Source organism: Hibiscus syriacus, unplaced genomic scaffold (genome assembly GCF_006381635.1).
Source record: "Hibiscus syriacus cultivar Baekdansim isolate YM2019G1 unplaced genomic scaffold, ASM638163v2 tig00001297_pilon, whole genome shotgun sequence".
Lineage (NCBI taxonomy): Eukaryota > Viridiplantae > Streptophyta > Magnoliopsida > Malvales > Malvaceae > Hibiscus > Hibiscus syriacus.
Genome location: NW_024061862.1, coordinates 73841 through 196013, shown reverse-complemented (window position 1 = coordinate 196013; position 122173 = coordinate 73841). Strand labels below are relative to the sequence as shown.

The following is a 122173-nucleotide window of genomic DNA, read 5'->3' as shown; positions in this document are numbered from 1 at the left end:
AACATTGACTTTAAGCTGATTGATAATCTTCAACCTGAGAGCATCAATGGTTCCATCATTCATCAATGACTCCAACACATCTTCTGGGGTTATTACCGATGATGATCTCATCTTTTAATTCGAACGAAAAGAAACAAATTTAAGAAAATTTAATTCCTTCAACACTATGCCTGAAAAAAAAGGAAGAAATTGAATCTTATAAGCTCTTGAAGCTTCGGCATAGGAAAAAGTTGGGTACTTTGAAAAGAAAGCAAACAAAACATAAAAAAGGAGGAGGAGGAGAAGAACTTTCGAGATGGTTCGGGGAATTAGCGTACCTTTTCGTCTCTGAATCCACAAAATAATAATCAAACGATGATCAAGTAGTTGTTCATCCTAGCATAACACGCGTATATATTGATTTGGCGGAGTCCATCTCTGCCAAACGACGTCGTTTGCAAATGCTTTTCAATCTATTTATTAAACTCCTAGTCGTTGAGTTGGAAAATAATAACCTCATTTAGAATTATAATATTACTTCAAGTATGGTATTGTGTTTTTATACTTAAATAATATTCAAATAAAATTAATCAGATTTACTATTTTAAATTTAAATGAATGATGAAAATCTTTTAAAATAAAAGAGATATACGTAGAGAAAATAGATATATGTGTATCAATATTATTTATTTTGATGAGTACATGAACCCCATATATATATATATATATATATATATATATATAAGAGGTAAGGAATACTCTCTAATAATTATAATATATATAAAGAGTCGAGTCTTTTGACATTTTATCTTCTCAATTCATTGAAGAATACTAAAAGCCACATTAATTAATAGGAGTTATAATGACACTCCCCTTGGATGCTCATTATCTAATTGTGTCTCGTTAAACTTTACTAGGAAAAACCTAGTGAAAGAAAAGAGTCCATAATTATACGCTTGATTTGATGCCTCATTAAAAACTTTACCTGGAAACTCAGGGGGAAAATCAAGGTTAAAGGAAAAAGAGTACAACTCGTATTTACTCCCCTAATGGCTACATCACTTGAAATCTCAAAGGTGACGCATTCCAATGTAGTGTAATAACTTCTGAAACACAGATGTAGGAAGTGTCTTAGTGAATAAATCTGTCAAATTCTCACTTGAACTGATCTGATTAGCTTTGATCTCTTTAAGCTTTTAAGGTCACGAGTGAAGAAGAATTTAGGTACAATATGTTTTCCTCTATCACCTTTGATGTACCCACTCTTGAGTTGTTTAATGCATGTTGTATTATCTTCAAACAAGACAACATCAACTTCTTTTCCAGATGATAAACCACAATTATTCTGTATGTGTTGAATCATAGATCTTAGCCAAACACATTCACGACTAGCTTCATGGATTGCTAAGATTTTTACATGATTAGAAGAAGTTGTTGCAATCGTTTGCTTCATGGAGCGCCAAGAGATTGGTGTTACTACCATATGTAAAAATATATCTAGTATGTGATTTACCATTATGAGGATCTGACATAAATCATGTATATGCAAAATCAATCAACTTTGTTTTGGATTTATTATGAAAAACAAACCTATATCTTTTGTGACTCGGAAATAACGATATACTTGCTTAACTCCAGTCCAACATCTTCGAGTTGGGTATAAGCTAAATCTTGCCAGCAAATTTACAGAAATGATATATCGGGTCAGGTATGACTGGCAAGATACATCAATGCTCCAATTGCACTGAGGTATGATACTTCAGGACCAAGAAAAACTTCATCATCTTTCCGAGGATGGAAAGGATCTTTACTTGGTTCAAATGCTCTTACAACCATTGGGTAGTCACTAGATGTACCTTATTCATATAAAATCGCTTTAGTACTTTTTGTATATATGTTAATTGATGCATAAGGATTTTATGTTTTAGGTGCTCAGTTTATAACCCCAAACTTCTTTATAAAAGGGTTATAAGAGTGCTCTCTTAGCATGTGAGAGATATTGGGATCAATACTCTGCATCTTCGTTTGGTTTTTAACTTTCACTCTATTTCGTGATCAACTCTATGATCATTGACACCACTATAGCCTCTGGGTTTTGATGTTTAGATCTCATAATTGCTGGATCTAGAGCAAAATGAGATGGAAAAATACTATATTTTATTTATTTGAACTTTGGCAAAGACGAATCAAGGTTACAGCCTCGGCTCTTGTCCCCGTCTTATGAATAGCCCTCACATACTTGACTATTTTCACACATTTTACGCCTACCCACCGAAGCCTTTTTTCTGATAATTCTTTCAACTGCTCTTGTTTAGCCAAAATATATATATATATATAGCAAGCATTGATCTTGAGTAAGGATTTCTTGCGCAGCTTTCTCGCAAGCTTTGCAATGTAAATGTGCCTTGAATTCAACCATCTCTGACATCAAGATCACATTTGACAGAAAAAAGAAGAGAAACATGGGAAAGTTTTGGAGAGGAAATGGAAAACCTCCATGCTATTCATGATTCGTCACAGTAGAGACTCAATCGGAATTTGTTTCCTAATTCTTTTGTTTCTTCTAATTTCCCCCCCCCATAATATTCATAATGATTGGACAACAACTCAATGGAATACAGAGTGAAGAAACTAGGTGACAAGTTTTCCCCCTGATTTACGAGACGATTAACAATATATTTAATTGTAATGCAATCAAAATTTGAAGGTGTTTTAAGGTTTTGGTTAAGTCAAAGCCTTCCACGAACAGTTACACGTCAAGACCTTATCCTGGAAATGTTAACGCTATATCAAACCAAACTCTACTTTCCTGTATTAGAGTTCTCGAGAGTTCTTGTGGTTTTTCGATCAAAACCCCAATATTTGAAAATATATTATTTTTTTCAACCTGTTTGTATACCATTTTGGTCCTAGGATCTTCTCTCTCCACCCTTAAGAAGGTCCCAAAAGCACCTAAAAAAAGAGTAGACACGGTCCTTAGATCGTTATACTTACCGTCAACTTATCATAGTGTGATTTATCTCAGTTGGCGTGGGACGTGTACAGTCAAAAAATTAATTGTCGAATTATTGTTGAGATTCTGAACTAATAATCGAGAGATCTTTCAGCAATGGTGAAACACTAACAGAAGATTAGGGCATTGAATTGAAGTAAAACGATCTCATGCTTTGAAGTAGAATTAGAATATCCGACATTCTAGCGTTAAGAACCAAAAGAAACGAATTAAATCCAGGCTGCCCTTAAATACGAATGAAGAACGTCGAGAAATTTTTACTTTTATTTTCCCTCCCAAATATCAACCAATACAGAACATTGGTAAACCTGAGTAATTCCATCTCCAAAAGATGAATATACCTAAGTCATGGATTTTCTCTGATTGTATCAACAATGATCTTACAAGAAGAAATGTTCCTCATTTTTTTGATGAACGGAAACCGCCAAATCCCATCATAGCTGCCACATCGGGATCAATTTCGGGTTCCTCTTCTGCTGCTCTCTCTCTCTGAACTCAGAGAAATCAACGATCAATTATTATTTTTTAAGGGAAGTTAAAATAGGCTCAATACCAGAAAAGCATGCTTACTAATTGACATCTCAATACCAAAAAGATACAACCTGATGGCCAAACAACTGAGTAATTATCAAATTCAAATTCTGACCTTTTTCTCTTTCTTTCTTTCTCGTCGTTGGCGCCTACGCTCTTCCTCTTCTTCCTGCTGTTTCATGATGCGTTCGTCAAGATCTAAAAATACATAAAGAAAAAGATGAGACATCAACCATCTTGAAGTCAGCTAATCAAATTATACCTAGTTGACAGAGACGATAGTTACCTTGCTCTGAGAAGCTGCCAGGTGCTTTTCGCTTTTTTAATTGTTCAAATCGCTCCTGAACCTGCACCCAGATACAATGAAATTAACTGAAAGACTATATGCAAGGTAACAACTCTTGGAGGCCTCTACAATTCATATGTAACAGATTCTAGGTTCGGCTACCTTCAAGTAAACATAACCAGTTTCTTGTGTGGTAAACTCTATGTTGCACGGATACGGGTACGGGGACGGATACGGGGACGGGAAACGGCAATTTTAAAAATTACAGGGTACGGGGATGGCAAGGGTACGGCATATAAAATAATTTTAAAATTATAAATATATAAAAAAGCATAAATAATGTCAAATATCAAGACTCAAACAATAATATTAAGTTTATAACAGTAAAATCCATAAACAAACAACAATATTAAAATGTCAAATTTCAATATTCAAACCATAATATTAATTCTAGAATAATAAAATCCATAATAAAATCATAATATTAAAGTTGGGGTGAACCATAGGCAGCCCGTAAATGACCCAAACCATGCAGTTTATTAAGGTTGCTAGATACGGGGCTGGCGAGAACTGCTCCACTGAATTTTTCTTCCAAATTTGAGCAAAAGTTGGCCTGCAATCAAAAGGAGATTAAAGATAATGTAATCAACTAAACACAGGGAAACAAAAGTCAGGCGAAGCTTACACAGGAGACAAGAAGAGGAAGAGTGATATAACGTTCCCTGTGAAGAAGTAGAACAAAACCCACATTAGTTTACTTTTCAGGCGGGTTTCAAGGAAACATCGTTGTATGGTAAACCAACATACCTGTGACCCCAACTACATTACGGATAGTGTTGAGTAGGTGAGAAACCATGGCTGTAAGCTGTGTAAAGCAATGAATGAAACGAGTAGGGGAAGGGGAAGGAAGAAAATCAGGGTGCAAAAGGGATCGTTTATATGGAGATTTTCAACTTATAGAACTTATATACAAAGGGGGATGAATGAGTTGAGAGGGCCGGTGTTGAATGCGGTGTGGGGCTAACGCATCTGAGCATGGATTTGGCAAGAATCTAAAGACGTAGCCAAGTCAAACAACAGCCTCGACACCACCTCCTCCGACGTCGAAAAAATCGAAAATGCTGTCCTCGAAATGTCCCCAAGACTCGGTGAAACGTCCCCGGCGTCGTTCAGCCGTACCCTGCCACCGTGGCACGTCCCCGGTACGTACCCCAGCCGTCCCTGTGTCGTCCCCGTACCGGGGACGTATCGGGTACGTGAAACGGCACAAGTTTGCCGTCCCCGTGCTTCCTTGGGTAAACTCATTGTTATTTTGTTCCAAAACAAGGCTATAAAGCCTTTTCCTCTATTCATGCATTTAATAGAATCCCCAATCCACCCAACATTTTGCTGCTAATATTCTTAAGCTCTCTCTCTGGTCACTCCACAGGACATGCATATTTATTAGATTGCATTTTATATGCATTACCAAATAACTTCCAAAGATTGAAATATCAAATTAAAGAACACAGCTTTTGTTAGCCAATAAGGTTCTAAACACTTGAACCAGTTAAGAGTTGGAAAAGCACATTAAAAAAAATCCTCCGAGTACCTGTTGAAGAGATGCTCTTTCTACTCGCATGGACATACCTAACGCTCTTTGATCTGAAAAACATAGCATGGGGGAATTAGATTAATGAAAACTAATATGAACACCTATATATGTCAACACAAACCCAAAGAATGATAAACGGTAATCTCTAGAATACCACATACGTTTCTTCCCATTGATGTGATCCAAGTAGTTTGCAGAATCTTTTACTACACACTCACAAACTGAGCAATAGTATCCGGCCTGCAAAGGATCAATTTAATCAAGACCACCAAAATGTTTGTAACAAACAGAGATAAATAAAAATCAGAAATTCTAATTCCTTGGCCACTACTTCACTTCCATTTCATGTCCATTGTTACAAAATAATATATCAAATATTCAGTGGTGGAACTAATACCCTACAAAAAAAACATTCATTCATATAGCAATGCAAATATGCAACTGTTTTGCCAGTACCATCCTAAAGCCTTAAATGTTGGAAAAAGAGTAACACATCTGACAGGTTGAAATCAAGTTAAGTATACTGAAATCGGGTTGACATGAGTTTTCTCTTAAAGTATATGAAGTGTTGACAATCACATAGCCAATAAACATAGACACAAGAAAACAATCAAAAACCGCATATTGGATGTCGAATGAGCTTAAATGAATAAATGAACATCAACCAGTTTAGCAGTTCTTCAAGAAATGCAATTTGAAATATAACTTCCAAAGACATTATGAAAAATACCTGCTGACTTAAAGGTGCCACCGGAGTAACAACCTGCAAAACATATAGATATTAAAACAGGAAAATTTAATATAAACACGAATTACAAGATAACCTTCAATCAAAGCAATGCTAACCTGAGTTTTACCCAAACGAGATTCGAGATCAACTTCATAATCCCTATGCTTAAGGGGTTTCCTTTGCACTGGAGGACCTTTTGCAGTACATAAAATCAACTTTCACTATACAAATTCAGTTTCTTAGATTCAAACAGAATTGCCAACAATAAAGAAGCTAATCAGGTAAAGGAGGGATAGACTCACCTTTCGATTTACCTCTCCCTTCTGCTTCCTGAACCAAAGCATATTTTTTTCAAAGAAAAAATTTAGCAGATATTGATCAAGTATTCAAAAAGTAAAAAGAAAGAGAGATTCAGACGACAGACCTGTTTCTCACGCTCTCGAGCGCGTTCTAAATATTCTTCTCGGTCGAATTTCTTTCTGAAGGTATTGTCAACACCAAGTGTCTGCAACAAAAACATAGTAAAATAAAATTCAAAGCAAAAACTGTGATTATTGAAGTAGAAGGAAAAGAACATTTTTTTCGAGAGAAACTTTGTTCTCACATTATTGCTGGTAGCCATTGTTTTGCGTATAGAGAAAAAGGAGGAAGAATTTGCTCAGATTAATTAGAAATGGATGGGGAAAGAGGGGCTTCTCAGTGATTGAATCAAAAACCCTAAAACGTTACGAGATTTAATTCTAATTTCTAATTCGCCTGCAAAGAGAATTGAAAGGGGACATTAGCTTGATCTTTCTAGATAAAACGGCGATTCATCTGCGTCGTTTTTCATTACAAACAGTTTTTTAATATAAGATAATTAATACAATATCTATTCAAATATAACTTTTAACCTCTTAATATTAAAGGCTCGCACCCTGATATTTATGGTATTCAAACTAGAATTCTTAATAAATAATAATAACTCTTTTACCACATAGAACACTTGATTCGTGCTCATTACAAACATTAATGTAAAAGAAATAACATATATTTATATTTTAAAATACTTCAAAATAATTAGGTTATAAAAACGTTTTTATTAAAATTAATGACTTTTAAAATCTTTTCAAGAAATTATTTTTCTTTTAATTTAGGAACCAAATTGTCTCGTGATTTCAATGATAAATATATTGTTGTTATTTTTGAGGTTTTCGGTTTGAACACCGTCAATTTCAGGAGTATGAGCGATCAATATCAAATGATTAAGAGTTATCTTTGAACATATACTACATTATACTTACATAAGATTAATAAAAAAAATGAATTAAATTTATATTTAATACCACAAGTTTTATAATATATTTATTTTAACAAGAATTGTTCGAAATTAAATTCAAAATTTAATATTAATAAACTAAAATAACATTTTTTATAATGCAATATAAATTTTATTTTCAACTTCACTCTAATTTTATTATCCAAATAAGAGAGATGCATGGTATTGATTTATTTAAAATACAGCTTTCAACATGAAATATATGAGTTCAACTTAGGTTTTAATATTTAAATGTTTTTTAAATAGTATAAGATAATTATAAATATAATATATGTTTATAATTTTTTAATTATTAGTAACATACATGTAAATACAATTGTTTGAACGTGAAATCTCTCGAGGGTTTAACATACACTTTAAACATTGAGGTTACTGTTGATTTTAGGGATGAGCATGGGTCGGATTAGGTCGGATCGGGTTGTTGAGATATATGAGTTCAACTTAGGTTTTAATATTTAAATATTTTTAAATAGTATAAGATATTATAAAAATAATACATGTTTATAATTTTTTCAATTATCAGTAACATACATGTAAATACAGTTGTTTAAACCTGAAATCTTATGAGGAACCAACACACTTTAACCATTGAGGTTACTGTCGATTCTAGGAATGGGGTTTGGGTCGAGTTTCGGCCAACCCGACCCGACTTGAAAATTTTACATCATTCACCCGACTCGATCCGAAAAATATATACCTTTCACTTGATCCGAACCCGACCTGACCCGAAATAATAATAAAAATATTATTTTTATTCAATAAAATAGTAATTTAATTGAAAAATATATATAAAATAGTATTATTGTAATTATTCATAAATATATAAGGTAATTTTTTTCCCAGGTCGGGTCACGTTAGTTATTTTTATCCTAAATACGAATCCAACCAGACCCGAACACTACCTTTAAAAAACCCGACTCGATCCGATCCGAACCTAAAATATTTTTAAAAATATCCGACCATATCAGATTAGAACCCGTCAGATTCGGGTACATTCCCGTCCCTAGTTGATTCCCCTTGATCCTCGATGACTGTTGTCTCTTGTGGGGGAGTTGGAACTGTTGAAGTTTGCTGTTTTTTTCCCCAGCTCTCCAGTGGCGTTTCCCTTCATCGTCTCTCTGTTATCATCGCCGGAAGAGTACCGTTACTGGTTTTCTTTGTTTGCGTTTGAGAGAATATTTCGACTGTTTGCTTTTTAAGTTTTCATTTTTTGGTGATTTTCTCGATAAATCACCCTTTAAATGTTTATTTCTCTGTCAGACACCGTTTAGATTATATTTCCTGATCTAACACCCTTTACAGTAAGGCGCGCCTCCGGAGTCGTGCTACGTGGGGTAAGACGCACCCCCTGAAGCGCGCCTTACATTGACATTAATACACGCTGGCTAAAACGCGGCCCCTGGGGCGCGCCTTACGCCACGTAAGGTAAAGCACGGCTCCCGGGACGCGCCTTTGCTTTTTGCATTTTTAAATCGGTGACTTGTCCATTATTAAAAGAAATTATTTCATCAGCATCATTTAGCCATTATTTACGTATATAATAATATTACTATCTGACATAGTCAACACGGCTATGGAAACATAAAATTAGATTAAAAGTGGCTCCATCAACTCCAACGACGTCAACAAATACAGATTTTAAGGTGCACTGAACTAGCAACCATATGGGGATGCACAAGTCAACCTGAAAAACAAATTAAATAAACTTGTTATTATTTTGATAGATTGAATGAAAATACATAATGATTTCAACCAGCATATGTTTTTTTCAAGGTAAACTACATATTTAATTATTTATCTATTCTTCCAACTTAATTAATCATATATAATGTTATATTTTAATTCAATTCTACATATTTAATTATATTTTTTAAAATTATATTTATTATTATATTTTAATTTAATTTTAATTACTTGCCGTTATAACAATAAATAAAACCATTAAGATGATGATTTTTTTTATTTTTCAATGTCACAATTAATATTTTAACAATATATGATTAAAATGGTACCAAAAATAACATTATATATGATCTAAAAAGAATAATTATGTGACCAAAATAAAACTACAAGAATAGATAAACTACTAAATAAATAATTTATTTTTTAGCCAGATTTCGTAATAAGCTCTACAAGTTATAAAAACTAAGGAACTTTATTTACCTCTCTTTGCGCTTTTCCAAAAATCTCTACAAAGATTTTCTGCGAGCAATTGGAAGATCTGGCGGGTTGAGATGTCTGTCACCATCTGACATAGATGTAACCCATGTTTTGGTATTGAGATTGACGGGTTCATAAATGATACTGATGAAATAATTTTTTTTGATATGGATAAGTTACTGATTTAAAATGAAAAAAGTAAAGGCGCGCCTCGGGGGCCGTGCTTTACCTTACGTGGCGTAAGGCGCGCCCCAGGGGCCGCGCTTTAGCCAGCATGTATTCATGTCAGTGTAAGGTGCGCTTCAGGGGGCGCACCTTACCCCACGTGGCCCCAAATCAGCGTAAAACTCGGTTTTGGGGCGTGCCTTACTGTAAAGGGTGTTAGATCGAAAAATATAATCTGAACGGTGCCTGACAAGTAAATAAACATTTAAAAGGTGATTTATCGGGAAAATCACCTCATTTCTTGAAGTCTATTTTTAAGCTTTTAATTTGTTTTTAAGTTTCATTTGCTTTTGTAATATTCTCTCTCTTTAATAATATACCAGATGGTTTTATGTCAAAAAAAAATTTATAGACTTCATTGGGGTAAATTCACGAGATAATGTTCTCGAATTTTTTTTTCCACGATATGGTGCACATCATAGATTAATTGCTGGAATGGGGTGAATTCAACAGTGATTGCCATAGGACGCCATGCAATCCAGGCGACCTTGTAGGTCGCCATGTAGTCCCGGCGCCATTCCATCATCCATGCACATGCACAGCCACATAGCCACATAGATTCCTTCACGTGCTCCCCGCTGCATTGCCTACACCTCCCAATTCACGTGCTCCCCGCTGCATGCCTACACCTCCCAATGCATGCATGTGAACCATTTGAGGCATGTGAACCATTTGATTATTGGTACAATAATTGAACGCGTGAAATCAGCTGCAATTGTACAATTGGTGAAATAATTGAGGCCTCAGCCGGTTATAAAAGAAAGAAAGAAAGGGAGAAGAGATTGCAGAAGAAAGGGAGAAGAGATTGCAGCCGAGAAAGAAAGAAAGAAAGGGAGAAAGGAAAGGAAGAAAGGGAGAAAGGAAAGTAAGAAGAAGAAAGGGAGATAAGGTAAATTTTTTTATATTTAAATTAGTTTATTATTATAAATGTTTAATTTGTTAGTTTAGGGTTTAGGGTTAAACAAAAAGCAGTTAATTAGTTTGTTAGTTTAGGGTTATATGATTGTTAGTTTAAGTTATAGTATACATAAATTAAAAATTATTTAATTAGTATATGTTTGATAGTTATATAGTTAAAAATAATTAATTAGTTTGTATTGTTAATAGTTAGTTATATAAAAAAAATTATTAATTAGTTGTGTTAGTTAAATAGTTAAGTTATATTGTTGTTGAATTTATATTATATAAAAAATTAGTTAGTAAGTTTATTAATAGTATATTATAATGAAAAAATAGTTTATTAGTTAGTTTTAGTTATATAAAAGAATATTTATTAGTTGTTTAAGGGTTAGCGTTTACGTTTAACTTATATTTTAAAAAGTTTAGTTGTTAGTTTATTAGTTTATTATATTATATGTTATTATATTAAAGTTTAGTGTTGTAAATTAGTTAGTTAGTTTATATTAGATTATATTAAATGATTTTTAAATTGTTGTTTAATTTTTTTACAGATTCATTCTAATGGCTGACCAAATTCCACTGTTGAGGCTTGACAATGAACATATTTCAAGTCATTGGGAATAATGGTGAATAAAATATTTGTTTAATGAATTATAATTAATAAATATTTGAATATTATTTATGATTGTGATAATTTTTTGAAATATTTAATTGTAGGAGGACGAGCAGCGAGTCCTTCGTCTTCGACTACATAAAGTGCCCAAGCCACACCACTAATAGAAGAAAATTTGCAAGAGGCTGGATTTTGGTATATAACATTTGTGCGAGATTACAAGTTGGTCCCAGGTTTGATCAGTGCGTTGATTGAACGTTGGAGACCAGAAACGCACACGTTTCATTTGCCGTGTGGCGAATGCACGATAACTTTGGAGGATGTAGCAATGCAACTCGGGGTCCAAACTAATGGGATGCCGGTGGTAATGTCACATGAGTTTAATAGGTGGAACAACTTTGCAACTTGTTTCTTGGGAAAGCGCCCGTACCACCAGAGTGTAAAGGGTGGCGGGTGAGGTTGTCATGGTTGAAGAATGAATTTCAACTTCAATCAAATAGTACGGAGCACGAAATTATATATGCAACACGAGCATATATATTACAATTGATTGGGGGAATTTTGATGCCTGATAAATCCGGTAGTTATGTTCACACTCAGTATCTTCTTTTTTTAACAAATTTTGAGAATTGTAGGCAATATAGCTGGGGTTCGGCGATATTGGCGTTCTTGTATCGTGAGATGTGCAAGGCGTCATTAGTCGTGAATGATAATAATACAGTAGAAATCGGTGGATGTCTGTTGCTGCTACAATCATGGGCTTGGCATAGACTTCCGTTTTTGACACCGATTAGTCGGACTGCGGTTGACTTTCCACCGATGAGGGGGATGGGTACAATACTCCTGAGCCACAACGGCCACAACGTATCAGACGTCCGCCCCGACATTATCATTCAACAACACCCCGACATCGACAACAATTGTAAACTCGTTTGCTATTTATTACAAATTATTATTGAAATTAGACTACTTTTTTAACCTTAACAAATTATTTATCATTATTATAATGATTATTATCAAATCATTACTAAATCATCAAATCATTAAATATTTAAATCATTATTAAATCATTTTTATAATGATTATTACTAAATCATTACTATAATGATTATTATCAAATCATTACTAAATCATCAAATCATTAAATATTTAAATCATTATTAAATCATTTTTATAATGATTATTACTAAATCATTATTATAATGATTATTATCAAATCATTACTATAATGATTATTATCAAATCATTACTAAATCATCAAATCATTAAATATTTAAATCATTATTAAATCATTTTTATAATGATTAATAAATACATAGAAATACATATGATTACTAATGATGAGGCCTATATCTTGGTAAATTAGGACAATTGTTTTTTGAATGGCCTTCACCTCTACATAATCCGCATCTCTTTGCTTGACCTCTCTCTTTAGCATGAAAATCCATACTGGTATGAATTCGAGTGGACTCAGGTCGACCCTTTGGACTTCTGCGAAGCATTGGATTTGGTAGCCATTCATCATGATCCTTTTTGGGCCAATATGATTCATTCGGGATCTGTCTGAACACATAGCTGTAGACATTTAATATCCTACGTAGGTGGAAGCATTCATCAACATAAGTGTATGCGCTTACACAGCATACATACATGCAGCGACTGCATGAGCACATGGATATTTCCATGCCTGAAAACGACCACAATCACACCATTTGTGTCGTAAATCAACTCTAAATGTTTGGTCTTCTCCTCCGACGTTACGACGTATGCACGACACGACAAAAGTATGACCAACTCGGTCGAAATTATGAACAACCATTGATGTTGCCAATCGCTCATTTGCTTCCATTGATTCCACCACTGTAGGAGCCCAAGTTTTACCTCTATTATGAGACTCTCAATTTCCTTGCCTTTGTCCGACCAAACTTTACCCAGTCTAAAGTACGTCTCTTTCACCACACTCGCTATTGGGAGATGGCGTGTACCTTTTAGTACCGAATTAATGGCCTCAACAAGGTTTGTGGTCATATGTCCGTATCTCCGACCTTCATCGTATGCTTGCGACCATTTTTCCCGCGGTATTTTTGAGCCACTTCCAAACACGCTGATCATCGTAAAATACCTTCAAATTCTCCAATCTCTTGTCAAAATTTGGTCGACGTAGTTCGTATCCTGTTCCATAATATATTGTGTTAAACCGCAATTAAAAAACCACGTAAAAAATACACAAATATTGAAATTAAAACTTACCATGCTGACTATCTCGCTACGAATATGTGCGTTATGAAACTGGTCGATACTATTCTTGCCAATATGACGGATACAAAATGTCGGATATGCATACGGAGGTATCCAACGACTTCCTGGTCGTTCAATTGCTGCCAAAATACCCGTTCCTCTATCGGATATCAAGCAAACTCCATCTTCACGAACGACATATTGACGTAGATTGGTCAGAAAGAAATCCCAAGCCTCTGTTGTCTCTCCCTCAACAATGGCGAATGCAATTGGGAAGATATTTCGCTCACCATCTTGAGCAACTGCCATCAAAAGTACATGCCTATATTGACCATACAACCACGTACCATCTACTTGGATCATACGTTTGCAAAATGGAAATCCTTCAATACATGCCTTGAATGCCCAAAATAGTCTATGAAATATTTTTCTTCCCTGGCAGAAGTGACCTTCTTCGTCATATGCGGGCATGGTTGAGACTTCACTATAGTTCCTGGGATAAATCGCTTCATTGCTTGTAGCAAATGTGGTAGCTCATTGTACGATGTATCCCAATCTCCATACGTCAACTTCATTGCCTTCATTTTCGCATTCCACACCTTGCCATATTTTACTTGATATCCAAATTGGCTTCGAATAGATGCAGCTAACACTGAACAAGATATCCTTGGATCCTTTTCAACCATCGCCTTCACGTATTCACATATTACATCGGAGTCCAATAGTCGGTGGTCTTGTTCGATGGAGTTTCGCAAACATGTGTGCGAACCATTGTACCTCGTGATGACCCAAACATCGTGCCTTTGATTTTCGACACTCTGATCTTCCACTTGCACTCTGGGCCATATTTTACACACTTTGCGTATAGGGTTTTCTGGTTGGACTCTGCAACATGGACATCAACATGGCATTTGATGCAGTACTCTTTAATCGCCAGCGTAGCTTCATTTTTTCCTCTGAATTGCACCCCAACTGAAAATTCACCAGAATTATCGAATGATTCAGTCATTTGGTACGGAGGTAAATGTGGCATGTCTGGGAATTCAGGTGCCCTCATTGCATCATAATCTATCTCGTACATGTGAGGAGTAGCTTCATACGGTGTCGGAACTTCATCAATTGCACCTCCACCAAAAATATTTTCGTCGCCGCCCAAAACGGGTTCTTCAGTTTCTTCATCTTCGCTTGAATCATCATGAATTTCTCCCCATCGATTTTCAGCGTCATTATCAACAACCAATTCGGTATGTTTCTCGTCTCATACTCTGCTGCTGTAGATGTCCCCCCGACTTCATTACACTTTCCAATAGTGCCATAAAACTGTTCGGGAACCTGTATGTCGGCTCCTCAAACTGACTATATAAAGCCATTTCAGATGGATTTTGAGCCACACCTCTTGATGACCCAGGAACATCACATATGTTACGCACATCAACAAATAATTCAATAACTGCTATATTGGTTGACTCATGTAATCCAACCATGGTTCCAATCATCATCTTCTTCAAGTGGAACTGCAGCATATCTGACTGGGTTAGAGCATATCATAAACCTATACCTCAAACCATCAACTGCAGCTCGAATTTTTCTTTCTATCTTATGCTTCATTTCTATAAATGTGATGTCTTTTTGAACATCATATTTATTGGTTTTTCAGACTGAAAAACTACTCCGACCTCATTTTCCATAATCTGTCCATTATAATGGACAATCGTGAAAAAGTTGCTGCTCATTTTCTCTACAAATAAAAAAAAATTAATTTAGATTAAAAAATTAGATAAGATAATTTCATAAATTATTAAATATAATATAATATACTATTATATTAATGATCAAATAAAATTTATTATTTAACTTGATTGATTGCTTACTAATAAACCTAATAATGATTTGATAATTACTATTAATCTAATGATTTGATATTTAATGATTTAATAATAATATGATTAGTCATAATCACTAATAATTATTTATTATAAATATTTAATGATTTTGATTTGATACTAATCATTTAGTAATTATTACTAATAATAATGATTAGTTTGATAATATTTTTATTTTTTAAAAATATCAAACAAATTTGTTAGGCAAAACTGTCGATATACTGTTCTCGAAATAATTATTTCGCGAGATAATGTGTTGTCCGGATTATTTCATTCAATTAATTTTTACTTCTTACTAATATACACATACATTGTAAATTAAACAATTTATTTTTAAAACAACACTAAATATTTTTAAACACAATATTTTTAAAACGAAAATTATCTCGCACAAATTAGTTTATATAATCTAATATAAACTTACTAACTAACTAATTTACACATACACAACAACAAAAAATGGACAACAAAAAATAATAAATTACTCACGTCTTTATGCCTTCTTCCTTTACTTTTTTTCCTGCCTTGTTTCTTTCTTCGAATCAATCTGTACGTGGGCAAATATTGTGAAATAATGTCATGTATGTGTAAACAAAATATTTATTTAAACAACAATAGCTCCCACAAATTAATTTTATATAATCTAATATATTATAATATACCTTAAACTAAAAATATTTCTTTATTATAATATAACTTAGTTAAAATAACAAACTAATTAAGCACTAATAATTTTTTATAATATAACTTCAACTTCAACGAACAACCTAATATACGTTTAAAGACACATACAAATTAATAAATATTTTTATATTAATAACTTAAACTAAGAAACTAATTAACTAATTTTTATATAATATAATATATAACTTAAACTAATAAATAATATAACTTAAACTAACAAACTAATAATTTATACTAACAAACTAATTAACTAGATTTTAATTTTACCCTAAACCCGAAACTAACAAACTAATAATTTCATATATTAAACTAAATTAAACAATAAAAAAATTACCTCACGAACTATGTTTGAGCCTTTATCTTCTTTTCTTCTTCTTCCTTTCTTTCTCTCGGCAAAGTTTATATTTGCCGGTTCTGCTTGTGCTTCTACCCTAAACACCATATCCTTTATATATAAAGCAACTGAGCGTTGGACAGAGTCATTAAATTTGATTGTTGAAGCAAATAATATTAGCATTATCGTCTAACTATTGAGCATTGAAAGGCTGACAGCTAAATTAACGCTGCAATAACGCAACAAACATACAGCTACGGGTGCAGGAATCTCAGCTATGATGCAACGCATGCATGCAGCAGCTACGGACCAGACCTTGGTCGCCGAGACTCCATGGCGACCTACCGACCACGCCGCCGTGACCTACACCGTTCGACGTGCATGGCCATGCACAGTTCCCACGTCCCATGCACAGCATGCATCCCCTCCCCCATGCATTCCCACGGCCCATGATTTCCCATGCACAGCATGCATCTGCATGACCATGCACAGCATGCATCCCCTCCCCCATGCATTCCCACGGCCCATGATTTTTGCAAAATATGCACAGGCGCCATGCAATATACCTTGGAGGTCGCCTGGATTGCATGGCGACCTTGGAGGTCGCCTGGATTGCATGGCGACCTCCAAGGTCGCCTGGATTGCATGGCGTCCTATGGCGATCACTGTAATTCACCCCATTCCAGCAATTAATCTATGATGTGCACCATATCGTGAAAAAAAAAATTCGAGAACATTATCTCGTGAATTTACCCGACTTCATTGTTTCGAAAATCCCTACAACCCAATAATTTCATGCCAAACATATAAACAGCGTACGCATGTGCAACACGGGGAATTCTCTTTTCGATATGGGAATCGGACCCATCCTCCTGTGCTACTGCTAATGTAGGTTAACCAGTGCCGCCAAATTGTGAACAGGGAAGACTTGAGATCCCTGAACTGAATCATGTGCCTCGTATTATTATTGCTTCAATGATCCAACAGCAACAGTTCTTTATAATGATGAAACATGGATCATTTCTAAGGCAATATACATTAGATTCTACTGCGTTTTCACTTCAAAACACAAGGAATGTTGCAGATTGTTGTTACACTTATTACTACCGCTAAATGAAACTATACAATTTCTTTGATACCCCTGCACTTACCTGGAAGGAAGAGGGTTTACAGCTCTAGCTAAGCCGTTCATGGCACCATAGCCTTTTGAGCTAAACCCTAAACACCCAAGCAACCCTTGCCTGTAAGGCAAGAAGGTCTTCCTCCTCATTTCTTCAGCTTGTGCTATATTTGCAGTGTAATGCAACTCATGTGGTGATGGTGGAACCCTCTTTTTCCTTATCCCATTGCTTAGCTTCTCTTGAACCACACCATTGCTTTTGTTCCCAGACTGCTTCTCTTTTGAGACAGTACTTGACCACTTTCTTCCTTCGCTTTTGCTCCTTCTAAATCCTTTAAGGCCAAAACCCCATTTCCTTGAGCTTCTTCCATCTGAAGAACAAGCACCCGACATCGAATCGCCGGTTGTTCCATTGTTCTTTCCGCCAGCTTTTTGGCCTAAATCTTTATTAAGGGCAAAAACTGCATTTCTCAATGGGGACATGGACCTTCTTCTTCTTCTTCTCCTTAAGGGCTTATCCATCAATGGAGCCAAAACCTTAGGCCTTTCCAAATGGGTGGATAGCTTCAATGGTCTGATCTGTCCATTCAAGAAAAGTCCATCAGCTGATGTCATGGATTCACTTTGACCCGACCCTGAAGAACCAAACTCAAACTCATGACCAGGAGGAGAAGGTTGAGTTGTTGATGATACCACTGAAGCCACTGGGGTAGTAGTCATGGTAATGTGCATAGGGCTAGCTGGTGCACTGTAAAAGAACCCACCATTGGTTGATCCTGGTTCGGGTCGAGGGCTTGAAGGAGCACTAACATAGGGTGTGGAGCTGGTGCTGTCATTGTCTACAAGCAACACTTGAGGCTCGTGGAGTTTTTGGAACCCCATTTTTCTTTCTTTTCCTGTGCGGCCAAAGTGTATGTGTTGGATTGGTTAATCACTATGTTGGGGGTGCTTTATAATGGTCGTATTCACACAACTTTCCACTTCCTCATACTAAAAAATGAACCCTTTTTCAATGATTAATCAAATTATAAAGTTTAATGACTTTTAATGAAAGAATACTGTGAATTTGAATTGACTTGCCACTGTCACTCTCTTTACTAGAAAAGATAACATTTTCATTTTCAATGTTCCATTCATGTCCCACAAGAACATAAATCCCCAAAATTCATGCAAATGTCAAATTAATTAATATATATATATATATATATATATATATATATATATATATATATATATATATATATATATATATATATATCACCCTGTTTATAAGGATGAATGGCTGCTGAATGTCTTTAGATTGTAACATAAAAAAAACTTTTTTTTAAAAGAAAAAGCAAGCATTGAGAGGAGTAGGGATGCATCATCCATGTGGGGAAATTGGAAAATGACAGTACTATATTTATTTTTTATATATATTATTTGCCCTTCGGCTTCTGCTACACTCCAAAGTAATTTTAATGGTTAATCAACTTGTATTATTACTGTTCATAACTCATAAAACAAGGATCAGGTTTCATCTATGCACTGCACATTTCATTCGGCGGCCGCCTACTTCGAGAATCGAGATGCCATTGGGTTGATTATTCTATAGTTTGGTATAATGTTAAAATTAATCCCTAATATTTATTAAAATAATTATTTTAATTTCTAATTTGTTTTAGAATATTTTTGATCCCGCACGTTTTATTCTAGAGCAAGAAGTTTATAGAAGAAAATCATTAGTTACAAGTAATTAATGTTCTAAAATGAGGGTCATTTTTACTCTAAAATGAAATATTAAGGATCAAAATACTTCAGAAAAAGGGTCAAAATGACCACATATTAGAAGCCTTTTTTGTCTAAAATAAAACATTGGGATACAAATACTCTAAAAGAAAATTATAGAGGTCAAAATGACTATTTTGATAAAATTAGAGACTAATTTTAATATCATACCATATAACTTTTAGATTCTGGTTTGAAAGGCACAGCAGATCATAGTATTAAGTTTTTTGCTAATCATGGAATAAATTGAGAACACTTTGGACTCAATAACATGTTTTTCTACATTCCACCATCCATTGCCAAATATATACATGTATATGCATATATATATATATATATATATATATATATATATATATGCTTGGCTGGACAGTGAATTACTAGGGAAAATGGTTATAGGAGAGCCTTTAAAGCAATAAATCAAAAACTAATTCATCAACTAGACAAGTTAATATTGTGTTCTCAACCTCTAAACCTTCTTCCAATGCTTCCATGTCGAAATCAAGCCATCTCTCATGCTTTGCGTTCATGTTCTTGCCTACAAGGTCATCCACCACCAATATGTCCGCCATGTTTCTCCAACCCAATATCTCTTTGTACACCTCTTCTGCTAGACATTCTTTATTTTGGATCAATGTTCCCCACTTAGCCAATCCTTTGCAGCTTCCGACAAAAACTTGGTCGTACCTTAGCTCCAGGGATTCGCTCACACAATCGAGTAAAAGCTTTAGTTCGAGCTTGTTGTGGTCTTCTCCGCGTCTTTCTGTTCCGTTCCAATGCTGGAGCTGATCGAAGGCATTCGGGATCATGATATTATTGGTCTGACCCAATGCATATTCTATGAACTTTAGCTCGGAGTCTTTTAGCATCATTTTAACATAATCAAATTCGGAATTGGATGACTCTTTAAAATATGTTGAATCGGATGTCGTAGTTAGAAGCTTTTCATTCGTTTCTCCCACGGTCTGGGAAGACTCGATTCCAGGTGATGAGCTTAATACTTTGTCATCGGGAGCGAAACACGTCGTGCCTGCAAATGGAGATTACATGTAGTCAATGCAACAACTTGATTACTGAGTTTACATATTAATCATCTATGCAAATAATCATTTCTTGCATCTCAGACATAGTTAAGTATACTCTAGACATTGTCCCAAGAAAATAATAAGAGTACAGCTTACCACTGGTACCATCTCTACCATCAGCGAAACACTCACTCGTGACAGCAAGTTCAAGTGTTGAAAGCGGGCTAGGCCATGGAAGATCTAATTCTATGCCAATCTCGCTGCTGGTGCTGCTAGCATTTCGATCTTCGATTTCTTCTGAAGGCTTGTATCATCCGATAAAGTTAAAGTCATTTGTCGAATTGCGAAATGTTAAAGACAATCAAGGAAAATTTTCAATTTAGAGACATCTTATCAACCTTCTATATCACTCTTAGAAAAACTTGTTTGCATATTATGAAGAAATGTTAAGTGTACTAACAGTCTTGAATATCTATTATGCTGAATAAAATCAAAGGGTGCAGGTGTAGGCCATTAGAAAATGGAAAAATGGAAAGTTCTCCATCAGCTATACTTTGGAAAAACCTTTTGCAGTGTGAGACTTCATTATAGACACCAAGAAATAAGCAACAAATGTCATTGTACAAGTAAACCAGACCTGCCACTTCCTACTCCGATCAAGCTCTGGATTGTCGATTGAAGGGCAATTGAAGTCGTCGAAACTTAGTGATATGTCTTTCACTAGATCCACCGGAAACCTTTTGTGATGTCCCATTGATGTAGTGGCCACTGTACTAGACGGGAACACTGAATTTTGCTGACTGGATTTGGGACTGCACGAAGTCTCCTCTAAAATGATATTGCAATTGGATGACTCAACTCTATATGTCAATTCATGAAGCTGATTCGCTAAAAAAACACTCAGAGCATCCCCATCAATTGTGTTAAGTCCAAGAGAAGAAAATCCTGAGCTTTTTGAGAACAGTGCATCATTGTCACCCGAAGGATCATAATCAACGCTACAGCTCGGTTCCACAACTTCACTTGTGGAAGGTACATCGGGCATGCATCTTTTAATGGGGGATGTAAATGTAAACGAAACAACATCCATGCTTGTCTTCATTTTCTCTGCATCCTGATTCGGTTGCCCTTCGGTTGTAACATTACATTTTATAGACCTTTCAACACCATTCATTGACGAATTTTCAGAAACTGTTTTTCCGGACAGAAGATCCTCATTTACATGTTTCTTTCTAGGCAAATTCTTTCTTCTAGACATGGGAAGCTCCTTTGAAGAAACAGTTGCCGAGGAGCCCGTGTTCCTGAACTGACATTCGGAGTTCACAGTCACCTTCTTTATAGTCTTATTCAGCCCCACTGTACCATTTAGGGACCTAACCTTTCTACCTTGCTGGTCCTGGTTTGAAGCATTTGATGTCGAGTAGTCTCTACCAGATATGCAGTTCTGCTTCTGATTATTCTGCCTCAGGACATTGCTAGTCCTATTTGCAGAAGTTCCGTTCTCCACATTTTTTCGCATATCTGCCCGGCTCCTAGAAAAATGTTTTCCTTTAGCATCATTCCATTCCTTCGGATTTGCAGAACTCACATTACCACTTGAAAACGGCCCCTCTTTCCTCCGAACATTAGCCCTTTCTTGTTCTGCATGTGAGACTGATTTCCCCTTATTCCTTGAACTGTTACAACTACCTTTCTCTGGATCCCTAGATGTCCGTAATGGTGGTGCATAATCTGATTTATTTGACTCTTTCCCTTACGCTGCTCTTTCAAAGACTTCGCCGCACTCTGACTAGGCTCGTCAGGTCTATGAGGCCTGGATACCTTATGTGCGGCTTCGATTTTCTCTTTCAAATCCCGGATTTTCAAAGGGACTGAAGAAGAACCAAATGAAGGCACCTTAGTTTTGGAAGTTGGCTGAGGACTAACATCTATAATCTTTGCAGCTGCCTCCATTATATAAGCTGCATTCTTGGTTGGGATGAACCCCGGACTCTTGACAGGAGACAAGAGCTTATGGTGAGTTATTGGAATCGGTTTTGCTGATTTCGGAGGCAATATTTCAGTCTGAAATCTCTCAATCGGTCGGTTCTTCACCATATGAAACCTCGGTTCAATGGGATCGGAAGACAACCTATCAAGCTTGTTAGAGACGGTGTAGTCCATCTGTCCATATTCATTCCACGAATCAGGAATACCTCTTTCATAATGAGACAGTCTAAGAGAGCAAGACCCTGAATATGTAGTAGAAGATAGCTCAGATACGTTCGGTGTCTGCAACGAGTCCAAACCCATAAGCCTAGCAACAGCTCCAGGTGCTCTAGATCCACTTCCTTCATCACTGGTCACCGAGGAAGCGGAACTAAAATCAGCACTGCGTGTATTACTTGAAGCGCCATTGTAGTCATCCCCCACCATAAAAGGCGGTGACTTCAGTAGATTTTCCACAGGTTTTCCTCTCTTTGATTCTCCTACAAGTTGCACATGAATCACGAACTTATTCGAGACGAAAAAAGCGACTTATAACATACAAAAAATAACAAATACCTGAGATTTCAGCATTGTTCAAGAACAATTTCTTTCGAGATTTACCATTCCAATCAAACAAATGAAAAAATCCTCCCTTTGAATGCTTCTTTTCGACCTCCATTATTGCATCCATAAACCAAAAGAACATAATATATATATATATATATAAACAAGAATTATTACAACTTATGTCAACTATAACAAGACATAATCTAATTTTCAAACTCATACCTGATTTTACTTTCATTTGCTCATTCAACTAACAAAGAGAAACAATGCATCAACTCTGAAGCGAGCAATTAAGGGAAGAAGATAGCTTTCTGACATAAAATACATGTACAAGGGAATCAGATCTCCATAAATCCAACATGTAAGAAAAAAAACATCAACTAATGAAGATGCAAAAATCCTCCCAAAGGGAAAACAAAGATGTTAATAAGCAAACCGTGAACTTCATTGCAAGAGGAGAAAAAAATCACCTTGAATTCTTCAAAAGCTGTCAAAATTCATGATCCAAGCACCAAGATCGTTCCTTGACACAATGGGGTTACATAAAACAGGTAAATCAAACAGGGCATTCTTCCATGTATGGTAAGGATTTGTTTTTTCCTTTTATTGCAGCTAGGATAATTGTATTAGAAAAATGGGGTTGGTTTCTAAGTAAGAAAAGGACAGAGAAGAAAGATCCATCTCGGGAGAAAAATATTTTGGTGACAATAGCAGAGATGCTAAGAGACAGATTCAGTTGAAACCATATAAGATACAGAAAACCATATTATAAAAGAAACAGTAAAAAAAAACTTGAAGCTTAGAAGAGTAGGAAAAATGTCTGGTCTGAGTTTGAGCAGTAAATATTGGAGAAGCAGTGACATTACGATACACAAACCTAACTCTGCCATTGGAAATTTAAGAACCCAAGGTCGTATCTTGTGAAACAAATCAATCAAATTAATTTTCTTCTTTAAACTCTTTCACCAATGCCATGCCACACGGAGCAGTTTTACCATGAGCTTCGGATCTTCCTCACTGCTGGGAAGACGTGGCACACGACCAAATATATAAATTACATATAAATAGGTCAAGATTTTATATGATCTATATTTATTTAAACTAATTATTTTATATCAGTTAATCAAATATCAATTCAATTATATATATATATATATATATATATATATATATATATATATATATATATATATATATATATATATATATATCTTTGTACTTATTCCGATTGAATCCCATCATGTGTAATTAGAACATAAAATTATGCTCTGCAGTGATTTATTTTATTTGTAATGACATAGATATGTACTAGTTATATTTACCAATAAACATGGTTGCAATTATGTCTTTAAAAAATAAATAAATATATTCATTTTTTAAAATACATATAATTGAACAAAAATTAAATTTTATACATATAATTATACAAAATTAAAATGTATATACCACCAAACAACAGATTTAACCAAAATTTGTCCAATTTCAAATTTCTACATTTGCAAGTTGTTTGAATGCATTATATTTCTAGAATTTTAAAATTTGAATTTTACAATTCTTTAATATAAGGATATATAGTTTATTTCTGTTCAGCCGTTTTTACGGTAGTCTTAATGGCGGAATATTTCGGTTAATCACCACCAGTGAAAACCAGTCACTCTATTTTCTTGAAAACTACGGTAGTTTTAGTTTTAGTTCATCTCATTTTTTTTTCACATCCTTCATTACTTTTACGAGGTGCTATTGGACAAGAGATGCAATTTCGAGTTATCATAAGAAATCCTGGTACAGTTGCGATGTACATAAACATCCATGTCTTAGTCCTGAGTTTGAACCACATTTACAAGCTTGACTCGTCCTCGATTTCCAGCTCCTTTCCAAGTCTAGATTCCTTCCTGGACTTTTTTGGATTATCCATGTGAGAAACCTGCAAAATACTCCAACAGTAAGACCCAGATGGTATTAAGGCAGGCACGTTAAATATAGGAGCATTACCATCTACTTACAATGTGAGATTTCCACTCGATTTTTTCATTCCTGTCTAATGAATTAGCATTATGAGAATGATCTCGAACACGGTAGAATAATTCGACAAGAACAGCAGCATCAAGAGAAGCATACTCGAGCTGAAGAAAATTTCAAGAAATGTAAACACAGTTGCTATTCTGTCTTGCTTTATTAAAGCTGCAAATAAGGAGATTCAAGGAACATGGATAGAAACCTGATTCTGGGTCAATGGTCTTTGTTCCCAGTTGCTATTCCGTCTCGTTTTATTTAAGCCGGCTCCCAATATTTTCTGAGTAGGAGGAATTGTATACCATTAATTTGCGGACAATAAAAGATAAAAAGGAAACAGAGTCGTTGTATTTGAAAAGGAAGTAGGAAGGATAGAATGCATAAACTCGAACTTCATGTTTAGCTTACCTCTGCAAGACCAGATAGGCCACCTCTGGGATCTTTGAACAATTTCTGAATGTCCAATAGCATATTATAGCTCTTGAAACACTTCAAATCTCCATATGATTGAGCTAGTTGTTTTATATCACATTGAAAACTATAACCTACAACGAGAAGTATGTTTAAAATCTAACTCGGAGTCGTTACAAAGACCAAGAGAAGCTTTAGTTCAAGACGGGCAGCCTTCCTTTTCAAACCATACAATCAAGAATGCAAACCTTCTGTGTATATCAGGATGGGTTCAATATATCAGAAAAAAGTTAACTAGAAAAGTAGGATCCATATAATGGGAGAAGCTTCCCTTCTTCCAAAAAAATACAGATTTTCGTACCGAGTTTTAAAATTCTTGGAGACTGCAAGATGCGAGTTAGGCAGTTGTCCAGAACATCAGGCACATCCTCATATAATTTTATCAGGTCAAAGATAAAAACCTTCTTATCAGAAGCTATTTGCATGATAGAAACCTGATACAAAGAAACATCTATTTATTGTCTAAGGACACCTTGATCAGTCATAAATCATAATGGATAAACCAAAAATGCAAACAAGTTCAGTGACTTATGGTTTGGCAATGCAAGCCTGCTTCTAATTCTATAGCTATAAAAAAAGAGGATCAACATTCATTTCAACATTTTTCCTGAGCAAAATTGTTCCGAGGGTCTAGGCTATATAAATCAAGAGTAATCACAAACTATAGGAAATGGAAGAAGATGGTACATGCTTACCTTGTTTGGTTTACTCCCTTTTACATAATTGGGTTTCCATTCACAGTCAAGTCCCACAACTTTGGATCCCTCTATGTGACATGTTGCCTCGCCAAGCCCATTAAATTCATCCACCCAGATTATGCCATCTACTACCAATTCATTGAGATTTAAAAAACGCTGATGCTGAAAACCTGCTTCATGTTCTGAACAAAAGCATAACCAGTAGGATGAGAGTCTGCCTTTAGGCTAATCATCAAATAAGTCTAAAAAATCTATTTACATCTACAAATACTGCAGAAACCAGAATAAACAAGCGCTAGAGTTGGAATTAGTGGATTTTAACAGCATAAAATGTTAAGGAATACAAATGTTAAGGAATACAAATGTTAAACAATGTTAAACAAATATCAGAATTATATATACTTCTATTATATGGTCTTGATTGTAAATTCCCATTCAATCCAAACCAATGCACTTCATGATAAGTTTCAGTGACATCCGTCTCTATATATAATGTTCCTTTATTTCCAAAAACAAGCCCCATCAGTGACGATACCTTGCACTTTTGGAAGCACTTCAAGGGAGTAACGATTACACAGTTCATCAACCTTCTCCAAGTAACCAGCCTCCATGGCCATATAAACCTAACATCCAGAAAGTAATTTTTTTTAACATCCATAGAAAGTACTCAAAATCAACAAGATAAATAAACATATGATAAATTAGGGGAAAACAAATCAGTTGGCAAAAACTCCACAGCTCCATTTCATATTAAATAGACTTTTGAAAATGATAACGTCAATTTAAAAATGTACTTACTAGATACTCAATTAATTGCCTATCACCATTTGCCTTCGCCTCTGCAACATCCCAGCATGCCTTTTCTGCTAATTGTTTTACTGTGCTATAACATGGAAAAATAGTAATATCATATTTACTGTTTTTAACACCTCTACTCCAAGCCTTTTCTGGGATCAGAGATGGGCAGAGCATGTTGCCATTTGCCAGTATGGGGATTAAGATATCTTCAGGTACCTTTTTTTGTATTTGTGATCCACATCTGGAAATTCTTGCTGGAGATCGTTCTTCTTCACAATCAAATAAGCAAACTTTAGCTTGTTCCTCTCAACATACTCCCGGATGAGTAAGGATAGCATTGGCTTTCCCATAAATGTTGCCCACTTCTCAGCTGCTTTGAATTGTTTGTTTTCTATCATTTTGAGAAGAAAAGATTGCCCGGATTGACGGATAGAGAAATGTTCCAACATATTCACCGCTGTCATATATGACTGTGATTCGATCAATCCAAATATATACTGCTCAACAAATGTCTTTACACTGTCAAACCTATGGTCATTCTTGGCCTTTGATTGGGATACAACTTTCTCGATATCTGTTAACCTGACATCAAACACTTCAAGTATCTTCACAGCAATCCTCTCATCATGGTCAATAGAACCCTCAACAATATCGAGAAATAACTGCACGGCTATACATTTTGCTTCTGAAGAGTCCCCAGTGGTGGCTTCTGTCTTTAGAAAACGATGAAAAGAAGATATGATCAAATGACTGATGCCTTCACAATATGATCCAAATATAGGCAGGATATAGAGACAATGAGCAACAAAAGCTGCAGGTCCTGGTTGGGGAGAATTACTTAGAACTTGGCGGACTTGTTGTTGAAGAGCTCGGAACTTTTTAGTTGCCTTCACGTTTCCTGTCAAATCACTCCAGAGAATCAGAACAAACATGAAAAAGGCAGGGTAAACCACTACATTTTAACTAGTTTCTTGCAGCACAGTGAACAAGGTACGGAAAACTTCTCCCAGTGAGTGATAAGATTAGCAACGAAAAGAAACAAAACCTTACCATGAACATAACATTCTTTAAGAAGGTATAAGAACACTACTGGAGCAACATAGGTTAGATCTGTATAAGCATGCAGACAAATTGTTTTCGTTTCGCAAGCTTTCTCCTCTTCAACTTGCAGCTTTATAGATTTTTCCTCAAATCCCATTTCAAAAAAGCACAGCTAACAATGCTGAAGTAATATCCAAAATGGGGGGAAAACGAAATATTAGTCTGAATATTGCATATGTTCATCATGTGTTATGTTTGATGTAACATTCGGTAATTTTAGCTTTTTCAAAGCCAATTCAACCTCCCTATGAGAAAGGAAATACATAAACAAATAAGCACAAATACAGTTCTAAATCCAGGAAAACAAACAACAGCCAAGTTTATTCATTTTCAACTTTATTTCCTTTTAATTTTACCCACATTTTCTCAGCATCCAAAAAAGGTATAAAACTGGATATTCTACAAAAAGAATTGAGCAAACATTGGCTTGATCATACCAAAAAAAATACAAAGCAAATGATAGTTGATTTAAGAACTTCAAAAGATAAATAATTAAGAGCTTGAACAAAAGAATTCAAACTCATTAGCTTCGGAAGTTATCGAAGAGAAAAAGCATGAAAAATCACAAATGGTTCAGAATTAGACTAACAAGATCATTAAAACTGAAGCAAATTAGGAAAAAGAAACGATAGCATAAATAAGATCAAGAAATACTTTCTTCCATTTCCCGCGAGCCAAACAGTTATATTTATAAAAAAAGCAAATTGGAGAGTTTAATCAAACAGAGAAGAAAAGGAGAACATAAAAGGATAAGGAGAAACAAACCAATTATTTTCTTTTGGATTTTGTGAAATTTCTGTATCTTTCGTTTTCGCTTCAATAAGAAAACTACTCTGTTTAACCATTTCGTTTCCCCCTTTTTTTTACTGGAAAAAATAAATTATTTATATTTTGAAAAGGTATGTTTCTTAAAAAAAATAGGTTAAAATATATAAATGGTTATTCAACTCCAACTACATAGTGTTGTTTATTGAGTTCATTGATTATTAAAATTTATAAAATTATCTTTCAATTATAAGACTTTATTTTGTTGAGTTCTATAATTATTAAAAGTTACAAAATGTTTCATTGACTATTTATATATTCTAAAATCATCATTTTTCATTAAAAAATTGATGTTCGTCTGGGTTAAATATTAACTTTTTTATTGAGAAATGATAAAATCATATTTTAATGATGTCTACCGGTATCGTTGTTGTTTTCAAGCACTAGTTCGATAACATAATGTTTCAAGCATTGGCTCGATGACATAATATAAACGGAGATTTGATCCATAAAATATAATTAAAATAATTTCAGGATAAAATTTTATCATGTCTCACTCAATATATTAACGTGTATCTCAAACGATCATCACTTTTTTATCGGAAAAGGACTAGTTTAGAACAAATAAATAGACGAGTGACTATTTTATAACTTCTAATAATCGAAAGATTGAGCAAAATAGTATCTTATAATCAATGAATCATTATATAAATACTAAAAGTCAATACACTCAATAGAATAACACTATAATCGGGACCAAACCCAAAAAATATATAAAGCTATGTATATAATTCTGAATATAAGAAAGCCCAAGATGGCCCACTGGATTTTTCCCATTTTTTGATTCCCTCCTTCAAAGATTCTGTTTACAAAAACAGATTAAAAATATTATTTAATTATATGGCAAAATATGTGTTATATTGAATAATATAATTAAGCACAATTTTTATTTTCCCCTCCTAAAAATTAAAGAATACAATTAGTAGTCTCCAACTACCATCAATTGAATAAATTTGTTACATTTTTTTTGCATTTTTTAGTATTCTAAATTTTATGATTGCTAAAAATTTATAAGAATATATAGTGAAAAATTTGAATGTAGTAAATTTTAAATATATTTAGATTTTCGTAAGTTCCATATATGAATTCGTATCTGAAACATATATATTTAAATTATTGAAATGATTTTTCGTATAATATTTATCAAACTCGATTGTTGAACACGAAAACTTATAAATATATATTTGAATAATGAAACCTTGTACACATAAAAATGAGTATATGTGCTGTTAGAACAGAGACAAAGGTACACCTGCTGTTAGAGAATACCCTGAGTTTTTCTTCGAAATCGCAGACGAAAACAGGAATGAACTGCTGAACTATTTGCATTCACCAGGCTTCATGTATTCTTAAGCACCCTGTTGGCCACACCGTTGGCTGGAGAACCGCCACAGGCAAAAACAAGGATGCTTTTTTACCAGTAGGTGGTTGTCAGCTACTCTGATTACCTCTCGGAACATCCAGGATAAAGCTACTAGCTACTAGCTACTAGAACAGAGATTAAAAGGGAAAGAGTACTCTTAATTTCCCGAGATAGTCGACTTGAACCACTTTTCGCACCCGGTTTCGATCAAGAACTAAGAGGCAGATCTCCAATCATCAACTTTCATTTTCATGATTAGTTTGAGCAGGATGGTGGTGCTTCAAGTTTAACGAACAATTCTTGCTTGAATACCTGAACAAGGAAGATGAGGAACCAATGTCGTGACAAAAGAAAATATAGGTTGTTTCAGTTCATGAACTTAATAATGAAATTCACAGAACTTTTATACAACTTGCCTTCTTAAAGTATTCTGATTCATATCTTAGTTCTCCCGCAAATCTATCAGCTGTACATTGATCGACGCCGGGCAGCTGATTTTGAACCCTTGCTTCCCCAATAACCTGTAAAAAAGCCACGAGATCAATTTAACAGGAGCATGTTTTCCGAAGAAAAGATACACAATTAATATAACCGAAAAGTTATTACAGTTAATTTCCAATAATTCAAACATATTTAAGAAAGAAGCATAGAAAGCAAAATTGTCTCGACGCCTTTATTTGGCATTAACATAACAGAAATAAAGCGAGATCGGGAAATAAAAGGAACGAGTGCCAGCAGCAAGGCTAAAAACACATAAAATCAGGTTCCCCTTACTCGACTTATCACGTTTATATAGTGTTTTAATACAAATTGGGATGATAAGAAACAAAAGAAAAATGCTACATGAACTGCACAAAGTAAAACAGGACAAAGCATAATTTCCACATCATGTTACTAGACATTACCAGCATGAAACCTTCACGAGAATGTGAAAAATCCATTTCTCTGTAGTTTATGCATCCTTTCAGATGTAACACAACAGATAAACGTAAAATTGCACAAAGAACTTTGAGTTTCTGCTGTGCCTGGAATAAAACACGAACAAGCATGTCAAGCTCTCTAAAAACCAAATGGACAACGAATCACCAAGCATATAGAATAAGATACCTGTTCTCCGAACTCATTAAAAGAATCATCGTCAAGCTTGGGTAATTTCTTTCTATGGTGTCTTGTAAGAAGAGCTATTAACTGCAATCTCACTAGAAGATGATCAGGATTGAGAACACGTTTAGACATCCTTATTAGGAAAGCAAACCAGATTGATAGGCAGATTGCGTACCTTGACCTCCTCATCACTATATCCATGAAGATGATTTCCGTTCTATATGACAAATCATGTCAATGATGGAGATAAAAAGAATCAACTCCTATTTATGCATAGCAAGAAATTCAAAGACTTTACTCTCAATGCCATCGAGTTACTTTCTTTTTTTCAACTCTTGTGAGCAACATCAGCTTTTCTTGGTTCTAAAAAGCTCAGAAAATTTGCCCTTTTTGCTTATACAATTCGATAGGGACAGATTATGCGTAAATTATGAAACATAATGCAAATAGAAAAGCAAACTCACCATTATGATGTGATATGACTTCTTATGGTAACCCTTTTTACCAGTGGAGAGACCTATATTGTGCAGTAAACATGCAGCTTCAAGATATTCCAGACCTTTGTCATCTAAATGAACAGCAAGGTTAACTCCATTGTTATCAAGCTCCTTGCATTTACTTAAGCCTTCAAAAATCTCCTGGAAATATTAAGTTGGAAACAATGAACACAAGAAGATTATTTTTCCCATTATGTAAGAGATACTAAAGGCAAAATAATCAGTCCCCTCATTCATCAAGTGTTGTTTCTTAATTTTGAAACCAAATTTTAATCATCAAAAACTACCATAATAGCAATCATTTTTCCATAAACTTGCTACATTCCCTCAAGAATCAAATTCTTGAACTAAACAATATAGCGATATTTTAAAAGTCTAAAGCCAAGATATGCCGAAATTACCGTTGCAATGCTAGCAATTTCAACAGCAGAAGTGGTCTTCTTTTTGCCATTAAACCTTGCAGCAAGCTGTAAAACGGACCGAAACCGAGCATTCGCGTTCAAATCATAACCATCATAGAAGACCTTAGCTAAACTATCAACAATCACACCTTCTCTCAATCCATAACCTGAAACCAACATTTCTTTAATCCCAAGCAAATCAAATATCTCATCCAACAAAATCCCACCAGCAACAATGGACTCTGATCTTCTCTTGAAAAACCCATCTCTCTTTAAGTTTTGTCCCTCTCCTCCTTTACATAAGCGCTCGACAACACTCTTTAATTCATCTCTGGTAAAGCTCCAATCCCTTTTACATTCACTAAACAAAGCTTCGTTTTCAGCAAAATCCAATGCATACCCTTTGGAAACTGCTTTCTCAATGGCTCTTATTGTCCCTGATGACCCCAAAGCTATTTCAAACCCAAAAATTTTAACTTTCTCGATTAACCCAGATTCCTTAACGACATTCCTAATATACTCCCTCATATTCGGAGCTCTTTCAGCCTCTTCATCCCCGAAATTATGTTGAGTCAAAGTGACGTGACCAAGCTTCAAAGATGAACAAAATTCAACCTTTCCACGTAACCCGATGGCAAACTCAGTTGACCCACCTCCGATATCGACGTTCAAGACCAGATTATCAAAAACTGGCAAGAATTGAAGGGAACCCAGGTAAGAAAACCGGGCTTCTTCTTCGCCTGATAAAACTTCAACTTTGAACCCGGTGGTTTCGGCGACTGAGTCAATGAACTCGACCTTGTTCTGGGCCTCGCGGATGGCCGATGTGGCTACGCAGCGAGTGTGGAGAGGCGGGATATTATGGGCTTGAATAAGCTTATTGAAATTCAGAAGGGATTTGATGGAGAGGTTTTGGGAGTGGGTGGAGATTGTGGAAGAAGGCGAATCGTGACCTAAAACGACGGGCTCTTTGACGGTTAAAAGAGGGATGAATTTACCCGGGAGATGAGCTTGAACTATTAGGAGCTTGAAGGCATTAGTGCCCATGTCAATGGCTGCAAAGAGATTGTTGGCCATGCGAGATGGGATTATTTACTTTCTGTTTAAACATTCCAAAGTTTTGAAGGAAGACATGACCGAAGATACAAGGAGTGTGCTTTAAGGCCTGAGGAATGATTCAAAACAGCCCAAAATAACAAATCAAAATGGATCTAGAAAAAAATTTGAAGATGGTACAACATAATAATAATATAATTTTTTAAATATAAAAACACTAATAATATTTTAATTATAATAAAAAGTCTTACAAAAAAATACAGCTAAAATTAAATTTTACAATTACTCCCTTATAGGCTTCATGTTCTAATATCATCGTATAATCTTTTCATTGTCTATATTACAAATATATCTTTCTCAATAAAAGTAACTAAACAATCATTCAACTATTCATCTCCCATATAATTGCGCAGTCGATTCTTTATAAAATGCATCACAGAGAATGTTTTTTCCACCATCGCAGTTGCAACTAATAAAAACAAAGCTAACTTCAAAAGTAAATACACAAGTGGGTACACAACATGCTTTATTGTCTCAACCATCTTTTCAGATAAATCATAAAGTCCTTTTAGATCACAAAATCTTTCATCTAAACGAACATCAATAAAATAATTCTCAAGTTGACAATCAAACAACATTAGATTTCCTATAGAAAATTCACAAGGATAAAATTGTGTAAGACGAATCAACCTTTTTTTTATTTATCAAAATAACCATATGAGTCTCTTGGACTCAAGCAAGCCACACAAAGAAGTAACTCTGTACCTGTCTCGGAAAAATTATTATTAAGCTCTTGAAGTTGTCTATAAAATACTTGATAAAATAATTCAATCTAAAAATAATGCAAATTTAAAACTTCACGAGTTTTTCTCATATACCTTCCTGGAACAACAAATATATTTTCCATCCTTAGAACCTCAATGTTATTTTTTTCGTAAAACAAAGAAACTTCTTCAAATAAAGATTGTCATCTCACATCATTTGAAATCGCTGCTTGAACGCACTAACTAATTGTATAGCATTTGTTTTGATCACTCTGTTACAATGCTTGAAATAATTCACTAATAACCCCTAATAAATTTTTCATCAAGTACAAATTAAACACAAATTCAAAAGACTATAAAGAACTCAACAACATACAAGCTTCAGCTTATGGCTCTGAGTGTGTTCCATCTTCCTCAATAATTTTAAGTTCATTCATCACAAAAGAAAACATAGTAATCACTAACGGTAGATTTTGTTTAATTAATTATTTTTAGAATGTCATTATTATATATATATATATATATATATATATATATATATATATATATATATATAATCAGTAACGTTGGTCAGTGGTCATTAATAAATGGCAGTGTAAATTATAAAGGAAGATTTTGTTTAATTAATTATTTTTGGAACGTCATTATTAATTGCATATATATATATATATAATCACTAAATAAAATCTAAATTTCAAAATATTAATAATAAATGCATTTCAAAAATAAAAAATAATATGGTTTGAATCATATTAATACCAAACATTTGCATAACTTAAACAGCGAACATTAGTAATGCACTGTAAAATAAAATATGAATTAAATTAATGAATAACTATTAATAATACTATTGTTTAATTTATACATATAGCACTACAAAGAATTAAATTAAATATAAATGATTCAATCATTTAAAATCAAACAATAAATTTTGGACGTATGACACTGTGAATTAATAATGACAGTGTACAATCAAACAAAAATTAATAGTGGTTGTGACCTGCAATTAATTTGTGTTGTAAAGTTATTACTTGATCAATCTAGTAACATTTCACAAACAAATGACAATTGAATACACTATATTTTTCTCATTTTATATTATATGTGTCTTTTTTATGTTATAATTAAACTAATATTTCTTTATTTTTTTATTTAGACATATAAAAATATTTTAAAAGAAAGGCAACGATAAAGGATTCATGTTTGGTGAAAAAAAGAATTTTAGAAATTGACTTAGAAAATGGATCCGGAAAAAAATACCAAAGATTATAAAATATCATCTCAATGATCACGAAGAACTCTGAAGGGATTATTTGTTGAAAGGTCCTTGCCAACCAAAAGAACACAGTTCTTCTAACACAAGGTCCCCAAGAAGATGTATAATGATAAATTGCGAAGTTTTAATCCTAAATGGTTCAAAGAGCATAAAAGTTGGTTAGAATATAGTATATCTAAAGATGCAACATTTTGTTTACATTGTTACCTTATGAGACCTAAATCTAGAGGAAAGCAAGGAGGAGGTGATACATTTTGTTGTTGGTGGATTTAAGAATTGGAAAGACAAGAGCATATTACAACTTCACGTTGGAGGTCCTAATAGAGCTCATAATGTAGCTTTGAGAAAATGTGAAGCTTCAATGAATCTGAAACAACATGTTGAAGTTGTAATTGCAAAACAATCTGATCAAGCCAAACAAGAAAATCGAATTCATCTTACAACTACAATTGATTGCGTTCGATTCCTTTTGTGACAAGGATTGGCTTTTCGTGGACATGATGAGTCTCATGATTCTTGTAATCAAGGTAACTTTCTTGATCTTTTACATTTTCTTGCTACTCATAATGAAACTATTAACAAAGTTTTCAAAAATGCTCGTGGTAATCTTAATCTAGTAGCACCGACTATACAAAAAAATATTATTAGTGCAGCTGTTAGTGAGACTACTTGTGCAATTATTGATGATCTTGGAAATGATTTTTTTACTATTCTGGTTTATGAGTCTCGTGACATTTCATTTAAAGAGCAAATGACTATTGTTCTACGGTACGTAGATAAAAAAGGAATAGTTATTGAATGATTTATGTGTATTGTACATGTTTCTAATATTGATGTTGCTTCACTTATAAATGCTCTTGAATATATGTTTGTAATTCATGGATTATGTTTTTCAAGAATAACAGGACACGATTATGACGGGGCAAGTAATATGCAAGGAGAATTTAATGGGCTTAAAAGTTTGATTCTAAAAGATAACGAGTGTGCTTTTTATGTCCATTGCTTTGCACACCAACTTCAATTAGCATTTGTTGTTATTGCTAAAAAAACAAGTTGAGGTTGTTTTTCTTTTTAATTTGGTTGCTAGTGTGGTTAATGTGATTGGTGTTTCATGCAAGAGAAAATAATTTCCTCAATCTTGTTAAATGATTAAGGTAAGAGAAGAATTACAAAATGGTGAAATCTTCAATGGCCGTGGATTAAATCAAGAAACTGTTATAGAGAAAGCTAGAGATACTCGTTGGGGTTCACATTATAAAACTGTTGTTAGCTTGATTACTATGTTTTCTTCTGTGATGAATGTGCTTGAAATTATTGAGAAAGATGAAACACACTCACAACAAAGAGTTGGAGCTTGTATGTTGTTGAGTTCTTTACAGTCTTTTGAGTTTGTGTTTAATTGACACTTGATGAAAAATATATTAGGGGTTACTAGTGAATTGTCTCAAGCATTGCAACGGAGTGATCAAGACATTGTGAATGCTATGCAATTAGTTAGTGTGTCCAAGTAGCAATTACAAATGATGTGAGGTGTAAAATGACAATCTTTATTTGCAGAAGTTTTTTTGTTTTGCGAAAAGAATAACATTGAGGTTCCAAAGATGGAAAATATATTTGTTGTTCCAGGAAGGTCTAGGAGAAAAGCTCGTGAAGTTTCAATTTTGTATCATTTTCAGGTTGAATTATTTTATCGAGTGCTTGATAGACAACTCCAAGAGCTTAATAATCGTTTTTCCAAGATACATTACATAGTTGTTTCTTTGTTTGGGTTGCTTGAGTCCAAGAAACTCGTATTGTTCTTTTGATATAACAAAAAGGTTGATTTGTCTTGCACAATTTTATCCTTGTAAGTTTTTCACAATAGATCTAATGTTGCTTGATTGTCAACTTGAGAATTATTTTATTGATGTTCGATCAGATGAAAGATTTTGTGATCTAAAAGTAATTTATGATTTATTTGAAAAGATGGTTGAGACAATGAAACATGCTGTGTACCCACTTGTGTATTTACTTTTTGAAGTTAGATGTGGTTCTACCGATTGCAATCGCGACAGTGGAAAGAACATTCTCTGTGATGCACTTTATAAAGAATAGATTTCGCAACCGCATGAGAGATGAATGGTTGAATGATTATTTAGTTACTTTTATTGATAAAGATATATTTGTAATGTAGACAATGAAAAGATAATACAACGATATCATAACATGAAGCCTAGAAGGGAACAACTGTAAAATTTAATTTTAGTTGTGTTATACTTAAAATATTATTAGGATTTTTATATTTAAAAAAATATATTATTATTATATTGTGCCCGCCTTCAAATTTTTTTATGGATCCGCCACTTGTATAAGACCCATAATTATTTTGTACCAATAAAAAGTTCTTTTATGACCAAGGGTACAATTATACTAGTAATAAATGAATTTAATAATAAAGAGAAAAAATAAAATACATGTCACCAGTTTAATCTCGTTAATACATCTAATTATATTCCGTATGAAATTATTATGTAACATGTTCGCGTCTAATATACCGTCTTTAGAAACGCTTTCTTCTGCTTTTCTAGCAGCTATCTGTATTTTAACATGCTTCTTTTTACTTGCTTTTGCCTCCTTTTATGGATCCCACGATACAAACCAACCTAGCAAAACTCAATCTAGAGGATGAAGAAGATGAAGTCATTACTATTGCATCACCAAAACAGGATAATGGTTTGTCCTTCATTAACTGTTTTGTGGGATCTTTTCTTACAACAATTGTTATTCATTTCCAGGCGACGCGTACGACTCTAGCAAGTGTATGGCGACCCCTATGAGGAATAGCTATATCAGATATTGGTGAGGGAAGATTTCTGTTCAACTGTATCATGAAGTCAATATGTATAGGATCCAGGCTGGCGGTCCTTGGAATTTTAATTCCCATATGTTGATCTTACACCGGTTGAAGGAAGGTGAGAATCCTTTGAATGCCCCTCTAAACTCGGTCGACCTGTGGATACAGGTGCATGAGCTTCCGCCGGGATTTGTATCCACTTCTGTTGCCTAGTTGCTGGAAAATTTTGTGGGTGTTTTCCTTGAGTATGACTCAGAAGCTGTAGCGATGAACTATAAAGAAATTATGCGCATCAGGGTCCGTCTTGACATCCACAAACCCTTAAAGCGTTAAAAAACTTGCTGCTCCGAGTGGACCATCTTGTTATGTTCGATTCGAATACGAGAAAATACAGATTCTGTTTTATTTGTGGTAAACTTGGCCATGATGAGAACTTCTGTCTTATTCGGCTGACGATGGATAAGAACAAGATTATTTTTGGATGGGATATCAGTCTCCGAGTACCTCCCCGACGATCGGCAGTGAAGAAGTGCCGGTGGTTACGTGAGGAAGGCAATCCTAATTTTCCCATTCAATGGAATACTTTCCCGGTTTCACAGGAGAGAATGGTGCCAGGTTCAAAAAAATTGCCTTACGAGGAATCTGTTTCTGTCAAGAATCAAACGAGGGAGGAATCTTATCTCATAGATTTTTGCAAAAATCCAAAATCCTTTGTTTACTAGAGAGGTCTAATGTTACATATCTGGCCCTTGTGTCTTGGCCAAATGAATGAAGGGTTTTTAGCAGGCTTGGATGTTGAAATGACCCATACAGGGGAGGAAAGCCCAGTTATACAAGTGGATGGTGTGAAACGTCCTAGAGTCCAAAATTTAACATCCGGAGTTTCTATTGGTGATTTGAACAATGTCTCTAAACTATTATCGGCTTGCCCCGTTCAGCAGCCCGCCGTTCTCAATGAAAATTATAAGTTGGAATGTCCTGGGCTTGGGGATGTCTCAGACAGTTCGTCGTCTCCGGCACAGGCTGAGGGACAAAAACTCTTCTGTAATTTTTTAATTGAAACAAAATTACAGAGTTCATGGATGGAAAAAAGTTCAAAAAATGTGTGGTTTTGTTAATGTCATTAATGTTGATTCTAATGGTCGCAGCGGTGGATTGTCTATTGGTTGGAAGAATCATGTGCAGGTATCTCTAAGATATTTTTTGAACGTCACATAGATGTTTTTACTTTTTACTACGGATGACTCTAATTGTAAATCTTGGCGTTGCACTGGATTTTATGGAGCTCCGGAGGATCATAACCGGATTGTTTCTTGGAATCTCTTGAGACGTTTAAATGATTCTCCTTTGACTCCATAGCTCGTCATCGGAGATTTCAATGAGATAGCTTATTCGTATGAAAAACAATGGGGACTGCCTAGAAGTGAGCGACAAATGGAAGGCTTTCGAAGTATGTTATCTGACTGTGAACTTGAAGATTTGGGTTATTCAGGAAATTGGTTTACTTGGGAAAGAGGCAGAAGTGAAGCAACAAACATTCGTGAGTGCCTACATCGGGGGGTTGCAAATTCAAGTTGGTGGGATTTATTTCCTGATTTTCGGTTCTCCTTCTCCGACCACTGTCCTATTCTTGTTACCACATATTATAAGCCTGCTCAAAATTTACGGATTTGGCATTTTCGGTTCGAGGCATCGTGGCATGTGAAGCTGAGGTGGGGACGACTTTGGAAGAATTCTCACGATACTATTCCGTTTAGACAGAAATTGATAAGCCGAGGTCTGAAGCCCGGTTAAGGAGCATCATGCGTGCTAAAAAGATCACTATGCGAGATTTGAATCAACTCCTAGAGGAGCTGAATACGCCTTCTCCTACTGATTCGGTTCTTGGAGAAATAATTGAAGTCAAGCTTGCAATGAATTTAGAAGTTGATAAAGAGGAGCTTTACTGGGAACAGAGAGTAAGAGCTAATTGGCTTCAACATGGGGATCGAAATACGAGATTTTTCCATAGATATGCTTCCCAGCCCAGACGCTTAAAGAGAATTTCTGCTCTAACAGGCAGTGCAGGTGTGTTATGTGAGAATGAGTTCGAAATTCAGAATTTGTATAGGGATTATTTTTGCTCACTGTTTGAGTCCTGCAATGTTAGTGACCCTTCTATGATTCTCACAGGAGTGGATCAATGCATTTCAGCGACTAAGAATACAGATTTGATGTGTAACTATACTTATGAAGAAGTTTCTGCTGCTGTTCGGTCTATGAGACCCCTTAAGGCTTCCGGGGAAGACGTCCTTGGGGCTGTTTTTTATCAGCGATTTTGGATATTGCTGATTATTGTATTGGTGTTCTTCAGTGTGGTCAATTGATGAGATTAATAAGACCCATATTGTTCTTATCCCAAAGATTGCAAATCCTGCAAACATGGCCCAAAGAGCCTTCGTTCCGAGGAGGCTCATTTCAAATAACATTGTTACGACATACGAGGTGTTGCATACGTTGAATAATAGAAGAGAAGGTAGCCAGCGTTCCTTTGCTTTGAAAGTCGATAGGAGCAAAGCGTATGACCTTGTTGAGTGTGGAGTTTCTTAAAACTCATGCTTTGCAAACTGGGCTTTGATATTTCTTGGGTACGGTTAATTCTGAATTTCCTTTCTACGGTTCAGTATGTTGTGGTGCTCAATGGTTTGGTGGGAGAGTTCTTTCGCCCGACAAGGGGTTTACGCCAAGGTGACCCCATAAGCCCTTACCTTTTTATGATTTGTAGTGAAGGTATTTCCTCTGTCCTTCGGTTAGCCGCACAAAACTCTTCTTCAGAGGGTATTCGTGTAGCTCGTGGAGCACCTCTCATCGCCCACTTGTTGTTTGCAGACGATAGTATTATGTTTAACGAAGCAACAACAACAGGCTCAAAGAATTTGAAGGATTCGTTGGACCTTTATTCTGCATGTTCTGACTAGCTTATTAACTTTGATAAGTCTTCTATTTTCTTTAGCTCCAACGTTAGCCAAGACAATCGTGTGGTTGTATCTCAAATTTTAAATGTGAATGGTACTGTGAATATGGAGAAATACTTGGGCCTCCCTGCTATTGTAGGGTGGAATAAAAAGAGGGCCTTTAAAGGACTGCTGGAGCAATGTCATAAATATGTACAGAGCTGGAGTGACGATTTCTCTCGATGGGTGGCAAGGGAATTTTTATAAGTCTGGCCTGCAAGCCATTCCGGTCACATGATGTCTTGTTTCCTTCTCCCGAACTCTTTTTGCGTCGAAGTAGAGTCTATCGTTGAGAAGTTTTAGTGGCAGCATTCAACGAGCAGAAAAGGGATTCATTGGAGCACCTGGAATGCGTTATGTATTCCTAAAGAGAAAGGGGTATGCGTTTTAGAGACCTCGACAAATTTAATATTGCTTTGCTAGCTCAACAGGGTTAGCGCCTTATCACTGATCCGGGCTCTTTAATGGCGCGAGTTTTGCGTGCAAAATATTTCCCTAGTTCATCTTTTGATAAAGCTCTTTGAGTTCTAACCCGTCTCTTATTTGGAGAAGTATATGGATCTCCAGGGGATTCTTGAACAAAGGATGTTGTTGGAAGGTGGGAACTGGTCTGTCCACTTCCCTATGGAACGATTTCTGGTTGCACAATTTCCACCTCAAGTTTTGTCCTTGTTTCGCACGGATGACATACATCTGGTTGCTGATTTGATACAACATGGAACTAGGGAGTGGAACACTTTGCTAATTCAGTCAATCTTTCCTCCCAATATAGCGCAGGCTATTGTCAGTATTCCTATTTCAAGTTCTACTCAGGCTGATCTTTTTGTATGGAATGAAGAGCGCACTGGAATTTACTCTATTAAGAGTGGCTATCGGTTACTTGTTCAGCAAATGACTCGAAACATCTATTCGGGTCCATTCTATAAACATTTATGGGGTCTCTCCTGCCCTTCTAAGATTCGAATCTTGGTCTGGAAATTCTGCCAAAATTTCATTCCCACCATGCTTAATCTATCCATTAAGCGGGTGGTCCCTAATGCTTTGTGTCCTCGATGCAAACAGGTAATAGAAGACTCTAGACATTCTTTTGCTATTAGTGTTTGGACTTCTTGGGTTTTCGCTGGCCAAGGAATGTGAACACCTTTGAGATTATGGAATGGATTGAATGGCTCTTCGCGAACGACAGCAGTAATCGACATAATAATGAACGTTGTGTGATCAAGAAACCTATTCTAGTGATAAACTGAATGCTGTTGATTTAGATTAGAATAATTTTACTACAGGTGTGCGTAAGTTTTTTATGTCTCAAAAACAAAGAGTGTTCTATATAGTAAGAAATCGATTTTGGTCATGCAATTAGCCGCCTCATTAACTTTTCGTCAAATCAAATAAAAATCAACGAACTTAATCTTTTCTACAAATGAGTTTTAGACCTTAGTAGATTCCTTCCGTAAAGTTATTATTATTATTAAGTTAAGATGATTACAAAATAATATCTATTTTAAATATTTTTAATCATTTGGCAATAAACGTTCAATTACCCTTGCAGCTGGTGGTGCTCAATCGAGTTAAAACCTATTGAAAAAGATACAACCCCATCTAAATTAAGACCAATTCAATCGGTAATCGGTAGGGATGGCAACGGCTCGGGTTCGGGCCGGGTATTGGTCCCCCCGTCCGTCCTCGTTTAAAAAACATATACCGTTCCCGCTTAAAAAACCGCGGGGATTTAAACGGGGATACCCATCGGGTAATCGGGAAAAACCGCGGGGAAACGGATATTCCCGTTTAGCATAAACGATTATTTAAACGGGTATCGGGCCGGGTATATATATTTAAATTAAATATGTAAATATTATATATATTTTTTAATTTAAATTAAATTTATTAATATTATATATATATATATATATATATAATTATTTTTAATATTTATCGGGGTGGGTAATCGGGGTGGGGATTATCAAACCCAACCCCATCCCCGTCCCCGTTTAGCATAAACGGTTTTTCTCTATCACCGTCTCCGTCCCCGTTTATCATCCCCGAACCCGACCCGTTTAATTCGATTTTCGATTTTCCCCCATCAGATTCAAATTTTTTTGCCATCCCTAGTAATCGAGATGCTCACCCACTCTAATTTTTGCGTGGGTTCGAACTCCAATATTTATTGTGACAGATGTATATATCACCATTTAAAAAAACATAATAAATAAATAAAATTTTAATTTTATATTATTTTTAACTTGTGATCCATTTTGTAATCCAATATTAAGAGAGATAAAATAATTGGAAATTTAGTCCAATTAATGTAAATCGTATTAAGTATTTAGAATTAATAAAACTTTATTAATGTAAATTGTATTAAGTACTTAGAATTAATAAAACTTTATTTTAGCATGAACTAAGTTATATTAGTGGTTGAAGGGATTATTGTTATCCTTAGAAGTTTTAGGTTCGAGCATTAAAAATTATAAAGGTGTTTGAACTTTTATTGTCAAATATTTGAAAACCTTTGGATCATATTACTAATAATCACATTAATAAAAAAAACTTTTTTTCTTATTAAATTTAGTCAAATTATAATTGGATGTTTAGGACCTGTTTCAGAATGATTCTAATAATAATTTTTTTTTTGTGAAATTATATTTTATCCTCAAATATTATATTTTCAATTTATAATATAATATCTAAAATATATATTTTACCTTTTTAAGATTATTTTTTGACAGCAATCTTAAATAATTAAAATTTAAATTATACTTTTTAAAAATACTTTAAAAAGTAACATTTTATAGTATTTTTAAAATTATTTTTAAAGACAATACCAAATTGTTCTAGTCACTGTCAAGAGTAGGTAGATAATATTCGTTGTTAGTTTTATATATAAATGTTCTGAAAGCTACTGGCTTAACGAACAAATGTCAGTCGATGATTCTCTCTTTTTTACCTAATAAAAGTTGGTGTTTTACCAGGAACAATCTTCACAATATTGCTTGAAAAAGCAAGAATGAATAATTTTTTCAGGAAAAAAAATTATTCACTACAATACATGCTTAGTTTTTGTCTGAAATTCAGTATTTTTTTTCACGAATTCGAAATTCAGTTGAATGATAAATCATGAGAAGAGAAAGACGTTTTCAAATCTAACAAAAGATCGCAACCCAGCACAACGCGGTATTTGTAGAAAAACATTACAAAAAATGGTTTCTTCTTCTTGCACGCGTTTTTAATCCACCGTGTTTTCTGTCCGAAGAACCACTACTAACAAAAAAAAAACTTTTTTTATTGGATTACTCGTTTTGATTTGCCATTTTACGTACGTTTCAATGATCATTCACGCGTTTTGTTCTCGTTGCACCATTTGTAAACCCGAAAACCCGGTTTCTTTTTTCAACTTTACTTGTCTGGGTATTGAAGTCTAGTCATGTGTAGAATTCAAGCATGTACATGTCCTCATAGAAATACCCTATATTTTAATAATGATTTAGTTGCTAGCTCCTTTCTTTTTTGGATTTTTCTTGTTGCTCTGAATGCTTTCATTACAATTTTTTTTCTTGACTTTAGTAGCAATACGTGTTTCGGAATTAGTGATGCTTTTTTTGTGTGTAAGTTTCCTGGTAATATTCAACGAATGATTTTAGTTGTATTTATTAGTCAACTGAAACAATGCTATTTACTGCTAGTTCATATAAAAGGGACAGCTGGAGAAGGTTTTGCTTACTGGGGTTTGAATATTACATGCTCTCCAAGTGTTTAGTTTTAGCCTTACATTAAACCATTGTCAATTCCAGCTTCTGTTGCTTCCCATGAAGTTGCCTTGTAAGAGGCCTGCTCCTGATGGAGCTGATGAGAGGTTTGAATCTATGGCTCCTGAGCCGAAAAGGGCTACCCTTAAGGAGTGAGTTTGGTTTATTTATGCATGAAATGAGACGAGTTTGGTTCTTTATGGTTCTAAGCTAATTAATCATTCACATGTTTGTGATCCAGTGCTGTTAGAAGCATAATGGGATTTGGAAGGCTTTCCTTTAATAGAATTGTGCTCAACCTGGAACCGATGCTTCGATCATGGGTTAGTTCAATCATCGGATCGTTTTGAGTTTACATTAGCAGCAAATCTTGTAACTTGAGATGTTTAGATGTCGTTTATGTTACTCAAACTCTTCATTTCCATTAAAATACTCGTGTTTATTATACATCTCTGTTTTTTAATTCTCGTACATGTCATTTGTGAATAGGTAAGGGAAGAAGTGGAAAGAGCAATTCTATCTTCCTTTCACCCATCTTCAAGGTAAGCTATATTGGACCTGTTTGCATAGAACACATGTTAAAAGATTTTGCTGCAATGAATTGAACACTAGAATATGCCATTCATGTCTAAATAAGTATTCATCTCAATTAATTGTCTAACACTGGTCTTTTGTTTACTGGCGTTTTAGGTCCTTACTTAATAAGATTGAAGCATCTAGAGGAAGAAGCTTGCAGTTACGATTTGTCAATAAACTACCCTCTACCATATTTACTGGACGCAAGGTTGAAGCAGAGGATGGGGAGACCATTAGGATTATCCTAGTTGATGCAACTACGGAAATGATGATCTCATCTGGTTCACTGTCTTCTATTAAGGTTGAAATTGTAGTCCTTAATGGTGAGTTTGGCAGTGACGAACGAGAAGATTGGACAGAATGTGAATTCAATGCCAGTGTTCTTCGTGAAAGAGAAGGTAGAAGGCCACTGGTGACGGGTGATCTCAGTATCACATTGGTTGATGGTGTGGGAACAGTTGATAATGTGATTTTCACCGATAATTCTAGCTGGATAAGAAGTCGAAAGTTTAGACTAGGAGCTAGAATTATGCAGATAACTTTTGGTGAATCAACAATCAGGGAGGCTACAAGTGAAGCATTCGTGGTGAAGGATCATCGTGGAGAGTGTAAGTTCACTGTTCAAATGCTGTTTATAAACTTCAGCTTCTATAATCTCTTCTGTACATCAACTAATTAATGGTACTTGTATATGCAGTGTACAAGAAGCACTACCCTCCCTTCCCCCATGATGAAGTATGGCGTCTGGAAAGGATAGCCAAAGATGGTGCCTTCCATAAACGTCTCACCTCTCATAATATTTTCACAGTCAAGGACTTCCTGAGGTTGCATGTTACGGATCCATCTTCACTGCGCGATGTAAGAGAGTAATCTCTTTATTTCAATTACAATATTTTGAGCATACATGTTATTGTCATGGTCTATGTTACTTGATTTGAGATGAGTGCAGTTATGAGTATGTACCTCCGTGTGTGCGCGGTGTAGTTTAGGGATACGAGTATATATATATATACACACACACGTATATAGTGTGGATTTGTTCTGCTGAACTAATCTGATTTGTGATATTAATTACTGCAGATACTCGGTGGTGGTATCTCGAATCGGGTATGGGATACAATCATAGATCATGCTTTGACTTGTGCTCTTGATGATGAGTGGTATTCCTACTATGGAACCGCACAAAGCGTTGGACTTCTATTAGACTCCATTTACAGAGTTGTGGCAGCAACATTGGATGGCGAAAATTACCACCCCGTGGAAAAATTGACCTTTTCTCAAAAAGTTCGTATTTATATGAGCTCTTATGGAGTATTCATTTACTGTACTTCACAGATATGTACCATATGACGATATCGAATGATTCTCTGCTTGATTTCCAGCTTCTGGTGGAAGATGCAAAGAGACAAGCTTACAAAAATGTTCAGTACCTGGTTTTGGTCGACCGGCGAGCAACTACGGGACCCTCAATTCCCTTGACAGATCTGCCTGAGCCACTTGGTATCCCAAATTTACTTCTGCAACAAACTGATTTCTCAGTTGAAAAGCAAGGTACAATAATTTTCTTGTATAGACATAATTGTCATTTCAATAAACAAATCACGCCTTGATCGAGTTCATTCTTTTATGTATGTATGAAGATGAACCAGATACATCAAATAGTTATTTCAACCAATCCTCAACATCCTATGCCTATGGAATGAAAGATGCCAATCAATTACAGGTTTCTTTACCACGTGATGAACCTGCTATCAAAGCTTTCAATTCAACACTAAGAACCGGCTTCAGATTGGGAGGAATCTTCCAATCCAATGGACAGAACAGTGTCATTTTTCACAGATGATCATTTCGCGACCGAGGATAATTCTCAAGCCGAAATGCCAATCTGGAGTTCAACTACTCCTGCATGGGGACTACCCCGTGGATCTAATATTTCGACTTTGACTTCCGAATCATCGGTAGGCATCCTTTCATCTTTCCCAAATGTAAATAGCCAAAGCATTAGAGAGACCAGAGATGTGTGGCCCAAAGCTAGGTGGTTGAAGTTACGAGCTGTTATCCGATGGAGGTCAATTAGTCGCAGTGCCGCACAAAGGCGGCTCGCCACCAAGTTTGTTTATATATAATTAGCTAGATTGACTTTAAAAGCTATTAAGCTTTCTCCGAGTATAAGTGGATGCGCTTCATGTTGATTCGTGGGTGCAATCGGGGGGCAACACTCTCCTAGATGTTTTAGGTTAGAATATTTATAGATCTTATGTAGTGTTTCCTCCTCTTATGTGAAGGGTTTTGGCCCTTTTTGTAACAATAAATATACATGTTATAAACTAATAAAGCTTTGAAAGAGTTTCTCCGAAGAACAAAAAAGATACGAGTTGGCGATTAATAAAGGATACAGTGGTTAACAAGAACAATTGTTGGCCCCTAAGCAACTTTCACCATTCCCTGCTGTAAGAGAAATCATATACATGTTAAGTATCACAAGCAATAACCATAAACAACATGAACAACAAGATGAGATTTTGATGAACATACCAGTTTAATAAAACAAGGAATGGTGCCAAAGAGACCAACTCAAGTCAAAGCCTAGAATCCTGCATTCCATTAATGTGTTTTTTTTCTCTTGGTCATGGATTTGATCTGAGATAACCCATTTGATCCACAAGTTCCTGCAAATCATCAACCCAATCTGCTTGGTTTGCTGCCAAATCTTCAACTTGAACATCAACTTCAGCTTGATCACCAACCACGAGTTCCTCCGTTGGTTCACCACCTATCAAATCTTCATTTATTAACTCTTCCCATATCGTATCATTGACACCCAAGCTGTTAGTCACATTCGACACGGGCATTGGACTTGTTATATGATCCTTGATTTCACTGCTGGATTCATTGTCCATGGCGGATGTGAAAAACGTCTCGATCTCTGACTCGATGGTAGCCAATTCTTCTTGTTCCTCGACTTGATCATTATCGACCACCACAGGGACTGCTTCTTGCTGCAAATTCTCCAAGCTGGGGCTCGCTACTAGTCGGCGTTTTCGCCCGATTTCGACCCCATGAACCTGTCTTTGCTGAGCGAATTGCTGGATAAAAGTTGGGTTTCGTAGAGCTTTAGCAAGGAATGTCATTATCTGCTGCTGTTTCCTCTCTGTGTTCTGTAACCTTTCCTCCATTGCAACAACTTGGTACCTTGAATGCTGCTGTTGCTGCCTTAATCGCACGATTTCGGCTAGTAAAACACTTCGATCCCTCTTTAATCGTTCCACTTCTTCATCTAATCCAAATTGTCCTAACTCAACACAAGCTCCTCCACCTTGATGTTGCGAGCTCGGCACCAAATTTCTTCTCCTCTTGATCGTTTTCAATAGGTGCTTTTTCCCTCCCAGAAACCCTTCATTTGCAAATTCCCATCTATCTGGATCAGTTTTTCGAAAGCCCTGCATTCAAATCCACCATTAAACTGAATACTACATGTTGAATTGATGATGAAACTAAGCGAAAATTTTGAAGTGAGATACTTACATATGTATTGAGCTGGCGAATGAAACTGGAGAAATTGTTGTGCTTGAAATACCTAGGAAGCAGAGTGGTGGAGAATTTATGGGAGTCCCAAACAATGAAGCTGTTTCGAGCTTTACTCCATGAAACTACCGAGTCTGTCGATGGGTCTTCGACCATTTCGAAAGTTTTGGTGAGGAACGGCGGCGGACCAACCTCGTTAAGCCCTTCCCGCGGCTGCGGAGTGGCATTAGAAGACGAAGAAGACGATGAAGATGAAGATAACCCCGCCGTTCCAGGAGCAGCAAACGTCACTTGAGTTTCCTCTTCCTTTATTACCACTTCTTCCATCAATCCTTGTATACTGTTAGAGTGTTCTACCTTTTTTCTATGTTCCGTCTGAAAAATCTTCAATCTTTGTAAGGAAAAAAACAACTGACAGAGTTCGTTGGATTATCAAATGTAAGAGACATAGGGGGGTTAGATATTTATAAGTGGCGGTGGAAAAGAAGGTTCTAGATAGATTATTATGTGTTGAGTTCTGTAAGAATGGCGAAAAGCAAAAAAGTTCTAGAAACTTCTCCATGATTCCGGACAAGTGTTGGGGGAGTTTCAATTGAGATGACAAAAGGGGCTTCGTTTTCCTTTCTCAGCCGTTGATCGTCGAATTGTGGGGCCCGCCTTTTTTTTTAATATCATTTCACAGAATTTTTCATGTCACCAGCTTTGGACACGCAAGCTGCTAGATTTTTCAGGATTTTAACTTTTCAGAGATAAGGAGGAAATAACAAATGGGCTTTTGTTAATGAGCTTCCATGGATTACTTTATCCAAACTCCAAGCTTTATGTCGGATCGAACCCAGTTTTGTTCCTCACGGAATCCAACTTGGGCTCATCTTGGACTTCAAGACATAAAGATTTAGAAGAAAGGGTCCATATTTATTTCAAAAAATCAATTAAACTCTTGCAAAACATAAAGCAGAGAGTTGAGATATCGTGCATTGCTAAAATTAAATCGGAGAGTGAGATGGCTTATGAATACAGAGTTTTATTTTCTGGCTGAATATCATGTGGCAACTCACTGCTGGAGTTGAATTAATTACTGCCTTACTAATTTATCCTTTATGTTTTGTTCAGGTTAAGCCTGCACTTCCTGCATTGGCACATCTTATTCATTCAAATGATGAAGTATTAGCTGATGCATGTTGAAAAATTCAAGCTGTTATCGAAGGTGGTGTGTGTGGGCGTTTGGTAGAAATTTTGATGTGACTGAAGATTATTTGCTTTTCATTCACTCTGAAAAGTATTTCTATTTATGATTTGTTTGTTTGCCTGACCTAAATCTAAAATCCCGCGGCTTAAGCAGGCATCCATCTCCTTCCATGCTGATTCCCGCTCTTCGCACAGTTGTAAATGTCGTCACCGGAGATGATGCATAAACACAGGTTTGTTATTTTTCTTTGAATGATAATACCAATGTATAAATCTTTTTTCTGTTCATCTTCTCTGATTGTGTGAATAACTAGTTTCCTCACTCAAACCACGTTAGTGCCCCCCTCTTAAACTGTAATAAAATGCAAATTTTGCAGGTTTACATGTCAAATTGTTATATTTTTCTTTTATATAGTATGTAACCAATGTGTCTTTGGTCATAATGGGCAAATCTTGTCGACATACAGTGTATCGTTACTGTAATTAATGAATGGTTTGATATTCTATTTGTCCTCTGAGCAACGCAACTTTGCACGTATTGCTTTTCCTTTTTGTATAAATTTTGATATGTTTATGCGACTCACGTTTTTGCTTGTTCATAATCTTTAGTGTTCATTCCTAGTAAAATTTTAGAATTTTAACTTTTCATTTTCTAATAAAATTATCTCTCTCTTCGTTTATCATGTTAATTTTTTTAGTTTTCCATTTATTCTTTAGTTTTATTCTTGGAAGTATAATTTTGAAAATCATTTATACTTCCATGGTTAGATACATTCATCTACATGGTACATACTATCTTACTTTGATTCTATTTGATTTTTACTAATCATTTTTAATATATTTAAAGTTTTAAACTAAATAAATATTTGATATAGTCTTTTAAGAATTTTTTTCTACAATTATCTAAGCGTAAAAGAAATTAAGATTTTTTATAATGAATTTCTATATTTTTTTATTTCCTTAATAATCATATATATATATATATATAAATGTAAAATAATAATTCCATATAACGGAGTGAGATAAATAATATTCTTTCATAATAGAAAAACCGTAGATAATCCACCATTCTAATTTGGAGTGGAATAATTCATACCCCATAAAGGTACTTGTTTATTTCAATTTTGCTTTGTGGTTAGTGTCATAACCATTTTTTAGGTAAAACAATTAAATATTATTTTTTTTAAAAACAATTATGACTTTAATTTGGAAAATTTGGTGATTTTGAATGGATTTGAATAAAATTGAAAAAAGTCGCCATCGACCTTTGGGTTAGGTAGGTCAAATACCTAAAAACGTCTTTTAAAAACAATTTTAAGAAAAATAATTTTATAAGACAAAAATTTGGTCTACGTTACCAAAGATTCATTTAAAACAGGTTCGGGAGTCGGTTACGTGTGGGGAAGGGTAAACACCCCACAACGCCCAAAATTGGTACTGTGTAGCTTACACATCGTCGTAAATGGTGGAAATTACAAATTGAATATAAAGCTAAAATATGATTCGTTTATTGAGATTTAATTAATTTACTTCGAATTATTTTATCAGAGAAAATTCTTTAATTTGAAAGGAAATCTCGAGATTAACAATCCTCCATCGGGAAAGTTAACTCGTCTATTTCTTATCTTTTAAAGAATATTCTCTCATCATTTATTTAAAAACGTGTAACGAATATAAAATGAAAATTTAAAATTTACATTCACATAAAATAAAGTGAGTGTCACTTAAGGTACCACATATTACATCATTTTAATAAATTAATTAGTAAAATATACTCGACTTGTTACAAGTCCCTATGTCGTTAAAATGCCGTATCGGATCGTACCACTTCGACCAAGTGGTACTTTCCACGCCCATTCTACGCATACGTGTTCTTGAAAATATAATCGAATATTTCTTACATAGATAAAAATATAATGAAAATAAATGTGATTGGAAATACAAAGATTTACATTAAATTAAAGTAAACACAATACCAATAATTAACTAATGAGTAAAATGCACATCCATACATAAATGACTAAAATACAAATTAGTAAATATTACAGCCCAAAATAAATATTAAAACATTTAAGGGGCTAAAATATAATTAACAAATATTTTAAAAAAACAGTAAAAAACTAAACCATAAATCATATTAGGGACCAAAATGAAATGAAAAAAACATAAAGAACTAAACCATAATTAAGCCAAATGTTAAACAGGGACTAAAACGAAACATGCATAAAATAATATGGCCAAATTCGAACTCTAATAAAAATGTAATAATAAACCAGATAAGGACTAAAATATAATGAAAGTAAAATAAACAGACATTAATCGATATTTAACCCAAAATATGAGAGTAGTGATCAAGATAAAAGTTTCATAAATAAAGAGTACAATGTCTAAACTTTCAAAAATATTAACAATAACCAGTCCAGTGACCAAAATGAAAAAAAACATAAATCACATGTCCAAATTCGAAGATCATAAAACATACATAATATATAAACTAGTGATTCAAATAAAACAAAATAAAACTATAGGCTCGAAATAAGATTGCATGGATTTCATTTAGTGACCAGATTACAACCCTTACAAAAGCTTGAGGGACCTAAACTGTTATTTACCCATAAATGTTAAGAACACGCGTGCAAGATTACAGAGGTAAGAGGACCAAATAGGCTATTAGCCCTTAATCCCATCACTCGGCCTCCCTCTTGCTTCAAAACGACGTTGCTCGACGTCTGAAATATAACCCTTTTAAGGGTTATTCTAAAACCCTAAAATCATTTGCTCGCTCCCCATTTCCTCAGCCGTTTCACTCGTTCTTCCCTCCCCTTCCCTTCTTCCTCGTTTCTCCTCACGAGAACAACACGGCTCCCCGGCCACCGTAAGCCGGTGGCCACGGGGAGCAACACAACCTCAATCACTCTACTTCCTCTCCCAGACCTCAACCAACAAAAAAAACAAACGAAAACCCACCCCAAGAAAAACTAGATCTAGGAAAAGAGAGGTTGTTTTACCTTCGGTAGTGGCTCCTGTTCACTCCGGCGAAGATACAACGCTCGGATCTCTCTCTAAAGGTAAGATGCCTCTCCTTTTTTTTTTTCTGTTTCGAATCTCTCTCTGTATTTTTCTTTTTCGTTTCCTTCCTTTTTTTTTTTTGGTTTCGTTCCCTTGATTTATGTTGAGTATTTGGTGATATGATGATGATATCTAGGTAGATAGGATTTGATTTCTCTGATTTGGGTGGATAAAGTCCAGATTTTTCAGGATTTTGGGGTGTTATTTTAATGGGTTTTCGGATTTAGGCTACTGTAGATGAAATATATACTGATTTGGTGATATGTTTCACTGTAGATGACGATGGTGGTGTGGTAACAGTGACTAGATCATCGGAGTGGGCCGGAACTTGCGGCGGCGGCACGACATTTCCTCTGTTGAGGGCGACGGCTACTGAACGGTTAGGGTTTTAGACCTAAATGACCTTTGATCTGGACCATTGGATGGGTCCAGATCAGACGGTCTTGATGGTGCGGCGCTGAGGCAGAGAAGGGGTAACCCTAGCGGGTTTGGGCCGATTGCTGGGCCGCAGGTCTGGGTTGTTGGGCTCCGGGATTGGGCCTTTGTAATCTGAATTGGGCTTCTAAGCCTGCAAAAATGTAATATGTAAAATTAATAATAATAGTTAATAATAATTAATAATAATAAAAATAAATAAAAATAAAAAATAAAAATAAAAATAAATAAAAAAGACCCGGACAAAAACGGGTGTCCACAGTTAGTTTACAATTATCAAGATGACTTGAGAGACCAACAAAGATATTGTTCTCTCAAAAAAAAAATTAACTTTTTTATATATATTTTTTATTAGTATTTTTTTCTCTCAAAGAGGTATAAATGTATTTTTCTAATATAAAATTTCACGATGTCCTATGTATCCAACCATAAATGGTTGGAGAAGAACGCATGGGATTAGAAATGAGAGTTTTAGGGTTTGGACGTGTGGTGGGGTTTAGGGTTTAGGAAATAGTTTTAAAGAGAGCATTGAAATTCCGTATACGTTCATTGTTTGGACGGTTCATATTATAAAACCAATGCAATTGGATATTATAAAAAATGGTTGGAAGCCCTCTTCTGATCACAAAAATGGATGCAATGTACTAAATATGATTACAATTCACAGTTTCATCATTCACGACCAACTTTATACCCATTCCCATTTATTCGAATCTACTTAAGTGTATCATCCAAGTAACACTACTCGTGTGTTTCGTTACGAATGATGGTTCTTTGAGGGGAAATCTGCATAAAAAGATCATAATAATTTCCTTTTCTTCACTTTGGGAATGGTATAGTTTATGGTTTTGATTTCTGTTTTACGTTTTGTTCCATCTTATGGGGTGTTTTGTTGAGAAGGTGATGAGCTTGCATCGTCCTCAACGTCACCAAACCTAAGGCCTGCTTGATTCTTGCAAGCTAAACAATCAGCAAGCCTCATTGAGTTATATAGTTTACCAACTTTCAATCCTCTGTTTAAACTAAAAAGAGTTCCAAAATTGTAGTTAGGCTTCATTGATTACTATTTGTGTTCTCGGAACAGCAAGCATTGTTTTTTCAGTAGAGAAAAAGGCGTTGTATAGTGATGTAAAAGACAGCGTAGGGCGATGGCCCTGCATGCAAAGGCATTCAAAACAACCTGCTTTCGTCTAGAGAAAAACTCAAGACCTCCTGCTTACTAAAGCGGTGCTCTAACCGAGCTACGGAAGCTGCTTCCTTTAGTATCGAGATAATATAAATTATTCCCTAGAATAAAAAAAATGAAGCTGATATCTAGGCAGATATACAACCGAACGAGGCTATAGATTCCTTTGGTCGATGATTGTTACTTTCAGGCTTTGCCACTAAATCCTAATAGCAACTTCATATATATATATATATATATGAGCTTAATTCTCACGAAGTGGATTTTGTCATTTCTTTGAAACCAAAAGAATTGATACATGTACGGTAATATATAAGCAAACACCTCATCTCCTCGTGGGAACCAACTACAACTAGAAATTCCCTACCCACCGAGTTTTAAAGAATCAACATCACTCCTTCCCTTCCTTTGATCAAGTAAAAAGAATACAACTTTTAACTTATAAGCTCTATATAGATCAATCCTCAAAACCCCTCCTTTCCCTCTCTTCCCAGTTTCTCCAAAGGACGACAGAAAATGAAAAATCAAAGAGAAAGAAAGTAAACACAAGCCTCTAAAGTCGTATGAGTATGTGGGGCTACTCAAATTTTCCAACGTTCTTTTGCTGCTGTCCATGGAAATTGTTGCTTCTCGACATGTAAAGTACTTGGCTTACACAGCAGGTCAAAAAGGAAATAGTCGAGAGAAAAAGCCATGGTTGTGGATCAGAAGAGTATCTCCTTGAGAATCAGAAGGACCAACATGACAAAGCACATTATAACGAGCACCGTAGCACACATCACCATGCCTCCTTGTTTCTGTGTTCTCTCTGCCTACAACTCGAATCCATACAAGAATTAGAATGACTCCTTGAAAATTGTGTAAATGAAGATCAATCATGGGCAAAGATGAAAGACCTTTTGTAGTTGTTTGAGGCCTTCTTCGACCGTAGTTGCAACATTTTGAATGTTGTAGTCTATCCGGTCGACAATGGTACCCTGTTTGTAGACTGAATTTAATAACTCCGAGAAAAGTTTATAACCTATTATTAATGCTAGATGGATTCCTACCTGATCAATCACAAGAACTGACAGATCCTTCATAATCTGAGCAAGCTCATTTACAGACTCCACAACCTACAAAATCCATTATAACACAAGCATAGATAATAAATTCCGGATAGCTATGAACACAGAATCAGATGACAAAAAGATCAAGAGCAATAGACTTGCCTGTTGAATCTCCCTTTCCCTCTCAACTGTTAATGCTTCACTTTGTTTTAATTTTGCCATTGAATGCTCACTAACCTACATGAACATAATCGTGCAACATGAGAATGTGACACCAAACTCGAATCAGATAAAAGACACAAATCCATCAAAACCTGATTATGATATACAAGGAAAACATATGGAAGTTGAAGTAGGCACATTTTGGAGCTTGATTGCCAACAATTGAGTGTCAAGATCCTAACATATGATTTGGCATTCATCTAAAGCTCATGCTTCCTAAAATGTGTTCAGTTAGATTGTATATAATGGAAGGAAGAGAGTTTAAAGAAACCAGTATACCATATCGTCCAAGTCATCGTCTTCTGTTTTAGACCTATTTCCATTTATATTCATCTCTAGATCAACTCCATCCTGGCCCTACAACAGAAACAGATAAATTAGTTAAAACATTGCACAAAATGCATTATAAGAGTGCAAAAAACAGAAATGACTAGAATAAGTCAGAAATCAAAATTAAATGGATTGTTTAGCATGTGAAACTCCAATCAAATACTATATAATAATGCAATGTAGAGAAAGAAGTTTCTTCTCTATACCTCCTTTTGCTGCCTGAGGCGCTTCAAATAAGTTGATTGCTTCTTCCGAATCTCCATTGATAAGTTCTGAAGGTCAGTAGCAAGTTGACGCTGCCAAAAAGGAGAGAAACATGAAAAGCAAGAAATGTAAAGAAAAGAACAGTTCAGAATAACACATCTTCTAAGCGAATAAAAGCTTAAAATTATGTCGGAGGGTATAGAGGATAAAGCACTACGCATCAGGCATTATTATCTTCCCTTCTTCAATGACACGTATATGGAAGAGAAACATCGAAGATGACCTTTTGTCTCACCATCAATAAGCCTTACCTGGACATTTTTCCTGACATTTGAATCCTCAGAAGGTCCAGTTGCAGAGAGTTTCTGTAATCTCTTCTCTGATTTCTTCAACAGATTAGTTATCTCATGGGTAAGAGCCTCAATATTGCGTTGGTCTTCTTTACCATCACCAAACGAAGGCATTAAAGCCTTTGCATGAGCCTTTGCTAACTCGGCCATTTTTGCTCGTGCTCGTTGCACATTTGCTGCTATTTCTTCAGACACATCTACCCAAGCTGGAGGTAGACCTACTGTAACTGCATTGGTGCCCTTACTGCAACAGATAGACAACCCTTATTTTTCCTACTACAGAGTTTTATGAACATTCAAACAGATATATATAAGAACTCATAACTATTTGAACGAGAACATGAACTTCAAAAGAAAACCCAATTGTAATTTATATCTACAATCCCTCATTGCAAAGCCTTGGTCTTTCATTGTACTGCATAAACTTAACCAACTCATAATCTTTGTAGCTCTTCCAAAATCATTCAAAATATCTCGCAACTAAATAATTCTAGTATGAATTGTTTGAAGATATCAAACAGGTTCAAGCACATTCATTTGTAAGAATCTGTTGGATGCTGATTCCTCGAAAACTAATTACTTAACATGATAATTTAGCAATTCTTCTTAAGCCTAAACTATATCAATTCTGCTTCAAATAAAAGGAGACCTATTCAGCTAAATTGAGCTAATTAATTACGTTGAAATAAATTCACGCAAGAGAAGAATAAAAAACAAGTATTAATCCCGACCGTGATGTTTAATCCCGAATCTCATATGAACAAATTAATAATAGTTGCGAATTACCTTGAATTTCCAGGATCCTCGGTACTTAGAGGAGTATAAGAACGATTTGGATGGAGCAACGAAGTACTAACCATCTCAATCACCGGTCCTCCTCCGGAGCTCCTCGTGGCAGAAGATGATGCCGGCGAACTCGTCGGAATTCTTACACTCTTTAACGCATCCCTGTATTTCCTGAATAACAGAGTCCGGTTCCTCGTCGCCATATCTCTAAAACGAAAAATATTAACAAAAAACCTAAAAGTAAATCTAAAGATAGATTCAGATTGAGATTTAGAACTTAGAGATCTAAAAATTGAGGTTTTCTCATGGCGGAGCTAGAAAAAGTTAAAAAAAGATGGCCACGTGACCGAAGCCTGGCGGTCGACCTTCAAAGGAGCAGCTGAACAGAGACGAACGTCCGACTCAAGAACCGGCGAAGCTGTCTAAAGATAGATTCAGATTTAGAACTTAGAGATCTAAAAATCGAGGTTTTCTCATGGCGGAGCTAGAAAAAGTTAAAAAAAAAAAAAAAAGATGGCCACGTGACCGAAGCCTGGCGGTCGCCCTTCAAAGGAGCAGCTGAACAGAGACGAACGGCCGACTTAAGAACCGGCCAAGCTGAGGATCGTTCTTACAAGTAAAGCGCCAGGAAAGTAAATCTATAAAGAAGAAAAGATACGGGAGCCTTAATATATAATTAAAAAATGTTGTTATTATTTAAATAATAAAATTAGTAAAAAATATTATTATTTTAATTTAAAATATTAATATTTTTGATAAAATATCTAATAATAACAAAATCAGTAATATTTTATCGGTTTTGTTAATAAAATCGATAAAACGCCTAATAATAACAAAATCGATAGAAATAATAATGTTTTCAATAATTTTTAACTAATTTTATTATTTAAATAATAACAATACTGATAACGTTTTTTTCAATTATATATTAAAATTACCGCACGTGATCATTTTCCTTAGGCCCCGTTTGGTTCAAGGTATGATTTATTCCTGGGAGGAATGTTTTTTTCCTGGATAAATATATCCACGTTTGGATGGAAGTAGATTACCAAATGCCCGTTAAAAAATAATACCAACAGTGATTTTTTTACTATTTTCTCGGGAATATCTATCCACGCATCTCCTTAGGTATTTCATTATTCCCGTCTTCGTTCTCTAAAATAGCCTTCTATCCCACTTCGTTATGGCTGAAATCTTCTTCTTCTTCGACTTGGTTATGGGTTTGTGTTCTCAAAATGGGAATTCCTAAAACTGAAATCCCTTTGCAAAGCACCTCGTTCCTTCCTCACGCTCCACCGCTCTAGATTTTCTCCCATTAAAATTTCTTTTCTTTTATCTTCTTCTCCCCTGACCTTGCTTCTGTCCAAGAATTTAATTTCATGGTTTTACCGGTAAGATTTCTCTTTGATTCTTTTCCTAATGTTGCGTTTGATTCCTATTTTGGACCTCTTATTTTGCATTTGGTTATTTTCCCCTGAGTTAGATTCTTTTCCCCTGAGTTAGATTCTTTTCCCAATAAGATTTTCATATGTTATTTAGGGTTTCTTTAGTCATCCATGCCATGGGTTTTAAGTTTCCCTTTGTGTGTTCTGTTTTAATTTTTTTCGTTCCATGGTTTGTCTTGTCTTAAGTTAATATCAAAATTCCTTCTCCTAGGTATTGTAGTTGTTATTGGAGCTGTTATATTTGGTTCTGCTTAAACCTCCATGTGCAGCATGTCAGTCAGTTTGGTTCCTTGTCTCTGACTTTAGGTAAAACTGAAATCTGAAAGTTAATGGTAAAGGCAGTAAATGTTCACAGAAATCTTAATACAAATAGAAATTTTTTGGTTTTTGGTATCAAACGAACTATCTTGATTTCATTAGTTTAGTAAAAGTTTTCATAACGTCTAGTAGTCCAATATTTACATATATGACTACACTTGATAGGCACCTCTTACATTGATGAAAATGCATCCATTTCTCAGAAAGAAACAATCTAAAGATTTTGAATTTGGTTCTTTAACTGATTTTGGAAGATTTGGAATTGTTTAGATTTGTAAAAAGGTATGCTCTATTGTTCTACACCCATTAATTTTTCTTTTGTTTTCCTTAAAATTTCCACGTGCTACGTAGATTACAACAAGTTCTGTTGCAATCAGAAGAGGAACTAATGGAAAAACGTTCTTCCGAGCTTACCAATGAGGCAGCTGCCCCAAAACCTAAGAAAATTGTTGGCAAGATGAAGGTGCTTTAAGGGCATCTGCATTTAATTGTTTGTAACTAAAACATTTTGATTGTACTTTTCTGTAGTTTTGCTTGGATATTTGTTTCTTCCGGTTTATCTTCCTTTTTAGTTATGGATTATCCAACTTGTTATTTTTTCTATAATTTTACAACATCCTTTCCTCTCTGTCCATACATGTCATTAGAAACATATGCTTGCAGGCTGAGGATGAAAAGTTCGACTGAATAAAACAACATAAGAATGCAGCCTGGATCTGGTGAAACACATCTCTTGTATGCAACTATTCCTTAACTCTCTTGCTTTCTCTAAATTTCTCTAAGACTGTTACTGACAAGATAGGAACCGATACCTCCTGCAGCTTCCCAGATAGTTTGGGAGATGAACTAATTGTTGAAGTTTAATACTCCAAGGGGAAGCATTTGGGTCGTGTCCTTGTACAAGTGGCTGCTGCTGCTGAAGATTTGGTATTGTTCCAAAATACCGACAATTAGTTCTACTTAATTTGTAATTTTATTTTATTTAATAATGCTCATATGAAAGTTGAATGTAGACGGACAAGTTGCGCTGGTGGTCTATCTACCGTGAGCCAGAACATGAACCTGTAGGCAAGCTTCAGCTGTATATATACTACTCAACTTCAGATGATAATAGTCATCTCAAGGTGAACTAGTCTGGATTAGCTTAAACTTTTAAATCGTAGTTCCTTAATTAATTGCATTGATGTCTGTAGCTCATAGTTTGAAGAAAGAAGGTTTGGTCTATTTGTTTGCTTTCAATTTGGTACTATTGTCTAATATTTAGTTGTTTAATCTAAAAAAATGAATTAATTCTGCAATGGTTTTGTGATATTAATTGCATTCTTTTTTAGTGTGGTTATGTTGCAGAAACAGTTGCTTATGACCTTGTCTTGGAAGTTGCAATGAAGGTTCAACGATTCCAACAAAGAAATTTATAATTATATGGATCATGGAAATGGCTGTTAACAGAGTTTGCCTTGTATTATGGAGTTTCTGATGTCTACACCAAGCTAAGGTAATTGAATTTTGCCTTTTATTTTATTTTTTTTGTCCTGTTGGCATTCATATTTTAGAAGGTTACTGTTTTGGTCAATGTTTTTAGGTCTGGTATCTGTACATTTTTTACAGGTATCTTTCTTATGTAATGGATGTGGCCACGCCTACTGCTGACTGCCTGGGATTGGTGCATGAATTGTTAGTGCCAGTTGTTATGAAGGGCCATACTAAAGGAGCATTGACTCATCAAGAATTGTTATGTTGCATCATAATGGGTATCAACAATACCACATGTTTGTATTCTGTTTATTACTATGTGCAAAATAAAATGAATATGATGTGTTGAAATAAAAAGGGTCTTGCAAAGTCAATAGGTTGCTGTTGAAATAAAATGAATCTGTTTTGTATGATGTTTTGTTCTCATTTACAGAAAAAAATGTTTAAATTATAAAAACGAAAAATGTGCTAACATTTAATAAAGCTTAAAAATTATAAGAATCAACAAGTTTATTTTTCTAATACAAATATGATAAATAAAGTTTACTTGACTAATGTAAATAATTGCAAGGTAGAATTGCAGAATTTAAATATAACATACACACACTATCATTTACAGAGAATTCAGTAAAATAAGTGAGCATCATCCTATATTTTGGTAGGAGTAAAATGGTTCATCTATTAAAATTTTCATATGTTTATTTAATTAAATGTTGATGTAAAATTTTAATCTATTTTTAGATAAATAATGTAAAAAATAATATTATTTATAATTAAAATAATACATGATATATTTACTCTTTTATTCTACCCATTTATCTTTTAAATTTTATAAAAAATTTATATATAAATTTTATTAAAAAGTATATAAATTTAAAATAATAAAGTAATATATTTTCGATGATTTTTATATAAATATTTTCATTTAAATATTTAGAATTCCGTTAACACATATAGAACAAGGATAGTTTGGTAAAATACACGTTCCAGTAATCTCATATTCCTTCAACCAAACACTGTAATCATATATTCCTGCCAAACATACCAAACACAGTAATGTAACATTTCCAGTAATGTATCAGGTAATGTTACATTCCGGTAATCTCATTCCCATAGGTAATGTTATATTCCATGAACCAAACGCACCCTTAAGGAGTGGGGGATTATTTTTTGAATTTTATTATGCTGTGTTTTTTCGTATTAGAAGTGTTGTTACTGTTTTTTCGTATTTTTTGAATTTTATTCTGCATCTCAGTTAGTAGGATCGGTTCATAAGTCCCTCGGCCCGATCAAGATCCACGTTATGAGTTATGACAGGTCAATTAGTTCTTTCAAGTTTGGGTAAACTATAATGTTAGTATCTAAACTTTGATAATATTTCTGTTTTGGCCACTTAACTATAAAATTATGCAATTATATAACTAAATTCGTTTTTATTAAGGTTCGTAGTTCTTCCCGACAGTACGTCTCTAAAATTATTTCAGATTATTTCTTCGAAATTTAATATGTTTTATTACCTAACATATGTTGATAATGACACGTCAACATAGTAGTCATGTCTTTAACACATCATTATTTGACAGATACGACGTGGCCATAGATATATTCCGTTGGATATCATATCGGTTAAGCATCATTTTTGTACTTGTGAGCACAAATGAGATGCAGAATCAATCGGTCAGAGGAGAGAAGGACAGAGGAAGAGAACAAAGAGCTTCAGCAATGAATGCAATCAGCATTGAGAACAACAGTATATTATGGTGATCAAATGAGAATAGAGCACATTTTGCACTCATGTCGGTGAATTATAAGTAGAAATCGAATTAAAAATCGGTTAGACTGCTAACCAGAGAAAAAGAAGGGTACATCTACTACATCAAAGATCTAAGGACCTAAGCTCAACCACTGTGGGGATCGTGTATCTATGATCCTCTTCGCTACATCTTTTACAAAAGAAACAAAACAAGTTAAGCAACAACCTTTCATTAAGCTTGCCTGCTCAGCTGTCACTCTTTGAATGCTTGTACAAGTTGATGGCGGATATATATGCTCAAGCCCACAAGCAGCCAATAACGTGTGCATGGCACTTATTATGTCCTTAAAAGGACCATTGTCTGCGTATATATATGCATAGAAAGCACTTGAAAATTTTCCAACAGAAGTGCAAACTGCAAATCACAGACAGGGTTTCTCTTGCCTAAATCAATATTATTGGACAAGGCTCTCAAATGGTTTCTAACCATTGGTTGCAATCATTCCTTGGCCATTTAAAAATTATCCTCATATCTGACAGAAAAAGGTGAACAACCATCAGGCCCGCTGTTTGATCCGTTGCTGCACTGACAGAGTTGGTCATTTGAGCTGATACCGATGAGTTCGGGCCATATGGTCAAATTGACCAAAGTATTGGATGTTGGGCTAGTTGAATCCTGAACTGCTTCTCCTCTCAAATTGCCCAACCTTGAAGAACATAACTCAATACTTGGCAGTGAAGAAGATGGATCATTCTGTAATCTCTCCTCAAATACTGTTTGATGCTGAATTCCCGTATCTTGTGACCTCGCTTGTTGAACTGTCGTTTCCCTACTCTGATCCGTGTGAGAGTTTATAAAATCGGTACCCATATTGGTGGTTGATATCATCATCACTCCTATCAGCCATAAAATTCATCCTATTCATTGAACGAATATTTTGAATATGGCAATGTAGCCATCGTCTTCCAGACAGAGTTGGAGCTCCCACTCCAGATTCCGGAGATGAAGGCACAAAACTGGGAGAAGAAGGCATGCGAGGTGAAGGACCTACAGTGGAGTCTAAACTTTCTCCGCCATTCAAAGCGAGTGAAAACCTACTGTATAAATTGTTTATTGTCCTTTGATCGGCAAGAGAATCCAATAGCAACAGGCCTGCAACCATCACAGTACCAACTGCCTTCAGGTACTTCCCGACCGAGACCAACACAATATGTGTGCTGATGAATCACAAATATCGCATAGTAACATGAGTTCATCATCTCCACGTTGGTGACATTCTCATATGGATCGAGATAGATTCTCAGTTCTTCCTCGGAAGGTGGGTAGATCTGTAGACAACAAAAACATGCCCATTCAAGATCACAAATAAAAAACAAAGCTAGGAAAACAAAAACTATTACACATAAAAACATTATGAGAAGAAATATAACAAACCTGATCGTGCTTTTTGTACTTGTATCTCGACCATCTCAAATCAACTCCAGCTGCTAACCTGTCAGTTTTACTGATAGTTTCGAACCTTCGCTTGTACAATGGGCAACGAGATTCCACTTTTGGCCACTCCATAATACAGGTAAAACAAAAATAATGACAGCAACAGTTCAGTGTGCCCCTCAATTTTCACTTATTTTCCTCGGTGAGATAAATTCCACAAACTGGTTTTATTACTTCCGCCTTTGTTTCCTCTACCTTCTCCTTACGCTTTATTCCCAGAGGTTTATTAGGGTGGCCAGTCTCCTAAAACTACTGAACTCTCTTTGACGATGATGAACTCCTCAAACTACATTTTAAACCTTTCACTTGCTCTCTCTCTTCCTCAGAGATGGTATACTCGTAATCAGATGATCCGGATGACACAAAATCTGAACCTGATGGTACAACGTATGCTTTTTTCTCCGTCCTGCATTAGTTCTGCTATTTTTCTTGGAGCTGGAGTGTTGTCTATAGAACCATAACCATCATTATCGTCTTCCTCAGCCCTCCTTTTCTTTTCAACCGATGTTTCTTCCTTCCTCATTTTCTCAGAGGCTTCTTAGAAACTGAAGACTTCTTCCTCTTTGTCCTATATTTAGAAGAATTCTTTTCCCGAAGATCTCGCTTACTAACTTTTGTGTTGTTTTTCTTCTTTTGCACAGTCAATTCCTCTTCCTCATCCAAATTCCAAACAATCTTCTTCATCATCCGGAGTGCATTCCTCATTCAAACAATCTTCTTCATCATCCGGAGTGAATTCCTCGTCAAAACAATCATCTTCATCTGGACTGAATTCCTCCTCCTCCTCATCTTCCACCTCTTCTTCATCATCCTGCTCATAATCCTCGTCTTCCCATTCTTCATAGGATACACGTTTCCAATTTACCAATTTTCTATTGATAATATTCCTCTCCCTAGCTGAAGAAACCCATACTCTTCTCAACCTAACAACTGTTCTCACCTTTTCCTCTCCCCCTCATCCTCCTCATTGAAAAACCGATTACCCTCTACTGATGCACGTTCATTTAACGAAGAACAGTAATCCTCTGCATCATCATCGGATTCATCATTCCCGTCCTCCGAAGCTACATAATCTTCATCCAAATCATCCAACACGCTTTTCTTAAAATTGCTTGAACGACCAACCTGCCGTTCCCTGACCATCTGTTATAGCACCAGAAAACAAAACGAAAACGCCCAACTATTTATCTTTTGTTCGAACAAATAAATATAAATCTCCATTGGTTTGAAATCAAAATGTCATCAATCATTACAACAACACAAAAACTTAAGAAACCAAAGAAAACCCAAATCACAAAAACAAAGGAACTAAATTTTTCATCGAAAAATTTTATCAAATTTCACCAAAACAAGAACCCAAAAGGAATTAAACGTAGCTTTGTTTAAGTTTAGCTGCTTTTAAACAAATCAAATCAGGACATCAAAAAGAAGGCATTACATAAATATCTAGATATAGCATTAAAAAAAATTCCTAAAAATTAAACAAGACGAAGACAATTATTACCTGGGATTTACTTAATAAATTATTTATATAAAAATTTATAAAATATCCATCAAAAGTGATATCGGTAGTATTTAAATTTAAGCTCAAATTATATAATCTCGACTACTTGTATTAAACAAATATTTATATTTTTTACTCTTACATAAAAAATTAATTTTAAATTATATTTTTTTTTTTTTAAGCTCAAACATCTACTTTTAAATTTCAATGATGAAGAGATATAGAATAAAGAGATGATCTATATATTTTGATTTCATGTAGATTGGATGATGAATATATATATTAATCTAGGATAAATACAAGATAATATTTGTTTAAATATAACTCTCAATCATTTAATATTAAACATTTAATCCTCTAATATTCATGATGATAGAACTCAGGACATCAACAAATAACAATAATTATTTTACCACATAAGTCATTCGGAAATTAAATTGAATTAAGTAAATATTGAATTTAATTGAATTCCTTTACCCCGACATTCATGGGAAAATATTGTGGATTACATTGAATAGAATTTTTGTGAAATTTCAAGTTTTGATAAGTTTTACTCCAAGCCACCTGGGTTGAAGCAGATCTCTGAAGCACGTGCGTTGTGGGAACTTTCTAAGTCACCGAGACTTGAATCACTTTGGCACTTTGAAAGAACTCGGAAAAGAACACTCCCGAGGCTATCTCAGCCCTCCCGATCGGTAACACAAGCCACAAGGCTTAAGCACAAAGGAGATCAAGCCGACAAGGCTAGAAAGCTGCAAGCTAGAGAGCTAGAAAGAAAGAACTCAGAGAGAGTAAGAGTAAATGCCTGAGTTTTATTACTCTGAAGATAATGAATGAAGTGAGTGATTACAAATGAGGGGAGGAGCTCTCTATTTATAGTTGAGGCCCTCAAGATCCAACGGTCTAGATCAAAGTACATCGACGGCTTACATTGAATCCTACCTTAACAGAACTCTATCTCTAAGGTATTTGAATTCAAATAAAACATTATCCATAATTAAATCCTTAATTATTGGATAATAATATTCTTTCTGGAATCTTCCAAGGAACGGGCCAGGTCTGATGGTTCTGGGCAAGCCCAACACTCTGTATTATTCTTCTACAGAAATTTGCTCACACATGTCTCGGTCCGAATCCACGAGCCTCGACAAAATTGCCCCCATCGAACATGTAACACCCTCGTCGCTTCTCTCGAACGCCTCGGACTTGATCCTTCACGAACTCGAGCCTTTACGGACCCGCAAGCATTCTCCAAGAACCAGGCCAACTCACCATGCCCAACAAGCCCAAAGTCTGCGTAATTGAACCCCTTCTGTGAACCTTTACGCCAATGCCCATGGACCCAAAAGTTTAGTCCGTGACAATCTCCCCCACTTGATCTAGCGACGCCCTCGTCGCTAGGTGAGAACACTTGGTCTTGATCACCTTGGACGCTTTAACAACCACCTTGGCTTCCTCGCCTTGGTTAACACCGTCATGTCTTATTACCATCTAGCGAACCTTGGCATTCATCTCGAACGTAGGAAATCCATCCTACCCGTTTGCATTCACCCAAACAAGGATATTTTTTTATCCAGCGGTAAAGAATTGGATACTCCGGCAACATACAACACGACAACTCAGATTCATCGGCAACACTCTCTTGTCCCTAAGAACTCTGAAAGTCTCAGATGTCCCTTCCAACATTTGATAACTCCGTAAAAAGATGGTTAGGTCCTCGACCTATGCTCATCAACGATGGTGAATCAAACTCAACACTTGGAATGTATTTGAGATGTCCCTCGATTTCCCCCAGCACATTTACTCTACGTGTCAGCCCTTCTTACTCCGTGAAGTCTGGCACTCCACACACCAACACTTCTATCCGGAAGTCTGGTGTTTCTACTCGCATCGGCACTTCCTCCCTTGAAGTCCGGTGCGACTTCCACCCTCTTACATGGGTGGCAAGTTCTTGCCCATCATGTCTCTTAAAGGCTTAGACTCCATCAACCACTTCTCAGTTGTCTCTTCGATGGTAGTCCTTAAAACAACATTCCGCTCCATTGGAACTTCTTCAGAATTGCCAGTCTTGATTGCCCCCTTCGGTGGTTCAGCTCTTAAACCAAGATTGTCGGCATCCTTCTTTGACATGAATGGATCAGTTACCCCTGTGTCTACTAAGGCAACTCCCGATGGTTCGGCAACGTTGATGTTCGCACACATCAACCCATTCTGCTTTCGGCCTCTACTTGCCTGGGCTTCTCCATCCTCTCGGACCACTCGGCTTCATCCCGGCAAACTTGCAACTCTTGTGGCCCCTTACTTCGGTGACCCTTCGTCTGCTCCTTTCTTGCCCTCGGTGTAAGGCACTTGTTCGCTTTACTTGTGCCAACATCATTCATGTCTTTTCTTGACATGTGCTCACCACTTGAACGATCAATGCTCAAATGCTCACCATTCGAACAAACTTCACTCGAACAAGCTTCACTCGAAGAGCCTTGCTCCTCATCATTGTTGGACTGACCCTCATCTCGAATATTTTCGCCATTACCCTCGGCTTTCAACTTTGTCTTGGATGTCTTCTTGAATCCAAGTTCTATGATGGACTCGGCGGCTATCAAGGCTTTAGACAACTCCTTGATTCCCCTTCTCTCCATCGTCGCCTTTGCCCATGGCTTCAATCCATCTGTGAAGGTGAAGAATGCATCTTCTTCAGTCAGCTCTGGGACTTGGAGCATGAGTTCCTCGAACTTTCTCACATACTCCTTCAACGTCCCATCATGTCTAAGATTCATCAACTTAGACCATGCCTCACTCTCGGCATGCACTGAGCTCGATTGCTCTTGAAGGGTCTCGGACTCTTTTGGTCCTTTGCCAACTCCAGCTTCAACAGCACCGGCTACCTCCTCGGTATCCTTGGAAAGCTCCTTGGCAAAATTGGGTTTGGGCAACCCGTTCTGCTTTTGGTTTTGACTAACCTTGGCAGTAGTAAACACCATTGAACCAAGCTTGGCAGGCTCGCTACTCTCGACCTTGTCCTTTCCCTTGGACTGCTTGATTCGGTTTGGGCATTCCCGCACTATGTGTGGACCTTTGCACCGGAAACACTCCAGTTGCTCTCGCTTATTTACCCTCGGCTCTTCAGCTTGGCCCTTAGCTTTCGCACTGAGCTTTACTTCGGTGGTGCAATCTCGCACCTTGTGTTGTCCACCGCATTGGAAACACTTCAATGGCTCTCGCTTCTTTACCCTCGACTTAGTTGCTTCGCCACTCGCATTGTCACCGAGTCCTGCTTCATTGGTGCAATCTCGCACCTTGTGTTCTCCATCACATCGGAAACACTTCAATGGCTCTCGCTTCTTTATCCTCGGCTTAGTTGCTTCGCCACTCGTATTGGCACCGAGCTTTGCTTTGTTTGGGCAACTCTTGGCCCTATGTGCTCCTTGACATATGAAGCACTTCAGTGGATCTCGCTTGTTTACCCTCGGCTTTCCTGCACCACTAGCATTCGCGCCGAGCCTCGCTCCTGGTTTGACTGCTTCGACTCCCGCAGTCGCACCATCATCGGCTACTTCCCCTTTTGACTTGCCTTCTCCTTTGACAATGGCAGCAAGGCGATTCTTCTCGGGGCATCCTCTTATCAAGTGAGGACCATCACAGAAGTAGCATTTAAGAGGCTTGTTACTCACCTTCTTCTTTAACACGGACTTGGCCTTGCCATGATTCCCCGATGGCTTTATCCGACCACGATCAGTCGATGCCACTTCTTGGCTACTCGAAGAGTTTTCTCTGCCATCTATCCACTGTCCCTCGTCATGGTCTCCCCCATTTTCACCACTATCTTTGGGCATGGGTCTGGATGACTCATCTTCGGTTGGCTTGGCTCCTGCAAGCTCGCACCTTGACTCGGCTACAGCTCCGGCTTCCGAATAACTCTGGGTATCACCTTGCTCACTGGCAAACATCACCCCTGGTCTAAGTCCTTCGATGAAGGTATTGCACGCACCACCATAACTCATTACTGTTTTGCGCATGAGTATCTCACTCTTGAGCCCATCCATCTCTTCCCTCAAGGCCATCAACTCGACCTTGAGCGCATTACTCATCTCTATCAACGTCCAACCGTGGAGACTCTGTTGCGCCACATCCTTGAACCCATCCCTCATGGATTCTAACTGTTCAAGACGGGACTCCATAACTCCTTGGACCTCCTTGGCTTCTTCCGTGAAGCTCTCAAGGTTCTTGATCCTCACCTCCAATGATCCTGGGGTAACTCCCACACATTGTTTCTCTAGCTCAATCCCAACACCACGGCTCTCCGCGCCATCCTCTATAGGAACAACTCCTTTTTGTTGTGCCATCTCGTTTCCTTTCCACAACCTGTCTGGAACACTCGTTGAATCCACAACGGCTTCCATCACCTCGCTAAAATGCTTCTTGTCACAAGACAAGCTCGGATCACTGTTGAATCCACAACACCTACACTCCGACTTGCTTTGACTTGCTTCCCCAAACCACGTACAAAACGATCGTTGTTTGCCAGTAACAACTCGCTCTGTCACTGCTTGCCACTAAGTCAGACGGGTAAACTACTTACACCGACAACTCGTTCTGACACCACTTGTGTCGGGGCTACAGCTACAGCAAAATGATAAAAATTATGAAATGAATTTATTGATATCTTTAAATAATAATAAAAAAACTACAAAATAATGATTCTCAATTCAGCATAACAAAGAGTTAAAATAATAAAACCTATAAATTTGTAAGAAGAAAATAAAATTATAAAATAGTGCGAAAGAAATATATATTTTCGAATAGTCTATAATGATTATAATGTATTGTTTGTTCATATTTTTTAAAAAAATATTAATAATATATACACATTTTATAGACATGATTGTTCTAACTTAAAATTTTAAAAATGGATAACACTCTCTTCACTTATCAAGATCACTTAATAAGATGTGATAATATGTACTTGTAAAATATTAGTGAAAGAAACCATGTGGCTAAACCGACTCTGATGGTCCCTTAATGGGTAGGATTAGCTGAGCCAAAGCCTTGTAAAAGAAAATACAGAACTGTTTCTTCAATGAGCTGAGATTTTTCAAAGCCTTGCCTTTTGGATTATTTAGTACAATGCCACGAAGGCCCAAGGTTGTGCTGATAAAAAGAGTAGGGATAAGATACGGAAACGCGACAGGGTGACCTGCAAACATGAAAAGATAGAAATAAATATGAAACAAGAATTATGTAACGAAATTGAATGGCATTAACGACAAGAAAAAAACATTTTTCTAAAAAGTTTGAGTACGTTATAAAATGGGTGTATAATATTAATAGTTTTCAAAAATTAATAGTAAATATTATATTATAATTATTGAGAATAATTTTCAAACTTTTAAAATAAATATGGTTCCATTATCATCTCATTTCTTAAAAGGCTTTCCATATCAATATTTTATCAAAATATCTTCACTATATCATTCAGGTTTTTTATATCACCGTGTAAATTCATGTTTTTATTTTTTATACGTAAAAATTTCAAGATAGTTGAGTCGTCTAATCTGGTAATTCGAAAGTGTTAATAACACCCATAAACTCAAAGACAATTCTATAATTTTATGACAATGGGAAGTACTGATAATAAAGATGGGGACAAAGTTGAACTCTTTGCCCTAAAACAATAACATTATCTATTTAAACTTTATATTTCCTTTAAACAAATACAATCCCATTTGTTGAAATAAAGGTTTCTTAGACTAAATCGACCAACTAAATGGAGCATTGCATGCATATAAAACTGGTATATATTTCCTGTTCCAGGGATAGATCAAAAGAGATAAGTGAGAAATTTTTTATATTTTTTATTAATAATATATTTTATCTCCTAATATAAAATATGCGTCCATATGTATATATATGTATGTATATTACTAATAAATAAATGAAGATGATACGTTAAGAAAATTTTCAAAGTTTACTTAGACACATGGGGTGCATACAAAAGATCAACCAAGTTGATGAGATTTGGAAATTTGGTGATTGGACAGCATGATTTAGCACAATGTATGTACCTTCATCTTTACATTAATTTAATCTGGCTAGCTAGTTTATAACTAAAGCCTTCCATTTTTTTTATTTGTTTTTGTAACACCTCAATTTAGGGGTTAAATTTAAGAAAATATAAATTGGTGGATTTAATTGGTATTTTGAAAGAAACGGTGGATTAAATTGAATAATTTCAAAGTTTACAGACCGTTTTGAGAAGTGAAGGAAGTTCAGTGGCTAAACTCATGGTTTACCCATATTTTATTTTGGGAGAATTATAACCCCCATTTCCCGTATGTTTTGCAGATTAATTTCCCAGTTTCCCTCTCCCTTCAACCCTCATTCGATCTCTGATATACTCGCCGTCCGACCTCCGATCGACGAGCCAAAACCACCATCGTGTTCCTTGTCGAGCGAGGAACAAAACCCCTCAAACATTTCGTCGTGAATCGTCACCGTTCGTCGTGAATTTCAGTCGGAAGTATTGTCGGTAATAACTCAATTTAAGTTGGTTTTTCATCGATTCACGACGATCGGTTCATCTGTTTACGACACCTCCCGCACCATTGTGTTCGTTGCATCGTTCCGAGTTCGCCGATGTCATCCTTGGTCTCCGTCGACGGCGGCACGTGAGGAGGTGAAGCGGTCAAAGTTTCCGATTTGTTGAAATCGAGCTCTCCGCCGTTCAAAATTGTGAACCGAGCTTTGTAAGTATCTCGAAATCGCTAAAAATAATTTCTAGAAAATTTTCCGGGATTTTATCACTGTTCACACGCCCCCACGCGCTGCCACTGCGCGTGGGGAAGGAAAAAGTGATCGGTTTGACCGGTCACAACCCAACCCGACCCGTTTACCCGACCCGACCATTTTACCCGACCCGTTGACCCGACCCGACCCATTGAACAGTTGATCGTTGACCCATTGACCGTTGACCGACGTTGACCACTGTTGACCAAAACTTTAACCGGCTTTGACCGGGCATTAAACGACCTTTGACTTCGACCGAGTATACCTATCCTGACATTTTTCGACTTTCCAAATCCGATTCCGCTGTCTGTTTTTCGAAATTCGAACCCGAAGACCTCGAAATTGCCGGTCAAACCCGTCGACTTTGATTTTGACCGAAAATTCCAAATTTCTGAAAAGTCATATTTTATGCTTTCGACGTCCTAAATTTGAATCCGAAGTCCGTTTCGCCAAATTCGAACCCGGTAAGCCATCTTTCACTGATTTATCACCCGATTCGATTCGTTTATCGTAATTAAGCTCCGTTTCTGATATAATTTATGTTGATATGTATCTGAGGAATTATTGGAAGTTGAATTGAAGATCAAAGGCGTTCGAATGGAATTTTTATGGTCGATCAGTATTGCATGAAAATCGAGGTAATACTTTACTACCTCTTTATGCTTTATTGAACATGTTGATATTGGTAAATGCATGAATAAGATAATGTTGGTCACTTTTGTGGAGTTGAATAATTTATTCACTCGATATGAATGTGGTAGAAATTCAATAACTGAATACGGATCGAATGACTAATATAAGATATTGAAAGATTGTTAGGATTAAATTACAAGCTTGTGAATAGTGATAAAGAAATCAGACATGGATTTGTAAATTATATTTTATATCATCAAATGTTAAATGTTAAAGGTACTTGGATGGGAAATTATGAGAATACTTCGGTATGGTAAAAATACGAAATTACCCTTATATTGGAAAATGATAAGAATTGTCCCTGGAAGTGGATTAATAAATCTGAAAAGACATATTGATACGATAAATATATTGATGTGCATAAGAAATGATAGTTATACTTAGAAATTATGGATAACCGATTTTTAACCCCAAGAGGGTTTATGCAAGATACTAGAAGTGTGTTAAGGGAATTATTTCAAGATCAGAGAGTGTTCAAGAAAGCAATTAATCATAGAATCTCTAAATTATATTATTTTCGTTAAGATCTAATATCGAAATTATTTGGTTAAGAAATTACGAAAATACCCTTGAGAGGTAAAATAGTCAGAGTTGACCCTGAAGGAGAAAGTACTTTGAGGATTTGTACTTAACTCGATTAAGTACAAATTTAATTATTAATATTCTGTTTTTGTAAAGAAAAATTCATAATATTGCGTTTGTAAAATCCGAGAAGGCACTTGACTCGAAAATATCTGAGTTATGAGTAAATACCTGAAGAACAATTTATCGGAGGGTGCTCTTTTATCAGAATTGTTTGAACGGACTGGAATAAATGATAAATTGGAATTAAATAATAATGTCGGATGAAGGAAAAAGATTGAAATATCGTGGATCTGTAAAATGACCAAAATACCCCTGTAATGGAAATGACCCAAGAATATCACCAAGCTCAGGAATGATTGAATATCCCGAGCTCTGAAATGAATAGAATAAAACTGGACATCAAGATTACCAAAATACCCTCATGACCTATACCAAGCAAATGCCTTGGATTAATTAAGGAATCTAAATAAGCATAGGTATTAGCTTACCTTTAAAAGTAATGAAACATAATTTAAGTGAATAGATCAACCCTAAAGCTATGTCAATACCTGAATGGCATAGATATTACTGGAATGCGTGTTCGTCTTCTTAAGTTTGGCTCGATGATAATTTTGGAAGTATTCAACTCAACTCAACTCTAGATCGCATTCAATACTAAGAATTGGACGTTTGTTCGACAAATCAACCATGAAGACCAAATCGAATGGAATGAAAGTACAACATGTATCTAAAATTCAGTAACGTCTAAATTACTCTGAAAAACCCCGAAGTAACTGGAATGGATTTGACTGCTAAATAAGCTAAGTAACCTCAATGATTGAGGATTAAGTAAGTGAATTGGATAAGTCTGGAAATTCTGATGAGTTTATAAGATGTATTGTCCTTATGGAACATGAACTACAAATCAAGCCCGTCAGTATTTCATGATATCGTGGAAGCTTGGAAATGAAATAAAGATCATTGGAAGATCTATTCAGCGATGATTCTGAAGGTGATCTATGAACAAGAATTTGTGGTATTAAAAAGTAAATACCCTGGAAGGGAAATGAATTGACCAGTGGATATAAATTGTTAAGGTTCTGAATCTTTGTTATCAAGTTGTTCGATTATCCGATCAATTGACATGGATGCAAAGGATTTTGAATACCCTTCTGATTACGTACAACTTCTGAAAACTATCCGAATAAGATATGATCCTGATAATTCACATTCTGAGTAACTGATGATTCTGTCAGTTAATGAACTCTTCCAATAGTGATTCTAAATTCCAACATTCTATCGACATACTGAAGAACTGTGTTTCTCTGCCTGATACAATACCTCTAAGTAATACCTGTAAACTCTGGTGTGTTCCCTAATCATATAAATATTTTATCTGATTTCTGACTTGAATTCTGTTATGATACATTACCTGAATTCTGATCTGGATTCTGTTCTGATATCTGATATGAATTCTGTTTTGATTTCTGATATCTCCGTTTACCGACGGAGAAATGTTTTATCTGGGGGGTTTATTGTTGGAGGGAGATTATCTGCAGACTCCTCGGCTTTGTGCTCAGGGTCTAAATGGCATGTGCGGTTGGGTGTATGGTTATGGGGAACCTACACATTTATGATGTGAACGGATGGGGGTATATATATATATGTTTTAAAAAGATCTGAAAAGTTACATGGTTTTTGGGAACACACTAGAAAACCTATTATGGTCTCCTGAACCTAGACATCCGAAATATTTCCATCTAGAATGAATACTATTTGTTACTACCTGAAATATCCGTGGAATCTCTGCTCAACATAAAGATCTGTAAATATCTGAACCAATAAGGAAAATATGTTTATCTGTATTTGCACGTTTTTCAGCATCATCTGGAATTTCTGTATTACTGAGCTTTTCGAAGCTCACTCTATTACTCACCTTTTCAGGTTAACAGAATTGTACCAGTGCATCTATCGACTTCAGTAAGGGAGTTCGTCCGGCTTTGTTACAGAGTATGGTACATGTGATTAGGGGGCATGTAATTGTATTTTGATTTATATACGTGTTTGGAAATCTGTTTTATTTTTAAATAGTGAAAACTGATTTTATAAGTTTACATGTTTCAATAAAAGTTTTAAATTTTCCGCTATTTTTACAGTGGGTCGCTCCGGTGGCCCTAATGTGACTTTCCGGATCGGATCGGGCTACCCTTATCGGTCTGTGGGGTTACAGTTTTGCCATGGAAGACGACAAAACTCCATCTTTTGTCCTAAAAGGTAGCTAAAGGTGATCAATTCTTAATGAATTGAACATGGTGTTGGACATCTGTCCTAATCAAGGACACTTTGTTGTAGGGTTTCTCACTAGTTATATACTATGTCATTGCAATTTTGAAAGAAAAAAAAGTTGATTTGAAATAAGATTTTAGACACTTAAATTTCATTCAAGTCGAGAGATGGAATTCTTGAATCTTTAGAGACAGACAGACAAACATGCTTAAGTTGGAAAATTACGACAAAAAGTAGGGAATTATAAACGTATATATATGTGTGTTCTTCTACAATGGCGCAAGACATGACTCAAGATGTGGTTTTTGTCTGAAAGTTTGTTAAAGATATAAAGAAATTTTCTAATCTTGTTTGTTCCATAATTTACAGACCCACTAAGCTTGCCTCTTCCAACTTGGAAATGAAATCTAAAAGTACAATTTAGATTATGAAATTTAAACTATAAATTTATTATTTCGTCTCATTTAAATTATATATCCGTTCATTATTTAATTATTTTTTATTATTTAACATATAATACATGTTAATTACTTTAATATTGTATTTCGATGATAGTATCGTATCATAATTAAAATTATTTAGGAGTTGTTTGTTTACTTCAGAATGATTAAGCGCTGAATGATTCAAATGCTGAATGATTCAGATGTTCTATATGAATTAGCTCTGAATGTGACATGTTGTTTGATAATGACTATGAATCATTCAGAATGTACTTTGATGTTGAATCATTCAGCACTGTTTTGTTGAATCAATCAACACTGAATCATTCAGAGATGAAAAACAAACAATCTAAATGTTGAACGGTTCATCATTTAACGCTGAATGATTATATTCAAAACCAAACAAGCAACCCAATCTTGAATTTCAGGCTTTTCTTAAATAAAGATACCCATTTATTTACTTATTTTTAAGTTTCTAGAGAGAAAACGGGGTTGCTTTTATTTTTTAGGATAAACAATACTAGTTGTCCTTTATATTTTTAATATATTTGATTTTGGTCACTGGTTTTGAAAAATATTGGTTTTGGTCACTTTTGATTTTGGTTCGTCTTAAAATTTTGGATAAAATAAGAGACTTAAAAATAGCCCAATGAGAAAAATAGGACAGACTGAAAATAAAAGTGATTAAAACCAAAATTTTCCAAAACTTGTAACCAAAATCAAACAGACCCAAAAATATAAGGGATCATCATTGTTGTTTACCATTTTATAGTACATCATTGCCTCTTATAAGTTGGCCAATGGAGCCTACTTGTGATTGGGCCGGAAGCCGAAAGATCAAAGCATATCGGCATGGTGTTTTGGGTCCCTCAATAGGCTCTATGTGGGCCCTTTTATATCGAACAAAAAATGAAAAATAAAATGCTAGTAAAATTGTTAAGACTGAACCCCCCAGCTTGGGATCCGAACCATATGTTTAAACATTGTCGACCGTTGGTTGGAGGGAAATAAACTAAAGCATAGATGCATCAAGAATAGGGTAAATATCTATTTTGGTACCTGAGATTTTGGGTTCAGTTTGGTATCTAAGATTTTCCGACAAAAATTTTCAGTCGTAAAATAATACGCATACATAATTATTTCATGATATGAGATCATTGCTACAGTAACAGGGAGACGCATGACACTCCGAGTGACTTACCTTTAAACGCTATGAAGACAGGACGTCTTCAATATCTCCTCTTTTTTGCCTTTACATTTAACCAAAAACTGTTGCTAAAACCCTTTGATAGTTCTCTGCTATGAGAAAAGTTTAGATTCTTTGAATATTTCACTTTAAGGTACCAGCTGTAAACCATAAAATGTATTATGCATGGGTGTTTTTTTAGGGTAAATGAATAAAATGTATTATGTTAGGATGGGGAGACATTGCAGTCTTCTTGTCTCCCACAATCCCAATTGGAGACGCATAGCGTCTCGTTGTAGTACGTTTTATGAAATAATCCCATATGTGCATTATTTTACGAATTTTTTTCCATATGCATTATTTGAAAAATTTTACCAAGACTTTCCGTTTAGTTAAGTACATATATTTAATTTCTTAGTTCAAATTGATACACGAACTTGATTATTTATTTATTTATTTATTTTAAATTAGCTTAGGATTTTTAACCAATATGAACCAATGAACAAAATTCATGCACCGACTTGAACAAAAAAGTGAATTTAAGATAATTAATTGAACCAAAATAGTTTAGGGTAATCTATGTATTTAGTCACCCAACTATCATTTTAGTTTTATTTTGGTCACGTAACTATTTTTTTCCAAAATCATCACTAACATTACATTTTGGACACCCACCGTTAAAAAATTGACGGTGAGACTGACACGTCATCATGAAGTGGTGTCATGTCATCATTGGAAAACTAGAAAAACACATTAGCAGTTATATTAACTTTTTAATGGTGGGTGATCAAACTGAAACCAAAACGTAATGTTAGTGATGATTTTGAAAAAAAAATAATTGAATGATTAAAACAGAACCAAAATGATAGTTGAGTGACTAAATTCATAATTTACCCCAAATTTTAAATACTAAATTTTATCTTACAACCAAATTAAATTAAAAAATGTGGTATGATTGCTAAGCAACCAACAAGATTAGTTTAGTAAAAGGTGGTCCAAAAATAAACCCTAAATAAACTTAGTAAACGACGTGGGTTATTGCCTATCATGTTCAAAGAATCTACGGAAGAAAAAAGAAAGAAGTGTTGTCTAAAGACGAAGTTCAAAGTACGATGGGAGTATTAATCATGTCTTAGCTTTCCAAAACATTGTTTATCCTTGTCTTTAGATGTTTTGGTTTCCCTAATCATTCTCACATGTTTAATCTTTACACGTAAGCAAAGAGACTACAACCTATATATCCTTTTATTGTAAATAAACTATTCCATGATTTATAAAACAATTATTCATAGGAAACTTTATTTTAATTTTATAAATAATTTATTCTCTTTATTTGTATTAAATTTATAAATAAATATACGTATCAACTCGAAGTCCGGATGGATAACGCGGAAGTGGTGTGCGTGGTGCATAAAGTCTTCCAATTCTTGAAGGGTAATGCTCTTGTAGACTCGGGTTTAATGATCTTCACGATGATTAGGAGATACATATCACAGCAGACCGTAAGGAGCAAAATGTTGTTGCAGACTCTCACAAAATTAAGTCATGGGAAACCTATATGCGAGCTTTTGTTCCACAACCCTCCGATGGTTGCAGATGTTCTTCTTCCAGAAGCTATAAAGAGTGCATAATCGCTAGTCTATGTTTAATTTAATACAATAAACAAGTGTTATAACTAGAAGGATTAATAACAACAAGTAGTAAGCAGTTTGATATCGTTTTAATATGTCTCAAGTTCAAGGTCTTGTGTATGCAGAAAATCATTGTTAGAAGACTCACACACTAAAATTAAGTGTGCGATACAGATCGATCTAAATTAGTCAAGACAAAGTCATGAAAAATTGGAAGAAGAAGGATGGATAACACCTATCTTATTAATATCTAATAAGAGAGTTTACATAATAACTTACTAATAGCTTAATAATTCAATTAAAATATTTTGAGGTGTAGGATTTGCAGAACATTTCCATCTCTCGCTTAGCTTTTAAATATAATTAAGATAAATAACATGAAAACAACACTTTAGCTATTGCATCAAAAGATTGTTCCACGAACAAATTTGATGGGTTCATTTGACATGCCACTGTTCTCATGTCATGATCTAAATTCTAATTGCCATATAAACATCCTTACATTGTATTTTTTTTCTTATTAACCATTGTATCTCAAACTTTATTAACTACTGAAAAATAAATTATTATTTCTTATTGAATTGATTTAGGACACATTTAAGACGTCACATAATAATCGAATTTAGGTGTAATTAAGTATAATTACATTGATGCAACATGTTTCATCAACTATACCATTATAATATGTGAGTCTCGTTAAATTGGATGTCATTGGATACCCTTAATTACTTACACTCCTTAATTATTAAAGGTAAAAAATGATATAATTATATTTAATTTTATAATTAATGTTATTTAAAATTTAAATTTATTCAAGTATAAAACTATACTTTATACTATCAAATATGTCCCTTAACTATGCTTTATTAATCAAATATAATTAAGGTGATTACGATGTAGTATATGTTCATAATCTTTATTTAGTTATTAACAACGTGCACACATATGCATACACAACTGTTTGAACTCAAAATTTTCAGAGAGAAAAATACTCCATTTAACTACTGAAACTACTTAATAGATTCACGTATTATCCAAACCTAAACCTCAATCTCTATATTTATAATTATACCTCAATTAGGACGGACCTAGAGAGAATCAAGTAACCCTAAAAGTTTTAAATTCTTATATAATTTTGATATATTTTTTTATATTTTCAGTTGAAAAACTATTTCTTGTTCCTCTGAAATTTTTATAATTTCATCTCTATTTTAAAATTTTATAAGTTTGTCCCCTTTAACATAAAATATTGTGTCCATCTCGGACCTTAATAAATTCACCATATAAGAAAAGTACTAAATAGTAATTATCAAATAGTAATCCCAACTATTTAATTAAAAATCATAAGCATCATTAAACAAAATCAATTAGCTATAGTTAACTTCTTACTTTAATAAATTAATTTTCAATGGACTAAAAATAAAAGCACAAATGAAATGTTAAAATTAGTCCTCCATTTTTTCTAACAATAAAGCTCCCTCATAACCAGGAGGCTCGGAACCAGGTTGGGTGATAGCCCCCCCCCCCCCCACTTCAATATTAGAGAGAAGACAGATAGAGGAAAATGAGAGAAAGTGAAAGAAAGTAAGAGAAAATCTTTTGAACCCTCCCAATTTTTCTCTATCTGTTTCTCTTAATCGATAGATTCCATACCAATACTAACAAAAATAGAAAATAGGAACAGAAAAGAAGGAAACTACAATAAGAACATAATATTTTTTTGGTTCTCTGTTTTCTTTTTATTATTTTGCTCCGTTTCTTGACAGAGCTTTTTCATCATACAAAAGATTCAAATTATCTTTTTTGAGGGTTTTCGAGATTTGGGTTTTGATGTTAAATGTAGAGAGAATTGAATTTTGAATTGAGCTCGTAAAATCTGTAGTTTTTGGGGGTATTCGAACGCTGTTTTTGGTTGAAATGGCTACTGGGTCGAATCTACAAGGCTCTCTAAAATCGGTTTTCGAAGACGTTCTTCAAGAGAAAAGAAGTCGAACAAGCGACGTTAATTTGGATTCGAGAAAATTCGACGAAGCTTGTAATAATCTAACTTCTTTTTCCCCTTCTGCTCTATTCATCATTGAATGATCAATGGTTTTCTTTACTGCATTTTTCTTGCATGATTAGGATTCTTTTGTATTTCTTTCTTGTTTTTTTTTTATCAAATTTATGTTTCAGATTTTATGGATGTTATGTCAAGAGATTCAATCATAAAATATGTATCTCTGTGTAATTTTTTTATTGATTAAAACAATCTCCAAACAAATGGGAAATGTGATTTGTTGAAACTTCGTTTTCTTGGTTAATTTCCCCGCGTAAAATACGCTCTAAACCAATCGCCATTGTAATATTTTCGAAGCTTTAAGAAGAAATGAAGCTGCTGGATGGCTGAGAAAAACAATTGGTGTCGTTGGGGGCAAAGATTTACCGGCTGAGCCTTCGGAGGAAGAATTCAGGTACGCATTGCGGAGTGGGATAATACTTTGTACTGCTCTTAACAATATCAAACCGGGATCAGTACCAAAGGTATGCTTCAGAAACAATTTTCCCAGAAAATTTTGCATTTTCTCAGTTAATTTTCCTACCCAATTTTTTTAAATTCCAGGTGGTGGAAGGACCTTGCGACTCTGTTACCGTTCCTGATGGAGCAGCTTTATCTGCATTTCAATACTTTGAAAATGTGAGAAACTTCCTTGTAGCTATTGAGGAAATGGGGATTCCCACTTTTGAGGCCTCTGATTTAGAACAGGTTAGTATATTACTTACATTCTTCATTTCAATTTCTCCCCTACTCGTGTTTAGGGATAGACGCATGATTGAATGTAAGAGGAGACAAATGTTCTCGATTAATTTTTAATTTTTCCAGGGTGGGAAATCTTCAAGGCTTGTGAACTGTGTTTTAGCATTGAAGTCTTACAGTGAATGGAAACAAAATGGTGGAATTGGTTCATGGAAATACTCTGCAAATGCCAAACCCTCATGTTTTGGGGCACGAAAAACCAGTGAACCATTTATGACTTCCGTTTCCACAACGACCCTTCCTAGTGACTCGTCTAGTGAGCAATCAGAGTCCATTGAAGAAGTTAGTGAGCTTTCTTTTTAACATTCATGCTACTTGTTTATTTCATTAAACATCTAATCTGATATCTCCTTTTCATTGTTATCTTCAGGGATCTGGAAATTCTTTTGGTGTTCTAGTTCGTGCAGCTCTTTCGGATAAGAGGCAAGAAGAAATTCCAATGGTAAGATCCTTCTTCTGGTACAGAAATTTAGGACGACCGATTCACTTTTTTCGGGATCGAATCGAGGTCTTGAGAAATGTCGAGTTATTCAACAACTTACTAGGAAAAATTTTGTTGCTGGTTATTAACAGATTGTGGAAACTATGATTAATAAAGTGTCGGAGGAGTTTGACCGTCGCTTGGCAACCTACAGTGAACTTGTGAGAAGCTTTAGTTCTTCACGACTCTCAAAAGTTGAATGATTTGTTAGTGTTATCTCAAATAAACATGTTTTGTTGTAATTTGACAGATTAAAATTAGTGCAAAAGCAAAGGAAGAATCTGTAACTGATATCTCTCTTTCACGAACAGTTTCATTTGATGAAAAGGTAGGCGGAATGTTTATCAGTAGCTTTTGATTATTGCTTCATGCGATTATCAAGTACATGCTTTTGAATCATTTAAATAATGTGATGGTGAAGGCCAGAGTAGTTGAAGTAAAGGCATCAGCTGAAGAAGTGTTGAAGGCTGGAGTAGTTGAAGTAAATGCATCAACTGAAGAAATGGTTGAAGATGATGAATCATCATCAATAGGGTCGGAGGGAAAGGAAATTTGCGAAGATGAATCATCATCAATTGGGTCGGAGAGAAAGGAAACTTGCGATGACAAGTCTGATACTAATGAAGAATTGGTACAATATGTTTTGAGACAGCAGGCATTGGTTGGGCAACAAAGACGATTTATTGAGGTAATTATCAGTTAGCATCGATTCTAGTTACAGAATTCGTATGATCTTCCGTGGGGATGCTGTAGTTCATGTATTTGTACCTGTAGGAACTGAAGCATTGTCTTTATTCAACAAAAGCCAGTGTGCAAGCTCTGCAGATGACATACCAGGAAGAGGTCTTCAATCTGGGTATAAACTTAAAATTGATTTCTCGGTTTATTTTACGAGTTCTTGAAATGAAAATGTGATATTGTCTCATTCTAGCTTCGTTTAATAGGTAAACACTTGGTTAGTCTTGCTAATGCGGCTTCGGGATATCAGAGAGTTCTCGAAGAAAACCGAAAGTTGTACAACCAAGTGCAGGATCTGAAAGGTAGCAGTCATAAACAGTTGAAATATTCTGATTGAGAGAATTTGTCAGATTCAAATGAAAATATGAATTGGATCTGTTGGAAAACCATGTTCCAGGGAATATAAGAGTGTACTGCCGCATAAGGCCGATGATGCCCGGACAATCGAACACTTTATGTTCCATAGATCACATTGATGAAAGAACTGTAACAATTCTTACACATTCAAAAAACGGAAAAGAGGCAAGGAAATCGTATACTTTTAACAAAATATTCGGCCCAACTGTAACACAAGGTTAAAGATTCAAAACATAGTTGTTTCCTCTATGATTTTGCATCTATCCATTTCAATCTTTCGCAGCTTGTAAGACTGTCCTGACATGAACTCCTTCCCTGCAGCCGAGGTTTTCTCTGATACCCAGCCTTTGATTCGGTCTGTTCTAGATGGTTACAATGTGTGCATATTTGCTTATGGACAAACAGGATCAGGGAAGACTCACACCATGGTAAGAAATGCAACATCTTTTCATTGCAGTGATAATCTATGTTAATCAGACTAAGGGTTGAGCGTCGGAGATGGTGTATATTCAATGTGTTGACATGAATACCTTGCCGAAAATTAAGTCTAGGGATACATACCGTATTGTAGCCTGTCAAATATTTATGTTAGTTCATCTCATTGATGAATCCAGATAGGGCCGAAGGAGCTCACCGAAGAAGGTTTAGGCGTAAACTACAGGGCATTGAGTGATCTATTTCATCTTTCAAACCAGAGGAAAGACACCATTTCCTATGAGATTTCAGTGCAAATGCTTGAAATTTATAATGAGCAAGTCAAGGATCTCCTTTCAACTGATGGTGGAAATAAGAGATATCCTTTATATTCAAAACTATAAATCTTGTTTATTGTGATTCATGTACTTTTTCTTTTAATAATTTCTTTAACTCCTATGTACATTAGAAATCCGAAACAGCTCACAAAATGGGATTAACGTACCTGATGCAAACCTTGTTCATGTATCGTTACCGTCCGACGTCATAAATTTGATGGACCTTGGGCATAAAAACCGTTCAGTTTGCTCCACAGCGTTAAATGACCGGAGTAGTCGATCTCACAGGTACTGCAGACAGTCTAAAAGATTTTATAGTTAAGTTCTGAAACATATGCTGCTAAACTGTTTTAAAACTGCAGCTGCTTGACAGTTCATGTTCAGGGGAAGAACCTCACATCGGGAAACATTCTTCGTGGCTCAATGCATCTGGTTGACCTTGCAGGAAGCGAAAGGGTGGACAAATCCGAGGTGACGGGAGATAGTTTAAAAGAAGCACAACACATCAACAAGTCTCTTTCGGCTTTAGGAGATGTGATATCTTCTCTTGCATCAAGAAGTTCACATGTTCCTTATAGAAACAGTAAACTTACTCAATTGCTCCAAGATTCACTTGGTAAGAAGATTATCCAAAAACTTTCCAACTGACAAACAGTACTGCAATTGTAATTACTGAATCATGCCATTGGAATCAATTTATCAGGAGGACAAGCCAAGACACTGATGTTTGTTCACATTGCTCCCAAGTACGAAGCTCATGGAGAAACTCTTAGTACACTTAAATTTGCAGAAAGGGTTGCCACAGTCGAGCTCGGTGCCGCTAAGGTGAACAAAGACAGTGGAGAAGTGAAAGAGCTTAAAGAACAGGTCTCTCCCTGATCTCCCAGTCTTTCTTTTGGCATTTAAACTTCAAAGCGTTTCATGGCCGCCTATTGCAGCCAAACCTGTACTTATATTTACTCTTTCACTATTTTGCAAACATTCTCATTTACCATTTTTTCTCAACTGTTTTCAGATAGCTAGTCTCAAAGCAGCCTTAGCGAGAAAGGAAGGAGATCGCGAGAACCTGCAACATACTCAATCCCTTAGTCCAGAACGAAATAGACCAAACATCGGATTATCCCCTTCTCATCCTAAATGGAAGAGTTCAAGTGATCTATCTTGCATGTCTGCAACCACTGAGGTATTGTTTAAGTGCCAAAATTGGTACAAATTTTCAGTTTCGAAAGTGTTTTACTATAGGTCCTTTTATGTTTGTTTAAGATTTGCCTAACATGATGTATACATTTGCCTCTGCTGATTCAGTATGAGTCTTCATCGGCATCTAGAAGAGACAGTTTGGATAGTCGAGAGATGTTAGCGAATCCATCTAGAAGAGACAGTTTGGATACTCGAGAGATGTTACTGAATCCACCTAGAAGAGACAGTTTGGAGACTCGAGAGATGTTAACGAATCCACCTAGAAGAGACAGTTTGGAGACTCGAGAGATGTTAACGAATCCATCGCATTGGCCACCTATTGGCAGTCTGAATGATTCGAGTGTTTCAAGAGACGAAGATAGAGATTCGGAAGCGTCTGGTGATTGGGTAGATAAAATCATGGTGAACAAACTTGACAACATAAAGAAGGACAAAAATCCATCAGCAAAACCAAGTAAAGGAGTAAGCAATGGCAAAAAACTGACTCAGAAGCCCCATCAGAGTCAACTCCCTGAGCCTACAAAGATACACCCTGAACAAAACTTAAACAAATCAACTACAAACAAAAAGGGCAACCAAGACTATGATCTGCAAAGGACTCGGTCCGAAGTAAGCTGTAACGAAGAATCCGATCGTGAAACAGTAATCAGTGATTTTTTGGAAACGGACTCATTTTCATCCGGTATTCCTAAAATCAGTGGTATTCCGACCCTGTTGGCATCTAAACCAAAGAAACAGCAACCCAAGCCAGCTAAGACCACAGAAATCAGGTAAACATTGATGCTAGAAACTGATTGCCTTTTTATTTTACTGCAAACTTCAGCTTGGTTTCTACTACATTTAGGCATTGATTTTTATTTTTCTTTGTTTCCATCCAGGACTTCAATTCCATCACTAATACCTGCACCATCAACTCGGAAACCTTCCACTGGAGTTAATCCGAGTCTGCAAAAGGGAAAGCGAAAAAACGGAATTAACAAGTGATTTAAACTGAATTTGATTGTTTCTTCTGTGTCTATCAGTTAGTTGCATTGACAAGGAGAGGTTCACATATATGAAATTAATGGCAAAAATTCCCAGTGTTCAGTGGTGGTAAAATCATTCCTATAAACCCTATATGAGTTTTGTATTTTGTTCAAAGGAGCGTGGATTTCGGGAATTCCTTGCCTTTTATTTTCTCCATTCCCCCTTCATATTGTACTTTATTGTAGAATTGTGGAGGAATTGTATTATATTCAAGTACACCTTTTTCTTCTGGCATTGATAACATTCTATTATACAACTCGTCTCTTATGATTTGATCAAATCATTGAAGATTGAAGATCCAAGAAGTTATGCTTGATAAGCTTACATGAACTGATGCATTACAACTAGAGGTGCACAAAAAATCCGAATATCCGATTTTACGCAAAAAATATCCGAAATCGGATTTGGGAAAAACCGATTTTTTTAAACTGGATCGGATATTTTAAAACTGGATAGTATAACCGGTTTGGGAAAAAATTGGACGACCGGATTTTTTACTGGATTAAAAACCGGTTTGAAAAAAACCCGGATAAAAAACTAATTTTTTATCCGGAAAAAATTCGGTCTGGGATTTAAAAATCTGGTATGATGTTTAAAATATTAGATGACCGGATTTTTTACCGGATTAAAAACCGGTTTTTTTCAAACCGAAACCGGTTACACCGGTTACATAATCTGACCCTCCAAACCGGTTATGATCCGAACCGGTTTTTTTATAAACCAATTTTTTAGCTTAGTGAAAAAACCGGATCGATTTTTATCCGATCCAGATCGAATTTAAATCCGGCTATATGCATCTCTAATTACAACTGCAGAAGTGGGAGTGGTTTTAATTTATTCCGATTCTTCATTTTATTGTATACAGAAAATATACTTTTTAAGGACCCTTTGATATTCCATTAATTAATGTCCATTAAAGAGAAAACAATTATTAAACCATTGAGCAACTTTAATTGTAGAAGAGTGTTGTTCTCCAGATCTTGGATTTGAACAATTACGTCTGTAGAGTGTGGGCGTTATCGACGGTTATAATCACCCGTCTATTAAGAAAAACAATTATAAGGAATCATCATCTCTCATTCAAGTACAAAGAAATACACAAGCAAGCAATGAAACGAATGAAGTACAAAGTAAAAATTGCATTTATTATGAAAAATAAATTAGAATTATAAAAAAGTAAAAAATCCAAAAAGATTAAATATTTTTTTTACTAATTTATCCAAGAAAGAGAGAACCGACTGCAAAAGAAATTAATTACTGCCTGCAACTCTACAAACAACAACAACAATATTGCATGATTGTATTAATTAAAACTACAAGTAATATGAGTATCAATTAAGTAATAATAACGTAAGATTATGCAATAATTTGGCCATTCGTTCACTGCTAATCATTTAGACATGCTAAGAACACCTAATTTTATACATTTTGTTCCATACAAATATGAGATTACACATTTCAATTACTATAGAAATATATCTAATCTCATACTTATCTTTGTACCTGATCAGCTGTCTAATTGCTTGTGGTAGATGATGATGTCGTCCGACCATTCACCACACTGTTATCCATCGGTGGTGGATTCACTCCCCATTTACCTTCAGATTCAGATGGCTCCATCGGTTTCACAGTTCCATCGCTCAGCCCGATTGCAAATTGGTTTGCGTCCATCGGATGTGCAGTTACCACTAGTGGACTTACGGCTTGTTTTCTGTAAACCAAACAGTAGAAATAATGAATGTTTAATCCAAGTTCATGCAGAACTTTGAATGGAATACAACCGACAGATTTATCGGTCTGAGCATAGTAGATGATAATGCCGGTACAGGTCCCATGCAGTTGAATAGAATCCAACAGACAACTTACCCTTTTAGGAGTGCTGGAGATAAGTAGACTGATGAAGCAATATGGCATCTAAGCCTCATGCTATCGGCATCAAATACCCCGATATTACCATCATAAAAGGCGGCATAAACGAATTGGCTATTACAGGAGTATGCTGCATACTTTATGGGCGCAGACAGTACATCTTGAGGAATCCACTGCAGCAAATAAACATCATTAGTAAGTGTTCCTCTGTCAAAGCAAAACTTTATATCATCAAAACCTATGCCATTTTTTTCAGCTTTCCTACCTGTTGAATGCGCACCATCTTTGAGGCGTCATATATTGCTAACTGTGTTACATGAACTACCAGCATGCGAATTTGATCAGAGTGAAATTGTACCCGTGTTTCACAAGTAGGTGCTTTTACAGCTGGGATTTGGATTGCAACTGATTTCCTTTTCTCCCACGTATCAATGCTCCACAACACAGCTGCAGAGAGTAGCAAGATTTTAATAACATCACTTACATGAGACCTTTCCTTCATCCCTGTTCCCGTCTCTGCCGGTCAGTAATATGACCATGACATTGTTTCGTAAATAAAAATTGTAGCAGTTCTTAACCAGATGAAGGAAGAAAGCATGAACATAATAAAAATGGGAAAAATACAACCCTCAAAAATAAATTGAATAGATAAAAATGTGTAATACATATCGGAGATGATGGAACTTGAGAAACACCGAGGAAATCAAGTTGAAAAGCCAACTAATAAAATCAGTTTATCTTTTCTGTTTCTTGATTACCTTAAATTTTGTGTCATTTATACCCAATAAATAAGTTAAGAATAAAATAAATATGACAAGCTGTGATACCACTTACATGAGCATCAGCACCTGACGAAACCAAGATATTGAGGCTGGTTGAAAAGGCCAAACCAGTTATTCGCTTTTGATGACCTTTCAACTTTGATTTCACCTAAAAGAAAAAAATGAAGTTGAACCATACTAGACAGGAACCACTTAAGGGAGAAGGATAGTACAAGGGGAAGAAGAAAAGTATATGTCAAAGGAGTTGGGAAGTGTCACCTCAGCTACCCGAACATTGTAAATATGGATAGTTGAATCCTCCATTCCAATCGCAATGATATTATTATCCTGAGGATGGAATGCTAAGAAGGTTGAAGCTGGAGGGGGAGACATGAATGTTGTCATTACCTGCAAATCATGTGTTATTAGGAACCAAACATAATGTACATTCAACATGCAGGAACGTGGAGGCATACCCTGAAAGTCATCAAGTTAAACAAAGAAACTTTTCCCCCAGTGGCTGACAGTACATATGAATCGTTCTTTGAGACTGCTATGCATGGTACCGCTTCTTCCAAGTTTACACCTATGACATCATTAGTCATAAGACCACTGTTTGGTTGCCAATGGTGCGGAACGACATTGGCAGTGGCCTTTGAAGTTTAAAGGACTTCAGAGTTCATGGCAACAAAAAAGAATTTTATAAAGTAAATGTCAAAAACAAAAGAAACCGATCTGTTTCAAGAGAAAGTGTTGTACTTTTACGGAAGGATTCTGTTCATTATGGAGCCACTTCCATAGCTTCTGAACACCATTTGACCCAAGAACCAAAATACCATTGGCATTATTTGTATACAAAAGCCGAACAACCTTCAAAGAGATGCAATGATTCAATGCAAAATGGTATAAAACATGAAATAAACCTGATTATTTGAATAAAACTAACCGACCTTGCTGGAGCTATGCAATGATTCAATGCAAAATGGTATAAAACATGAAATAAACCTGACTATTTGAATAAAACTAACCGACCTTGCTGGAGCTATCTGTGCTGTCAGGTAAAGTAACTAGTCGACATTGAGCAGGATCCACAATTTCAACCAACTGCCAAGGTTTAGTCTTGTCTACTGCATCATCCAGAACTCTTGACTTTTCAACACTTCTAACTAATGGACCAACTCCGTGCTTGGGGGGAAACCAATCCAAAACAATAAAATCAATTGCAACGAGAACATAACCATGAAAAGAACTTAAAAACCTAGAGGTCTATTGGAATTATATACAGCCCACTTGGTTCCACTGAAAGCACAACATCTTCCTTATTGCATGAAAAGAAAAATTAAAGGTAGCACCTGTAAGTTTCGAAAGAGTTTCCCATTAGCCTAATCTCCTAAAATGTTAGTGGCATAATAATAAACCATACAGTAACAGCAAGAAGCGAACTCCAACCAACTACCATATAATATTCAGGAAAAAAGTTCAATCATGAAGCAAAGAACATCCAAGCTAATTTACGAGTACAGAAGAAGGCCCGACAGGAGAGTTCCGTTCCACCTTACCACTGGCAGAACTAACATTTGCAAGTGCAGAAGAGCCTGAAGCCTAAACCAATGGAGAAAAAGAGAAAACCTGCAGGCCGATCTCAATACATGAATATTCTTAAGGGAACATTAAGCAAACCAAAACTATGATAACCTTAATAGCAGCAGAAGCAATGGGTTCTCAATGGATCAAAAGATGATGTTTCAACTGCTCTTAAAGATCTGAGACCCACAGCATTCGCAAGTATCTTAAATCCACTGTCTGTTGTTGTCACAGTAGGGAGATTTCCTTCCTTATTGAATCTCACACGGGGAAGACTGAAGAAAGTAACATGATTAATTAGGCACCCAATTTAATAGCATATATGTTTCATAAAAAGCTCCCAAACTTGATCATTTAACTTACGGGGAGTCCACCCTCGGCATCTGTGAAAGTGAGAAGATTGATGTTATCCATGTCCCAAAACTTTATCTGGCTGTCTTCTCCTGCAGCCAAAAAATGATTTTGTGTTGTGTCGAAAGACACAACACCCGCTGATTTCTTCCTAAACCCAACATAAGTCCTCTTTATCGCTCCTTCACTTTCATTCCACTCAACCAGAAAAGATTCTCCATCTTTACTTGTTCCACAAGAGAACAATCTGAAGCGGTAGTAGAAATTAGTAGAAGTTCAAAATTAATGAATTACATGTAAAACTCGACTGAAAAAAATAAATAAAAGCATTCATTATAGGGAAAGCAATTTTTCCGCAGAATGAGGGTAATTAGTTCTTAACAGGAAATTGCTAAAATCCCTATTTTAAATTCATGATCATACCTACTTCCATCAGCACTGTAGAGCATAGTAGTACACCAGTGACCTGGGGGATCATAATCAACTCTGGAACCCAAATTATCATACAGCCAAGCCTTAATTTTCCCATCGACAGCATTTGAAAATATGAACTGCAGTGATGTAGATAATTACCAAATCACAGCATAAGTTCCCATCCAAACATCAATTATTGGCCGGCCCAAAAAGAAAGACTAAGCATTCAACTGATCCAACAAAATGCTGAACTCCACAAAGACACTGCCTAATATATTAATCAGGCAAATATAACAGACCACTTAGCACCAAAGGGAAGTTCAATGGGAGTAAAATTCTGAGTATGGAAATGATTTCCATAAAGCAGGCACCTCTTTGATGGATATCTGACTGGAATGGGAATCATAAATTACACTGCAAGAGCACTTCGCAATACATAGTTTCAAGCATTTAACAAGTTGGTTGTCATAGTGTCTTTAGACAGCAAAGATCGGTTATAATCACAATCTAGACAGCAGAAGAGGCAGCTGTACCTGAATGTCTTGTTTATAATCAAGGCTTTGTCCTTGTTTCCTATTCTTAATACTAAGAATAATATATAATCAACAACCAATTAAACTGACTGAACTGTACCTGAATGTTCTCCTTATGATGTGGGTAGATGGAATACACTGGTGCATCATGACCTTTGAAATTAAACAGCTTTTTTCCTGTCACTGAATCCCACACCTGTTCCACTTCTTTCAGTAAAACAACAGATATCCAGTTTAATCAAACTATTATATAAGTGAAATTTACTGTTTTTCACCTTTATGATCTTGTCATCTCCACAGGTAACAATGCACAGTTGTTTGTTTGGATGAGCAAAAGCTAAGTCATTTACACCACCAGCATGAGCATCAATCTGTTAACAAAGGAGAAAAGGTCAAACACTAGTTATCTGTCCTTTTATCTGGAGAGTAGAAGAAATATAAACTAACATCTAACTGCTGGATTAGATCATTTGATCCAGCATAACCATACAAGTGAATTAAGTGTTTGGAAAATGCAACTCCTACAGAAAGCAAGGAAATAAGTATAAATATATGCAAACTAAAATGTTAATAATATATCAAGGAACACACCCACAAAACTTCCATCAGGACTCCATGTGACGTGGCTGACAGATATAGATTGACCATCAAAGCCTGCAGGTAATTCTTCCAACAAAATCAATTGCAATGCTGAAACCCGTAGAAATTGCTAAAGCAGACATGAGTGACATGAAAACAATAGTTTGATAGACATTGGGAAAAGTAAAAGAAGACAGAGTATAAGATATAGAGAAATCACAGCAAGTAATGGCACACAAACCTGAAATGGAATTGAACATGTTGACATCTCCCATATCTTGAATGACTTTGACACCATCTTCTCCTGCATTCCGATTTCCCAAAGTGTAATTTCACCATTGGTGGAACCAACTGCTCCAATTACATTATGTCCTGAAAATAGACAAGTTTCAAGTTAGTCTTTGTGCAAGGGATAAAAGTAAACTTCCATACCGAGTAGCAATGTGTGGTGTGACGGATGAAAATCCATGCTTGTGACCACGGATCCCTGATGCATGGTCAGAGGTCAGAGCTACTGTTCTCGGCAGGTCCTTCAATGACCAAGCTTACTTCTGTGGGCTAGGATATGTAACCTAAAAATGAAAAAGAGGTCGCATTAAATTGGTAAGGGATCTAAGATTAGTGTTGTATGGTAAAAGAACAAGTAGCAGGGGATCAAAATTGAATAACTAAAACAAGAAAAAAAATTACCTCTTCAACTGATGAAGCAGACCGTAATCTTTTCATTAGCTGTTCATGATCAGGTTTCTGATAATCGACCATGCCAGAAACTGATGGAGTTGTTCTTGAATGCTTCAAGACTGAAACTGTTCAAGTTGGATTGAAGATTAAATGGTATACACCCATTAAGACATTTTCATAATCAAGAGTTCCCTTAGGCAATCCTACTATGGTATAAAAAAGACGGGCTACAACTGAAAAAGAAATATCTCATAGCACTTTCTGCACCAATAGATTAAGCAAATAAAATCTTGAATCTAACAAAAAATTGATTCTTAGGAGTTAACACATCCAGAAATTATAAACAAAGAGAATGGCATTCTTATATTAGATCAGCAACTGAAACCACACCCAAGATTTCAGGGGAAAAAATATTAAACTGATGTTCTGACCATCTTCTGATTCATGTCATCTGATGTGCATTAATAGGGCAATTATCCAAATTATGTACAACTTTAACAAACGTTTTTAACGAGTTAGAATTTAAGTCCTGACCTTGATTTTGTGGAACAGGCATGTACAATGCAGTGACAACAGCAGCTTGAACAGATGAAGAGGCAGAAGCACTGGCCATCCAGCATGCTAAAGCACCAGCATTAGTAGCTGCTGCAGGAGTTGGGGGGAAGAGCTATATGCCAAGTGGGAGAAAGCATGTGTCAGTCAATTCTAAATATACAAGTAGAGAATAAGTATCCATTCAAGGAAATAAAAAAAAATCCACAGATGAATCTAACAAAAAATTGATTCTTAGGAGTTCACACATCCAGAAATTATAAACAAAGAGAATGGCATTCTTATATTAGATCAGCAACTGAAACCACACCCAAGATTTCAGGGGAAAAAATATTAAACTGATGTTCTGACCATCTTCTGATTCATGTCATCTGATGTGCATTAATAGGGCAATTATCCAAATTATGTACAACTTTAACAAACGTTTTTAACGAGTTAGAATTTAAGTCCTGACCTTGATTTTGTGGAACAGGCATGTACAATGCAGTGACAACAGCAGCTTGAACAGATGAAGAGGCAGAAGCACTGGCCATCCAGCATGCTAAAGCACCAGCATTAGTAGCTGCTGCAGGAGTTGGGGGGAAGAGCTATATGCCAAGTGGGAGAAAGCATGTGTCAGTCAATTCTAAATATACAAGTAGAGAATAAGTATCCATTCAAGGAAATAAAAAAAAATCCACAGATGGATGTATGAAAACTTACACAGACTCCAAGTGATGTATAAGCAGGAGGTTTTGCAACTGAAGCAACTGGAAGATTGGCAGGTGTAGGTGCAAGCGGGCTGCTTGCAGGCATACATGTGTGATCAGTGAATAAAGTCTTGATGTCTGGGTTTGACCTTGGATTCTTGCATAGCTGATGCTGCCAGTTCAAGCTGTATGAAATAATACTTTCAAGTCAAAACATTAATATATATATATATATATATATAAACTGCTATAACAAATTATATGTGCTTCCCTAGTTTTATAATAGCAGTTATTATATCAACTTCACCTTTGGTTGATCAAAGTTCTCAGTCTGGAGGATTTCAAAGTAGGGAAAGCAAGCTTATCACGAAAAAAGGGATTTGCTTCAATGAGTTTCTTTAGTTCTACCAACATTACACCGCGAGCAGTTTTTGTATCCCTTTATTTGGACAGCTGCTCATTTTCTCTGCATTCAGATAAGAAATATACAACTAGAAAATTATGAAGATTTCAAGCATTTATCTGGATTTAGTTTATTTGCGCAATGAAATTACTTGAGACTTGAGAGTCAAAAGTTGAGTGATTTCTTTGTACAATTCCTCATTAAATGTGGAGAACACCTTCAAATCACCCACCAATATTTCAACTGCCTTTGCCTCGTCTTGCCTGTGACATCAACCAAAACTAAAATCAAGCTATTTCAGCAAAATTAGAAACAAAATTGTTAAATCACTCCTTGATCAACAATTTAAGGGTTTCCTTTTAGTTGAACATCTGAAGCAACAAAGGTACCGATCAAATGCTTCCAGATACTTCTGCTTCCTTATCTCGAAGAATATGTTCATGGAATAACGATTATCATCGACTTTCGTAAAACCTGATAAATACTTCTCAACTTCATCCCATTCTCCAGCCTGAACTTTCTCTTCAAAGAACTTCATGTTGAAGAAAAACCCAGATTCTTTCTCAAGCCTACAGAAGATGACATTTGTTTCAAACATAAATACACAATCGCAAACATGCTTAACGCAAATCAGTCACTTTTTTTCCTCCTTTTTTTTCTCTGAAACTACGAGTCCGGACATTCTACCAACGTCCCACACAACACAAATGTTCAGGGATGGACTGAGGGGACTGTCGTCGGCATGAAAATTTCAAATTCTCCGTATAATTTAAATATTTTTTTATTGATAATCTGTTTTAAACTACCCGCATCCGTCCTGCGACTGTCCACAAATCACTCTATTTCCTAAGACCAGGGAAACATTTTGCCCGCCCCTAAAGCTCATTTGCCTAGCTACGTAGTTAGAACTTGTAACAATTTCAGCATAATAACCCACAAAAACCATGAAACTTAAGATTCACAGCATTTCTTTTCATGTCTTCTACTTGTAGTAATGCGAAATCCCCCATGTATATACCATGTACACACAAAAACCAAATACGAATATACGGTGCGTGTACGTATATGAAGAAATTAAATATTTAAAAAAAATGAAAGGCATACCTATGAACCGACTCCTTGAATTTCTCTTCCTCCAGAAACTGAAGTATGAGAAACACCAATTCTCTGCTCAATGACGACATTTTCAGCTTTTCAAGAGCAAAAGGAACTCGATTTCCCAGAACAGACGAGTCAACAACTCAAGCTCGAGTTAACTCAGCTATAACTTCGAATATGAATAAAACCCAAAAGTTTCTCTCTTTAAGGTTTATGTCAGCACGAATGTCGAGGATTTCTAGGGTTTCAAAAAGAAGAAGAAAACCAGAAGATAAAGAAAAGAGAGAGACTTGGTCTAGCTATCTTCGATGCGTTGTACAGAGGAGGGTCTCTTCTTTTTCTATTTACCTATCAGTGAAAAGCCATCGGACCTATCAGGGTAGGTACACGTACTGATTCAGCAGTTAGCATCTTATCATTGAGTAAGATGATAGAAGCGGATTCTAAAGCACCTAAATCAGTGAATATTCAATGCTTCACGTCCGCTCATTCCTAACGGAGCGAAGCTTAACTGGTAAAAGATCGAGTTCAAGATCAGAGTTCAATTCGAGCTTTAATTGATTTTCATTTTAAAATTTAAGAGTAATTTTGTTATAAAAAATTTATCCAGTTCGTTTATGCTATAAAGGCATGAACTCCCGCCAATTTTCGATCTGCTCAACAAATTCAGTAATTATTAGATCAATCTGCCATTGGGTTTATTTTTTTATTGCAAACAGAGGCAGGATTCAAGTTCATTTTGTGCTTTTTTACAGAGGCATTGGCTAATTTACAGAGCTTCAATGGCGTTGTGAATTTTCTAAGGAGCTTCACTAAGAATAACCAGAAAGTAAGATCTCTACTGTCTAAACTTTTAACCCCCTTTCAATGCATTTTCTCTAGTTCTATTAGTAATTGGAAAATCATACTAATAAACCCTTCAGATGACCTTTTTTCATGGTTATCATTATTGACTTAATGCTTTACTAGATGCCCTAGATGAATGGTAATAGGCTTCTTGAATCATGTTATAGTGTGAATGGAGATGATTTTGGTGTTATGGTAACGGTGTAGGTGGCATGATTTTTACTGACTTGCCCAACAAATGAAGAAGAAAAAAGGCAGGTTATAGTGAGACGAGGGTTATTTTGGATCTGTAAGTATGGGGACAGAGATGGTTTTGTTGTATTAGCTGTGTAGGTGGCATGGTTTTTGCCGGTTTACACAACAAATGAAGAAGAAAAAAGCCTGCCTCTTTCGGTGATACAATATTTTTAAAATCTGTAAACTCGATGCATACCAATGGCTTTGCAGGTGAAGGTAATGGTGTGGTATTCTGTCGAATGGAGATCATGAATTAACAGTGCGATGTCAGCAGAAATGGTGATCTCGGTTGCATGGCATTAGCAACCTAAGGGATGGATAATGTTGAAATTCATGATGGATTTTGCTTGAAGAATGGATTCAGTGATGTGTTTTGTTGTCCACCCAAGACTAGATTTCTGAATCCAGGAGGGAAAGAACAAAAACATGAAATGAACACAGATAATATCAAATAATTTGTGTGCTATAGCCCATTCTTTCTTACAAATACTGTTATTCTATTGTGTTGAATTCTCTTTATGTGCAATATCGTAGTCGCATAACAACGCTATTCTGTTTTTCTATTTGATCATACCATCTTCCCCCAAAATAATAGTATTCTTGGATGATATCTTGATGCAAGAGGTTTATTTTTAATTTTTCGAATATAAAGCTTTTTGTTTGGAGTTCTTCAAATACAGTTCACTGAAGAGTTCTTCAAATGCATAAAACCAAAGTTTGTAAGAGCATCCATGCATCAAAATTAGTCTTGTCAATGCATCCAAATCATAACAGGTTCTTGCTTTTAATGTTTCTTGCTATAAGTTTTCTCAATTTTGGGAGATCATAACAGAATAGCAATATGGATATTAACTATTTATTTTAATCCAACAGGATTGCCCTTTGACCAAGGGAATTGTCCATGGTCAGTTCCGGCAATTTGGGGTAATACCATATGTTTGTTTATGCTAGTTTTAGCAATACAGATGGTACAGGTGGTAAGTGGGATTAATTGCACCATCTCTACGTTATCTTTATGTGTTGATTGATGTTTATGTCATGGTGTCATGTCCACATTTAAAAATGGAAGGGATGGAACTTGAAGTTCGTCTTTGGAGAACTTGAATACATTCATTCATGCTTAGGCTTCAAGAGTATTTTCGTGGGGAATTGCCATCCTAAAGATAGATTCCCAGCACTTGAGGGAACTTAGCATCCGAGTTGGCTCCATCTTCAAATTCATTGGTGAACAGATTTAACATGATAATGAGGTAAATTTCTTTATGACTAGGTTAAGCTCATTTTTCTTTGCTCTCCCTCTCCTCCATCAATAACTTTGTTACTTGGAATCAGATGTAGTGTAAGAATATGTACTTGACACGAGTACGTATTGTTGTGTGAGCAGCAGATTAAAGTAAAGGAGATAATTTGGAAGGAATATGACATTATTCATTGAGCAGAACAACCTCTTTAAATAGGCTACACAACTAACAAAACAAGCAAACAAAATATGCGAACTTACTTCTAAAATCATGGAAAGCATAACTTAGATAAAAAAAAACAACTGCATGTAGACTAGGTCCATAAAAACTGCTAAAAAAGTCTAACACGTAGAGGGTCATATCCTTAACAATTGTGTTCAAATGTATTGTGTACACGGACAACTCAAACAAAATGAAGAGCCGAACCAACATAAGATAGGTACTGACCAAAATTATATCCGTCGCAAATCGAACTAGAATAGCTGCCATGGTATGATGATTATTTTCTGTAAGTCTTCATATAGGATCAAATCCTGTCAAAAGGAGCATTTGAGTTAACCATTTACCGGTGTGGCTCTCCTTGTCTTGAACTTGACCTTAGCTAAAATAGTTTTTGAAAAGACAATTTAATTCAGGTTTACTATATGTACAATTAGAAACTAAGCTTAGGATTTTGCTTGCATTGCCTCTATTTCATTGTCACTGTGTCATGCTATTGAGAACCACGATAAACCGAAAATTAATGAGTCTAATTTATTTTTAGAGTTAATTGCACCACTTTTGTCCTCAAACTATGATCCTCATTTTATATTGGCTCTTGAACTTTTGAGTGTTTCAATTTCATCTCCAAATTATGATTCTTATTCTAAATTGGTCCTCAAACTTTTGAAGGTTCTAATTTCATCCTTAAACTATCGATATATACTAATCACATCTTATGTTAATAAGATTGTTATAAAAATTCTTAATTTTCATGTACATTGATGTGTATTATGTTATAATATTATGTGACATAAACAATAATTAATACTTAAGTTTAAAAAAATAGTGATTTAACATTTAACATTGAAACATATAAAATTGTAAATAAATTGAAAGAATACAAATAAAAATCAAATAAATTTTTAATTTCATTTCAAATAATAATTTAAGAGGATGTGATACAATATTAATTATCATTTACCTCATATTATATTATTGCATAATATGCATCAATATTTACATGATAGTTAACAATTTTATTAATAAGGGGTATGATTAACATACATTAATAGTTTGAATATATATTTGAAATGTTCAGACATTTTGGGGGCTAATTTGGAATGACGGTCTTAATTTGGGGATACATTTAGAATAAAAAACATAATTTGAAGATGAAATTAAAATATTTAAAAGTTTGAATACTAATTGAAAATGAAAATCATAATTTGTTGACTCGTGATGCATTTAAATATTGTTTTCATAAATAGAATTGTCTGTAGATTGATCAAGTTTAAAAATAGACTGAGCTAAAGATGAGATTTTTTTTATTTGATCTGATTTGTTACTATTTAAGGTTATTTAAATATATAGTAATAATACTATAATATTATTAATAAGTGGTTGAAAGGAGTAGCAGTAAAGATAACATTATTACAATATATTAAAGGTAGTCAATCATTAGATATTATGTCATAATGTGGTCTTAAAAAGAACAAGGGGGTCTTGAAGTAATTAGGGGGAGATAGTTGTCCAACTTAGTCACCGTCTTAACTTTTTGTTGCAACCAAACCAAAAGCACGAGGGATTTTCCCATACCCTTAATTTGGTCGTTTAAAGTCCACACCTACCCATCAACTATTAAAATAGTCACAGATATAATATAAAGGATGCGTAGAAAGTAAGGCAAAGGTTTCCATGTCGATATCTACTGCGCTGCCCCCACATCTTATTGTTGAGGTCATTACGTGTCTTCTTCTGATTCTTTACAATTGTGGATGGGTGGTGGGGTCAGCTGATCTTGTGGCCCCAAACTCATTCTATGATCAAAGTTTTTTTTCACCTGTTTCATCACGCGGTCTATATTAGATCAGTGGGTAGTCATTTTCTCTGGGTTAGTGTTTTAACTAATAGAGTTTTATTCAATTTTAAATTGTTATCTCTTTTATTATTATTATTATTATTTATTATTATTATATAGTTAGTGAATCTTTCATATTTATTTAATAATTTATAAAATTATAATATTTTTAGAATTTATAATTACCATTCCTAGTAATATTAATTTTAAAATTTGAATTTAATTTGAATTTTTTAAGAGTCTAATAGTGATTATAACATTGTTAACAATATTTCTTAATTATTTGATAATGTATATACATCTTATCAACATAGTTATTTAAATATTTTAAAAAGAATAATAATTTTAACTACTTGTATTCATATTTTTAAAAAAAAATAATATCTTTTATTATTGAAACTATTTAATATATTTATATAAATGTTACTTTTTGCCTTTAATGCTTGTTAGGTTTTATTATTAAAGTTGGCATGATTCTAGACATATTTGTCATGATTCCTTTCTGATAATGATTGATTGTAATCGCTTAAAGTTGACCATAGATTTGTTGTCTACAAAGAGAAACACACATGTTTTACGGCATTATATTTCATCACTCGGGTTGAAATTATAAAGAGAAAATCGCCTCAGTGACCAAAAAAAAGTTATAATATACGATTTTAATCAATTTTTTTTGGATTTGCCAAAATGACCAACAAAATCGCAACGCGAAATAAAAATCGCAACGCGATCCCCAGAATCGCAAATCAGTTTCCAAAATCGCAACGCGATTCTTGAAAATCGCAATGCGATAGTACAAATTCGCATTGTGATTTTCCAAAATCGAATATGAAAATCGCAACGCGAACACATAAATCGCAACGCGTATCCGTAAATCGCAACGTGTATCTGTATATCGCAACGCGTATCCGTAAATCGCAACGATAATACATAAAATCGCAACGCGTATCCGTAAATCGCAACGCGATATTTAAAGCGCCATTATAATCGCTACGCGTATTTTATTTTCAAATTACAAAAACCAATATTAAGACAAAATCCCGTAATCGCAACTCATAACCTAAAACCTAAAATCACAACTCAGTCCCATCTCCATCTCTCACTCTCTACGGCGAAGAAATCCGTCCCCATCTCCGAAGATTTCCGTCCCCATCTCCGGCGAAATCCCTCACAACCATTCACGGTCAGAAATCCCTCACAATATTCAGAAATGGAAAATCAACCTCCGAGGGTTAGTTTTTTTAATTATTTTTATTTTGAAATGTTTGCATTATTGTAGGTTTTTCATATTGAAACTGATGATAAGTTTACTGGTCATTTCAATAATAGATTAACCATTTCACTTAGATTTCATTTCGCGTTACGATTCTGTCGTTGCGATTTTCATTTCGCGTTGCTATTCTCTCGTTGCGATTTTCAAGTTAGTATTGTCTGTCTTTGTTCTGTCTTTTGGTTGAAGTAATGCAATCCATTCAAGTTTCAATTTGCAGAAGAGTCGCAACGAGATAAATGAAAATCGCAACGAGAGAATGATTGTCGCAACGAGAGAAATGAAAATCGCAACGAGAGAATCGCAACGCGAAATGAAAATCGCAACGAGAGAATCGCAACGCGAAACCAAAATCGCATTGCGATTTTCATTTCGCGTTGCGATTCTCTCGTTGCGATTTTCATTTCGCGTTGCGATTCTCTAGTTGCGATTTTCATTTCGCGTTGCGATTCTATCGTTGCGATTTTCATTTCAACCAAAAGACAAAACAGTGTTGCAAATTTTAGTTTCAAGAATAAACTACTACTTTTTATGTTTATGTTTTTGGTATATCTTCACAGTGTAGTTTTTGGTATATCTAACTTGGTATGTTTATTGTTTTTGTAGAAATTTTTTTCGGCTCAATTGACCTTGAGAAATAAAGTCAGCCTGGCCACTACAATTGCTTCGAAGCTTTCACCTGCTCAAAGACAATTGTTTGAGGAAACCTGCTTCGGGCCATGGCTGAGAGTACAGCATCCGGTGGAGATGCTAATTTGACCCATTTGTGGCTTCAGACCATGACATCAAATCTACCCGACAGTATACAACGTGGTGAGGAAGAGATATGGTTTCATTTTCCACCAGCGTATACTTGTTTTGGGCGGAAGGAGTTCTGCTTAATCACTGGTCTACGATTCGGACACGATGATGTAGGCCGGTACACTCGTCATATCGCCCGCCCATCATGGTTATCCCGGGTTTTTCCGGATGAGTCAATGGAGAAGCCGAACCTACATGTCGACGACCTGAAGAAATTGTTTAATAAGAAAGCTGGTTTCACTCGGATGGATGACGTCGATGTTGTCCGAGTATGCCTTCTACTACTTGTGTATGCCGGCTTTTTAGGCAGAGAGGCCAGACAACCTATTCATCGGGAGCTAATAATATTGGTAGAGGACCTGAATGCATGGAATCTGTTTCCGTAGGGTTCGTATATATGGAAAGCTACCTGGACTAAGTTGTCGTCTGCCTTGATGACCGCAAAAGTTTGCGGGGCGATGGGTCCAAATACACTTTGTCAGGCTTTGTTTGGGCCTTTAAGGTAAGAATTTCTATATATGTTTCTAAAATTATAATTAATTATTTAACAATTACTAATTTTGTTATTATATTGTTTGTAGATTTGGATATTCGAGGCTTTCCCCAGCATGCGTACATATGCAATAAAAACGTCAAATGATATTCCCAGGGCTATTTCCTGGAAGAGGAAAACTCTGTTGGATTGGGAAGACTTAATACCATATGCGACAATAAATAATGTAAGTTAACACAAATACTTTCATATAATATATAAACAAGTTATTAATAGTAGACGTTTAACTTTGTTTGAGTTTTTATATTTTAGGAGGCCAACATTCCATTACAAAGACTGACACCCACGAAGGAAGAGCTTGCCACTGATTGGTGGCAAGCTAGTCAGAGTTTTTTTGATGGCACGGATGATGAGCAGCATCCACTTCCTCCAATTCGAGAGCCATCACCTCACCTAGAGCCATCACCCGATCGACCCGACTATACACCTCTAGAACGAGAGCCATCACCTATCCCGTCACATCATCGAGACTCTTCTCCACCATCACCTCATGATAGGCGACCGGCAAAGATGCCACGACTCCTATCTCCCTGTTCTCCACCTCCACCTCAACGGGATGAGTCAAGGGAGTTACGTGATGAGGTCAATGCCTTGCGTGAGGAGATCGGTACTCTACGCGATAACGATGGTGCATGGCGTGTGGAGGTGTCAACTTTACGTGGTGAGGTTGCCGCTCTACGTGAGATGATAGTATCGTTGCAGAATGAGGTTCATACTCTACTCAACGAGGTAAGTTTAAGATTTTCCATATTTAACTTAATGATAAATTTACTCGTAATTTCACTTAGATTAGCCATTTCACTTAGATTGCTTAGTAAATTTATTCGGTTGCTGCCAATTCTACTAAACTGTGTATTCTTTAACACTGTGAAATAGTATTTGTCTTTGTTTTGTCTTTTGGTTGAAAGCAAATTTGTTCGGTTGCTGCCAATTCTGCTAAACTGTGTATTCTTTAACACTGTGAAATAGTATTTGTCTTTGTTTTGTCTTTTGGTTGAAAGTAAATTTGTTCGGTTGCTGCCAATTCTGTTAAACTGTGTATTCTTTAACACTGTGAAATAGTATTTGTCTTTGTTTTGTCTTTTGGTTGAAAGTAAATTTGTTCGGTTGCTGCCAATTCTGCTAAACTGTGTATTCTTTAACACTGTGAAATAGTATTTGTCTTTGTTTTGTCTTTTGGTTGAAGTAATGCAATCCATTCAAGTTTCAATTTGCAGAAGAAGAAATAGTTTACTTTCGCAACACGAAACTTAAAATCGCAACGCGAAACCAAAATCGCAACGCGAAATGAAAATCGCAACGACAGAATCGCAACGCGAAACCAAAATCGCAACGACAAGATCGCAACGCGAAACCAAAATCGCATTCTTCTTCTGCAAATTGAAACTTGAATGGATTGCATTACTTCAACCAATAGACAAAACAAAGACAAATACTAACTTCAGGGTATTAGTTTGAAACATATTTTTCTTTGTTATCTGATGCATTTGTGAACTATGATAGAATAATGACTTGGGTGAATACAATGCAAGTTTGAAACATATTTGTCTTTGTTTTCACTGTTTAAATATCATGTCTGTTTATTTACTGATTTTTGTATTTAATTATTTAGCGGCCCGATATAGTGGATGCTTTACGTCGGGTTATGCTTGCACGACGGAGTTCACGCATCAGACAGCGTGCACGTGCTATTAAGTCTCCGTACACCCCAATAGTGCGAAGACACCGCAAGAAGAAGCCCGACTCGCCTGTCATCCCTCAAGAGTCCACTCCTATCGTTGAAGAGGCCCCCCTATCATTCCTCGAGAGTCCCCTCCCACCGTTCAAGAGGCCACTGTCATCATTGAAGAGGTCCCTCCCACCATTCAAGAGCCCGATTCACATGGCGTCATATGTAGGCTTCTTGAGAAACCCTCTGACGTGCCGGACATGATGGATTCAAGTTGGCTCTCGTATGAGTTACCGGCCAGTACCATACCGGTATCTGAAGAGGAGAGGGATCAACTACCGGACACAATTCTGGATAACACCCTTTGGGCTAAGACCGCTGTTGATTTTTATCTACATGAGCAGAGCCAGGGGTGTTTCACTGACATATGCAAGCTCACCGATGATATCTATTTGTTGCTTGATCGGTCTTGGTGGGGCGTATTATTAGGGGTCGAAGACAATGGCTATTTCGATGGGGGGGTAAGTCTTATATTTTTCTTATATTTCAATTTGATTAATTTTTTTTTAAATTTATGTAAGTCACTAATATGTCTTTTTTTGTAAAACAGCATATCGATGCGTGGGTGACACGTCTTCTAATAATAAGAAAACTTAAGAAAAATAAAATATACGATATACAATTATGCCGACGTCTTTTCACGCCGTTCACTTGAAGAATGCACGAGATGAATCATTTGATTTGGGCAATGGACAAGCTAAACTTTATCCTGCATGGTGGGAGGTCGATAAGGTTAGTATTTATTTTAGATTGAGTTTAAAGGTTTTATGAAATAAGTGCGCAAATGAATGAATTATTACTTATGATTGCAGGTGTTTATCCCTGTTTTGGAACGTAAACATTGGATTCTCGTCGAGCTTCAGCTCCCATCCCTTAAGACAATAGTGTATGACAGCATGATAAATTACATATCATTGGCTGATTTAAGAGATGTTATTAAGGGATGGAGCTCTCATTTGGCTAAATCTTGGATGCGATCAATTATTGGACTCGTTCTGGAAACAAGAAGCCAAAGAAGCTCAATATTACAGTTATTAGAGACGAGACCGCGCCACAACAAACGAGCGGAGCCATAGGAGATTGTGGTCCTCTCGTATGCTTGGCGTTGGAGCGTTTGACGACGGGAAGCATCAAGTATCTACCTCCCACCGATAGAGATAGAGCTGCAGTAGGCTTGTGGTTTCGGCATTATATGGCTAAATCGATATATACGAGACGCTGCCTACCTGCATCCGCGTTATAAAAATGTCCATAAACAATTGGTAAGTTTATATACTTTTGGTTTGAAAATGTTTGGTTAAGTACCTAGAATTCAATAATTTGCTGTTTGTAGGTTTTAGATGTGTAGAAAGTGTTGTTTGAGCAAATGTTTGGTTTCTGCAGGTTAATCTCAGAAGTGAACTGCGTGAAAATGATGTATGGCTGCAAAGTTGATTCAATAGTTTAATTGATTGTTTTTTGATTGTTTAATTGATTTGTAAAAGTTGATTCAATAGTAGATGATCGGAAATAGAATTATTGCTTATTTTTTGATTGTTTAATTGATTTGTAAAAGATGATTTGTAAAAGTTGATTTGTGTAATTGATGCGAATATAATTCTTATTTGTGCTTGTTTAATTGATTGAAATGTAATGGTTGATTTTGTTGATTTCAATCTGCATTATGTTGAAGGCAAAATTGACTATCGCAATGCGAAATGAAAATCGCAACGAGAGAATCGCAATGCGAAATGAAAATCGCAATGCGGAAATGAAAATCGCAACGGGAGAATCGCAATGCGATTTTAATTTCGCATTGCGATTCTCTCGTTGCGATTTTCATTTCGCATTGCGATTTTCATTTCGCATTGCGATTCTCTCGTTGCGATTTTCATTTCGCATTGCGATTTTCATTTCGCATTACGATTTTCATTTCCGCATTGCGATTTTCATGTTGGGATTTTCATTTCGCATTGCGATTCTCTCGTTGCGATTGTAATTTCCGTGTTGCGATAGTCAAATGCATGCCTAATAGTGATAACAACTGAATAACAAGAGTTGGTTAAGTCAAAATGGTTGGCCTGAGTCATTAATTCAACTGAAAATGTTAAAAGTTCACACATAAAATCCACATAATACAACGTTTGCATTTAAAAATCACCTAAGTTAACAGTCCCAAAAGGTGAAGCCAATTGTGATTTTGATGAGGATCCATATTTTGGTAGAGGAAAAGATGATTTTGATGGCACTGGTGATCCACATGTCAACCTTGTATGACCACTTTCCTTGCACCGACTACATGTCGATCTCTTCTTCTCTTCACCCTTAGACGGTATACGATCGTGACTTTTGGTCGGCCAGGTAGCCTTCTGTCCATGGCTGGTGGCAAAACTGTTTGTAAGTCATCTGGTATGTCCCACTCAGAAGGATGTGGAATAGGGTAGACAATCTCGGCATAAGTCTGTCGATAAACTTCTGTAGTGTAGCAATCCATAGCGTATGCGCTTGAATCATCTTGGTTTAAATGAAGAGCAACTTTTATAACATGGCCACACGGATAACCAGATGTTTGCCATTTCATACAACTACACGTCTTTGCATTTAGATCGACTAGCCCATTTAAGTTATTATCCAGTACTTGAAACAAAGTGTTTGAACATGGTTCAACTCTCCATGACGTTGACTTCACAACACGTTTCGTTATCTTTTTTTCAGTCTATGGTGTAACACGATGTTCCAATGTTCCTGTAAATTTAAATAAACAATACTTAGTAAAATATATAATATGATAAGTTACGAATTCAAAGAAAAATACCTGCATGGTTTCTTTTCTTGTAGTACCACTGTTGAATAGAGGCTCGAAAAAACTCCATTAACATAGTAATGGGTAATTTCCGGGAATGACGACTTAGAGCGTTGATTGATTCTGCACTATTAGACGTCATGAACCATATCTTGCTCCAAGTTGATGTACTCTTGACCATCTTTCAAACCCGACATCTTCTAGTGTTTGAGCACACTGAGGCAAAACACGTCTTAAACAATTTATATGCTTATTGAAATCCACTTCCCGATAAGCTTTTACAGCCTTCCAGTATGTCCATTTGTGCTTTTTTATACCAGCAGACCTTGATTTTAGATTTCTATACAAATGAACACCACAAAGTCCATGAAAAGCATCTGGGAAACACCTTCTAACAGCGTTGTCAATTGAGTTTGCCCTATCGGATATGATTGTCAGATTGCTAATAGGACCTATGCAATCCCTAAGATGCCCCATAAACCATGTCCATGAATCAGAGGTTTCAGATTTGCCAACCCCGTAAGCTATTGGCAATATCCCATTGTTAGCATCCATGGCTACTGCTAATAAGTTTACTCCAAGGTATCGACCTTTCAAATGTGCTCCGTCAACTATAATAACTGGGCGCATGCAAGTAATAAACGAACGAATCTACAAAATATACACAAGAAATATAATCATTTAAATGTGAAATGCATGTAACTAACAAAATGAGTCAACAAAATTATATTGATTTACTAACCGTAGCACCAATGGCGATAAACATCAACTCAAAGCGTCCATCTCTATCTGTTTTGATATGAGTTACCGACCCAGGATTTTTCAGCTTTAAATTGTGACAATAAGCCGGCAGTTGGGCAAACGATGCTTCTGGCGACCCCCTCAACAATTCCAAGGCATAACATTTGGCTCTCCAAGCTTGAGAATATGATATACTAATCTTGAACCGAGCATTCATGTCAGTCATAATTCATGTCCCCGATATACCCTGCCATTCAAAAACATTAACTCAGCCAGAAAACCACCCAACACCTTTTTGTTTGCCTGTCTATGGTGAGGAAAAACTTGGGTTCTTGAACATGTATGTTTATCAATAAAAGTCCTAACTTGAAACATTTCGCAATCTTTTATTCTCTTTGCAATCATTCGCCACATACAGTTTTTGTCAATCATACACCTTGTTTCGAAACGATCTTTGCTTGATTTGTTAACTTTAGTTGATAGCCATCTTCCACACATTTCGTATACAAAGCTATCTTCAAGTCTTCCTTTGTATCAAAACAATCATCTTTCTTGATACGAATAACTTTTGTGTAACAGTCAACTGCTTTCTTTACCAACTCTTCTTCCGGTATCTGAAGTAATTCTGGCATATTCCAGTTATACGCCCGTGGCATTTTCTTTTCTTCGGAGATTTTTTCTTCTTCTTTTTCTTCTTCAGGATTATATGAATTACAGAATGGATGTTCAACATGTTCATTCACAGTCGTAACTTCCTCCTCATTATCATCAACAATACATTCTTCGGCAACGGCTGTTTCATCATCAAAATTCGGGTATTGACCAATATCAAAATCATTACACGCAGGGTCTGTTTCTTCTTCTGAAACATCATCAAAATCCGTGTATTGACCAATATCAAAGTCCGGATATTGACCAAGACCAAATTTCGAATACTGACTAGTACTCACAATTTTTTCTGTTGGCTCATCATCGTCTAACTGGTCAATACGAAAACCGGAATTTGGTGCTGAAAGTTGATTGGGATTTGGATTAGAGAAAGGTTGTGGGTTTTGAGAAAAACTTAGTTGATTACTACCCGCTACTGACCCAACAATACTACTTCTAGGTTCAACAACATACAATGTAACATCATCTTGTGAAACACTAATATAAGCAATGAATCGTTCAACATCTTCATTGTCGGTTAACAAATAAACTTTACCATTTCTCTGATAAGATAGCCTAAATCCACTTAGGGGCTCTAAATTCAATTTATTTGAAACACGTAGCATTAGAGTTTCATAAGTTAACTTTTGTAAAGACAATTTTAGTTGAAGATTCATGGGTAAAGGCATATATTGTAAAACACCATGAACATTATCCCATGACCCTCCAAAACACAAATCTATCCAAACATGATCAACATTAGATGATTTCATGGTTGTAAATTAATTTACTAAACAGACGAGCTGCGAAACTAAAACCTGTTGCCGGATTGGGAAGGATGTCGTTGGATATAGGAACGGATGTCGCCGGAGAGAGTGATAGATGGAGATGGAATGAGTTGCGATTTAGGGATTTAGTTTATGATTTCAGTGTTATATACCCAAAATTTCAGTGTTGTGATTTACATATTCTCGTTGCGATTTACGGATTATCGTTGCGATTTACAGATTCTCGTTGCGATTTACGGATTATCGTTGCGATTTACAGATTCTCGTTGCGATTTACGGATTATCGTTGCGATTTACAGATTCTCGTTGCGATTTACGGATTATCGTTGCGATTTACGGATACGCGTTGCGATATACGGATACGCATTGCGATTTACGGATACGCGTTGCGATATACGGATACACGTTGCGATTTACGGATACGCGTTGCGATTTATGTGTTCGCGTTGCGATTTTCATATTCGCGTTGCGATTTTGGAAAATCGCAATGCGAATTTGTACTATCGCATTGCGATTTTCAAGAATCGCGTTGCGATTTTGGAAACTGATTTGCGATTCTGGGGATCGCGTTGCGATTTTTATTTCGCGTTGCGATTTTGTTGGTCATTTTGGCAAATCCAAAAAAAGTTGGTTAAAATCGTATATTATAACTTTTTTTTGGTCACTAAGGCGATTTTCTCAATTAAAAATCATTTTAGGGGATAAAATTAAACTATTATTTTTAAAAAAAATTAAATATAATTTTATTTATATTCATATAAATTTTTAAAAGATAAAATTGAATTGAGATATTACAAACCAAACAAGGGTCATTAATTAAATTCTCGCATGAATTCAAGTGACCTTTGTAGTAAAAAAAATATTGTTATTTGTTGATGTTTCGTGTTCAAGTACTAATAATGTTAGAGATACGAGCGTTCAATATCAAATAATTGAGAATTATCTTTAAACGATAATATCTTATATTTATCTCAAATTATAAAAAATATTTTTTTTACAGTGTCAGGATCGAGATCAATATAATATCCTTAAAGAAACATATTCTTGTGAAAAGTAAACCATTGATGCGAGCTTGTGAAGCTTCAAGAAAAATGATGGGTATTTATCACCAAAGAAAAAAAATCTCAAAATTCTCAGCACAGGTGAAATAAGAACAGAAAGAGTCAATTATTCTAAGATGGAGAGGCGCATGTTACCGACATGGATGCAGTGCCCATCAACATTGTTCGAGTCCCGACGAGCAGTTGTGGTCAATTACCCATCACATTTAGGCTAAATTACATAACTGACACTGTTTGTTTTTAATTTTACTTTTCTAACACCGTTCGACCAATATTTCCAAAACTAGCACCCTTTCTGCTGAGTTGGCAAAGGCGCGTCCCCGGGGACGCGCTTTACCCGTGTTTTCGCTGAGTTGGATGCCACGTGTGAAAGGCGCGTCCCCGGGTACGCGCCTTTGCCATATCAGCAGACACGTGTGGAAGGCGCATCCCCGGGGACGCGCCTTTCATTAAATGTCATAAATGCCCCCATCCGTTTTTCCTAACTACCCCTCCTCCTCCCCTATATAAACCCCCTCAACCCTCACTCATTCTTCACACCAAAATCATCTTCTCATCTCTTATATAACTCAAATTCTCCAAATATTTGAGTTTTAAATTTGTTATTAGTGGTAAGAAATTTATTTTTATGTTAGTATTTTTTTAAATAGTTATTATTTTTTATATTAATATATTTATGTAAATATTATTTTTTTATTAAATAATATTTATATAATTATTATTTATTTAGAATTATTAATTTTTTTGCTAATTATATTGTTTTGTCTACAGTTATAATGGAAAACGAAATGCTGTTGCGATTGGATATTGATCATATCTCCAGACATTTTAGCGATATGGTAATATTTTTTATAATTAATGTTAATATTTAAATTTATTTTATTTTAAAGTTATTATGAATTTATATTAATTTTTACTTTTTATAATATATATTATTTAGGATGCTGATCGTATTTTATAAACTTTATTAAAAATCCACGTATACCGACACCGGAACGTATTTTGCCATATTTGGCTTCTGCTGGGTTCGGGTATATTGCAACAATTATAGGCGGTTGCAAACTCGAACCTGTCCTAATTTCTGCACTGATTGAGAGGTGGAGGCCCGAGACACACACTTTTCACCTTCCATGTGGAGAGGCAACAATTACATTGGAGGATGTCTCTATGCATCTGGGGCTTCCCGTCGACGGAAATATGATGTGGTATGGCGGATGGTGATTGGCAATCAATGTGCATTGATTATCTTGGAGCTGCTCCGCCAGAGTTTAATGGAGGTAGAATAGCTTTATCTTGGTTGAAAGCTAATTTTGAGGTTTTAAATGAAAATGCTTCAGAGGATCAAGCAAAGGCATGTGCTCGGGCATATATTCTACGAATAATTGGAGGAATATTGATGCCCGACAAATCTCGCAACCAGGTGCATTGTATGTGGTTGCGGCATCTGATCGATTTTGATGAAGCTGGAAGATATAGTTGGGGTGCTGCAGTTTTGGCATTTCTCTTTAGAGAAATGTGTCGGGCGACGAATTATAAGAAAACTGCTATCGGTGGATGTCTTCTGCTTCTACAATCATGGGCGTGGTTCCGCATGCCTTTCTTATGCCCGATCGTGAATGAACCATACGTATTCCCCTTATTGTTGAGGTAATTTTCGAACTAAATTTTGATTTAAATATTTTCAATTAAATATGGTGATATTTAGTTTATATTATATTTCATAGGTGGTCGATGAAAAGAAAGGACCATAAAAGTATACCTACTGTTTTAGAGGAAATTCGTTTACTTATTGATACGAAAGCTGGGTCTGAGGTATGTTTTTAAATTTGTTTAATTATTAATATTTTAATTTAAAATGTTAGATATAATTAGAATATTTTATTTATTTGAATTGTATATTTATATTTCAGTTTCAGTGGATACCTTATGCGAGCGATGAAGTGAAAGCTTGCATCCCACCCCACCTTAGTGGGTCATTAGAGGTATGGATATCGGTTATACCTCTTATATGTTATGCTATTATTGAGTGGCATCCAGTTGATCGCGTGCTCCGTCAGTATGGTTGTACGCAATATATTCCTGGAGCTCCTAGAAATTTAGACGACGTGCATAACATAGATAGACGGGGAAAGAAAGATGTTAACTGGGTGGTGAGACACAGAGATTGGATTGCGCTTTGGGAGAACCGATATACACTGTTGGCCCCTCGACAATATTACGCTGAAACTGGTCATATGGTTACGGATAACTATATGGACTGGTTTAATGAAAATGGGAAGCCGTTTCTACTTTCGGCGGAAGCACGAGGGGTTAACATTCCTAGGCGCCGAGAAAGACGTCAACCGTCTCAATATCATCGTCCCCCGACGCGTGGACGGAGAGAAGGCGCTACCGGTTCTGCATTAGTCCCACCACAACATCCTTATTCGTCGATGCCGCAGGGGTACATGCCCAGCCCTCCACTTCATATGCCAAGCCCACCAGTTTATATGCCATCTCCGCAGGGTTACATTCCGAGCCCGCAGGGTTACATTCCTAGCCCGCCAGGTTACATGCCTAGCCCGCCAGGTTACATGCCTAGCCCGCAGGGTTTTATACCATATGGAGGTGCATATACGACTATGCTTAATGATCCAGCATATGCTTCATATGCATCTTATTTGGCTGGTGGTGCTTCTCCGCAGACACCTCAATCTTCATCTGGATCACATACATCGATGCCAATGTTTCCACAGTTTCCACAGTTTCCACAGTTCCCGGGGAGCGGTGGGATTGTTACTAGCACTCCTCCAGGGTCGTTATTTTATACAGGCCCTTCAGCTCCTTCAGCGTCATCTACACCAAATGAAGAAAATGCTGCTGATGATGATAGTGAAGATGAGGAGACTGAAGAACAAGTTCCACGAAGAAATCCTCCACGAAATAGGCAACCACCGCCATGTGGAACTCATTCGAGACGACGACATCGGTGATCCAGTTATATTTAATGTTATTTAAATAATTAAATTTCAGAATTTTATGTAATTTGGTTATGTTATTTAAATGTTTCATGGTTGTTACATACATATTTTTAATGTTATTTTTTATTCACATTTAACATTAAATGTTTGATAAATGTTTTTAAAATACAAATTATATTATTCGAAATTTAAAATAAAAATAAAAATAATATTATTCAAATTTAAATTTAAAATATAAATTATAGTATTCGAAATTTAACATTAAATTTTAACTTAATATTCCAATTGTATTCGAAATTAAAAGTTATATTCCAATATAGTTCACAATACTTAAATTGAAATTAAATTTATCCATACATATGATTTTATCATTAACATATATTAAAACGTATACATTAAAATCAACTTATGTTGAGTTCATCGATCGACGGAATCAACCAAGAGGGGGGTGAATTGGCAATTTATTCAATGTCACATTTCAATGCTCATTCCATACAATTTCAATGTCACAATCAACTTATCACTTCACATTTATTCAATTTATCAATAACATTTTATCTAATTTATTCAAACTTCACATAACGTTTTAATTTAAGTTATTCTTAACTTGTTGAACATTCAAAAGAAGTTAAATTTAAGTTATTCCCCGAGGGACATGAGTGACATAATAGGGCAATGATAATATTCTCTGACGAAATAATGGAAGGCGCGCCCCCGGGAACGCGCCTTCACGTGAATAGTGAAATAATAGGTACTGATATATCTAGTGTCCCCGAGGGACATGAATGACATAATAGGGCAATGATAATATTCTCTGACGAAATAATGGAAGGCGCGCCCCCGGGAACGCGCCTTCACGTGAATAGTGAAATAATAGGTACTGATATATCTAGTGTCCCCGAGGGACATGAATGACATAATAGGGCAATGATAATATTCTCTGACGAAATAATGGAAGGCGCGCCCCCGGGAACGCGCCTTCACGTGAATAGTGAAATAATAGGTACTGATATATCTAGTGTCCCCGAGGGACATGAATGACATAATAGGGCAATGATAATATTCTCTGACGAAATAATGGAAGGCGCGCCCCCGGGAACGCGCCTTCACGTGAATAGTGAAATAATAGGTACTGATATATCTAGTGTCCCCGAGGGACATGAATGACATAATAGGGCAATGATAATATTCTCTGACGAAATAATGGAAGGCGCCCCCCCGGGAACGCGCCTTCACGTGAATAGTGAAATAATAGGTACTGATATATCTAGTGTCTCCGAGGGACATGAATGACATAATAGGGCAATGATAATATTCTCTGACGAAATAATGGAAGGCGCGCCCCCGGGAACGCGCCTTCATGTGAATAGTGAACCGATTATAGAAACTATTATATGCAACATATTATAAACTTTCAAAACAAACTTCAGTTCACAATCTTTCAAATTCTCAAATTCCCAAACTCTAAATTCTCAAATTCTCTGAAAATGAGTCGTCTTTCTGCTGTTGTTTTGTATGAGGGAGAAATTAAGGAAGCTGAAGAGGGGGTTGTTTTTGAGTCAGATCATTATATCCCCTTAACCTTGAAGAGAAACATCACAATTGAGGAGTTAATCACAAAAATTTCGTTAAAGATTCGTGTAGCAGGCCAGAGAAGACTATCTTCACTTCAATACAGATTTCCTACTGAACTTTTTCCGCTCACGTATACATCATTTCAGCTTTCAAACGATGATGATGTTTCTATGGTGGTTGATGCTCATATGGGGAGTTCACAATCTCTTATTGAAATGTATGCCACTTTTATTGAGGTTCGTGTAACTCGTGGTCTCTCATATTCCTCTCACTTTGGTATTGCATATCAAACTGATCAAGTTGATAGCCCAACACAACTTATCTGTAATGATTTCACATCATTAATGGCGGATCCAACGCCATATACCATGCCATCAAGTTCAATAGGAAGGCATTCATCTGCAACTGCTTATGATCTCAACCCACGTGGCTTCACCAATAATCCATATGGCAACATCTCTTCTACTTCAAGGGGCAGACATTCATCTGCCAATGTTTTCGACTTACATATGGAAATGCCATCGAGACGACAGTCTATTCACATCCCACATGATACAATGGCCTCAAGTTCAAGGGGAGGACACGCAAGCGGGAACTTATTTGACCTCAACATTGGATTATCGGAGGAACCCTCATCTCCACCAGAAGAACCTCTTCGGGAGCCAGGTGCAGATGGTGCTGAAACGAGATTATTCGTTGAACCTGACTCACCACAGTTTAACGTACATTTTGATGATGACGAGGATGACGTTCCGATAAATACAACACCAGCCGAACTTCCTGCACATATGTATGAGGCTGATTACGATGCAATGTATGAGCCTGAATTTCCAGATCTTCCTGATGTTGGCAACTATGGACTTCAATCATCAGTCAATGACGGTAATTTACATATTGGAATGGAGTTCGCATCGAAGGAGGAAGCAATGATGGCAATAAAGAGTTACAATATTCGTAACTCAGTTCAGTCCCGAGTTGATCGATCTAACACAGAGAAATATGTCTGCTACTGCGTCCAACGTCACAACGGATGTCAATGGATGGTCCGTGTATCAAAGAGGAAGAGGAAGAATAACTTATGGGAACTAACCAGATACAACGGTCCTCATACATGTTGTGCAACAGGTATAAACCAGGATCATCCCAACTTGGACTCCAACATTATTTGTCAAGCAATCATGCTCATTGTGAAGCAAAGCTCTCATATAGCTGTTGCAGTGTTGATTTCTGCTATACAGTCACAATATGGGTACACTGTCTCATATAAAAAAGCGTGGTTGGCAAAACAGAATGCCATTTGCAAACTTCATGGCGAATGGGATTCCTCTTACAACGAGCTGCCCAGTTGGTTTCATGTTGTGCAAAGACTTAATCCCGGGACAATTGTTGAGTTCGAAACTCAACATCATTACGTGAATGATCGAATGGTTCGCGATCACTGCCAATTTTACCGAGTCTTTTGGACTTACCCTCAGTGTATTAATGCAGTCAAGTACTGTAAACCAATTGTCCAAATTGATGGTACTTTCTTGTATGGGAAATACAAGCAAGTTTTATTATTGGCTGTGGTCCAAGATGGAAACCGCAATATTATTCCTGTTGCGTTTGCCCTCGTTCAAGGAGAAGACACTGAGTCTTGGGCTTTTTTCCTTAAAAATTTACGTTTACATGTTGTCACCAGGGAACGACTATGCATTATTTCAGACCGAGGAGCCGGGATAAAAGCAGCAATGGACTCTTTGGGTACAATGTATAGACCTCCACATGTTCAACATCGTTATTGTGTCCGTCATATTGCTGCAAACTATTACGGAAAATACAAGAAGAACGATGAACGTCAGTTAGTCGTGCGGATGGGTATGTTACTTTTTCCCAATTTTTCTATCAATTTCTTATTACTTATTTATACTTCATATTAACTATTACATATTCCTAATGGCTTAGGTTACGAACTCTTACCTCAAAGGTTTGAGTCGATGCTACAAGAGTTGTTTGGCAAAAATAAGAAGGGGTGCGAGTACATTATGGACATCAGCAAAGAAATGTGGACAAATGCATATGACGGGGGGTATCGCTATGGTCATATGACAACAAACTTGGCTGAAGCAATAAATTCAACCTTAAAGGGGGCGCGTCATTTACCAGTCACGGCGTTGGTCAAAATGACTTATTTTCGTTTGGGTCAACTCTTTGCAAAACTCGGTGGACAAGCTCTTACTTGGATGCAAAACGAACATATTTACCACCCAAGACTAGTAGCCGATTTACAGAAAAAAGTGGCTACATCAAATGGGATGTTAGTTACAAATTTTTCTCGCACCCGTGAATTGTTTCGTGTAACCGAAATGCCACGTCCGCTGCAAGGGATTGAAGCTAACTCTTTCAGAGTTAATCTGCAAGAGAGGTGGTGCGATTGTGGTTTCTTTCAAGCACTCAAATATCCATACTCTCATGTCATTGCTGCTTGCTCACATTCGCATTTGGACTACAAAAATTATGTTGATCCCGTATACCAACTTTCACAAGTTTTCAAGGTATATGAATTTGAGTTTCCGCCCATAGGAAACGAAAGAGACCCAAATGAGATTCAAACTTGGCTTACAATTGTACCAGATCCATTGCTATTGAGGGACTCAGGTCGTCCAAAATCTACTAGAATACATTGTGATATGGATATTCGGGAGAAGTCAACAGAACAAAAACGATGTGGGCATTGTAGAAACATCGGGCACAATAGAAAAAAATGCCCAGCTCTGTTATCATCATATAACCGTTAACTCTTATGTAATTAAAGTTTTTAAATGAATGTTTTTATTTCTAATAATTTAATGTTATTGCATTTATATAATTTGTCAATGTATGTACACCTAAATAAATTTTTTTAACTTTTAAATACATAAATATATTTAATATAATATTTAATATTATTAGTTATAATTTTTTCGTTATAACTTTTAAATTTATTAAATTAAATTTTCAATAAGACTAATTTTATAAAATATGTAAGTCTTGAAGATTAAATATGTAATCATACTAATTTATTAACTTATGCATCAATATTTTCGTTAAATATTGACTAGATTGATAACATTTAAATAATTAACTGATAAAATTAATAGATCGATAATCAAAATCAAAAATACTCGAAACTTGATAATTCTTACATTATAATCGAAACATTTTACATAATATATTATTAATTTATAATAATAATAAAAATAAACTATTTATTATAAAATAAAATACGTGTCTGCTGAGTTGGTGGCATCCAACTCAGCGAAAAACACGGGTAAAGCGCGCCCCCGGGGACGCGCCTTTGCCAACTCAGCAGAAAGGGTGCTAGTTCTGGAAATATTAATCAAACGGTGTCAGAAAAGTAAAATTAAAATCAAACGGTGTCAGTTATGTAAAAACCCCTCACATTTATAGGTAGGGAATGGGCCACTGCCTTAGAAAACCATGCCCTTTCTCTTACCTCCACACATTTCTTTCCCCCTAATATGTTTCCTCAATTATAATAAAAATAATAATCTAAATTTTAAATTAATGTTACTTTCAAACCTATATACATATTTAATATATATATATATATATATATATATTATTAATGTTACTTTTAAACCTATATACATATGTAGTATATTTAAATGTAAATCTTTGTAAAAACGATATTTATTATCATTAATAATAATTGAAATTTATTAATTGACCGAGTGGTGAAAAATATTTATTTTATTTCATATTGTATGAGTTTAAATTTTAATATTTTTAAAATATATCTACTTATTAAAAAAATAATGAAAACTAATTATACCTAGGTTTAATAAGCTTAAAATTAGTCTTAATGTATAATCTTATTTTATATTCTTAAAACAAATTTTTTTTAATTATTTGTTTATTCTAGGATAGCCTGCCCTACATATCCTATATTCAAGATTTAGATGCTTATTTATTTAGAGTTGTTGCATGGGAAGTTCTAGACATGTGTGTTTTGGCCAAGTGGATAGTAATTAAAGACCCAATTTTTGGGAGTATCTAAGATTTTTGTTTCATGAAAAGAATAGTATAAAATCAAACTAAAGTCGAACTTTGCTTTTGACGCATCAGCTGCAAATTCAAAAATTGTCAGAAAGTCGATCTATATATGAAAACAATCCTTGTTGTTTGCTGTATTTACGGTGGGATATTTTGAATTCACAATTGTGTTGGGAAGTCATCGAATATGTTAAATTAAAATAAAAAAATAAAACAAGTAAATTGTTTATAAACTTTAATTTAAAAATTAAACATTACATTAAATAACCATCGAAAGAAGGTTTTAAAACTAAATCTATTTAAAGACTTCAATAGTAAAAATAAGTGTTATTTTTTTAGAAATTTTAAATTGGAGTAGTTATACTCGAGCGTATATCCTACAAACACAATTATTTGAATTTAAAACATATAAAGAGAATAATACTCCCTTTTACCATCAATGTAATTCAATAAATTCTTTTCATTCATAAATCTTAAACTTAAGATATTATTTAATATACATAAAATCTCTAATATTCGAATTTAAAACTTCTAAAAATAACAACTATCTCTATAACTTAATTATATCTCATACTCACGAGCTTAAAAAAATTAGTGTAATTATATTTTAAGAAAAAACAAAAGAAATATTATTTATTTATTTATTTAGTTTAGTTTAGTTTAGGATAGCCTGCCCTGCGTATCCTGTAATGCAAGATTTAGATGCTTATTATTTATCATTTTAGTGCATGGGAAGTTCTACACGTGTTTTTCGGCCAAATTGATAGTAATCAAATATTATATTCAATATTTGAGATTTTGAACCATCTTTAGCACCTAAGGTTTAGGTTTCATGAAAAGCGCGTAGAAAAGAATAATATAATATTAAACTAAATTGAACCTCGCTTTTGACTCCTCATCTGCAAATTCAAGAAAAATCATATATCAAAACAACCAGTTCTATCGTTATTTAATTGAGAATATGACAGTCGTAGTATTTGTCAAATAAATAAATTTAATTTTTAATTTAAATAAAATAAAATAAAAATAATAATATAGATAAATAGAGTTGATTCGCATAAACTAAATAATTTCTAGTTAAATTTGATTTGATTTCTAACCAAAAAATATGTAAATTAAAATAAAAAGAAAGTTTATCAAATTTAATTGAATAAACTGAAACTAAATAAAAATAACAAACCAATAAAAATAAAAAATTGAAAGAGATAATGATAGGAGATAGTCTATAGCTTCGTTTTGACTCGGCTCGGTTCGTCTCAATCCTTGAAATAGATTTTACTTCGAAATCTTGCTGATTACAGTCTACATGACCCAACCTTTGTAATTTACTCTTTTTTCTCATGTAAATTAATCCCCATAATCAATTATTGGAAATTAATCATTGTTTGGATTTAACTTTGATTATCAGTGTTAATGTCAATATCTTCTTTAATGCTGGAAAAGTCAGTGCTCGGATTATGCGTCTTAATGAGAATCGAACCCGATCTTGATTTTCCTTAGCCGACCACCACTAAGTTTATTCTTAGGGATTTGAATTTGCTACAAACTGATTCTCCTCCCAACTGTAAATGAAAACAACACTCAAGCAAAGGTGCAATATTTGAATTGAAATGTAAAGAATTTAAAGATTAAATCTATTATCTAACATTGTTTGTCGAAAATAAAAAAAGATACTTGAAGGTATTAAGTGATTTTCAATTCTCACGAAACGGATTGAGTCGTCGTTCAACTATCAGCTAAAAGAGATTTAGCTAAGCATAGATTGAATCATACTTAGCATTGTGAATATAAAAGAAAATAATGAAATAAAAGTAAAAAGATGAAAGAAAATCAAAACTTCAATAAATAATCAAGAAATATAAATTTCAATATGAGTTCAAAGGTTGAACCTAAGAGATATTTATAGCCCGAAAATTATAAACAAATAAAATGATTAATTTCTAATCAAACTAAAAACCATACCAAGAGTTTTAATAAAATAACTAATTCCTAAATAAACTAATAATAAAACAATCAAACTAAAAATCTTAAATCTAAAAAGTTTATCACAAAAGATAAAAAAATATTTAAGTTTTATATTTCTGGTTAAATTCTGCTTCATCTAATGAATAACTTTATGTCAGATAAATTTTAATTAAATATTTAAGATACAAACTGAATCATCGAAATCTGTTACTTTTCAAGCTAATTAATCTAATAAAGCTCATGTTCAAAATAAAGACAAATCATTAACATCAAATTAAAAAATAAAGAATAAATAATAATAAATATATGTAATATAAAACACTCATCACATCATGCAATTAAAATATTTATTTGAATTCATAATTGGATTGAGAAATCATTTTAATTTAATAACTGAAAAAGTTAACTAATAATTGCGTAATTATTGATTTAATTTATCATTAATTGAAAATAAGGAAATAATTCGATCATTTGATGGCCTAAATGCAAGAATTCAGGCTCGTTCGGCCAACCAATATTAACCCTTCATTCAAAAGAATAGGGATGCAAACCCTACGATTCCACAGTTAAAATTCATCTTGAACTGTATGCGAATAAAACACACCAAATCATGACCTGTATTTACATAAACCAAAAGTTCAAAACTTATATCATA

General features: G+C 35.4%; 11 protein-coding genes, 2 long non-coding RNA genes and 2 pseudogenes across 18 annotated transcripts; 2 read left to right on the top strand and 13 right to left on the bottom strand.

The window, feature by feature from the left end:
* Positions 1-3238: 3238 nt before the first annotated feature.
* On the bottom strand, positions 3239-6931 carry LOC120124838 (zinc finger matrin-type protein 2-like). 3 transcript variants are annotated; one of them, XM_039143415.1, is made up of 13 exons: positions 6738-6931; positions 6558-6638; positions 6436-6463; positions 6250-6326; positions 6134-6166; positions 5565-5643; positions 5401-5453; positions 4617-4674; positions 4495-4531; positions 4311-4422; positions 3810-3870; positions 3639-3721; positions 3239-3481 (listed from the first exon to the last, which is right to left on the bottom strand). In XM_039143415.1, the coding sequence occupies exons 1-13, from the start codon at positions 6753-6755 to the stop codon at positions 3392-3394; spliced, it is 810 nt and encodes a 269-aa protein (XP_038999346.1). In that variant the 5' UTR covers positions 6756-6931; the 3' UTR covers positions 3239-3391. The 3 variants fall into 3 exon arrangements, with proteins under 3 accessions (XP_038999346.1, XP_038999353.1, XP_038999357.1); XM_039143422.1 differs by lacking the exons at positions 4311-4422; positions 4495-4531; positions 4617-4674 and having other exon boundaries at positions 3392-3481; positions 6250-6332; XM_039143426.1 differs by lacking the exons at positions 4311-4422; positions 4495-4531; positions 4617-4674 and having other exon boundaries at positions 3392-3481; positions 6738-6927.
* A 2161-nt stretch (positions 6932-9092) lies between these two features.
* LOC120124648 lies at positions 9093-9686 on the bottom strand. Its single transcript, XR_005516288.1, has 2 exons — positions 9615-9686; positions 9093-9135 (listed from the first exon to the last, which is right to left on the bottom strand). It is a non-coding gene; the product is annotated as an uncharacterized LOC120124648 (long non-coding RNA).
* Positions 9687-17635: 7949 nt separating this feature from the next.
* LOC120124639 lies at positions 17636-18490 on the bottom strand. The gene has a single exon (XM_039143256.1). It carries the CDS (start codon positions 18488-18490, stop codon positions 17636-17638), a length of 855 nt encoding a protein of 284 aa, XP_038999187.1.
* A 1220-nt stretch (positions 18491-19710) lies between these two features.
* On the bottom strand, positions 19711-22080 carry LOC120124817. The gene is made up of 3 exons (XM_039143395.1): positions 21038-22080; positions 20557-20704; positions 19711-20405 (listed from the first exon to the last, which is right to left on the bottom strand). Exons 1-3 carry the CDS (start codon positions 21917-21919, stop codon positions 19783-19785), a joined length of 1653 nt encoding a protein of 550 aa, XP_038999326.1. The 5' UTR covers positions 21920-22080; the 3' UTR covers positions 19711-19782.
* LOC120124828 lies at positions 21952-23508 on the bottom strand. The gene is made up of 4 exons (XM_039143407.1): positions 23406-23508; positions 23158-23246; positions 22945-23055; positions 21952-22868 (listed from the first exon to the last, which is right to left on the bottom strand). Exons 2-4 carry the CDS (start codon positions 23171-23173, stop codon positions 21985-21987), a joined length of 1011 nt encoding a protein of 336 aa, XP_038999338.1. The 5' UTR covers positions 23174-23246; positions 23406-23508; the 3' UTR covers positions 21952-21984.
* Positions 23509-24606: 1098 nt separating this feature from the next.
* On the bottom strand, positions 24607-28865 carry LOC120124802 (exonuclease mut-7-like). 2 transcript variants are annotated; one of them, XM_039143388.1, is made up of 11 exons: positions 28666-28706; positions 27966-28136; positions 27132-27813; positions 26916-27000; positions 26653-26740; positions 26115-26299; positions 25721-25853; positions 25357-25493; positions 25154-25228; positions 24939-25058; positions 24607-24859 (listed from the first exon to the last, which is right to left on the bottom strand). In XM_039143388.1, exons 2-11 carry the CDS (start codon positions 28111-28113, stop codon positions 24773-24775), a joined length of 1740 nt encoding a protein of 579 aa, XP_038999319.1. In that variant the 5' UTR covers positions 28114-28136; positions 28666-28706; the 3' UTR covers positions 24607-24772. The 2 variants fall into 2 exon arrangements, with proteins under 2 accessions (XP_038999319.1, XP_038999310.1); XM_039143379.1 differs by lacking the exon at positions 28666-28706 and adding an exon at positions 28782-28865 and having other exon boundaries at positions 24608-24859; positions 27966-28137.
* Positions 28866-30055: 1190 nt separating this feature from the next.
* Positions 30056-33352, bottom strand: LOC120124785 (exopolyphosphatase-like). 2 transcript variants are annotated; one of them, XM_039143363.1, is made up of 7 exons: positions 32207-33352; positions 31773-31946; positions 31484-31525; positions 31312-31392; positions 31110-31229; positions 30621-30725; positions 30056-30516 (listed from the first exon to the last, which is right to left on the bottom strand). In XM_039143363.1, exons 1-7 carry the CDS (start codon positions 33281-33283, stop codon positions 30460-30462), a joined length of 1656 nt encoding a protein of 551 aa, XP_038999294.1. In that variant the 5' UTR covers positions 33284-33352; the 3' UTR covers positions 30056-30459. The 2 variants fall into 2 exon arrangements, with proteins under 2 accessions (XP_038999294.1, XP_038999301.1); XM_039143370.1 differs by lacking the exon at positions 30056-30516 and having other exon boundaries at positions 30622-30973; positions 31032-31229.
* Positions 33353-44841: 11489 nt separating this feature from the next.
* Positions 44842-47658, top strand: LOC120124750 (annotated as a pseudogene).
* On the bottom strand, positions 46492-62464 carry LOC120124779. Its single transcript, XR_005516301.1, has 3 exons — positions 62453-62464; positions 59702-59709; positions 46492-47055 (listed from the first exon to the last, which is right to left on the bottom strand). It is a non-coding gene; the product is annotated as an uncharacterized LOC120124779 (long non-coding RNA).
* On the bottom strand, positions 48072-49478 carry LOC120124758 (heat shock factor protein HSF30-like). Its single transcript, XM_039143345.1, has 2 exons — positions 48976-49478; positions 48072-48890 (listed from the first exon to the last, which is right to left on the bottom strand). Exons 1-2 carry the CDS (start codon positions 49300-49302, stop codon positions 48078-48080), a joined length of 1140 nt encoding a protein of 379 aa, XP_038999276.1. The 5' UTR covers positions 49303-49478; the 3' UTR covers positions 48072-48077.
* LOC120124768 (syntaxin-41-like) lies at positions 55102-58204 on the bottom strand. Its single transcript, XM_039143350.1, has 8 exons — positions 57795-58204; positions 56970-57252; positions 56661-56750; positions 56404-56481; positions 56065-56139; positions 55903-55968; positions 55750-55830; positions 55102-55665 (listed from the first exon to the last, which is right to left on the bottom strand). Exons 1-8 carry the CDS (start codon positions 57995-57997, stop codon positions 55558-55560), a joined length of 984 nt encoding a protein of 327 aa, XP_038999281.1. The 5' UTR covers positions 57998-58204; the 3' UTR covers positions 55102-55557.
* Positions 62465-63787: 1323 nt separating the features above from the next.
* LOC120124737 lies at positions 63788-69607 on the bottom strand. 2 transcript variants are annotated; one of them, XM_039143335.1, is made up of 4 exons: positions 69597-69607; positions 67885-67903; positions 64219-64583; positions 63788-64112 (listed from the first exon to the last, which is right to left on the bottom strand). In XM_039143335.1, the coding sequence occupies exons 3-4, from the start codon at positions 64348-64350 to the stop codon at positions 63879-63881; spliced, it is 366 nt and encodes a 121-aa protein (XP_038999266.1). In that variant the 5' UTR covers positions 64351-64583; positions 67885-67903; positions 69597-69607; the 3' UTR covers positions 63788-63878. The 2 variants fall into 2 exon arrangements, with proteins under 2 accessions (XP_038999266.1, XP_038999268.1); XM_039143337.1 differs by lacking the exons at positions 67885-67903; positions 69597-69607 and adding an exon at positions 65075-65087 and having other exon boundaries at positions 64219-64932.
* On the bottom strand, positions 64934-67273 carry LOC120124629 (glutamic acid-rich protein-like). Its single transcript, XM_039143253.1, has 3 exons — positions 67208-67273; positions 65219-65421; positions 64934-65171 (listed from the first exon to the last, which is right to left on the bottom strand). Exons 1-3 carry the CDS (start codon positions 67271-67273, stop codon positions 64934-64936), a joined length of 507 nt encoding a protein of 168 aa, XP_038999184.1.
* An 11304-nt stretch (positions 69608-80911) lies between the features above and the next one.
* Positions 80912-86757, top strand: LOC120124726 (kinesin-like protein KIN-14G). Its single transcript, XM_039143326.1, has 20 exons — positions 80912-81397; positions 81719-81885; positions 81965-82108; positions 82226-82441; positions 82530-82601; positions 82733-82801; positions 82891-82987; positions 83069-83097; positions 83188-83328; positions 83415-83496; positions 83585-83680; positions 83776-83952; positions 84057-84163; positions 84350-84528; positions 84614-84775; positions 84850-85103; positions 85191-85354; positions 85503-85670; positions 85922-86457; positions 86566-86757. Exons 1-20 carry the CDS (start codon positions 81280-81282, stop codon positions 86669-86671), a joined length of 3084 nt encoding a protein of 1027 aa, XP_038999257.1. The 5' UTR covers positions 80912-81279; the 3' UTR covers positions 86672-86757.
* A 1185-nt stretch (positions 86758-87942) lies between these two features.
* Positions 87943-96658, bottom strand: LOC120124717 (annotated as a pseudogene).
* Positions 96659-122173: the final 25515 nt, after the last annotated feature.

Coding starts and splice junctions, on each gene's coding strand:
- LOC120124629 (XM_039143253.1), bottom strand. CDS start 67,273: ATGGTAATAAGACATGACGGTGTTAACCAAGGCGAGGAAGCCAAGGTG. Junction 65,422..67,207: donor TGGTTGTTAAAGCGTCCAAG/GTGATCAAGACC, acceptor GTGCTATAACAG/ATGGTCAGGGAACGGCAGGT. Junction 65,172..65,218: donor GATGAGGGGGAGAGGAAAAG/GTGAGAACAGTT, acceptor TTCTTCAGCTAG/GGAGAGGAATATTATCAATA.
- LOC120124817 (XM_039143395.1), bottom strand. CDS start 21,919: ATGCGAAAAAATGTGGAGAACGGAACTTCTGCAAATAGGACTAGCAAT. Junction 20,705..21,037: donor ATCGGAGTAGGAAGTGGCAG/GTCTGGTTTACT, acceptor GGATGATACAAG/CCTTCAGAAGAAATCGAAGA. Junction 20,406..20,556: donor TGGTAGAGATGGTACCAGTG/GTAAGCTGTACT, acceptor CTCCATTTGCAG/GCACGACGTGTTTCGCTCCC.
- LOC120124785 (XM_039143363.1), bottom strand. CDS start 33,283: ATGGCCAACAATCTCTTTGCAGCCATTGACATGGGCACTAATGCCTTC. Junction 31,947..32,206: donor AAATTGCTAGCATTGCAACG/GTAATTTCGGCA, acceptor TAATATTTCCAG/GAGATTTTTGAAGGCTTAAG. Junction 31,526..31,772: donor AGTCATATCACATCATAATG/GTGAGTTTGCTT, acceptor TTTGTCATATAG/AACGGAAATCATCTTCATGG.
- LOC120124802 (XM_039143379.1), bottom strand. CDS start 28,113: ATGGGATTTGAGGAAAAATCTATAAAGCTGCAAGTTGAAGAGGAGAAA. Junction 25,854..26,114: donor AAGGGAGTAAACCAAACAAG/GTAAGCATGTAC, acceptor TCTTTGTATCAG/GTTTCTATCATGCAAATAGC. Junction 25,229..25,356: donor GCCTATCTGGTCTTGCAGAG/GTAAGCTAAACA, acceptor CCTCCTACTCAG/AAAATATTGGGAGCCGGCTT.
- LOC120124726 (XM_039143326.1), top strand. CDS start 81,280: ATGGCTACTGGGTCGAATCTACAAGGCTCTCTAAAATCGGTTTTCGAA. Junction 82,109..82,225: donor AGGCCTCTGATTTAGAACAG/GTTAGTATATTA, acceptor TAATTTTTCCAG/GGTGGGAAATCTTCAAGGCT. Junction 86,458..86,565: donor GCTAAGACCACAGAAATCAG/GTAAACATTGAT, acceptor GTTTCCATCCAG/GACTTCAATTCCATCACTAA.
- LOC120124737 (XM_039143335.1), bottom strand. CDS start 64,350: ATGGAGTGGCCAAAAGTGGAATCTCGTTGCCCATTGTACAAGCGAAGG. Junction 64,113..64,218: donor AGTACAAAAAGCACGATCAG/GTTTGTTATATT, acceptor TGTTGTCTACAG/ATCTACCCACCTTCCGAGGA.
- LOC120124828 (XM_039143407.1), bottom strand. Junction 22,869..22,944: donor GAACAATGCTGAAATCTCAG/GTATTTGTTATT, acceptor TGCAACTTGTAG/GAGAATCAAAGAGAGGAAAA.
- LOC120124838 (XM_039143415.1), bottom strand. Junction 3,722..3,809: donor TGGCAGCTTCTCAGAGCAAG/GTAACTATCGTC, acceptor ATGTATTTTTAG/ATCTTGACGAACGCATCATG. Junction 3,482..3,638: donor AAAGAAAGAAAGAGAAAAAG/GTCAGAATTTGA, acceptor CTCTGAGTTCAG/AGAGAGAGAGCAGCAGAAGA.
- LOC120124639 (XM_039143256.1), bottom strand. CDS start 18,490: ATGGGGTTCCAAAAACTCCACGAGCCTCAAGTGTTGCTTGTAGACAAT.
- LOC120124768 (XM_039143350.1), bottom strand. CDS start 57,997: ATGGCGACGAGGAACCGGACTCTGTTATTCAGGAAATACAGGGATGCG. Junction 56,482..56,660: donor GCCTCAGGCAGCAAAAGGAG/GTATAGAGAAGA, acceptor TTTCTGTTGTAG/GGCCAGGATGGAGTTGATCT. Junction 55,831..55,902: donor CAGTTCTTGTGATTGATCAG/GTAGGAATCCAT, acceptor GTCTACAAACAG/GGTACCATTGTCGACCGGAT.
- LOC120124758 (XM_039143345.1), bottom strand. CDS start 49,302: ATGGAAGAAGTGGTAATAAAGGAAGAGGAAACTCAAGTGACGTTTGCT. Junction 48,891..48,975: donor TTCGCCAGCTCAATACATAT/GTAAGTATCTCA, acceptor ATTTGAATGCAG/GGCTTTCGAAAAACTGATCC.